The following is a 144,179-nucleotide window of genomic DNA, read 5'->3' as shown; positions in this document are numbered from 1 at the left end:
TGCTGTTCTGGGCCTGGAGTCAGAAAGACCTGAGTTCAAATCTGGATTCACATACTTATTAGCTGTGTGACCCTAGACAAGTTACTTAGCTTCTGTTTGCCTCAGTTTCCTCATCTGTAAAATGAAGATAATAATAACAGTACTTATCTCCCAGGATTGTTACAAGGATCAAATGAGATAATAATTGTTTTTTAAATTTAATTTAATATATTTCCTCCAATTACATGTTAAAACAATTTTAACAGTTTTTCAAAATAAAGTTTTGAGTTCCAAATTCTATCCCTCCTCTCTCCCTGAGATAGGAAACCATCAGATATAGGTTATATATATGAGATCATGTAAAACATTTCCATGTTAGCTATTTTGTACAAGAAGAGTCAAATGAAAGAAGAAAAAGTGAAAAAAAGCATGCTTCAGTCTGTGTTCAGTCAATATCAGTTCTTTCTCTGGAGGTGGATAGTATGCTTCATCATTAGGCCTTTGGGATTGTCTTGGATCATTGTATTGCTGAGAATAGCTGTCATTCACAGTTCTTCATCAAACAATATTGCTGTTACTGAGTACAATATTCTCCTGGTTCTGCTGACTTCACTATACATCGATTCATGGAAGTCTTTCCATTTTTTTTTCTGAAATTGTCCTGCTTTTCATTTCTTACAGCACAATAATATTTCATTACAATCATATACCTTAGCTTGTTTAGCCTTCAATGGGCATCCTTTCGATTTCCAATTCTTAGCCACCGCAAAAAGAGCTGCTATAAATATTTTTGTACAATTAGGTCCTTTTCCCTTTTTTTCTTTTAGATGTCAGTGGTATTGCTGAATTAAAGATGAGATACAGTGAGATAATACTTAGCACAGTGCCTGGCACATAGTGCAATATAAATATTCACTATTATCATTGTTATTTAAAAAGGAGTTCTCAGCAGGCAAAATTTATCTGAGACATCCCTGCCCCTCCATATATTGTACTTCTTTAATGCAGTGATATATAATGTGTATTAAAGTTGTCTATGTTTGTGTCTTCTTGCCCAGTAGACTGTAAGCTTCTATGAAGGCAGAGATTGTGTTTCATCTAAACTTTGTATCTTTCTGGTGTGCCTAGTTCATGCTCTCCACCCATCCTGTGTGTCATAAGTATTAAATGAATGAATGAATGAATGCACTTCCCTCCTCTCCAAAGTCTATCCTGTGTTCAAGTTCTGCTTTTTGTTGTCAGTCAATTAAGCCCTGCTACAGTATTGTGCTGAGATTGATTATTTTGGGGGCCCAGGGAATAATACTGTAACGAGAACCTCACTACATGGGGCAGGGGTGAAAGAAAAAGAGAAAAGTTCACATCATTGTTCTTTTCCTCTTTTTGGTCCTTGCCAGGAACCTGAGGTAATGGGAAGTCATCTTTCGCCCTCCCTATTCCCCTCTATCCTTCCCCCTGTCTTATGATGTTCTGGACCAGGCCTCCACCAAAGGGTTTAGCCAAACTGAGTTACAGACAATTGACATCTGAAAGCAGGGGGGAGGGGTGGGGGGGGTGGGGAGGGGGGGGGAAGAATGACCTGAGGCCATTCTCCATCCCCAAGATGTGACTAAGTGAAGACTTGGCACACTAGCTCTGAAAAGCTGCCAATTCCTGATCTAGACCACAGAGTACCAGACATTTGGCTTATGGAGGCATTGGGAGGGGGTTCTCCCACAATGGTTCAGTCAGATGTTAACCCAGCTTGACAATTCTTCCCAAAGAATATGGTCTCTTGAGAGTCAAAGGTCTGAGATTAAAGAACCCAAGTGACAGTAACTCCTGATGCTTTGAAAGTAATACAAAATCAGTGACAGGAAACATGAGGAAACTGAGTTCTAATGCTGGCTTTGCCTCCACTTAGTTTGGGAAATTTTTTTCACCTGTAAGATAAAGGGGTTGGATTATATCAGAGGCTGTCAACCTAGGGGCAGTGAACTTGTTTTATAAGCATTTATTTTTTGGCTGGGCAATGAGGGTTAAGTGACTTGCCCAGGGTCACACAGCTAGTAAGTGGCAAGTGTCTGAGGGCAAATTTGAACTCAGGTCCTCCTGAATCCTGGGCCAGTGCTTTATCCACTGTACCACCTAGCTGCCCCCTCAATTAACTTGTTTTAAAATATATATATTTTGATAACTGATTTTCAACAAAATTGGTTTCTAACCAAATGTAGTAGTTATTTATTCCTCTAATTAGGTTTCTTTAATTTTTTTTGGAAACAATCAGAGTCAAGTGACTTTGCCCAGGGTCACACAGCTAGTAAGTGTCTTGAAGCTGGATCTGAACTCAGGTCAGATGGCTCTATCCACTTAGCATCCTCTACTTAGGTTTCCAAGTTAAATACACACACACACACACACACACACACACACACACAAAACTCTAGAACTAGAACAAAGCACCTTACAATAAAGCAAAAACAATCTTGATTCTTCCCAGACTTCCATTTGGGCCTCAGGAAAATAGCGAACCAAAGTAAGTAAGTGATGAATAGCTTATTAATATATAACTAAAAAGCCTATTACAATGTAGACCAGGGGTTGTCAAGTGATGATTTAAAATAGTGATCTCAAACTCAGATAAAAATGGGGGCCACGAAAATGTTTATAGGGATTCTCACAGGCCACATATTGACCTAGTTTTCAAATGTAACATTATCTAGGTGTTATCGTTTTTTTATTGATTTTGTTGGATATTTCTCAAGTACCTTTTAATCTGGTTCGGGCCACACTCAGGAGTATTGTGAGCCTCGTGAGGCTTGCAGATTGTGTGTCTGACATCTCTGATTTAGAATCTGAGGTATCCAACCTCAGATCTAAATCACAGGCAAGTCTCTGCCAGCATATCTCGACCTTGACCTGCCCTTTCCTTGACTGTTCCAACTCAGAGCCCTCCCACGATGACATCAATGCCTTTTTCAGGCACGGACATATGGGTTGGTAGGAAACTAAAACCCAATACCAAACTCCTTGAGTGAGAGACTCCCATAGAGCAGAACTACTGGGGCGGTCCAGTACCACCCACCTGAGTCAAATATTCCTGCCATATTCCCCTACCCCAGATCTAAACACATCTGAAAAATACAAAATGAGGGAAATTATTTGATATTTTTTGTTGGGAAAAGAAACTAAAATCAAGTTAACAATAGAATCATTCCAGGACCCACCTTAGGCAAATCTGTGAAGTAGAGGTGGCTTTATAATGCTCTGCATTTTATTTTATGCATTTAAAGACATTCTGAAAAGCAGACTGAAAATTTTGTTAGACTCCCAAAGGGGACCATGACTCAACAACAGACCAGATGATTCAGGGGGTTCTATAATTGAGGCACAATGTCTGAGGTCGCATACCTAAACTGTAGTATTTGAACCACTTCATATTCTCTAACTTTTCTCATCCCTGAAACGAAATTTATTTGGGAACCAGATGAAGTCTAATATAAAGAGGTTGGGGCAGCTAGGTGGTGCCCTGAAGTTGGGAAGACCTGAGTTCAAATCTCACCTCAGATACTTACTAGCCATGAGACCCTGGACAAGTCACTTAGCCCCAATTGCCTTCAACATATGGGGACATCTCCAGTGGTTCTGATCTATATCTTGCCATTGGACCCAGATGTCTCTGGAGAAGAGAGTGAAGTTGGTTAAACCCTCTCTCACTTAAAAATCCTATTCACTGCAAGTCATGACATCACTTCCCTGATGTCATGGTCCTCTTCAAGAACAAAGGACAAACAACAATATAAAGAGGTAATAGGCATGGTGTCTGTCTTGTAGGGTATAAAACTGTTGTGAAAATAGGAAGAGAATAAAGAGAAAGTTTTTCCAGGCTCAAAAACATTTCGAAGAAATTTCTCTGCCTTTTTTTTAGCTCATGAAAAACACATTTCAATTAAATTCCTCGTTTGTTTTCATTTAGGTCAAAGTTAACCCATGGCATCATCACAATTGTCATCCTCATTATAGCTAGCATTTATATAGTGCTATAAGGTATGCAAAACATGTTAGAATTTTATTTCAATTTATCCTCAAAACAACCTTAGGAGGGAAATGCTTTTATCTGCGGGACAGAGGTTAAGTAACTTGCCTAGGGATAAACAACTAGTTTGAAGCCAGGTTTAAACTCAGTTCTTTCTGATTCTGGGTCCAAAGTTTTATCCTCTCTGCCATATTTTTCTGGGTTTAGGCCAATGATTCCACTGTCAAAAAGGCAATTACTGGTATGGGAAACTTTCCACCAATGAAGATCTAGCAACTCACTGGTCACCTAGAATCTTGGAGAGTTGCCTATGAGCACTGAAATGTTAAATAACTTGCCCTGATTCTCAGACTTGAACTCAGGTCTCCTTAACTTTAGGGCCAAATCTCTACCTACTCTGCACACTGTTTCTCTCTTTCAGTGGAGTTGTCAAATATACCCCCTATTGATCACTACATTAGATAGATTTTCCCTTCATGAATAGAGGCCTGTGTGTAAAATTAATTTCCCCCAATATCTAGTTTCATGCTATTGTCCGTCTTTCAGAGAGATGATGTTAGGTTTCATTCATGGCAATGTATAATCTTTTAATGATTTTTGGTAGCATTAAATATTTTGTACACCCCATATGACATAACTACTATACTCTTACCCCATTACAGACTCAAAATATTAGAGCAGGGTCCTTAATTAGACCTTATTATTACACATTAGAGCCCCATCTTTCTTTCTTTTTTATTATTATTTTAATTTTTTTAGTGGGACAATGAGGGTTAAGTGACTTGCCCAGGGTCACACAGCTAGTAAGTGGCAAGTATCTGAGGCCGGATTTGAACTCAGGTCCTCCTGAATGCGGGGCCAGTGCTTTATCCACTGCGCCACCTAGCTGCCCCCAGAGCCCCATCTTTCCAAGGAGTGAGATGGTATGCAGGGCCTCCATTCCTTCTTTTTGGCAAGAATGTGGCTGCCACCTCTGGCGACAAATAGGGCACAACAATGCTCAGAAACCCAGGAAGATACTCACACTTAGAAGGTGCACTTAGTCATCTGCATACTAAATAATAATACTAAGTGATGCCTCTTTTTTCTCAGGCTGCTCTGGCTACTTATAATCTTAAAAAACAATACAATTGTTTTCAGCAGGCCTAGTGTCTCTAGTTTAATGCTCTTCAGCTCAACAGTAACAGTCATATTCTGGTGTGTTTGAGGGTAAACAAACATTTTCTAAGCATCTGGGGAAACTCCTGTGTTAGAAATCAGAGGACTACTTCCTCATTATTGTAGTTGCTAAGTATGTGAAAACAAAAGAGGCTGCTCCCCTAATTCACAAATTCTATATTATTTATTCTGCTTTGACAACCCTTAATGGGAGGCCCGGCTAAGAGTACAAAGGCTTTGCTGTGTTTAATGTTTAGTAGAGGCTGAATATTGGATATTTCTCAACTTCAGAAGGAGATTGACAGCTTTATAAAATGAAATGCTCGCCTCCTGTTTGGGTCAGCTTTGGTATGAGGCCTAATCTCAGTCCTGACCTTACCCTGGCTGTCCTACCAATGACCTCAAACTGACCCTGGTTAAACCATGCTCCTTCTGAGTAAGAAATGTTTGTTAGGGAGGTAAGGGGTGGGGGGAAGTGGGGGCTCAGACAGTTGGGGAGCTTGTTAAGAATCAACCCAAGGTTTGTTTTACCACATCGGAGACATTGTGGTCTTATTTGAATCACATTCAGCTTTACATGCATTTTGGTTTTCTGATAAATGTACCACTATTTGCCTGGGGATGAAATGAGTCTGCCCAGATCAGCCACAAAGAGGGTTCTGGTTGGAGATAAGTTTCCTGAGAAAAAAGTTTTGGTTCTCCCTTTCTCCCCTTCACCTAGACTTCTCTCATTGCTCTAAGGTTGGGTTACCTAACTTCTTAGTCAAATTAAGCTAAGTCCAGGTTCAAATTGGACACTTTCTAGAAGTATTGTTGCTGGGGAAGCAGTCACCTTCAAAATGGGAATTCATATAAATTATTTTATAGGAAATTCATCTGCACCCTTTGTATCTTGGTCTACCTTCTAAGATGTAGAAGACGGTTCTGTCTTAGGCCTATTAATTTGTGTGCTCAGTCTTCAATCTTCTCACCCTTTTCTTGGGATTCAGAATTGGACTTGGGGAATGACATGTGAGTTACATATTTATATCATATTTATTGTTGTTTTCTTTTGATTTTTCTTCACATGCAGTTATGGGTTTCTCCATGATGCTGTTATTAGACAAGATGGCCAACTTCTTGTGTCCTTCTTAGCTCATATGCTATAGACATCATTATCATCATAACTAGCATTTATCTATTATAGATAACTAAATTTATCTATTTACCTACTATGTTCCAAGCACCCCATGCTATGTACTTTACCAATATTATCTCATTGGGTCCTCATAATAATCTGGCAAAGCAGGTGCTGTTACAATCCCCATCTTGCAGTTGAGGAAACTGAAGCAAACAGAAATTAAGTCACTTACCCAAGGTCAGATAAGTAGTAAGTCTCTGACCTCAGATTTGAACTTAAGACTCCCTGATTCTAGGTCCAGCTCTTTATCCACTGTGTCACCAATGATAGTAGTGAGATTATTTAGCAATCATTAACCTTTGCCTCTATTTCTTATAAATAACTGTGATGGTCTCCAGGCTACTTGAAAAATATCTAGAAATTTGTAGGGAATGCTCAATAAGCACTAATCAGTTTTTTAAAAAGAAGAAGAAGAATAAGAAGGAGGAGGAGGAGGAGGAGGAGAAGGAGAAGGAGAAGGAGAAGGAGAAGAAGGAGAAGAAGAAGGAGGAGGAGGAGAAGGAGGAGAAGAAGGAGGAGGAGGAGGAGGAGGAGGAAGAGGAATCTCACAAGTCAGTGTTAAGTTCTTTAAAATAAAACTCTTACAAAGTTGGTATTAAAGGAATACCCAAAATGCTTTCTTGGGTAGAAATAGTTAGAATGGAAATAAACTCATCAGGGAAACTTAAAAGGAAATCCTTAGATGAGTTTTCACAAGTCAAGAATTTGGAAAGGAAAATGCAGTCTGGGTTTCTCATGGGTGATCTCACAAACGTGGAAGGGCAAAAACACATCCTGGAAGTCAATCAATTCTCTTTCTCGTGGCTCCCTGCTCATGGTAGCATCTGCTATAAGGGCTCTGGTTAGAGGGGCCCAGCTGGCAGATGACGGTTTTTGATGAAAGGAGAATTGGTTTAGTAAATAACCAGTGCTCTCTGTGAGTAGTGGTTGTGGTCAACAGTGCAAAAACCCTTTATTGCCTATTTGGTAAGAACTTGATTTTACAGTAAAGCCCCAGGGGAAGTGGTGCATGATAAGCTTCTCTGTGAACAGTAGCTCCCCAGTTCACATAAGTGAAACCTCATTTATTTAGATTATATTAAAACAGAATCTGATCATTCAGACATCTCACGTATACAAATAATTCTTTGGCAGGGTCCACACATGGTTCATCTGTGTGGGGAACTCCTGGGTGCAAACTCCCTCCACTGGTGTATATCAGCACTTATCTGAAATTTATAGACAATTGGCCTTGACCCTGAGAGGTTAATCTATTTACTAATGGTCACACAGCTAATTTGTGTCGGGACTTGAACAGGAGTCTTTCTACTCCAAAGACAAGCTTCTATTCTCTATGCCTCACTACATTTTAGCAGAAATTTTGTTAAGGTCAAAATAATGTATTGACCTTATTGAATGATGAGGTCCTTGCTACTTTTCACTAATTCTTCCATTCAATTCTGTTTATTGATTGCATTTCTCATAGGAGCTACTTAAAACTTTCCCACTGTCCTCAGGCAAAGATGACCACTCCTACATAGGTTTAAACTCACTCTGTATCACTATTCTCCATCGACAAATTGTTTTCATTTTTACACATTCTTTCCTCCTTTTCTTTTATCTTGCAGAAAGCGTTGCCTTTCCTCCTTTCCAAGGCATTTATGCCATTTCCTATGTACCTATGTCTTGGCGTCAACTCCTCCTGAGTCTTTAGGGATTTGATTTTTATCAATTATTCCCTCTTGTTTGTTTTCTCTCTACTGTTAGTTCTTTCCTATTGCATTACAAAGGTAGGTCTCCCCTATAATAACAACATTTTTAAAAAAATTCTCTCGACCTTGTTATCTACTCCAACTATTGTCTTACTTAGCTCTCTGCTTTAATCTCCTAACTTCTCAATAGAATAGTTTGTATGTGCTCTTCTTCCTCTACCTTACCCACTCCTTAATAAACTCTTGCTCTCACCTCTGTTCTTTTCTTCCTCCATTTTCTCCCTGGGTGTTCTTATCCACTCTCAATCCCATCTATGTGGATGACTGTAAAGTCTGTATCTTCTGATTCCATTCTCTCCATAGAATTTCAGTCCTACCCTTCCAGTTGTCAGCTGGAAAACTGCATCTGAAGGTCTCAGTAGTACTTTGAATGCAATATGTCTCCAATAAAATTTATCATCTCCCTCCCCCAAAATGGTTCCTCCTCATCAGCTTCCATAATGATCAATGGTGCCACCCGGGCCTGGTGATTTTGCACTGTATGCTAACAGACCTCTAGACCTTTCCATCCAACGTATAGCTGGACCTTCCTATGTATGTCATCATCTCCAAATAGAATGGGAGCTCCATGGGAGTCGAGGCTATCTTCCTTCTGTATTTGTATGTTCAGTGTTTAGCAACTGAAAGATTTTTTTTATTCCTTCACTCATCCATATTCATTCATTCCTTCTGTCAGTCACCCATGTTTGACACTTTTGGAGGTAATTTATTATTTCTTCCTCTCCATTGTCTGACATATCTAGCCACTAAACTGTATATAATTTTCCTTTGTGGTCAATCCATCTCCTCCTTTCTATTCTTACTCCTGCCAAGTCCAAGCATTTGGAATCCAGTCAACAAGCACTTATTAAGGGCCTACTATGTGCTAGGCACAAGCTTCCATATATTACAAGAGCCTCCTAACTTGTTTTCTGCCATTCAGTCCCTCCCCCCCCCCATTTCCTACAGCAATCTGTGGGGCAGCTAGATGGTGCAATGGAGTCAAGAGGACCTGAGTTCAAATCTCACTTTAGACATTTACTAATTGTGTGACTGGGCAAGTCTCTTAACCCCAGTTGCCTTAAACATTCAGGGCCATCTCCAGGCCTGATCTGTATCTTGCCACTGGGCCTAAATGGCTCTGGAGGAGAGAGCAAGGTTGGTGACCTTGTACAGCCCTCTGTCCCTTAAAAAATCCATATGATAAAAACTCACTATTTGACAAAAACTTTTGGGGAAAACTGGAAGATAGTATGGCAGAAACTAGGCATAGATCAACATCTTACACTGCATACTGAAATAAGGTCAAAATGGGTACATGATTTAGATATAAAGAAAGGGTGATGCCATAGGTAAATTAGGAGAGGAAGGAGTAGTTTACCTCTCAAATCTATGGAGAAGAGAAGAATTTATGACCAAACAAGAGATAGAGAATATTATGAAATGCAAAATGGATGATTTTGATTACATTAAATTAAAAAGGTTTTGTACAAACAGAAGCAATTCAGCCAAAATTAGAAGGGAGTCAGAAAGCTGGGAAACAATTTTTACAGCCAGTATTTCTGATAAAGGCCTCTTTTCTAAAATATATAGGGAACTAAATAAAATTTATAAGAATGCAAGTCATTCCCCAATTGAGAAATGGTCAAAGGTATGAACAGGCAATTTTCAGATGAAGAAATCAAAGCTATCTATTGCCATATGAAAAAATGCTCTAAATCACTATTGATTAGAGAAATGCAAATTAAAACAACCCTGAGGTACCACCTCACACCTATCAGATTGGCTAATATGACAAAAAAAAAAGGAAAATAATAAATATTGGAGAAGCTGTGGAAAAATTGAAACACTAATGCATTGTTGGTGGAGCTGTGAACTTCTCCAACCATTTTGGAGAGTAATTTGGAACTATGCCCAAAGGGCTATAAAACTGTGCATACTCTTTGGCCCAGCAATACCACTACTAGATATGTATCCCAAAGAGATCATAAAAAAGGGAAAAGGACCCACATGTACCAAAATATTTACAGCTGCTCTTTTTGTGGTGGCAAAGAATTGGAAATTGAGGGGATGCCCATCAGTTGGGGAATGGCTGAACAAGTTGTGGTATATGAATGTAATGGAATACTATTATGCTCTAAGAAACAATGAGCAGGCAGATTTCAGAAAAACCTGGAAAGACTTACATGAACTAATGCTGAGTGAAATAAGCAGAACCAGGAGAACATTGTACACAGTATCAACAATATTGTGTGATGATCAACTGTGATAGACTTAACTCTTCTCAGCAATACAATGATCCAAGGTAATTCCAGAGGATTCATGATGGAAAATGCTCTCTACATCCAGAAAAAAGAACTGTGGAATCTGGATGCAGATTCAACCATGATGTTTCTATTTAAAAAAAAATTTTTCTTATTTCTTCTTTGAGGTTTTTCCCTTTTTCCCTGATTCTGCTATCACAACATGAGTAATGCAGAACTATGTTTGATGTGATTGTACATATATAACCAATATTGGATTGTTTTCTGTCTTGGGGAGGGTGGAGGGAAGGGAGTGAGGGAGGGGGAAAAATTTGAAATAGAAATCTTATAAAAACAAATGTTGAAAATAATCTCTACATGTAACTAGAAAATAATAAAATACTTTTATGATTTAAAAAAAGGAATAGGAGAAAAAAATTAAAAACCAATTCAGTACAAATCAAGACATCACCCCGATGTCATAGCCCTCTTCTAGAATGAAGGACAAACAACACTGCATTTATTCAAGTCCATTAGTTACAACTTGTGGATTCAATAGAACAAATATTCTCTTAAAAGCAGGGATGTGCTGGAGCTGGTGGGCAGATGTTGAATTTTCAGGATGAGCATTTACATTGGCAAAGGCCAGCAAATGTAACAATTCAGGGCTTGATTTAGTGTTTTGTTGTTTGTCTAGATTTAATAAAGTGATGGAGAAAATGTTGAACTTAAAAGTGGGCCTGGCATAATTTTTTTCTGTTTCTCTTTTTATTTTTTTTTTTGAGAGTCCCATGGCATAGTTGAAAAAATAGAATAGCATATCAATACACCTGGGTTTTAAGGTAGGCCCTGTCACTAACTAGCTATGTGACCTTGAACAGATGGCTCAAATTCTTTGGACTCCAGTTTCCTTATCTACATATAACAACACACAGAACCATCACCTGGGACCCAGTGGGGTAGAGGTGGTAGCGGTGGGGTTGGTTTGCCTTCTCTCTCTTCACTAAACGGCCCCTCTCAGTTCTGGACCCATGTATCCAGATTGAATTCATTCCTGCTGGGTGGGACTAGCCTCCAAAGAAAGGGATTGAGCTCTTCTCCACCTTAGAAGCTTTGTGCCCCCGACTCAGAGCACACAAAATTTATATTTGATTCATGGCTAAGGCCTCCCCTAAAAGAAGAAGTAGATAAGTATTTAATGTACAGTGGGAATGAGGTATAAGACAACTATTCATTTTCTTCACACAAAAGAAACACAAGCAGGGTAGCTATGTGGCGCAGTGGATAGAGCACCGGCCCTGGAGTCAGGAGGACCTGAGTTCAAATCTGGCCTCAGACACTTAACACTTACTAGCTGTGTGACCCTGGGCAAGTCATTTAACCCCAATTGCCTCACAAAAAAGAAAAGAAAAGAAACACAAGCATAGAATTGACAACCCTTAATGAGCAGTAGTCACTTATAACTACTATTATACTCTCTCATGTTGTTGATACTTAATAAAACACGAAATGTTCTGCAGGACTGCTAAAAAGACATTTCTCCTTTATCTGGGCTTTGCACTGTCCAGATTATTCCTTCCAGGCCCATACCTTATGGCAAGCCAAGCTAGGAGTTGAGCTCATCCTCATGTTGGTGGTCATCTTCTTTAATGTGGAAACTCCTATTTCTAGTCTGCTCCAAACAAGGAACCCAAGAACTCCATCCTCTAAAATTCGCAGAGTTGCCTCCTAGGTTAGAAATATCCATTTTAGGCTCATTGTTCAGTCGGTCACCTATGGTCAGGAAAGAAACAAAGCAGAAAAGGCAGCGAAGGACCTAAGATCCATGCTCAGATCATTTAGCTTCTGCAGTTGTGTGCTCATGGACACCATACTGCCAGAGAAGGGAAGGCCTCCTATTCCTTTTTTTAATCATGAAAATATTTTATTATTTTCTAGTTACATGTAGACATAATTTTCAACATACAGCCCTCCAAGATGGTTCTTGAAGAGTTCTGACACGCTCAGTATTGTTGTTGTTGTTTGTCCTTCATTTTCTAAGAGGACCAATGACATCTTCATAATGGGGACTAGGTAAAGTACGTTAACATTGTAAAATAGTAGAGGATAGGTGATGTCTTGTTGCTCATGAATTAGATTTAATTGAAGCAGAGTTGTGCAAAGTTATCAGCCTCACTCTCTTAAGAGAAAGAGAAACAAGAGGACAGAGTTCTTCTCCTCTAAGGCCCATTGAGTAGATCATTTCTTCTGGCTTAGTAGACAGTCCTTGGTGCTAAAGTGGCCAAATCCTTCAGTGATGAGCCACACATGTTTGGCCAGAAGGAGTCAAAGGAGCTCATTGCATATTCCCATAGACTGCCCCTGGCAGGTTTTTCTCTGCATGTTTCATAGGCAACCTCCACTACATATAAAAATTTTTTTGGTTCTGCTAATTTTACTTTGCATCAGTTCATCAGTTTGTGTTAGATTTTCCAGGTTTTTTTCTGAAAGCATCCTGTTCGTCATTTCTTATAGCACAATAATATTCCATCATAATCATATACCACAGTTTGTTTAGTCATTCCTCAATCGATGGGCATCTTTTTGATTTCTAATTCTCACCTATCACAAAAAGAGCTGCTATAAATATTTTTGTACAAATATGCCCTTCCCCTCTCCCCCTGCTTTTTGATGTCTTTGGGAAACAGACCTAGCAGTGGTACTGCTGGATCAAAGGTTATGCACAGTCTTATAGCCCTTTGGGCATAGTTCCAAATTCATATTAACTTCTGAAAAAAAATTCCACTCATATGTTTCATCTTCACACAATCTGCCATTTCACAAGCCACTTATAAAATTTAAAAAGGCTCATATAACTGCCAAAAATCACAATGGAATTCTATAGCAGAGAGTCATACTACCCAGAATTTTTAGCCCTTCCCTTTTTAGCTATGGAGTCAATTTAAGACAATGCTCTGTTTTTAGTTAAACTCCAATAAAATATGCTAATGTTTCTGTGATCTCATTGTAGATATATAGTGGAAAGAACACTGGGTTCGGAGAAAGAAGACCTGGGTTCACATATCACCTCTGTTACTACCTTGACGTTGGACAAATCACTTAACTCCCACGAGCCTGAGTACCTTCATCTGTAAAGTGAGGGGACTGAACTAGATCAGAGGTATGAACACAGGCCTCTAGGCTGCAACAATCTCAGTGAACCAGATTAAAATGTATCTGGAAAATATTTAACAAAATAAGTAAAAGTACAATAGAATACTGATAATGTTAATACATGGTTTTCTAAGTCAATGTGCAGCCTTCAGGGATCCTTATGAAAGGTTTAGTTGCCCTGGTTTCTATTTGAGTTTGATACCATTGAACTCAGAACTCCCTTCCAGCATCAGATCTATAATCCCATGATCTCTTCATGTCTGGTGATCCTATATGACTCTTATCTACCCAATGTGCTGAGGGTTTGATGTTCTCTTCCTGTTTTAAAAGTAATAATAAACATTTTTATTGAAAGTTTTGAGTTCCAAATTTTATCCTTCCTTCCTTTCCTTCTCTCCTCCCTCCCTGAGGCAGTAAGCAATCAGATATAGGTTATACATGTGCAATTATGTAAAACATTACCATATTAGTCATTTTTTATAAGAAAACTTGAATAAAAGAAAAAATGAAAGAAAGTTAAAAATAGCATGTGTTCAATCAGTATTAGTTTTTTCTTTGGAGGTGGTTAGTATACTTCATCATTAATCTTTTGGGATTGTCTTGGATGTGATATTCTCTTGACATTGCTAGGATACCAATGGAGCACGTAGCCTATCCATTGGTTATCCCCCACAGTTGCTAAGTGACTGGCTCATCATTTGTGGTCATACTTTCTTTTTGGTCACAAGTTTTCAGACTACTTCTCAATGGTTCCTTGTTAATAATATTTCAGTTTAAGTTTACTGTATAACTCTCTATCAAATTTCTTATGGAAAAAATAATCATTTTCTCAAGAAAATATAGTAAGTAATATAAATTCAGACTTTGTTTTTAATATTCATTGTTATATAATGTAAGATCATTGTGAAATAGAATCTTTTGCTTGATGCCTTTTACTTATTCTATACATGTCATATTTCATAATTTATATATTGTTGTACAGTCATGTTACTTATGTCCAACTCTTTGTGACCCCATTTGGGGTTTTCTTGGCAAAGATACTGGAGTGCTTTGCCATTTTATTCTCCAGCTCATTTTACAGATGAAGAAATTGAAGCAAACAGAATTAAGTGACTTGACTAAGGTCATAGAAGTAGTAAGTGCCTGAGGCCAGATTTGAACTCAAGGAGATGAATCTTCCTGACTCCAGAACTGATGCTCTATCTACTGCAGTACCTAGCTGCCCCATTAAAATACATACATACATACATACATACATATATATATATACACACACACACATATGTATGTATATGTGTGTATATATGTATATATATATATATATGATTTTAAACTTAGTTTTTATCTTATCTAGACATATTTAATTTCCCTTCCCTGGTCACTTTGGTTAAATATGTCTGTCCCAGCAATGCTTCAAACGTCATGCATTTAACTTTTGGCATCAATTTATGGCTCTATTAGCAGAACATCTGAGTTAAGTGCATATGTCCAGGTCTCTGGGTGACTGATCACCACGTCAGCACTTAGGGCTGGGTATCATTTCTCAGGTAAGACTGTCTCTGGTCCTGGCTGTTCCAAAAGAGATGGCCATCAGCAACAACCTGGTGATTATATTTTCTCAGGTGCCATTACAGTGAAGGAAAAGTTGAATTCATGCCACTAGTTAAGCATCTTTGAGTCAAAGAGTAAAGATGTATCACTATTAACATCCCCTTTCTCTACACATTCACTCGGGCATTTTTAGCACTCAAGGGAGGCTTGCTGATTTGCTTGAGTTTAACTCCAGGAATCCAAAGATAAATTAGAGATGAAGGCATAGCCTTCTGGTCTTCTGGCTCTATGTTCCACATATCTGCTTATAAGTAATTTTCCAAAGTGTAGAGGGTGAGTTAATATGTATCCCAGACCTTGCCCTTTCTCCAGGAAAAGACAAATACAAGATTACAGAAATAGAGATTGCTGAAGGCCAGAACATCTGGAATACATTGTGAGAAATACAGATACGTATCTACATTCATAAACATATATACATACATACACATATATATACATAATATAGAGATATCATATAATAATATATACATATTATTAAAATAGAGTGGTATAATTGTAGGTATATAAAAGGAGGAGGTTTTAGAATCATTCTCAAAGCTAAGTGTTTTGAACTATGTGCCTCTGTGTGTGTGTTAGGAAGTATGCATTAGTGTACTCTGAGAATATTAGCATATTTGGGCTATTTCTTTTCTCCATACATAAAGCCTCTTTTTTGTCACAAATGTTTGAAATTTTAGTTCCGAATGCATACATTTAAATCTAGGTTTGTCCAAAATATTTAGCCAAGGATCTATTTAAAATTTGAAATATATTGATCAAATCCATAAATGCTAGTCAGTGATTGGGATAAGGATATGGAATACTGTTGGGATAAATGAATGTTGGGGAAATAATAGAGCCAAATTACCTGAAATTAAGCTGATTTTCATACCAAAATATTGCTACATGTAATAAATATTTCATATGTATATGAATATATATGTAATTTAAGATTTGAAAGGGAGACAATATTGCAAATAACTATTCCCCTAATGTGGTATTATGAATACAGTTTGAGAAGTAAAGACAGGGCCTCTTAAACTTTTTCCAATTGTGACCCCTTTTTGCCTGAGAAATTTTTATGCAACCCCAGGCACATAGGTATATAAAATAGGTATACATAACCTTTTACCGTTGCCATATTTTTTGCAACCCTCACATTTAGTTATGCAGAAACTTTGGTTTAAGGAATAACCATAAAAATTTAAGAAATAATTTCTTTGGCAGGGAAGATGAATACTGTTTCGCATTTAGATTATGTAACAGACAATAAAGTAAGGTCAGCCTCTGACCGTTGGTTTAAGACACATATACCATGTTCTATTCAAGTCTTTGGTGAAATAAAAAAATAATAATACTTTTTTTTTTCCTGAAGCTTTTGCCTCTCAGGCACAGACTTGTTGGCTGCTTCAATTGGGGGTGGGGGGGAGGTCTTGTTGATCCATGCCCAATTCTCAGGAAGTAACTTGTAAGATAGGAGTAAAAAAAAAAGGTTATTCATTTTTGAGTTATAAATTTAGCATGGAAATCTTGCCTCGGGATTGCAAAAGAATCAAATTCTGTTTTCTCTAAGGAAGGTCAGAAGTTGGAGTTTACTTTCCAACTCTCAGCAAATTGACACAATTATCTGATCCTAATTTTCTTTGAATCAAAAACTCTCATTGTAGCCCCCTAAACCTCTTCTCTCCCCACTCTCCCCCCCCCCCCCCCCCGCCCCCTTCACCAACCGTCAGGTGATTCTGCTTATTCTAAACTAGACCCATATTACATTGCTCATGATCAGAAAACAACCCTGGAAATCATGTGAATCTACTTTGTCTGGGAGATGTTTCTTTGATTATCAGCGTCTCTTTGGCCTGGGATAAGTCTATATGTCTCCATTCTGTCTGGGGTTGAAGAAAGTGGAATTACATTGGTGGGATGGAATGCAGAAGATTAGTTTCCTTTGCTTGTTTCTAGTCTAAAGCCCAAAATGACACTTGGAATGGAATTCATTTATAGCCTCTTGCCGCCCCCTAGTGGAAGAACCATGGAACATATCAATTATAACATGAATAACACTTTTACTTTCTATACTAAGCCAGTCTAGATTGAGAGTGCAGAGTGGCATAAAAATAAATTGATATAATTGAGTGGGTAGCCCCTGAGCACTTGTGTATTTTAAAATTTTGTTTTAGGTTTTACAAATATTTTAAACCTATGCTGTTAGCGTTAATAATCACTATCCTTTTTAGCTCTGTTTCATAGCCTTCTTTTTTTTTTTAATTTTTTAAAATTTTTAGTGAGGCAATTGGGGTTAAGTGACTTGCCCAGGGTCACACAGCTAGTAAGTGTTAAGTGTCTGAGGCCGGATTTGAACTCAGGTACTCCTGACTCCAGGGCCAGTGCTCTATCCACCACACCATCTAGCTGCCCCCATAGCCTTCTATGACAGCAAAGTAGACAACAGAACTAGAAATATCCAAAAGTAGAAGATAAATGACTCCCCTGTCAATAAAAACCAAGATCCTGCCAGGGGTGGAACCATCCTTTAGGGTCCCTCAGTTGCTGCAGCCCTCCACTGCTACTCCTGATTTCTCCCTTTCTTTCCCACTGCTTTCCCCTCTACCATCCATGAGGTCCTGGTACAGGGGGAGTATTAGATATGTTTAGTGACTCTGTGGCCCCACAGTCTGAGGTTTTTCTGTGAACCTCTAGACACTCTGTAGCACTGCCTCACTTGCTCTGGTGATTCATTTGCTGGGCAGAGCCCATTTCCTGCTTGAATTAGGCATTGTGCAGGTCTTCCTCCTCCCTGACCCCAGAAGGCCTGTCTCAGGTCAGGGGACGTCATCTGATTACAGTCAAGTTGGGGGAAAAGCAACCAGCTTTTTTTTTTTTTTTTTGCCCTTTGACAACTTTGCTTATATTCTTTGTTTTCCATAGTTCAGTCTATATATCATAATACATGGCCCTGAAGGCTCTTCTTGATTTGGGCAAGGAAGGCAAGAAATTAACATTTTAAATTTTAAAAGGATGTGCCTCTGGTCAGCAGTTTTTTTTGTTGTTTGTTTTTTTTTATTTTTAAGTGAGGCAATTGGGGTTAAGTGACTTGCCTAGGGTCACACAGCTAGTAAGTGTCAAGTATCTGAGGTCACATTTGAACTTAGATCCCTCTGGCTCCAGGGCTGGTGCTCTATCCACTGCACCACCTAGCTGCCCCTGGTCAGCAGTTTTTAAACTCTACTGCTGGTTCTTCATGGAAATATATCCATTTGGAATGATGTTTCTTTAGCCAAGAAGATTGGACTGACAAAGTTGCTCTGTATTTTAGGGGAAGAGAAAAGGTTTGTTTAAAAGGACTGCTTTGGAAAATTTGTGTGTTTTAAGTAGACTTTTAAAAAAATTAAGTCTAGTTAAGTTTTAGTTTCTTTAGTTTGTTTGATAAGTCAAAAATTACATCTTTTATGGTTGAGTATACAATATATGTTTGCCTTTTTAAAATGAAGCAAAATTTCCCATCTGTGTATCCTAATGAAATGTGCCACAAATATATTTAATCATATATCTAGAAACTCAGGAGCCATTTAGTCTATTCCCCTCATTTGAAAGATGAGAAAACTGAGTCATAAGGAGGGTACTTTCTTGGTACTCTGTGAGGCAGGTACGTGGTTCAGTAGATAGAGCACTGCACCTGATTCAGTAATACCTGAGTTCAAAACCAGCCTCAGACCACTTACTAGCAGTGTGATCTGGGTAAGTCTCAACTTTTGCCGGGCTCACTTTATTCATCTGTAAAATAGTGATAAATATAGTGCCTACTTCTCAGGGTTGTTGGGATCAAATGAGATAATATTCATAAAATGCTTTGCAAACCTTAATGTTCCATGTAAATGTGAACTATTAGTAGATAGTAAAAATGTATTTGATAGTTTATATCAGAGGAAACATGAGTGGGAGAAGACAGTTCATAGAGTTAATACTGAATCTATTAAAGACAGTTTGAAGAAATAATGAAATTGGAGCTGAAAGAAAACTCAGAAATTACATAGATATAATAAAACCCTTTATAAAACATAACAAATTTCAGAAAGGCCTGGAAAGACTTGTATGAACTGATGTATAGTGAAGTGAACAGAACCAAGAGAATGTTGTGTACAGAGACAGAAATATTGTTTGATGAAGAACTGTGAGACTCGACTATTCTTAATTCAATGATCCAAGATAATCCCAAAGGACTATTGATGAAAGATGCTATCTACCTCCAAAGAAAGAACTGATATTTGATGGAACAGACTGAAACATGCTATTTTCACTTTCTTTCATTTTTTCTTTTATTCAAGTTTTCTTATATGAAATAACTAACATGGTAATGTTTTACATGATCATACATGTATAACCTATATCTGATTGCTTATTGCCTCAAGGAGGGAACAGGGGAGGGAAGGAGAGAGAAAAATTAGAACCCAAAATTATAAATAAAAATGTTTATTACTTAAAATAAAATAAATTAAAAAAAAACAACAAAACCTTTTTTTTAAAGATGAAGAAATTAAGGTAGAGAGAGGAAGTCTCTTGCTGAAGTTCACAAAGGTACTCAATTGTAGAACTGAGATTTTAAACCAAGTTCTCTTACTCCCAAACTAGTGCCTTTTCTCATTAACTTCCCTCTTCAATTTTTTTCTTCAAGAAATGGAAAATATGGGGGGGGGGGGCAGCTAGGTGGCTCAGTGGATAGAGCACCAGCCCTGGAGTCAGGAGTACCTGAATTCAAATCTGGCCTCAGACACTTAACATTTACTAGCTGTGTGACCCTGGGCAAGTCACTTAACCCCAATCATCTCACTAAAGAAAGAAAGAAAGAAAGAAAGAAAGAAAGAAAGAAGAAAGAAAGAAAGATAAGAAAGAAAGAAAGAAAGAAAGAAAGAAAGAAAGAAAGAAAGAAAGAAAGGAAGGAAGAAAGAAAGAAAGAAAGAAAGAAAGAAAGAAAGAAAGAAAGAAAGAAAGAAAGAAAGAAAGAGAGAGAGAGAGAGAGAGAGAAAGAAGTAGAAAATATAACCTTTCTTTGCTTTAAATACATAGTCACTGTCATTTCTATTCTGTTAGACATGCACCTTTGTACAAATGTTTTTCTATTCTTCTTGAGATGATTAGAAGACATTCTCTTCAAACATTTCTGAAAAGTTGACCTAGAGAATAATTCAGAAATGAATGCATTTTTTCTGTGTCTACAAGTTGAGAGAAACACATACACCTTTAAACACAGACTGATCAAAGTGAAAAACAATTCTTGTTCCAAGCTTTCACAACTTAACATTGTTTACTGGTAAAATGCTTTTGCTGAGTCCTTCAAAGCAGGTGAAATTATCTTAGTAATTTTCACAAGTTATCAAAAAGGTCAACTTTAGGATGCTAGGTTGATTCTATCAGGTTGGGTCCTCACTCCATGGAGTGAGGCCACAACTCAACTCCCCCAGTCCCATCTCATTTTATGCCATTCTTGTCTATGTCTTTCCATCAAGTCTCCACTAGAGGTGGTCAAAGTTTTGGTCATGGTCAACAATGAAATAAATAAAAACACAAAGTGAAACCAACTTTAAAAATATACATAATCACTAGGCAGAAGCATGCATTCTTAATTAAGACCTGATGCTAGGGTAATTTTTAGAAGCAAGAAGGATTTTAAAATGTCAAAGGAAGTTATGAGAAATTAACAAACTAGCTTTTTCCGTTGTTATAACCAGTGACAGTCTTTCCAAGCTTTTCTTTGGTGTTAACATTGAGAGATATAGTATTTATTGTTTTTAAAATATTAGAAAAGTCAGTATTAAAATAGACTTACACACTTAGGTTTTTATATTGAGTCAGAAAAGATTCATCTTTGCTATCTCTTCTAAAGCTCCTACAAAAAGAAGGGAAAATTCAAGGCTGTTCATCTATACTTGCTCATCTTCTCCATCCTTTCCTAACACTCCCATTTTCACAATAAGGCATTTCCTTGAAAATAAAATTATACTTTTTAAGCTTATCATGATTATACAATGTTATCACCCTGGGGGTGGCTAGGTGGCGCAGTAGATAAAGCACCGGCCCTGGATTCAGGAGGACACTGAGTTCAAATCCAGCCTCAGACACTTGACACTTACTAGCTGTGTGACCCTGGGCAAGTCACTTAACCCCCATTGCCCTGCAAAAAACAAAAAACAAAACAATGTTATCACCCAGAACATCCCTGGTCCCCCCAGAACATCCCTGGTTCCATTGCCAGGACCAGAATGCTGGGTTGGACATATAGACCACTAGTCTGGCCTCATATAATATTTTTATTTTTACTATAGACTCTTCTCCCTGTGAGAACATGCAAGATATCATGAAATATTTCCAGAGTGCTAAGTACTTTAAGTGATTTCAGTTGAGTATTTCAAGAATCTCTGATTTAATTCATTCTTTTTTCCATAAAAGTATTTTATTATTTTTGTTACAGGTAAAGATAATTTTCAACATTTGTTTTCATAGGATTTTTAGCTTCAAATTTTTCTCTCCCCCTCCCCCAAGATGGAAAGCGATCTGATATAGGTTATATATATATACACATACAATCAGATTAAACATATTACTGCATTAGTCATATTGTGAAAGAAGAAGCAGAACACAAGGGGGGAAACCTCAAAAAAGAGAAAAAAAAACAGTCCAAAAGTAGAAACAGTATGGTTCAATCTGTATTCAGAATCCACAGTTCTTTTTTCTGGATGTGGAGAACACTTTCTATCATGAGTTCTTTGAGATTGTTTTGGATCATTGCACTTTTGAGAAGAGCCAAGTCTATCAGAGTTGATAATCACACAATGTTGCTGTTACTATGTACAATGTTCTCCTGGTTCTGCTCATCTTGTTCAGAATCAGTTCATGTAAGTCCTTCCAGGTTTCTCTGAAATCCTCCTGCTCATTATTTCTTACAGCATAATAGTATTCCATTACATTCATATACCACAACTTGTTTAGCCATTCCCCAATTGATAGGCATTCCCTTGATTTCCAATTCTTTGCCACCACAAAGAGAGCTGCTATAAATATTTTTGTATATGTGGGTCCTTTTCCCTCTTCTATGATTTCTCTGGGATACAGACCTATTACCTGGGTCAAAGGGTATGTACAGTCCCATAGCCCTTTGGGCATAGTTCCAAATTGCTCTCCAGAATGGCTGGAGTAGCATCAACAATGCATCAGTTTTCCAATTTTTCCACAACTTCTCCAACATTCATTATTTTCCTTTCTTGTCATATTAGCCAATCTGATAGTGTGAGGTGGTACCTCAGAGTTGTTTTAATTTGCATTTCTCTAATCAATAGTGATTTAGAGAATTTTTTCATATGGCAATAGTTTTGATTTCTTCATCTGAAAACTTCCTGTTCATATCCTTTGACTATTTCTCAATTGGGGCATGACTTGCATTCTTATAAATTTGATTTAGTTCCCTATATATTTTAGAAATGAGGTCTTTATCAGAAATATTGGCTGTAAAAATTGTTTCCCAGCTTTCTGCCTCCCTTCTAATTTTGGCTGCATTGCTTCTATTTGTACAAACCCTTTTTAATTTAATGTAATCAAAATCATCCATCTTGCATTTCATAATAATCCATATTTCTTGTTTGGACATAAATTATTTTCCTCTCTATAGATTTGAGAGGTAAAATACTCCTTCCTCTCCTAATTTACCCATGATACCATCCTTTATGTCTAAATCATGTACCCATTTTGACCTTATTTTGGTATATGGTGTAAGATGTTGGTCTATGCCTAGTTTCTGCCATACTATCTTTCAACTTTCCCAGCAGTGTTTGTCAAATACTGAGTTCCTATGGCAGAAGCTTGGGTTTATCAAAAAGTAGATCACTATAGTCATTCATCATTCATTCTAATAACACAGATTGGAGCCTTCCTATGCCCAAGATGAAGGTCTTTATGAGTTGCCATGACCAAAAATATTCATCACATGGTAGCCAGCCTTCTGGTAACAAGTCTCTCTAAACTTCATGAGATTGGTCCTTGGATCTGATACTTGATGCTTTTCAAAACTGATAGATCCAGTCAAAGCTTACACTCCACTGGCATAACCTTCAAGAACCTAGGGGAACCTCTGAGTCATCATGAGGTATCAAAATAGGACTTAAGCTGAAATATTCTAATCATGGAATAAATTAGATTTCATGTTGTAGTGTGCCCCCCCCCCCCAACCTGGGCAAAAGATTGGTGGACTTAGATTCAGGAAGACTTAGTTTCAAATCTGATACTTGATACCTATGTGACTGTAGGCAAGTCACATAACTCTGAGCCTCAGTTTCCTTGTCTGTAAGAAGGGCATAATATGTATATCATTTACCACAAAAGGTTGTTGTAGGCATCAAAAAAGTTATTTTAAAATCTTAAAGTGATATACAAATGCCAGTTATCATTATCACTGCTGCTCTATTAGAGAATATTTAAACTCTCAATATAGATATAAATAATAATTTGTATATCAATTCAACAAACATTTATTAAACAACTACTATATATAACTCACTTTGAAACCACTAGATTATAGGAAAATTTGGGGGAGAGGGCCGGTCTAGAATTGTGATTTCATTGATAAGGGGAACTCTTGGTGTAGAAATTCCCTGCAGTCTTTGGATGCTTTCCATAATGTGTAGTCTTAGAGAGCTGTTTGTAGCACTGAGAGCTGAAGTGACTTATCCATTGTCACATATATAGTATGTATCAGAGGAACCCTTGAACCCAGGTCTTCCTGATTCCAAGGCTGGTCCTCTATCTACTATATCACAAGGAAGATGAAATAATATACATAGGCCCTGCTCTTGTAAAATTTTATCAAGACTAAAACCAACTGGAACTGAAAAAAAAACAACAACAAATTTTTATGGGTAATACGATTCATTCCAAGGGTGAACTGTAATAAATTCTTGTTGTGGAAAGAGCCCTCACTGGATCAGGAGTCTGATTTGGATTTTTGTCCCTGCCGTTTCTTACTAGCCATATTGGGAAACTCATTTGTCTATGCTCTGTTAGCTTCCATTTCCTGTAAGGTGGAGGGGGTGGGGCCAAGTAAGAGTTAAGGTTCTTTCTAGATCTAGCATGATATGATTCTTAACAGCAGTTCCGTTGGGCATAAACATCTCCAGAAGGTCATTTTATCAGTTCTTCTCATAAGAGGGAAGAAATCTTTTAGTGAAATAATGTATTCTCAGACTGTACCTACAGGATGCTATAAACAGTCAACAACAAATTAATCATCTAGTTTGTCATCTTGTATGTACTGTACTTAAGTACCATGAGCCTTAAACCTCCTCTAATGCTGGGACTTCCTTCATTTAAAAAGAGAACCTGTCATTTTCGAGAGATTATTAGAGCTACCCATCAGTGCCATAATTTATGCAAAATGATGCTGCTGGAAGCATTTCTAAGTCAGAGATCTACTATTTCTACTAAGTCAGAGATCCAATTTCACTCAGTTAATTGAGGGTAAAAGTCCTGAATTTTATTTAAACTTTGGTATATCTATAGTTGAGTAGTTAGGTATTGCAGTGGATAGAGTGCTGGCCCTGGAGTCAGAAAGAGACTCATCTTCCAGAGTTCAAATCTGGCCTCAGACACTGATTAGCTGTGTGTGACCCTGGGCAAATCACTTAACCCTGTTTGCCTCAGTTTCCTCATCTGTAAAATGAGCTGGAGAAGGAAGTGGTAAACCACTCCAGTACCTTTGCCAAGAAAACCCCATATGGGGTCACAAAGTCTGAAAGGACTGAACAACAACAAATATCTATGGTTGCCAAGTCTTACTGTTTCTACTTCCATAAAACTTCTTGTATCCATCTCATCCCTTCCATTCATCTCTCTACTTATATGGTCAGCATTTTAGTTCAGGTTTTCACTACCTCTAGCCTGGACTACTGTCATAGTCTTAGGAATTGGTCCTCAATTTTAGCCTCATTCACAAAGCTGCCAAAATCTCCATATAACACAAGTCTAATTCCTTTGGCTCTCTTGTTCAAGTCTTCAGTAGTTTCTATTGGTTTTAGGATAGAATACAAATTTCTCAGCTTCATATATCAGCCGGTCCACAATCTAGTTCCATGCTATCTTTCCAGCCTTAACTCGTATTACTTTCTTTTATTTAACCATATATTCTAGTCAAACTTTACTACAAGCCATTCCCCATACTTGATACTTTCTCCTTCCCTTGCTTCCTTGCATTTCTGTAACTCACCCCTTGGACCTGGAATGCACTAACTCCTCATTTCTGCCTCTTAGAAGTCCCAAATTTCCAATTGCCCACTTCATCTACCTGCCAACACCTGGAATCTCAACATGGCCAAAACTAAATTCATCTTTTCTTGCCTGCCCCAATCCCCCAGCTCAGGGTCCCTTCCTTCTCACTTTCTTATTTTTGCTGATGATTCCCTCTTCCTCTCACACAGTTTCAAAACCACTTTCATTGACTCACTCCCCTTTTCTTATCTATTCATCTGTCAAATCCTGTTGACTCAGTTGCCACAATGTATCTTGGATCTTTCTTTTTTCTAATTCCTATGCTATCATCCTACTTGAAACCTGTAGGTCTTCACCTCCTGTCCTGACTATCTTGACACAATATAACACAATACATTTACTAAGTACCCAGTCCTTTGATAAACATTGAAGGAGATACAAAGTTGAATTGAGATATGGTCTCTGCTCTTAGCTTGCCTCTAGCAAGTGGATACTAATTCTTGCAGAAGAGGGTATGTCTCAAAAATCTTAAGAGAAGGACTTTATGTGGGTGATTAAGAGGGAGTGTATTCCAAGTATGGGGGAAGGCCAATACAAAGACAGAGAGGCTGGAGAGAATAATGCCTAGCATTTATATTGTGCTTTAAGGTGTATAAAACTTATTACTTAGGCAAGCTCAAGGGATCCTCAACAACTCTGGAAGGCAAGAGCTATTGTTGCTTAGTCATATCCTACTCTTTGTGACCCCAATTGGGGTTTCTTGGTAGAGATATTGGAATGGTTTTCCATTTCCTTCTCCAGTTCATTTGACACATGAAGAAACTGAGGCAAATAGGGTTAAATGGCTTACTTGCCCTGGGTCACTCAGTTAGGAAGTGTCCAAGGTTGGATTTGAACTCAGGTCTTCCTGACAGGCCCAGCACTCTATCCTGCACCATCTAACTGCCCCATTAAGAACTATTATTATTCCCATTTTACAGAAGAGGAAATTAAGGTAGAGAGAGGTTGTAAATGACTGGCTGCCTGGGGTCACACAGCTATTGAGTGGCTCCCTTTTCCTTGTCTATTCATCTGACAATTCCAGTTGATTCAGTTGCTACAATATATCTTAGATCTTTCCGTTCCTCACCCTACTTGGGACTCTAACACAATTAATTGTCTTAACACTGTGTGTGTGTGTGTGTGTGTGTGTGTGTGTGTGTGTGTGTGTGTGTGTGTGTGTGTGTTCAGAAAGTGGGAAGGGTAGAAATGTCTAATGGGGCTAAGACTGGATGGGACCAGGTTGCATTCCGCTTTGAAAGCTAAATACAGGAGTTTATGGAGATAGCTGAACTCAGGAGCCACATGCTCAGATCGGAGCTTAAGAAAAATTAATGCTTCATTTGCTCTTCCTTCCTCCTCTCTTCCAACGTTGCCTCCCCCATTCCCGGAGTTAGTCTCTCCCTGGCCCCTCCCCCGCGCGGCGCCTCGGCTTGATTTGGTCCTGTCCTAGCTCCGCCCCCATCCCCTCCTCCCTTCTCTTTTCCGAGATGGCTTCGGTGGCGCCTTGTCTGGAGCGGGAGCCCTGGAATCGGCTGCGGATCCCGAGCCCGGGAAGTTTGAGCACAGTGGCCATAGTAGACAAAGACGGAGTGATTGGTGAGTAAGGGGCGTTGGACGAGGAGGAGACGCATGACTTTCCCTCAGGCAGCTGGGGACGCTTGGGGCCTGAGGACTGGGATGAGGGAGGACACGTGTTCCGCGGAATAACACTACTTTTTTCACTTCCGGGACTCCTCCCCTGGAGGCGGAGCCCCGTCCCTGGAAGGACCAACCCTCTCCCAGGAGTTGAGAGGCGAGGCGTGGCCACACTTGGCGTGGCGTCGCTTCCCCTTCTGCGCATGCGGATGACTCGATCTTCACCCTTGACCCCTAGAGAACCAAGACACTAATGATACCATATAGTAGAGTGCGCCCTTTGGAGTAAGAGTACGCGGGTTTACATCCTTCCTCGGAGTCTTCCACCTTTGTAAACTTGGTTGAGTCTATTAAACCATCCTGGGACGTAGTTTTCTCATTCGTTTAAAAAAAGAGGAGAGAGAGAGATCTTGGGCTAGGTGATTTGTGAAGATCCTTTCCGGACCCAAATCGACTCCTCAGCTGGTGCGACATGGAATGATAATAGTAACAATGGAATTAATGGGGAAAAAATGGAAAAAATAATAGCTTTTATGTAGTTCATTAAGTTTTGCAAAAGTTTGTAAATATTATTTCATTTGACCGTCACAACGATCCTGGCAGGTAGGTGAAGTTATTATTACCCCCAGTTTACAGATAGGAAACTGGGGAAGACAAGTCAGGTTAAGTGACTTGCCCAGGGTCACACAGCTGTTAAGTCTGTGGGTAGATTTCAACTCAGGTCTTACTGACTCCAAGTCTGGCACTATCCATTGAGCCACATAGCTGCCTCTTTCCAAGTTTCAGGTGATCCAAAGAGCCATAGAAACAAGGTATTGCAACATATATGATCTATGTAATGTTATTTATACGTGTAATATGTAATGTGTCTGGGCAGTTAGGTGGCACAGTGGACAGAATGCCAAGCCTGGAGTCAGGAAAACTCATCTTCCTGAGTTCAAATCCAGCCTCAGACACTTATTAGCTGTATGACCCTGGGCAAGTCACTTAACCCTGTTTACCTCAGGTTCCTCATTTGTCAAATGAGCTAGAGAGGGAAATGGCAAACCATTCTGCTATCTTTGCCAGTCAGACACCAACTGAAAACAACTGAGCAACATTTGTTATAGTTCATATGCTATGTATTTTATATATATATGAGTTGCAACACATTGCTAATGATAACTTGTATATAATAAGTATCTTAAGACATATCAAAGACAAAGAGGAGATTGATCAGTCATGTATCAGGAGAATAGGATAACAGCCTATTGTGCATTGGTGTCCATGAACTATTAAAATTTAAAAGGGAGAAATTCAGTGCATCGAACAGTCCCTCTATGAAAGATTTTGGGTGGTCATGGACAAAAATCACACAAGATAAGAAGGCATGGATTTGTTATGATCTATACCAGTAGAGGTAGTATCCTTACTAATAAGATCATAGGTGTATCAAAGTGAAATTATTAATTTTACATTTATACAGTGCTTTAAGGTTTACAAAGTACTTTCTTCATAATAACTATGAATAAGGCAGTACAACCAGTATCTGAGCCTTTTTTTGACAAGTGAGGAAACTGAAGTAAAGTCATTTGTTCAGTGTCACAGCTAATAGATGTTAGAGCTAGATCAATTAGCCCCTGATGTCATGACCTCTAGTGCTGCCTAACACACTATTAGGTAATGTGGTCTCAGCCTCCTTTGCTGATTCAGCATTCTTATCCCACCTACTAACTGTCATTGTAAGGTAAGGTTTTGACCTGGATCTTTTTTTATTCCATCTCTATCATCTGTGTTACCTAATCACTTCCCATGGGTTCAATTCTCATCTCATTGCAGATAACTTCCAGGTCTATATGTAAAGCCCCATGTTAGTGGGACCTAGTGGACAGTTTGAATCAGATGTTCCATAGGAATCTCAAACTTGCTATGTCCCAAATAGAACTCATTATTCCCATCCCCCAACCCACCTATCTTCCAGACTTCCCCATTTTTTATTGAGGATATCACTGTTTTACTGGTTATCCAGCTTCACAACCTTAATATCATCCTGAACTTCTCTCATTCTCACTCATTCTGCATTTCTAGTCAGTTGCCAGTACTTGTTGATTCTGTCTCCATGGTATCTCTCACATCTGTTTTCTTTTGTCTATTTATAGGACTATCATCTTAGCTTAATCACATCTCCTTTAGACTCTTGCAATAGTCTACTTACTAGCTGCCTTCGATTTTCTTCCCTCTCTAATCCATCCTCCAACACATTTGTCAAAGTGACATTCTTTTTTTCTTTTCTACAATTTAAATGAAGCTTTTTTTTTAGGGTATACATGATGTTGCAGTCATGCAAAATACATTTCCATATTAGTCATGTTGTGAAAGAAAACAGACTAAAAAAACCTCAAGAAAAATAAAGTTAAAAAAGTATGCTTCAATCTGTTTTCAGACCCGTTCAGTTCTTTCTCTGGGGATAGATAACATTTTTCATCATAAGTCCTTCAGAGTTCTCTTGGATCATTGAATTCCTGAGAATAGCCAACTTACTCACAGCTGATCATCTCACAATCTTGCTGTTTCTTTGTACACAGTACATTTCACTTTGCACCAGCTCATGTAAGCCAAAGTGAGATTCTTAAAACATAGGTCTGGCAATCTTTACTCCCCTGCTCAATATTCTTCATTGGTTCCCTCTTGTCTCTAAACACAAATACAAATAAAATACAAACTCCTCTATTTTGCCCATCACAGCTTGATTTTAACCTGTATCTCCAGCCTTATTACACATTACTTCCTTTCCATACTACATGGTTCTGTCAAACAGGCTTCTTGTTCCTTATGAATGACATTCCATCCCCATGTCTTTGCATAAACTGTTACCCGTGCCTGGAATACACACCCTCTTCACTTTTGCCTCTTAGAAACCTTAGCTTCCTCCAAAGCCCACCTCAACATCTCTTACATGAAGCCTTTTCTGCCTGTTGCTAGCGGCAGCACAAGGAAATGACTTTGTATTTACTTGATATTTCTATTGGATATACTTATATTGGCATGTGTCTTTTCTTCTATTTTCTTAATCTCAAAACCCCTTGATGTCTCTCATTCTCTCCCCCTTTCCCCAGTCCCTGACAATGAAGCAGCCCTCTCTTTGCCTCTAATTCTTTTATTGATTTATTTTTTTTTTAGTGAGGCAATTGGGGTTAAGTGACTTGCACGGGGTCACACAGCTAGTAAGTGTTAAGTGTCTGAGGCCGGATTTGAACTCAGGTACTCCTGCCTCCAGGGCCAATGCTCTATCCACTACACCACCTAGCTGCCCCTCTAATTCTTTTTTGTATGCATTTAGTCCCCTGTCTTCTCTAGCAGATTGCTGCCTCCTTCATCCAGCCTCTCTTTTAAAACTTCAGTCTCTCTCTAGCAATTGATTCCTTCCCTATTGCCTTCAGACACTCAAGTCTCCATCATCCTTAAAAAACCTTCAATAGACCTTGCCATCAGGGGACAGCTAGGTGGCACAGTGGATAAAGCACTGACCCTGGATTCAGGAGAACCTGAGTTCAAATCCGGCCTCAGATACTTGACACTTACTAGCTGTGTGACCTTGGGCAAGTCACTTAACCCTCATTGCCACCCCCCCCCCCAATAGACCTTGCCATCTCTTTAAGCTATCATCCTATATAGCTTTCTCCCTTTCTCAACCAAAGTCCTTCATCTTGTCTACCTTTGTTGCCTCTACTTCCTTGCTTCTTGCTCCTTCCTCACCCCTTTGCAATCTGGCTTTCAGCCTAATGACCCAGCTGAAACTACTCTCCTCAAAGTACTAATGATCTCTTAATTAACAAATAGGAAAGACCTTTCTCACACCTAATCCTTCCTGACCTTTCCACTTTGATGATGTTGACTAGTTTGTACTCTTATGGAATATCCTTTCCCTCTGGTTTTTTTTTTTTGACATTAGTTCTCCTGGTGAGTTTCCCTTGTTGACTCATCCACATCCCATTCTCTCCTAGACCCTCTTTACTCTCTTTTGGTAACCATATCAAATCCACTGGGTTTAACTCATGCAGATGACTCCCACATCTATGTATTTAACCCTCAGTCTCTTTCCTGAGCTTCAGTCCCATATCACCAGTAGCTTATTAGATCTTTCAAACTGGATATCCTGGAGACATCTTAAACTCTATATGCCTAACACTGAACTCAGGATCTTTCCTGCCACCCCCAAATCCTATCTTTTGCCAAACTTCTCCATTTCTAACATCTTGGGTTCTTACTCTTGGCATTATCTTTGAATCCTAACTCTTCCTAATCCCACATATTTAATCAGTTGCCAAATCTGTTTTCTACCTTAACAGTTCTTGCATCTGACTCCTCTCCAATCACACATTGATCTAATCTTAGTTCAGGTCCTCATCACCTCTCATATAGATTATTGCACCAGCTTTTTTCCTAATTGTCCTTCCTGCCTCAAGTCTCTCTCTCTTTTTTTTTTTTTGGTGAGGCAATTAGGGTTAAGTGACTTGCCCAGGGTCACACAGCTAGTAAGTGATAAGTGTCTGAGGCCGGATTTGAACTCAGGTCCTCCTGACTCCAGGCTGGTGCTCTATCCACTGCGCCACCTAGCTGCCCCCTGCCTCAAGTCTCTTACCACTATAGTCCCTATTACACACTGCTGCCAAAATCATTTTCCATAGGCCTAGGTCATTGGCTTCTGTTGCCTTGAAGATAAAATATAAACTTTTAAAGCCTAATCCAACCTGTCTTGCCAGCCTCATTGGATATGACTTCTCCTTCTGATCTCTGGAACTCAAGCCAGACTGACCATCTCTTTGTTCCTGACACACATTTCTCATCTCTGTACCTTTGCATTGACTGTCCCCCTTGCCTGCAATGCACTCTCTCCTTGTCTCCTCAAAGAATGCCTCTCTTTGTATGTATATATTTTCATGTGTGTCCATATTTACACATTTTATATATACACATGTATACATGTACATATACATGCACACAACTATATTGCAGTTAGGTGGCACAATGGATAGAGTGCTGGGCTTAGAGTCAGGAAGACTCATCTTCCTTAGTTAAATTCTGGCCTCAGACACTTACTAGCTGTGTGACCCCTGTGCAAGTCAGTTAACCCTGTTTGCTTCAGTTTTCTTATCTGCAAAATGATCTGGAGAAGGAAATGGCAAACCAAGAAAACCCCAAATGGGGTCACAAAGAGTCGGGCATGACTGAATAGCAACATAAAATATATGTATTAACTTTGTTAATGTTGTATATGTTTACATATGTACTTGTCTCTGTTATTAGAATGGAAGCTTATTGGGATTGGGGATCAAATGATCATCCCAGTTACATTCATCTTCCATATATGACACTCAGTAGATGTTGATTAATTGATTTTCTGTGTTGGACATACATTCCTTGGGGGCATTTAATGTTTCATTTTTGTCTTTGCATTCCCAGTGCCTGGCACTTAATAAATGATTGTTGATTGATATGAAAATACCTTCAGGGAGCTTATAATCTGTTTATAAAGCAAATACTCTGGTATTGTAGAGGTAATTCTGCCTTTGACTTAAAAGCCCACACTTGTTAGAAATACACAGTATGTATTTAGTCAGTCATCCAATCTAGTTTTTAATAAAGTTTTATTCAAGTAACTTCTTATTATAGTATTTACTTTGCAAATAGATTCACAGGGGCAGCTAGGTCGTGCAGTGGATAGAGCACTGGTCCTGGAGTCAGGAGTACCTGAGTTCAAATCCTGCCTCAGATGCTTAACACTTATTAGCGTTATGACCCTGGACAAGTCACTTAACCCCAATTGCCTCACTAAAAACAAAACAAAACAAAAACAAAAACAAAAACAAACAAAAAAAACAAATAGATTCACAAATAAGCTCCCTGAAGGTACTTTCATGTCAATCAACAATATGTGATATATGAATGAAAGGGAGGTCTTTCAACATATATGAAAGCAGACAGTGGCTATAGACCTGCTTGTACAATAAGACTTGATTTCTCTCTTTTCAGGTTCATACATTAAAGGTGTGATTAAGGAGTGCCACTATGTCAGAATGTCATTGATGAGAAAAAGTTTGGATACAGAAACGGGCATCTTGCATGCGATCCTTTACAGTAATCACAACAAACTGTGTCACCACAAGCCATATTTGGCTCTCAAACAGGTCAGAAGGGACCATTGTCTTTTTAAATACTGACAACTTTACTTGTCAGAGATGTCAAGCATCCTTCTGTTTGCTCTCTTTCATTATAAGTTATCTCTTAGTTATATCTTTAGCAACTATTAACCTGTAGTCCTATTTTCTCATCTATATAAAGTCTTTATAAGAATTGCTAATATAGACATCTAAGGTATCATTGATAGAAACATGAAATGAGGAAGGATAGACTTCCGGAAGATTATTTTCTACAACAGATCATAGCTTTATGGTTGCTCAGAAGACTGAAAAGTAGAGAAAATTGATGATTTCCCCCTACTGTTTATTGATTTAAAAAAAAAAAAGGTTTTGATGTAATCGCCTCAAAGGCCATTTCTTTTAACATTTAATTTTATGTTTTTTTCTCAATTATAGGTAAATGAAAATTTTACATTTGTTTTTTAAAATTTTGAGTTCCAAATTCTCCCTCCCTTTACTCCCTCTCTGAGAAGGCAAGCAATTTGATATAGATTATACATGTGCAGTCGTTTAAAATATTTATATTTTTCCCGTGTTGCAAAGGAAAATACACACCAGAAAAACAAGAATAATAAAGAAAATTTAAAAAATAAAAAGTATGCTTTGATCTTTCTCTGAAGGTAAACAGCATTTTTTTTCATTATGAGTCCTTTGAGATTGCCTTAGATTGTTGCTTTGCTAAGAATAGCTAAGTCATTCACAGTTCTTCATCATACAGTATTGCTGATACTGTGTACAGTGTTCTGGTTCTGCTTATTTCACTTTGCATCAATTCAGGTAAATCTTACCAGATTATTCTGAAAGCATCTGTTCATCATTTCTTAATAGCACGGTAGTATTCCATCACAGCCATATACTATACTTGTTTAGCCATTCTCCAACTGTTAGGCATGCCCTTAATTTCTAATTTTTGGCCACCACAAAAAGAGCTACTATAAATGTTCCTCTACATATAGGTCCTTTTACTTTAAAAAAAAAAAATCCCTGGGGTTCAGACCTAGTAATGGAATGGTATTGTTGGATCAAAGGGTATGTATGGTTCTTTAACCCTTTGAATATAGTTCCAAATCACTCTTCAGAATTGTTGGATCAGTTCACAACTCTAGCAGTAGTGCATTTGTGTCCCTATTTTTCCATATCCCCTTCAACATTTGTCATTTTATTTTTCTGTCACATTAACCAATCTGATAGATGTACCTTCATGTACCTTAGGGTTGTTTTAATGTGTGTTTCTCTAATCAATAGCGATTTAGAGCCTTTTTTCATATGCTTATAGCTTTGATTTCTTCTTCTGAAAACTACTTGTCAATTGGGGAATGACTTGTATTGTTGTAAAGCTCAGTTCTCTATATATTTGAGAAATAAGCCTCAAAAACCATTTTAAAAGGTGTCTTTTGCATAATTTAAAATTATGAGACTTCAGTATATACTGAATCCCAGTGTTGTGAAATATTTTGGAAAGCGCTTTGCAAACCTGAAAGCACTATAGATACTCTCTATTATATGCTTCTTTGAAATTAACTGTGCCTTCTGAATATTGATGTTAGGTAAGATATGAAACAGAGAAATGATTAGCACCTAGGTGGGGAAGCAAGGTTGGGAGGAAATATGAGGATTTGGGGTTTGGATGTTTTCACTGAGAATGTCTGGTAATTAGCTGGACGTAAGTAGTTTTAGATTTAGTGAGTGATTAAAATAAAGATTAAATATATAAGTGTCATCAGCAGAGGGGTGATAATTAAAGCTATGAGAATGTATGAATAAGGAAGGAGGGAAACATTTTTAAGCACCTACTATATGCTAGACACTGTGCTAAGCACTGTAAAAGAAAAAAAAAACACACAAATATTCTCATTTGATCTTTATAGCAGCCCTGTGAGATAGGTGATATTATTATCTCCATTTTATAGTTGAGGAAACTGAGGCAGACAGCAGTTATATGACTTACCTAGGTGGATACAGTTAGTAAGTATCTGAGGTCAAATTTGAACTCAGGTCTTTGTGACTCCAGTCCCAGAGCTCTCTCCACCATGGTACCAGCTACCTCCTTGTCTGAGGGAGATAGTATGAGAAAGAACAGCTGAGGATCAAAGATTGAGCTTAGGCACCTTTCTAAAGTTATAAGATAAGGCAGAAAGAAAATATGAATTGATCTGATTTGTCTTTTGGGATTGCTTCTATTGCTTAAGTAAGAAAAACTTGTATTTTTTACATAATTGCTAGGTCTAAACCTTCTGTTCTTACCTGTTCTTTGAGGCCTAACTCATGCCCTATCTCCTCTGTGGCAGTGTCTCTGGCTATTCCTATATGTTTTCTGCTACTCATGTGGCATTGCCTTGGTGTCCCTTTTATGACATGTGTTATAGGTCTACTTAACGTTTCACAAATTTAGAGTGCTTTATTGTGAAAAATTATACTTCCCAGGATTGAAAACAATTTTTAAAAAGTATTAATAGTTGAATGAACTGATCTCTCCTTTGACCCTCTGTCATACTTAATTGTATCATACTCTCCAATATGGCACTCGAATATATGTTGCCCTGTTCTTGAATTTATTTTATTTGTATAAGAGCCAGAATGCAAACTCAGGGACAGTCTCATGTAACTTCTATGTCTTCCATAGCACCTGTTTATATAATGTCATTCTTACAGAAAGTGCTCAGGAAATTGATAAAAATGTTTGGCTGGGGAAATTGACAGATTGTCCCTTCAAATACTTTGGTTTTGGTAACGTGTGTTTTATTCTTTGTCTTTGATTTCTATAACTCAACAAAATGCCTTACGTTCTCCCTCCACAGTTTGCTGCGTGTTTTTATGCTTGGGAACACTTAGCTGCATTCATCTGTCTGATTTGGCTTGTTTGAGATCAGCAATCTTACTTGCCTATTGCAAATGCTAATCTTCGTTGTTTCAGGTACAACAGTGTCTCAAGCGAATGGACTGTGTGAATTTGGAGGGATCCATTCAAGATCTGTTTGAGCTGTGTCCTAAGTAAGTGTACCAGGCTGGTTATTTCAAGACTTTATAGACTAGAGGTTTAAAGCTTTTTGCTTCAGTATCAACTTTATGATTTTGCTTTATTAAGAATGGAAAAAAAAAAAGGAACATCCATGTCTAGTAGTAAAGTTGCTTAACCTTAATGAATCCTAAAGACTCAATGAATGCTTAGACTTAATGAATTCATTGTAGCAGAGCACTAAATTGGGATTAGAAGAAATGGGTTCTAAACCTGGCCTTGCCACTAAGTAGCTGTATGGCCTTGGACAAATCACTTAACTGTTCAGAGATTTTGTTTCTTTATCCATGACACAAGGTAACTGGACCACAGGATTCCTTCCAGATCTTCTATTACTCTTGTATACATTGTCATGTGTCGTTGGTTATTTTAGCAAAACTTTTCACTGTCTTAGTCTTTATAAAGACAAAATGTGGGGCAGCTAGGTGGCGCAGTGGATAGAGCACTGGCCCTGGACTCATGAGGACCTGAGTTCAAACGTGGCCTCAGACACTTAACACTTACTAGCTGTGTGACCCTGGGCAAGTCACTTAACCCCAATTGCCTCACCAAAAAAAAAAACCAAAAACCAAATGCAATGAAGTCTGTAATAACAAAGCATGCTTCTGATGCTCGGATGGTTGGTTAAAATCAAGACTGCACTGCATTACAGTGAAATTTATAACCATATTGAGAATCTGCTGTGATGATTAAAAAGGATCTTAAAACATCTCTGCTTGAAAAGTGTTCATAGACAATACTTTCTTGTAAGTGCCTGGTACTCAAGTATGTGGCAAATAAGTACATGACCTAATAACTTAATCTTTCTCTTTCTGACAACTAGAGAAGATATACTTGAAAATACAAAAAAGTACATCATTCCCAGTCAGCCAGTGGTGGAGTTTGTGTTAATGAAGATTTTGGGAACCTGCAAATTAATACTACGTTTATTAGACTGTTGCTGCAAGACATTTCTGTATCCTTCAATTAATTTTAATATTTCCTTTTTAGTAGGAAATTGTTTTAGTATGTGTAATAGTGTTTTTCTATAAAATGGAGTGTTCTAGGGAGACTACAATGCTTTTTGCCTCCTTTTTCTAGGAATTGTTTGATGTTTGATGTCAAGGAAATTTTTATTCTTTAGTTATAGTCTGCTAGTATTTATGCGATACAGGTATTATAATGGCATTAGCATGAGTGGTAAATGCATTATTAAGTTTTGAGCACTTTTAAATGAAATTAATTTAAATGTTAATAAATATGACAAGAATTTCCTTTGCCAGCAATATTTTACTCTAACATATATAAAGCAGTGGTGTCAAACTCCAATAGAAATAGATCCCCTTGGACCATGTATTGACTTAGAAAACCACAAATTAACATTATCCATTATATTTTACTTTTATTTATTTCATTAAACATTTCCCAACTACATTTTCATCTGGTTCCAGTGGACTGGGTAGTTTTGAGGGCCAGGGCTAGGAGTTTGACACCTCTGGTGCAGATTACAAACAGTCATTTTTGTCTGTGTTTTTTTTTTTTTTAAACCTTAATTCAATTCAACCTCTAGCTTGTCAGTGAAGCATCTTTGTTTGGAAGAATTCATCATTTTAAACACTGTTATTACAGGATTGGTGAGCAGGGTGTGGTATGTACATACTTTTGAAATAGCTGAGTATTTGATTTCAGTGTTTGTATTTCCTTTCCCATTCCCCTGGGCAAGTTACTATTAGTTTTTATTATTGAGAGATAGGATAGCCCAGTGAGATTTTGTTTTTCCCCATCAGAAAATGACAATACAATGCAAGGCTGATCTTATGTTCCCTTTTTTACTTGATTTATTCTTTTGGACACAGTTGAATATTAATGAGATGATTATTAATAATATAGTTCAAAAGAAAATCTTTGAATCTGAGGCACAGAGGTCAAATTTGGAAGAGTTACCTGTATAGTTTAAACAACATGGCTTCTAATGGGGTCTTGGATTAGGGAGGAGTATTATGGAAGTTATCACAGTCCCTATTTTAAATTACACTATTTCTTATATATTTACAATTTCCCCCCCATAGCTTCCATATTTTTGAATAGGTTTAGCAAATTCTTTTAAATTCTACAAGCTTGAGAGTGTTTCTGTCTACCCCAAATCTCTTTTGAAGCAGTTTTCTTTTCCTAATTGGTATAAAGCTATAGAGTATATTAGAAAAGAAAAGAAATCTTTTTATACGTCTTACTAGAAATGGCAATAATAATTTGGCAGATAGTGTTTTGTAGACTTAAGATTGTATAGGAATTGGGAGTGAAAATATATGTATGTATATGTAATATACACATATAGTAGCTTAATGCATTATTTTAACAAGTTTATAATATTCTAACTAACTTATAAATTTCTATTTTTTCCCCCAGGGTTCTGTATAAGGATCTTTTAAAAAAACTTGTTTCTTTATATAAGCCTTTGTTTAGATTGCTGCAAGAAGTATCCAGGATTCAACCAATGCCTTACTTCAACAATTTTACCTTTCCTGTTGACCTTAAAGATTTTTTGGGAGAGGCCTATCTTGATATCATTAAGAAAAAGATGGTAGCTAAAGGAGTAACCAAATTGCTTAACAAACTATTTCTATCAAAAGAGGAATCAAACAAGTCTATTCAAGAAATAGCCTTAGAAGTTCCCCCAAAAGCTAAACAAATGAAGATAAAGACAACAAATAATGTGGATATTGGGAAGGCAGTGCAGAAGAGGAAAACCCACAAAGGTAACTCATTTTTGTTTGATTTTCATCCTGTCTTTGTCTAAACTGGGCATTTGCCCTAGCTATACATTTGTATTAACTAGGACAGATTTTAGTGTCTATGTTCATCTTAATTATAAAGTTGTTACTGAGTACAAGACAGGTATCCCTAATAAGAGATAGTTATCCTTTTTCATGTTTAGGGTAATGGATAAATTTTTGAACTTGGGCATTTAGATTTTAAGGTTATTGTCCATTTGAAAAAGAGTTCGTGCTATACTAAATTGACTAAATTGAGTGATTTTTCTATTTCCACAGAAATGTCATCAGGATTTGACCTGAAGGCCTTTTGCAAACGACCAAAGCACAAAACTACCATGGTTTGTGTGTTTTTAAATTTATTACATATTAACAATAGTGTTTAGAAAACAGAAGAAAGCAGAAGAATTACACTTCAGTTTACATTCAGAGTTCATCAGTTCTCTCTGGAGGTAGATAGCATTTTTTCGTCCTGAGTCTTTTGCAGTTATCTTGGATCATTGTACTGATCAGAGTAGCCAAGTCCTTCCTAGTTGATCATCATTGTAACTGATTCTTCTCACTTTACTTTAGTTCTTACAGGTCTTGCCATGTTTTTCTGAAACCACCGCCCTCATCTTTTTTATAGCACAATAGTACTCCATCATGATCCCATGCCAGAAGTTGTTCAACCATTCCCCAGTTGATGAGCATCCCTTCAATTTCCAGTTCTTTGCCACCAAAAAAAAAAGAACTGCCATAAATATTTTTGTACTTATAGGCACTTTTCCTTTTTCTTTGACTTCTTTGGGGTACAGACCTAATTGTGATATTTCAGTATCAAAGAGTATGCACAGATTTATAACCTTTTGGGTATAGTTTAAAATTATTCTCCAGAATGGTTGGACCAATTCACAACTCTACCAACAGTTGATTAACATGTCTATTTTTTCTTATCCTCTCCATTGCTTGCCATTCATGATAAGTGTGAGGTGGTATGTTAGTTGTTTTAATTTGCCTTTCTCCAATCAATAGTGATTTTAGAGCATTTTTTTCATATGAAAATAGATATCTTTGATTTCTTCTTCTGAAAACTGTTGGTTCCTATCCATTGACCATTTATAAGTTGGGGAATGGCTCTTATTATATAATTTGACTCAGTTCCCAACATAATTGAAAAATGAGGGCTTTAACAGAGAAACTTGTAGAAATTTTTTGAGATTACTTCATTGTCGATGGTACCCTTTAGCAAAATGTAGTTCTTAATTAGGTCTGGTTTTGCTTTTGCTATGTCTTAGATTATGATTGCTACCTCTGCTTTTTCTGTTTGAATTGAAAAATGATGAATTCTGCTCCAGTTCTTTATTTTAACTCTGTGTATGTCTTTTCTTTTTCAAGTATGTTTCTTGTAAACAACATGTTGTTGGATTCTGGTTTCTAATCCATTCTGCTATCCATTTCCTTTTTATGGGTGAACTCATTCCATTTACATTCACAGTTATGATTACTATGTATTTCACTCCATCCTGTTTTCTTGTGTTCATCTGACGTTTTATCCTGTCCTTCCTCAAAAGTTTGTTTTGTTTCTGACCCCTGCCTCTCTTAGTCTTTTCTTTTATCATACTCCCCAAACCACATTTCTTGTCCCCTTCCCCTCTTATTTCCCTATTAAGTAAGATAGATTTCTATACTCAATTGAGTATTTTTAAGTATTCTTCTCTCTTTGAACCAATTCTAATAAAAGTCAAATTCAGGCATTGCCTGCCACCTGCTTATTTTCTCTTTCACTATAGAAGTTCTTCCTTGCATCCCTCTTTTATGTGAGAAACTTTTCCCCATTTGTGTCTTTCCCTTCCCCCTTCTCCAAGTACATTTCTTCTTCTCACCCCTACTTTTTTTTTTGAGCTGATCCAAACATAATCATCTCAGACCTATGCCCTATGTCTATATAGTCTCCTTTTAACTCTCCTAATAATATTAAAGTTCTTTTCAGCTCTGTTCTTTCCATCAGGAATACTGGGAAGTTTTGTTCATTAAATGTCAGTTTTTTTCCTCTGAAGGATTATACTCAGTTTTGCTGGGTAGGTTATTTTTCTTTGTAATCATTGCTCCTTTACCTTCCGGGATATCATATTTTAAACCCTTTGCTCTTTTAACATAGACACTGTTAAATCTTGTATGATCCTGACTGTAGCTCCATGATATTTGAATTGTTTCCTTCTGGCTGCTTGTAATATTTTCTCTTCGACCTGGGAGCTCTGGAATTTGGCTATAATATTTTGAGTTTTCATTTTGGGATCTCTTTCAGGAGGTGATTTTTGGATTTTTTCAATTTCCGTTTTGCCCTCTAGATCTAGGATATTGGGACAGTTTATGTCTAGACTCTTTTTTAGATTTTGGCTTTCAAGGTAGCCTAATAATTCTTAAATTATCTTTCCTTGATCTGTTTTCGAGGTCAGTTTTTCCTATGAGATATTTCAAATTTTTTTCTATTTTTTTCATTCCTTTGACTTTGTTTTACTATTTTTTGAAGTCTTATGGAATCATTAGCTTCAATTTGCCAAATTCTGATTTTCAAGGAATTATTTTCTTCAGTGAGCTTTTGTACCTTTCCCCCCCATTTGGCCAATTCTGCTTTTAATTTAATTAATTAATTAATTAATTTTTTGGTAAGGCAATTGGGGTTAAGTGACTTTCCCAGGGTCACACAACTAGTAAGTGTCAAGTGTCTGAGGCCAGATTTGAACTCAGGTCCTTCTGAATCCAGTGCTGGTGCTCTATCTATTGCGCCACCTAGCTGCCCCGGCCAGTTCTGCTTTTTGAGGAGTTCTTTTCTTCATTGAATTTTTTGCCTCTTTTCCATTAGGCCAATTCTGTTTTTTAAGATGTAATTTTTTTGCGTGTGCCTCTTTTACAAAGTTGTTAATTATCTTTTCATAATTGTCTTGCATCACTCTTATTTCTTTTCTCATTTTTCCTCTATCATTCTTATCTCTTTAACTCTTCCAGGAATTCTTGCTGGCCTTTGGCAGCAGTTTTCTTTGAGGCTTTGCTTGTGGCTGTTTTCACATTGTTGTCTTCCTCTAAGTTTATGCCTTTCTTGGTATTCCCTGCCACTCTAGTTGATTTTTTTTTTTTACTTTTTTTTTTTTTTTTTTTTAGTGAGGCAATTGGGGTTAAGTGACTTGCCCAGGGTCACACAGCTAGTAAGTGTTAAGTGTCTGAGGCCGGATTTGAACTCAGGTACTCCTGAATCCAGGGCCGGTGCTCTATCCACTGCGCCACCTAGCTGCCCCTCTAGTTGATTTTTATGGTCAGGTTTTTTTTTGTTGTTGTTATTGTTGTTTGCCCATTTTTGCAGCCTATTTCTTCCCTTTGAACTTTATGTTAAAGTTGGGCTCCACTCACCTTGGGGTTAGGATGCACTGTGCCAAACTTTGGGCTTTTTCATGCTGCTGTTTTCAGAGCTAGTTCTGGGAGTCTCCAAATTTTCAGTGCTTCCAAAGTGGTGTGATCTTGGGAGAGGTGTGGTAACTGTTTTCCTGATTTGTGCTCTGGTGTTTACTGCTTTCCTGTAGCCACAAGGGCTAGTGTTCCTCTTGGCTCTGGAACTCTGACCTGAATCCCTGTTCTCCTATTGCTGCAACTACTAGTATTCCTCTTGGCCTTGTGATTGTGACCAGGTTCACTCTTCCTTTGTAATGGACCACAAGTGCTCCTCTTCATCCTCTACTATGACTCAGAATGTCCTATGGATCTCCTAAGTTGTGTTAGGCTAGAAAAATATCTCTCTCTGGACTTTTGTTGGCTCTGCTATTCTAAAATGTTATTCAAAGCATTATTATAAAGTTGTTTGGAGGTGAATTTTGCGAGAGTTCTGCTGGGATCTGGCATGTATAATAACTACAGTATTAAAGCTTTCAGGGGCTGCTTTCATGTGGTGAGCTGATCCAGAACATAGGGGTGATTTTTCCTAGTAATCCTTCTAGTAAGAACTAGGTGACTAGTCTGGTTAATTTATGCAATTTTTCACTTGTTGATATCTGAGCTCCTGGGAATAGCACAAAGAACAAAGATCAAATTATATACACCAAATAGAGGTTAAAACTTGCAAACTTAGGGGCAGCTAGGTGGCACAGTGGATAGAGCACCAGCCCTGGATTCAGGAGGACCTGAGTTCAAATCTGGCCTCAGACACTTAACACTTACTAGCTGTGTGACCCTGGGCAAGTCACTTAACGCCAATTGCCTCACCAAAAAAAAAAATAAAGTTTCTTTAATTGAATTGAATTAAAAGTAACTAGATGTATTTTACTTGGTTTGAATACAGGTTACACTTTCCCTCCAAATCTGGTAACCCTAGTGTGGCCTACAACCCTTTTCTTAGTGAGAACTTATTCTTTATTGAATGCCTTTGAAGGTTGCTTGCCTCCTGGGGAACCAGTTCTTGCCATTTCTGTTGTTCCTCACAGTCTTAGAAGTAGAAAATATTGTGGAAATTGGAGATGCCCAAGCTTTACTGGACAGTAGAGATAAGAGGAGAAGGAAGTAGGGCTAGAGTTAGTTGGTAGATGATTGATATAGTCAACAAGCATGTTAGGGACTGAATACTGAAGAAGAGTGCTAGATATGCATATACTGCTGAAAAATGGTTTGTGGTAGGTCAGTTGTGGAAAGCATGTGACTTGGATCAGAAGTTAGTTATGGGGCAGCTAGATGGCGCAGTGGTTAAAGCACTGGCCCTGGATTCAGGAGTACCTGAGTTCAAATCCAGCCTCAGACACTTGACACTTACTAGCTGTGTGACCCTGGGCAAGTTACTTAACCCCCATTGCCTTAAAAAAAAAAAAGAAGAAGTTAGTTGTGTAGAGTACTTACTATCTCTGGGAGTTTATTCTGGGTTGCATGTTCTATTCTGTTATGTATGTCAAAGCTCATTAAAAAAAAAAACTGGCCTTTCCAAAAATTGACCAAAATGCAGTAGAAAGTTTAATTAAGAGCTTTAAAATAATTTAAGTTATGGGTTTCCTTAAATCTATATATTGAAGTTAAGAAAGTAAAAAAAAAATTATTTTGAGTTACATTTATTTCATGAGGGCAAGGGGTGTGTGTGTGTGTGTGTGTGTGTGTGTGTCTGTCTGTCTGTCTGTCTGTCTAACCTGTACTTTTTATTAGTGGTAGAAACTTCAGTTAGCAAATGTCGCTCAGCAGCTTACTCAGTAACTTAGCCTTGGAGACTTCCCTGAGGGCACTAGAGGGGGAAGGAGGAGAAGGGAGGGGGAGGGAGGAAGGAAGCGGAGTGTGGAAGGGGACATGGAAAGAAGGGGAAGTGACTTAGGGTCACAGAGCTAGTCTGTGTCAGAGGGAAGACACATTTCATCTTCAAGTCCAGCTTGCTAACTATTGGACCAATGCTGTCTTTGAGTTAAAATTTCGTGAAATAAAAGTACTTTGTATTTTTAAAAATATGTGTTTGTCAATACATTTTATATTGTTGTAATGTCTTTAAGTCAAGCTTTCCCTTGCCTTAGGGCTTGTCACCCACCAGTTTCTGCTAATGCAGGTTGTTAGTTCCCAGGTCAGGATAACATCTGCCTTTCTTTTTCTCACCTGTCCCCACTCCAGGATGCTGGCTTCAAGTCTGTATGTTCTGAGAGGAGAGTACGAAAAGCCATTGGCTCTTCCCAGCCCCTGGGAGGATCCTCTGGTGCCAGAAACCTTGCCCTGAAGATCCGAGAGGCACAATCTTTTACACAACTTTCAGAAGAAATCCAAATGGCCATTTTCTGGTGTAGAAGGAAAAAACTGAAGCATAAAGTCACCTTTCTGGGTAACAAGCTTCTAAAAAGTAACCGGCTTAAACATGTGGAAGCTCAAGGGTACAGGTAAGTCAGAGTTAATAGACTACAGCTTTGGGGGACAAACAGTGAAGGCTTTTTGCCTTTTTTGTGCCTTTCGCTAATTCTCACATTTACTAATGCTTAACAAAGAAACATACTCACTTTTCACTCTCTTATCTTAAATGGATTTTTATTGAAAACTTTTCTTTTTCCATTGTTTAGAGTTCCACAGAATCCCCTCTGCTCTGATACAGTAGATAGAAGTGCTGGAGAACTCAGGAGAACCTGAGTTCAAATCCATTCTCAGACACTTAATAGCTGTTGGACAATGGGCAAGTCACTTTAACTTCCGTTTGCCTCAGTTTCCTCATCTGTAAAATGGGGATAATGATAGCACCCACCTCTCAGGGTGGTTGTGAGGATCACATGAGATAATTTTGTAAAGTGCTTAGCACAGTGCCTGGCACATACTGAGCCCTATATAAATATTAGTTGTTGTTGTCGTAGTTTTACCACTGAAGTGAATCACCAGTCGTCATAATCCACTTTGGCAAGTTTGGGAAGTTCTCTGTTGTGTCATGGATACATCATTCCTCAGGAAGACAGCAGCACTCTCTGGTATCACATCAGTTTGACAGATAGCTTCCTCAGTATATTCAGGGAGGTGGGGATCATCACCGACTGCTACTGAATTCTTCCTCTGACCGTACCTGACTGATAACTCATCTGAGAGCATCTGTGGCTCTGGTTTTGGAGGACAAGAAACAGCTTCCTCCTCACAGCATCCAGCTCCTTCCTTTTCAGGAGAAGCCTTGTGTCTGCTGCTTTTAAATTGTGCAATTCTGTTTTGTCTTTGTTAGGCCTCCCTTTCTCCACTTCATATCCATTTTTTTCCCTATTGAATCCTTACTATGTTTTCTTTAGGAAATGCACAAGCTGTATTGTGGAGAAGCATTCTATCTATTTTTATTTAAATTTCCCCCTTTTTAAAATTGTTAACTTTGTTTATGAAAAAAAAATAAGAAAGAACTCTACCTTTTTTGTCTAGCTCTGAGCTAAGAGCTGATGTATTTAAATACATTATATTTCAAAATGTAAAATCTATTCTTAGCTCATCATAGTTTGTTGACCCTTGTTAGAGACTCTTGGCATTTTAAGAAGCCTGTATGTATTAAACTCAGCAAGGTAATAACAAATTTACTTGTGTCCCCTTACATCTTTCTGTTGGTGGATTTGTGCAATAGTTCAATCATGTTGGAAAACAATTTGGAACTATACATACCCTAAACATCCCTAATTGTACATACCTTTTGACTTGGCAGTGCTATTACTAAGCATATAGCTGAAGGAGATCAAAAACAGAGGTAAAAGACCCACATGCTTAACAATATTTATAGCATAACAATATTGTGGCATATGAATGTAATGGAATGATATTGTATCCTCAAAAATAATGATGATGATATGGAAGTAATAGTCTGAAAACAGAAATTTGGAGATCAAATTTGAACTCTCAGGTCAGCAAACATTTATTAAAAGTGTCTACATTGGGGCAGTTAGGTAGTACAGTGGATAGAGAACCAGCCCTGGATTCTGGAGGACCTGAGTTCAAATTCAGCCTCAAGACACTTGACACTTACTAGCTGTGTGACCCTGGGCAAGTCACTTAACCTTCATTGCCCCCCCCCCCCCCAAAAGTATCTACATTGGGGCAGCTAGGTAGTACAGGGGATAGAGCATCAGCCCTGGAGTCAGGAGGACCTCTAAGTTCAAATCCTGCCTCCAGTACTTACTAGCTATATGATCCTGGGAAAGTCACCCTGCTTGCCTCCGAAAAACCCCAGCCAAACAAAAAAGTGCCCATATTTTCCTAAGTGCTAAGTATATTAAAATAAAAAATTATATAGTCCCTGTGCTCAAGAAGCTTATGTTCTTCGGAACTACATGTTCCTTTTTGTTTTTATATCATATTCATTTCCCTTCTCCCTCACCTACCCAGAGCCATCCCTTATAATGAAGAAGAAAGGGAGGGAAAAAAACAAAATAGCAAAACAAGACAACACTTCAAGCGGGGACTCTTATTTTTGTCTTCATCTCCCTTTCATCTTGTACTGTGCTTTGCACAGACTAGGCACTCAGTATTTGTAAAATTGAATTGTGTATTTTTATATTTTGTTCACAGAGATGGAAAGAACAGAAAAAACAGAAAATGAGGGATTCTGATATATTTTTCTCTAATAGGTTTAAAATTTTTTTCCTTTCTCTTTTAAAAGCTTGCCCAAGAAATTGAAATGCATAAAAACATCCATCTGTAACTTCTTTCTCCATGGCTTGGGTAACATGTCTTCAAAGTGCCACCTGAGACGAATCAGTTCACAGAATAAATTTCTAAAGCAGCAGAGGAAACCACAGAGAAAGTCTCAGCCTACTGTTCTAAAGGAAATTCAGCAGTTTCTTCAGCAGACTGAGAAGATTGTTACAGAGGGAGACACTAAAAGAACGTTCTCAGACCTTAGAATTCATAGACCTGAACTGACATTGAAAAAGAGCCAACTGCTGGACAACAGAAATGCAAATCTCCTTGAAAATTGTAATGGTACAATGAAGTCACCAACATTGGCTCAAGTAAAAGAAAAGAACACTACCTCAGAAACTGTCAGAGACATGGATGACATTGATGATATTTTTTCTTCATTGGGAGTTTAGATGTACATATATGTGAGACTGCTTTATTAAGAAAAGAAGCCGCTCATAATCATGGCCGCTAGATGGGTCTCCATATTGTGCCTCTGAGTGGTGGGAGTTCTGCATTGTACCCAGAAACAATAGAGGTATCTGCATCCATGCAGAATTACTCCCCAAGTCCTGCAACTGACTTTGAGAGGTCTCAGAGTCCCCAAGAGCTTGCATTGGTTTGATTTGTTTACCAAAGATTGTGGGTGGATTGGCATTGAGGAAAGTTGTGTATTTTGGAACAAACTAGGTGCCTAAAAAACTCTGCCTTGGTCAGGTCCCATACTCTTAGGCTGCCTTCAATGGTTTTAGCATGTATGCTGTGAAACTGGAGGACCGAGGTACCCAAAAGGTCCCTGTTTGATTTACTGGCTTAATTATAATATAATGACATTGCCACTTGTGATTTTTGTCCATGGGGCATCAAGATTTCTAATTTTAGGTGATTGTGTTGTTCAGTTTTTATATGATATAAATAGAATTGATCAAGAAAAGTTATTGTTATCACTGGTCTTATTACTAGGGCCAAATTAAATCTGTTTCCATTTTCCTGTTTAAGAGCTAAGTGCTCTGAAATGTGCTTCATCTCTCCAATATATGGAGTTTAAAATGCTTTGCTTCTATTTTTACTTCTATTTCTATTTTATTTGAAAGCTTGTTTTGGGTGTGGTGAGGGGGAATGGAGCATATTATCCTTCTAATGATTACAAAAAATGTCAAGCCTCTATTTCTTATATGAATTTTTTGGCTTTTTGGATTTGGGCAAAAGGGTGTCCAGTTCTTTTAGTAGGCTGCATTCCACAGTTCAGCTATGGCTTTTGTCACCAGACTATGGTGACTCTGGAAGAGAGAGTGAGGCTGACTTCTGTGTAGCTCTGTCTCAAGGCCAATTCACACAAAAGTCAGGATATCAACTATGATGTCATCGGTCCTGGTGGAAAACGAAGGACAAACAAGAAGAACCAGAGTGCAGATATCCCATTTTGTAACTGAGGCAGTAAGGGGTTCCAATGTACTTGGAGTCAGAGGCCTGAGTTTGAATCCTGCCTCAAGTCTCTAACTAGCCTTGTGAACTTGAGCAAGTCAGCCTGTGTGCTTGGTTTCCTTCCTCATCTTTAGAATGGGGATAATAATAGTACCCACTTCCCAGGGTTGCTAAAGATCAAATGAAACAAGATATGCAAAGCAGCTCCCAAACAATGTTTATTTCTGCCTTTTTACCTGCGTTTGCTAGTTCTCACTGTCCCGGGGTTCTGAACCTTTTTTGTGTCACAGCTCCGTTAAACAATGTAGTAAAGTCTATGGATCCCTTCCTTCTCAGAAGATGGTTTTTAAATGCACAAAATAAAATACGCAGGATTACAAAGGAAGCCAGCTATGTTGAAATACAGTTACTAACATAAGTTCACAGATCCCAGGTTAAGAACTGCTGCTCTCCCTTTCACCTCCCTTTGTCTCCTTTTCCATTTGCCTGGACCCTGTCTTCAGTTCTTGTTAAAACATCCAACCTTGGGGCAGCTAGGTGGCGCAGTGGATAGAGCACCGGCCCTGGAGTCAGGAGTACCTGAGTTCAAATCCGGCCTCAGACACTTAACATTTACTAGCTGTGTGACCCTGGGCAAGTCACTTAACCCCAATTGCCTCACTTAAAAAAAAAACAAAAAAAAATCCAACCTTTATCCATCAGTTCTATCAAAAAAAGTGTAATACCTTATTTGTCTAGTATTAGTTCACTGTGGGCCAAGCCTCTATTAGGTGAGTCCAGTTGTGTATATCTGATCTTTAAAATAAACAGTTAAGGACTATGAAATCCAACTAAAACCAGCTTTACCGGTTTTATCATTAAAGGGGCCTATTTTAAAGTTAAAATGTTAGAAAATGTTACTTCTGTGTTACCAAGTTGGAAACTCAGGAAGCTAAACCTACAGCAGTTGGAATTCAGGGATGACTTCTGTTTTCATTACCCTCCCCTCTCATTCTCCCCCTCCTCCCCAATCTCCCAGACTTCACTACCCCCACCTTGCAGGCTAACAGCCCCCCTTGCCACTCTAAAGAACCAACCAGTGCTTAACATGGGATCCCCTGCCTGGTTGTGTCGAGCAGATCAGGAGGGGGAGGGGGGCAGACTCCCTGCAGCTGCAGACACAGAGGTGGTGCCCACATTCTCGACAGGGTGACCAATCTTTTACCACATCAAGGAATAAACTGTTTTGCATAAGGGACTTTTCTAGATAAGTGAAGCGTTGGCCTTTTTCCATTTTCACTCTTTAATGGGTCTTTGTAAAATACACACACTCTTCCCTTCCTTAGTAACAGCATCCGAAACATGACCTAACTTTCTCTTAATGATTCTATCCTTTTTAAATCAGTTACTGTAGAATATTTGCTAAGGTAGCTGGTATGTAGATGGGTACTGATACCATGAGTTGCATTGGAAACTTTCTTTTTTAAGAAGCCAGCCAACGTGCTTTTGCTTCTTTTGTCTCTCTCATGATAAAGGCTGTTCAGCTATGACCTATATAGCAGTATACGGTTGCCTTTCTGAAAAATGACTGGCTTAAGGACTAGAAGCAGTCCACTTGCAAGCAGTTTTCTTGTCCTTTAGAAAAGAAGTGTTCATGGCCTTTGTCAGTAACTTTCAAGTCATTTCATCACTAAACTTTATCCCAGGTGCTGTACCCTCATCTTCCTGAATTGGATTGATGGGGTTTTTTGAAGTATGCCCCTATGTCCTTTGAAGAATTTGTGTTCACTTATTTAGGGGAAGGTCCACCACCTCAAGTCCAACAAATCTTCATTACTATCAGATGACAGATGGAGTTACTTTACCATTAAGTTTCTTCATCTGTAGAGATTAAGCTAGATGACCGCCAAGGTTCTTTCCAGCTTTAAGCCTATAATGCTATATCAATGGAAGGAAGGATCATTTCAACTAAAGCTCTCTTCCTGCACATGAGGAAACTGAGACCCAGACAATGGGAGACGGCTAGGTGGCACAGTGCTGGGTCTGGAATCAGGAAGAACAGAGTTCAAATCCATCCTCATACCCTTCCTAGCTTCATAATCTTGGGCAAGTTACTTAAACCTCTGCCTCAGTTTACTCAACCTCAAAATGGGGATAACTGCACCTATCTTCCAGGGTTGTTGTGAGGATCAAATGACATATTTGTGAAATGCTTAGCACAGTGCCCGTCACATAATAGGTGCTTTAAAATAAACATTTATTTCCTTCCTTCAAAACAGGTTAAATGATTTGAAACCAGTGACACTGAATTTATTGGTTTACAGAGCTAGGACTAGTCTTGACTCCACAACATGTCCTATATAATACATGGCTTTCTCCTCACAAAGTCCCTTTTCATTAATTTGTGGTGAATAAGGCCCTGGCTCGTGAATTTAATTAGCAGCAATACTGGCAGACAGGAATATGGCCACTATATCAAGAGACACCAGCCCAGGCTTTTCTGAATATACACGATTAGCAATAGAAGAGCTTTTATCTTGAGGTAAATCTATTTTTTCTTTGAGAATGTACAGAAAACTTGAACCACTGAGGTAAAAAATAATCGATGTGCTAATTAGCTTCAAAAGAACCAGGTAAAAGAGTGACATTTGGAAGCTGTAGCTCCAGTCACCAAAAGTTTTATTTTGGGGTGGTGAGAGAAAAGACCCTATCTGGACTCTTATCAGAGCCCTAGGGACAGAGAGTGAGTTTAGTTTCAAGCCCCACCACTTGGATGCCCATGCTTCCCAGCAGGGGGCCTCCCAGCACACCAGGCTCTGAGAAGCCAAGGCCCCTGGGACTTAGGCCCGAGCAGGGCTTGGAGCTGGGCCTGTGTTTTATGGGAACAGAGCTAAGCTGGGAGTTCACCTTGAGGCACCCAAGGTGATTCCCATGTGACCCCGGTGTTCAAACCCGACTTCAGTTTTGTTTCTTGACAAGTTACATGTATGTTTATATATGTTAATCTCTACAGATGAAGAAACTTAATGGTAAATAACTGATAGTAATAAAGATTTGGACTTGAGGTGGTGGACCTTCCCCTAAGGGAAGTTATGTTCGTTATGTAGGTTTCCTAACGTTTATGTATGTATGTTATGTATGTATGTATGTTCTAGTGAGGAGTGGACATTCTTGCCCAGAATAAGGTTAAGGCCTAGTGTCACAATCTGATTGGTTGTTAGTTACCATATATGGGAGGTTGGTAAAATACGCTGTCATTGGTTGTTTCTGTAATGCTGTATGGATTGTAATACTGTTATGTGATTGGTTGAGGGGGACCCTTGGTGGGTATAAATCAAGGTACAGGACCTCACTTCAGTGCACTCTCTGGCACATTCAGAAGAGTACCCATCTTCGAAGATGAATAAAGATGCCTTCACCTACACTCTGCTGCCTGCTTGGATTCTTTGAGCTGTGAGCTGCTAGCAACACTTGAGATTCGCAATACTATTTGAGCTGTTAGCTGTGTTTCTAACAGGTGGCCTACACCATTAACACACACACACACACACACACACACACACACACACACACACACACACAGCCCTACCTCCCCCTACACTAATTCTTTTATTATTCAATTCTTTTCCAATCAACAAAAATCATCCCCTTACTCAAAACAAAAACCTTATAACCATGTATAGTCAAGCAAAACAAATCTCTCTGTTGGCCATATGCCCAGAAATGTCTCCTTCTGCATCTTGAATCCACTCACCCCCTCTATTAGGAGGAAGGCAGCAGGCTTCATTGGCAATCTTCTGAAATCATGGTTGGTCATTGTCTGGACTGGAGTTCTTAGGAGAATAGTTTTCAAAGTTGTCAAGCTGTTTTTGCTGTTTAAAACAGGTAGTATTTGACTCACCAGCACCTCTAAAGGTGTGATTAATCAAGATTCACAAAAATGGGCCTGTATTATCAATGTTAATTTGTTTAACACTGACATACTCTGCCTGTTGACTATTAAAGAAATGAGAAATGGATCTGAGAAAGTTCTGTAACTTTATAGTTTGATTTTCATCAGCTATATTTAGTCTTTTCAGCAGTTTCTTACTTTGAAATGCTAAATATGATTCAGATAACTGTATTTGATTATTTAAGAACAACAACTTGTCTTTCCGTTAGTGTTAACCTTTTCAACGAGAACTAATTAAGTAAAACAGGCTAGGTGTTTTTCATTGTGTAACTGTTTGAGTTGCTTGGGCTGTGCATTAGATTGATTCTCCTTCCCAAGCTTTCATGCCACAGAACACAGAGCTAAACTAAAATTGTTCTGATTCAAAAATACTGCTTTTTTTTTTCAAGTATATCAGATATATCTTTTCTTTCTTTTTTTTAAAGTTAATGAAACTTTCTTTTTGCCTTTCACTAGAGGGTATGGAAACCATAACATAAGATAGCTTCTCTCTTAGGTTTAATTATGATCTCTAATGGCTAAGCTTGCTAGATTGTACTCCAGTAAATAGTTCCCAACAGTTTATTGGAAGGACCCAAATTTTATTGAAAGTCTTAAATCTTTTATTGAAAATCTTAAAATACAGTTAGCATAGACATGATAAAGTTTAAGCATATCAGTATATATCCTTTCAGGTGTGCTTTTGAACAACTCTGCTTTGTTGTATTTCTAAGTCTAGTGTATAATGGAAATGTGTTTTAAGCAAATAAGACCAATGAATCCATTGTGTTTTCAAAGGATGTGTCACAAAACTATGCACCTTGAGACTTCCACATTCTCTAGCTTCTACCCACACCCACAGTTGCAGGCTGGTTGCCTGTTCTTCCAGGTTTGGTGTTGGGAATGTCATAACACCTTCAACCATGAAGATACAAATGATGGGGAGGGCATGATGAGAGGGGTGAAGGAATCCCAAATGCCTAGAGGGAGGCCCTATTGTCTGGGAGCCCTTTGTTGTCAGCTTGCTCAATATGCTATGGTTTCTCTTGACAAAGAATACTGAGCTGTGAGCAAAACAAGTTGCAGTTTCAGCTTGTTGAAAAGATAACTTTTCAAAGTAATTGTTCTGAATTGATCCACTGTAGCTGCTTCTCGGGCATTAAAACTGGGGCAGAGATTACTTTGGGAAGATGCAAATGGTCCTCTTGCCATGTTAAAGATTGACAGCATCTAAAACAACGCTGATGTTCTGGATGACAAAGCCAGCCTTACAAGTCTTTAGCCAAGCTGTGAGCTATTGATGCGAAGGTTTCCTGTTATATAGGCTATAAAACACCTCAACAGATGGATTCCTGAGTACGTCACAGAACTGTGAAAAGAAGAAAAAGAAAAACTAGATTTTTTTTCTCTGAGTAATATCAATATGATTTTATTTAAACTTTTGAATTACTTTTTTGGCCTGTATCACCTCTTGGGCATTCCACTTAAGAAATAGTGACTATTTTTCATAAATCTCTCTATGGATGCCCCTTAGTTTTACAATGCTGTGATTTACTGAACAATCAACCAGTAAGTATTTTTATATTGTATTTTTATTTATTTTATTAAATTTTCCCCAGGTACTTGTTAATTAGGTTCTGGATGGACATAAGAGTTGAGTTTTGTGGGTTGATGAGTCAGACACCTTTCTTTAGAGGTCAGTTTGGGTAGTTAGCTGCCTATTCTTAGATCAAGCCCTTCCTGGGTCATTGATATTCTTGCAACCCACAGAAGCCTTAACTTTTTTTCTTACTAGTGTCAGGTATGCATGACACAATCCTATGCCTATCATATAAAATTATATTTAAGATAATAAGAGTGAAACAATTTTTCTAAGTACACAGAAGATGCATAATGAAGCTCAGAAGGGGGACATGAGGAAATAAAGCAATGTTGGTTCTACCACATCAAAGTCTATATGTCCAGTAAGTATTTATTAAGCACCTACTATGTGCCTAGAACTGTGTGAGTCATTGGGGATACAAGTAATAAAACCCTGCTTGCAAGCATATTACATTCTAATGGTGGAGACTAGTGTGGCAAATAAACGTATATGGGGTCACCCTATAATTGTCCCAAGTTTAGGGCACGTAGGTGGGGTTTATCATATATTTGTTACTTAGAAATTAGAAGCTTTAGAACCAGTTTTGGGTATTAAGCATTTATTAAAGCAAACCAAATATTAGTAAAGAGAGAACATGTGGCTCAGAAAGAGAGAGAGCTCGAGCACACATGAGAGTGCAAGGTGCCACCACCTCCTCTGCATCTCAGGCCCAAAAGAAAGTGTCTGTGCCTGTGTGAGCGGAAGCTTCCTGCAGGTCCGGAGGAGAGGCAGTCCTTACACACTGCTCAAAGCTAATTGACTAGCATCATTCAAATTTATTGGTTTACTGGACTTGAGGGTGATCCATGAGCAGAACTGCTGAGGTCAGAGTTCTGAGAACACACTCTTTCAGGTAGGTGTGGTTTTAATTAAGTTAACTTTAAGTGAGTTAATCAGCAAAGTCAATCAATCTTAATATTAACACCTCCCCCCCCCCTCCCAGTGGGGGCCTCTGGGTGTCCCAAAACCCATTATTTTCTCATACTCGTATCTATAAAAATGCAAACAGCATAAAACTAAAGTGAATAAATACAAACACAAGGTAGTTTGGGAGGGAGGGCACTAGAAGTTGGGGGGTGAGGGATGGGACTCTGAGAAGACTTTGTACAGAATACGGGACTTGATGGGCTTCCTTATTTGTAGCCTCTAAAAGGATTTGGAGACACTTCATGTGAGATCTTTGCCTCTATTTTGTAAAGGCAGATTTTCCACTCTGAACATCTAGGTCTATCTTTGCTGATCCTGATTATATTCCTTCCCAACCTTGTTTCTTCTAGGTCATATTTCTTTATTTTGTACTCTTATAGTAACAGCACTTCAAACTTTCAGTCATTTTAGTTGTCCAATCTAAATAGCACGGGGTATTTTCACACCATGGATTTTCACAGAAATATAATGTGTAGTATCTTAAATCACAACATATTTGGGGTAATCACAATGATTCCCAGGTCACAACTAAGCTTGGGTCCCATCGTCCTGTAATTATAGCTTGGGTTTTTTGTTCCTTTCTTCAGTAGCATACTTTGAATTTACCCATATTACTCTGCTGCTAACTCACAACTTCCTGAGATCTTCCTGTCAACCTTTATCATTATCTTAACTACTTTATCATTACGGTAACTACGAAATTCTAGAAGGATGCTTAGATATAAAAATGTAAATTTTACTTAAACTGACATCACCTAAGATGACATGAATCATATATTGAAAAGGTCTTTTCTTTTTAGGACTTAAAGGCTATTAATGCCATTCTTCTAAAAACATCTAAGTGACTAATGTAGTGTTGAGGGTAGGATGAAGAAGTATCAGAAAGGGGAAAACATACCCAATTGAAAAGCAAGGGAGTGATCTAGCTTGGATCCCTCAAACCCTCCTCAGCCCTCAGCTGCCCCTCCCCACTGAATGCTGGGCTGTAGGGCAGAGCAATGAACACCTTCCAAAGCCTCCCTTTATAGAGGGCTCATAATAAGTTCTTTATTTTCTTTCAGCTGCTTTGTTTGGTTTCAGATGGACAGAATGCCCCTGAACTGAGTATCCTCTGGTGGCCTCCCCCAATCCCCTTTTCAGCTTCTTTTTGTATAGCATCTTCCCCCATTAGGTTGTAAGTTTCTTGAAGGCAAAGGACTGTCTTTTTCTTATTCGTATTCCCAGGGCTCAGCAATACTTTGTGTATAGGTGACCTATTAGGGAACATGTTCCACTATTCCCACACACAGGGAATGTAAGCTCTCTGAGGGCAGGAAGTGTTTTGACTTTGTTTTTTTTTATCCCTGGTACCTAGATTACTGCCTGGCAAATAGTAGGTGCTTAATAAATGTTCTATAAATAGAAATGATCAACTTCAGAAATAATAACCCTTTCTACCATATGCCTCACTGGAATAACCAGTTGTTAAATCAGTCTTAGAAATAAATAATACAGGGGCAGCTAGGTGGCGCAGTAGATAAAGCATCGGCCTTGGATTCAGGAGTACCTGAGTTCAAATCCAGCCTCAGATGCTTGACACTTACTAGCTGTGTGACTCTGGGCAAGTCACTTAACCCCAATTGCCCCCCTCCCCAAAACAAACAAACAAATAAATAATACTTTTTTATTGACAACAAGGCTTTTTAAAATATGCTATTACTGCACCAAAAAGTTGAACAGCATTTCCCTGCTGTTCAAAAAGGTATATGTTAATCTTCTATCCATTTCAGAAAATGTGGGGTCCAAACTTAAACTCTGACCTTTTGTCAGAAGTGGCTAGAAAGGTGAGTTGGAAGAAGCAGGGTCAGAATAAAGTGACAGTGAAGGACTGTTAGGTAACAAGCAGATAAAGAAGAAAGGGGAAGAAAAGCAAGAAACAGGTGAGAAGCTGGTGAAGGTGCAGACAATTACAAGGAAAGATGGTGGACTAAAAAATTGTGCTCACTCACCTGCACTGTCTATTGCCTACTCCAAGTCACACTGATCCTGCCCCATTTCAGCTAATGCTTCTTTAACATCAGAATCCTGTCATTTAATTATTTATTTGGGGGGCATTCAATTTAAAAAAAAATGATGAGTTCCAAATTTTCCTCTTCTCTCATACACTCCTCCCCAGCCATTGGGATGTCAAGCAATAGGATATCAATCATACATAAAATCAGGTTTTAAAAAAAGTCAATGGTGGGGGGGTGCAGCTAAGTGGTGTAGTGGATAAAGCACTGGCCCTGGATTCAGGAGGATCTGAGTTCGAATCTGCCCTCAAACACTTGACACTTACTAGCTGTGTGACCCTGGGCAAGTCACTCCCCACTGTCCTGCAAAAAAAAAAAAAAAGTCAATGACAGCAATTAAACTTACCTGACAGGAAACAGCTGAGGAAAGCATCCCTGGGTTTGAGTGTCAACAAATTCTTGGATCTGCAGAACTTGTTTTGCAATATGACTTTTGGAAACTTTGTCAATTTTTGTTAACACCATCTAAAGAAATTCATTTCAAAAAGGAGAGTTAATGGGGGCTGGAAAAAATGTAAGTAAATCATTATGTGATTGAAAACAATACAATCCAAACGTATGCTTACAAAGCACTTTTTTTATTATTACAAAAACCCTGAGGTAGGTAGTGCAAATATTATTAGTTCCATTTTACAAACAAGAAAATCACTGCAGAGAGATCAATTGCCTAAGATCCCACAGCTATTAAGTGTCAGATTGTGAATATCAGTATATCTACTTTTATTGGGAATTATTCCCATATCCTCTAGGCATTTTGGCCCACTACAGACTTTCTACTGCATCTCTCCGTGAGGGCTTATTCTTAAGAAAAAACCAAAAAGGTACACTGGAATTCAAAATGAGATACTATAATTCTTTTAATTCCATTCCCAAAGTAAAATGTTAGACTTTCAGTTGAAGTTGAGGAAGAACCATGATTTTATAAACATCTGTGCTTTTCACACTAATGATTTTAAATATTTTATATAAATCAAGTTCTTATCACATATGTCTATTTTAAAAAATTTAACTAAAGGATTATTCATTGATTTTTGCTGTGTGAGGCAGAAAATGTGTTTTACAGGGCTTTTACATTCAGTAAAGTTGCATGTTTCATTAAAAAAAATGAAGGGGCTGGGACCCATATAAACAGATATTTATAGCAGCTTTTTTGTGTGTGTGTGGTGGCCAAAAATTGGAAACTGAGGGGATGGATGCCCATTAATTGACAAGCTGTGGTATATGAATGTGATAGCATACTATTGTGTTGTAAATAATGAAGAAGAGGTTTCAGAAAAACCTGGGAAGATTTATATGAACTGATGCAAAGTGAAGTGGGCAGAAGTAGAATAGTAATAATAATAGTAACAGTAATAGCAATATTATAAAGAAAATCAACTGTGAAAGACTTAGTAACTGATCAATACATTGATCTACCACAACCCCAAAGGATTCATGAAGAAAAATGCTCTCCACTTCCAGATAGAGAACTGGTGGATTCAGAATGCAGATTGGAGCATATTTTTTCCCTTTTGTTTTTCTTACTTTTTTTTCTTCCTTCGAGAGTATAGCTAATGCAGAAATATATTTTGCATGACTTCATATGTATAATGAATATATAGGGAGGGAGAGAATTTGGAAATGAAAAACAAAATTTTTAAAAGGTAAGGGATGCTGTATTTCCCCTTATCATGTGCTATAATTTTCATGAAATTCTTAAGTAAACTTTTTTTGGGGCGGGGCAGTGAGGGTTAAGTGACTTGCCCAGGGTCACACAGCTAGTAAGTGTCAAGTGTCTGAGGCCAGATTTGAACTCAGGTCCTCTTGAATCCAGGGCTAGTGCTTTACCCACTGTGCCACCTAGTTGCCCCTCTTAAGTAAACTTTTAATGATTTTTCTCATACATCTCTAAATTTCTCTGAAATTAAATTGTAGTATGATGTGGGGGAAAGTTAGAACTTTAGGGGTGCTTTCAGTACTCTGTGGCTAGCAGTTAGATGCAGTCTTTAGATGGAAAGTAAAATTCAAAGCCCTTATCCAAAAGGTAGTATGTAAAATTTACAAAATTATCAACCCTTTTGTGATTTATATGTTGTGATAAGAGCAACTGAAGCATGAAGGTAGGTGAGACAGGGATTATTCCCATAGTCCTTTAGGCACTTTGGCCCACTAGGGACTATTCCCACTGCCTCTCTATCTGGGGGAGGTTATTCTCAAAAAAAAAAAAAAAGTCTGAAAGATAGACAGTCCTTTAGGGTTGGCAACATTCGAGAAGGATTTTATTTTATACAGGAATTCAATGTGTTTAGTCTGGAATTTGTTATACCATGTTTCAAGAATGTGACTTAGACAATCTGAATGCAGACTGTACAAAATATATAGTTGGAATCGCTGTGATAAGCATCAACCACGGGCTTCTATTTTGCATGAAAAGTAATCAATATTTTCTTTAGACACATGTTTATGGTGTGTGTGTGTGTATGTGTTTTAAGTGCCTATGAAAAATAGATGAATAAGGGCTTCCTGTTAGTTTGGGTACCATTTTAATATCAAAAGACTCAGGCAAGAAGGAGGGAAAAAGAGCAAGTATGGTAGGACATATTTTTTAAAGTGTCAACAGAAATTTTTAGCACATCATCTAAAATGGACAATCTGCACAGAGGCATAAACCTATCTGCCTTGAGACATTTCAACATTTGTGAATACAAGCAGGATGCAAAATCACTCGGTTATCACTTACCACATAGGGCAATGCAAATTCTTCACACATTTCTATAGCAATACTATCTGCTTTTTGAATTCCAACAACACCATCTACCAACAAAAACGTTCTTGTCAAACTGTAAGAATTAGAAATGAACAAAGATTACTGCAATAATAGATTTATCATAGATTTATCTTCCTTGTTCTCTTCACGACCTTCCACTTCTCAACTCAACAGGAACATTTTTTTTTCCTTCCGATATTCTTGTTAAGGGCTAAAATTCTAGCTAAACTGTCTAAAATATCTAATGAGTGGTCGCCCATAAATTATAAGCTTTAGCAAGAGTTAGACTTTTAAGCATTTATTAAGGAGAATAAGAGTTTGGTAAAGAGAGAAGAAAAGGCCTAGATTCCTATCTATTAAAGGGAGTGCACATTTCTAGCTCTCCTCCCCACCAGCGTCCTCAGGAAAGAGCGTGAGCCGGAGCGCCAGTCTCTTCCTTCCTCCTACCACTAGCCCGTGTCACTTCCTGATGCCAAAGAAAAGACTCCTGGTCTTGCCCTCAAAGACCTTCACTTCATGGGCAGAACTCTTCTACAGTAAGTCTCCAGCAGGTGGCGTCATTCCAATTGTTATATTCTTAAATCATTCTCAGGCCACTGTCATTTGAGAATTCTCAAAACCAAAAGTACCAATTCACTAGGAAATAAATCTATGGCCCCAAAGGTGCCATTGTTTAGCACATACATACTTTTGAGTAACTTTAACCTAATTAAATAGAAAGCTACTGCATTACAGCATTAAAGATTAAAAATTAACATCTACCAAACCCTTATAGAAATATTGTTATATAGCTTACCATTTCAAATGAACATAGGTGATAACAGGAGCTAGTAAATATATGAAATATGACCAATAACACTGAGCATATTTCTAAGGTGTATGTAGCCTTAGCTCTGAAACTTGGGTATTATACATAATAATAGCTAACCTCTTAAAGGCTTTAGCTTAAAAGGCCAAGGTCTCCCCCTGCATCTGGGGCCATCTCCAATCATTCTGATATATATCTTGCCACTGGACTTAGATGGCTCTAGAGGAGAGAGTGAGGTTGGTGACCTTGCACAGCACTCCCTCAATTAAATCCAATTCACTGCAAGTTATGACATCATTCCAATGTCATGTTCTCTTCAAGAATGAAGGACAAACAATAGCTAACATTTATATAGTACTTATCCAATGTAACATTTATATAGTATTTATAAAGCTTTGTAGAGAGTTCTCCACCTATTCTTTGTTCTTCATAGCCCTGTAAGGTAGATGCTATTATTATTTCCTCTTTATAGATGAAAAAACTGAGGCTAAAAGGTTAAATAATTTGCCAAGGGTCACCCAGTGATTGTGTGTCTGAGGCAGGATCTGAAATCAAGTCATCCTGACTCAGAGTCTAACACTTTATCCACTATGCTCCCTAGCTGCCTTACATATGAAGAGCATTGGATTTCCAGCTTACTCTTAAAAAGGCAAACATTTGGAAATGGTTCTGCACATCTCGTCAACACAATAGTGGTCTGTACATGAAATGTGCAGCCTTCGAAGCAACCAGCTATATTGTGAATGCATCTCAGAGACTCAAGAAAGAGCCCTCCCAGAAATGGTACTGAAGTCTCCTTCCATATGGCAAGAATAATATTAGACAATTTATCTCTTTCTTTTATCAGGTTTGGTAATGATAATATTTTTAAAAATCTAAATAAGAAAAGCAAACCAAGCTAAAGTATTTCTAGACTCAATTACAAGGATTAATTATCCTCACCTACAAACTGAAGCCAATTATGAAATACTCTGGTCTCCAATGGTATTTTAGAAAATTACAAGTAGGAAAAAAAAAAGATTTTACAAATGTCCATCAGTAACATAACTTTTTAGTCTCTGAGGGAAAGACATGACAACTTTAAAATGTTATTTTAATACTAAAGAACTGTGTATGTTGTTAGGAAGTTTTTCCTTACTTTGGCCGTCTTTTCAGATAAACTTCTACCATGTCAACAAAATCCTTAGGTGCTTTAAAACCATAACCTGGCATGTCCACCAATGTGAAATATTTTCCAACCTGGAAGAAGTTAATTTTCTTTGTGTGCCCCTATTAAAACAAATGGGGAAAAGATGGATTAAAAACATTCCTGAATCAAAATGACTACCTGATCTGAATATTAAAGGTCACACCATGTCAGGGAGAATAGAAACAGATCGAGAATCCGAAGCTCCAGACACCCATTTCAGCCTTGTCTGCATTACTTTAAGGTGATTCTCAGTAACCCTCTCTTTAATCCATCTCAGTGACCAGCACTGGGGCTGAGGGGGCTAAGTGACAGAGAAGAAAGGAACTGGGGTCCCACAGCAATTTCCATATGGCTCTGTAGATGATCAGATAGGTAGGAGAAAGGAATGTTGGTGGTAGGGTTCTTTGGGAGTAGCTGGATTGAGAAGAGACTTGGTGAGGGCAGGGTTATGGGTAAAGGTGTCTGCTTTGGTGTCGGGGAAACTTCCATTGGTATCAGAAAGGAAAGCTTGCATGTTAATTTCATTTGTTGTTGTTGAGTCGTTTCAGTCGGGTCTGACTCTTTGTGACTCCATTTGATGTTTTCTTGGCAAAGATACTGGAGTGGTTTGCTATTATCTTCTCCAGCTCATTTTACAGATGAGGAAACTGAGGCAGAAGTTAAATGACTTGCCCAGGGTCAGGTCTTCCTGAGTCCAAGCTCAGAACTCTATCTATCCACTGTACCACCTACCTTTCCTGTTAATGTCATAAAGATGGCCATTAACACTATATATATATATACATATACACACACACATATATAATGAGATTGGGGATTGTTTGTACTTATGTGTATATGTATAGAAAAGTTGACAAGGTACAACTGAGGTTAAGAAATGAAAGTGTGTGAAAGCAGAGGCCATGAAATAGATGTGGAACCATAAGTGGACTTTTTCTAGAAAAGAAAATAAAGGTTGCCCAGGAGAAAAAAAAGTGAAACAAAAGAAAAAACAGTTACCCTGTTTTGGAAAGGCATAAAACCATTGGTAAGCATGCTAAAAAATAATCCTGCCTTTCTTTCCAAAGTGCACAAGTAATTAAAAAATGCAAATTCCATGTTTTCCTTGCCTGACCTTAAGTGACTTGCCTGTAGTAAGTAAGCCCATGTCATAAATGAATGGCATCTAACCATCAAAGAACAGAGCCCTTGGAAACTTAAGAGAAAAAGGTTTTTTGCATCTTCCCACCCATCACCACCAGCTTTTACAAAACACAGATATGTTCCATTGGCTTTAAACGTTTTCAACATACCGGCTTTTTTGAAACTCTGACTTCAACTTCAGGGGCCAGGGAAAATAAAGCCCTTATTAGGGATGATTTTCCAACGTTGCTTCTTCCTATAAAGCAGACCTTACAGAAAAGAGAATAAAATAACAAGATGAGATCTGAGGATTTTTTTTTTTCTATAAAGACTAGTCTTCTTCCCCCAGAGGGCAGCTAAGTGGTGCAGTGGATAAAGCACTGGCCCTGGATTCTGGAGGACCTGAGTTCAAATCCGGCCTCAGACACTACTAGGTGTGTGACCTTGGGCAAGTCACTTAACCCTCACTGCCCCCCTCCAAAGTCTCCCCCAGTCTCAGACTTGGGATGAGAAACTTAAATTTAGCTGAAGCTACTGGAAAAAAATTCCTAATACTCAATAACATATGAGCTCTCTTCTACAAGTTAAAAAAAAGTGTTTGGAAGTTGTAGCTTTATAGCATTTCTGATGCACTTCAAGCATGTCCCTAATATATAAAATAGAGTACTCCAATTCAAAATACTTATTGAGCATTCCTTAGGTGCAAGGTGTGCTACACATTTCAAGAAAATTGTCTTTAAATAAAGCAAACAACTTCCCTTGGGCTCTCTTTTCTCCCTTACTTCTTTGGTTGCCTTAGTGTTTAATAACCACTGCATGTAAGTGAGAATCTGAAACTATTAAAAAAACCATTTCCTGCAGGGCAGGAACACAGATCTAAAGCCAGGATAGCTATTCAACCCCCTCATTTTACAGACAGGGATGCTCAGGCTCTTAGAGATTCAGGGACTTGCTCAAGGTGTTGTTTCTCAAAGACTGTGTGGCCGTGATGTCCTCCCCAGTGACATTAAACCAGCAAGGCTTTGTCAGTTGAATCAGTTCAGACAGTGCCAAATTCATCAGGAAATATAGCCTGCATTGGCTTTCTAGGCTTAGCAATGGTGTGCTCCTGGTCTACCAAGAAAACACCAATCAAAAGGTGAAGCATTCTTTTTATTGACTTATAGCAAAATGCTTCATTCTTGGCTTTTGGTTAAACAGGGGCCGGCAAATAGTTTTTACTGAAGTTCTTTCAGCATTCAAAATTGAAGATAGGCTTCGTTGTTTTAAAAAAATGTGTAACCAGTACACCAGGAGCAAGGCACGTTTTCTCCTACTCTGACCAGTTACTGCCAAAGGGGGCCCTTTGTAGAAGGATGCTGATCCCCTCCCCTCCCACCTCCTGCTGGAGGTGATGCAGAGCTCTGGCCTGGGCCCACACCCTCTTCCCAACAATCGCTGGTCAATGACATGCCCTGCTCTAGCTCCGTCAAGCCCACCAGGGTTTATGATCTTCCATCTACCACCACCCCCAGGACTCCTTGGCCTTCTCATCGGCTCACCCTTCCACCTGCCCTGCAGCTGAATCCCCTTGGGTCTATGTGTTGTCTCCCCTAATTAGGATGAGTTACTTGAGAGCGAGGACTGTCTCTCCTATTTGTATACCGGTGCTTAGCTCAGTGATGAGCACAGCATAAGCATTTAGCAAAAGCTTTGCCATCCCCTTCCCTGTAAGAACCGATTCCTGATTATCATCACTAATGGAGAAGTAGTCAGTCAATCAACTAGAGGAGAGTTATAAACAAACCCTAATGTCAGAACATACAAATATTAAAAAAAAAATAGTAGAATGACTTTATAACACAGATGATAAATTCAGATAAATTGTTGAGTCAGAGCATGTCTCCCAAAATGTGATTTTATCGAGGTGCTAGGCCTGGAATCAAGAAGACCAGTGTTAAAATCCAGCTTCAGACATGTACTACCTCTGTTGCTTTGGCCAAATCACTTCATCTCTCTCAGCCTCAGTTTCCTTATCTGTAAAATGGGGATAATAATAGCACCTACCTCCCGGGGTTGTCATGAGATCAAATGAGATATTTGTACAGCATCAAGCACAGTGCCTGGCACACAATGGGTGCTCTATAAATGCTAGCTATCATTAGTAGTAGTTACTGCTTAAACATGGTTAAACAGTACCAGCTTTCAATACTAGTAGGCATTCTGAATGAAGAACACTGACTTCAATGACGAGAACTGGATCCAAAAACAGGCAGACGGTCATATTGAAATGGGTGCTGGGTGTGGAGTCTGCAGGCCTTCCTATTATTAGTTCAGCTACCTGTTCTCCTATTTACTACTTTTTTTTTTGCAGGGAAATTGGGGTTAAGTGACTTGCCCGGTGTCACACAATTAGTAAGTGTTAAGTGTCTGAGGCCGAATTTGAACTCAGGTCCTCCTGAATCCAGGGCCGGTGCTTTATCCCCTGTGCCACCTAGCTGCTCCCTCTCGTATTTACTATTGATGTGACCCTGGGCAAGTTACTTCTCTAGGCTTCAGTTTCCTAAATGGTTACTAAGGTACCCTCCAGGCTTCAATCTATGATCTTATGATCCTTTGAAGAAAACTGAGAACTGATACATAATCATATTAAAGAAAATAATGAGACAACAGATGCAAATTTGTGAGATACTTATAAAATAGTCCTCAGAAGAGAATTCCTATTGCTGAACACTTAAATTAATAAGACAGAAGGAACTGTGTATGGAGCAAAAAAAAATCAAAAAGGAAATCACCAAGTTTAAAAATCCCAAACACAAAAGCAGAATTCTGAGAATCAAAGAAGAAATCAATAGAAAACAGACTTTTGAGCTGATAAATAAAATAAAGAACTATTTTCTTAAAAGACCAATAAAAAAACTGATAGCAACAATTTGATCAAAAAAGATGAGGGGGAAGGACCTATTTAGGGTTTTCTTGGCAAGGATACTAGACTGGTTTGCCATTTCCTTTTCCAGCTTATTTAACAGATGAAGAAACTGAGGCCAACAGGGTTAAGTGACTTGTCCAGGGTCACACACCTAGTAAATGTCTGATGCTGGATTTGAACTCAGGACTTCTGAACTTCAGGTCCAGTGCTCTATCCACTGAGCCGTAGCTGCCTCCCTGGGATATAAGGACAGGCATTGTTTTGAAATGACAGAATTGGACTGAGGGTGAGGGAGGAGAGATATGCCACCTGTGAACCAAAAAGAACACTGGACTTGAAGTGAGAAGACCTGGATTCAGACGTCATCTCCCCTTACAGGTATGACCTCCAGCAATCACATTATTACCTCTGAACTCTACATTGTGGGGGATGGAGTACTTTGTAAAGAAGTGTAAGTTAGTACTGCAGGGTTACTCCTACTCTAAGGAGCCCTTGTGAAGAAGGGTCTCAGCTAGTTATTTAGTAACTGAGAGGCATCGTGGGAAAGTGGGCAGACTGCTAGACTTGGGTTTCTTAACACCTTGGTTAAGTCATGCTTTGGGGCATTTACTAGGTGTGTGATCACAGAAGTCCCTTAACTCAAGCCCCCTGCTTTTCTTCATCTGTAAAGGGGAATATTTGATTTGAAGACCACTGATCACTTCATCCCCTTGTCAAACACAGGGGGTGGGAGGAGGGTCCCTCCTCCCAATACACTTGACAAAATTACATGATCTAAGGGTTAGGCAGAATGAGCTGTAAAGTCTTCCAGGCTTGGAGTGATTCAGTTTACAGGACATAAAAGGCAGGTAAGGAGAATGAAGGAGGCGGGGAACTGATCTGACTGCCCTCCCCCCATCATTAATAAAAGCTAGCATTTATAATGCATTTTACAAATGTTGCCTCATTTGAGCCTCACAACCACCCTGAGAGGTAGGTCTTATTATTTATTATCCCCATTTTACAGATGAAGAAACTGAAGCCAAGAGAGAGACTAAGTGATTGGCCCCAGTCACACAAGCTAGTGTCTTGAGGGTGGACTTGAACTCAGGTCTTCCCGACCCCAAGTCCAGACCCATTACCAACTGCTTCAGATCCAACTCCCTGCTTCATGTAAAATGGGGGCAGTCCCACCTACATCACCCACCTCCAGGGGGTTTTGTAAGGAAGGGGCCTTAAAGTGCTTTGAAGGAGTCCAGGACTTGGAGTCATTAAGCCTTGGGTTTGAATGTGACTAAAGACACTTAATAGCTAGGTTAACACGGGGAAATCAGTTCACCTTTGCCTCAGTTTCCTCATCTGTAAAATGGGGGTGGGGGAGTAATAATAACTCCTACTTCCCAAAGACGTCGTGTTACCTGAGTTATAACCTTAGAGTACTGCGTAAATGTGAGTAATTGTTGAATGTTTACTATTTGCCCCGTCTCCTGGCTCTTAAATCTGGCTGGGCAGCGGGTACTGCGTGTGGCTGCGCGCGGCTGCGCGCGGCGGCGGGACGCTCCTCCCCTCCTTTCTTCCTCCCCCCCCCCTCACCTCAGGGCGGGAGGAGACGGGGGCGTGGTCCAAGCGCTCGGCGCTGCTAATGTAGTCGATCCGGTGGCCCGGCGCGGGGCAGAAGGCGGCCTCGGCTCTCGCGATGTCCTCCAGGCTCGGGTCAAACGTCCTCACGTGGAGCTTGGCGCTCACCCCAGGGACCATGCAGCGCTCCAGCTCCTGCAGCGGGAACACCAGCCCCTTCTGCTGCTTCTCGGGAAAGCGCAGCACTTGGGCGACGGCCGCCGGCCGGACTTGCGCTCGCGCCCCGAGTGCCCGCCGTGGGACGAACGGTCCCAGTGCAGCGGACAACCACGGCGGCCTCATCTTCAACTCTGGCAGCCGAGTCCCGGAGCGCATGCGCAGCGTTCTCGCACTGGCCCCTGGGAGTCGTAGTCTTTCAACTTTGCCCTCCTCTCGCCCCTGCCCTGCAGTTCCACCTACCACCGCTTGTATGCTCCCATAATTTGTTAAGCCTGAGAGTTGAAGGCCCGGAGTGAGTGCAAGGACTGTTCTTATTGCAATAAATGACCCAGACACGAAGTTATGAGGCCTTGCACCAACGTGGTGTTAAGGTCAATGTCCAAGGAGAGAAGGGGCATAAACCAGAGATGTCAGAAAGGTAGAGTCCGCTGGATGAGGAAACTGAGGCAAACAGGGTTACGGGACTTGCCCATGGTCACACAGCTAGTAGGTGTCTGAGGCCTGATTTGAACCTAAGGAAGAGGAGTCTTCCTGACTCGGTCTGGTCTGGCATTCCAGTCTTTTCACACCTTAATCCCCTACCTAAATTCCTCCTTTTAGTAACACTGGCCTCCTTTGCTGTGGCTGGTAGAAGACGCACTCCATCATCTGACTCCAGTCTTCTTCACTGGGTATTCCCCATGCCTACAATTCTTTCCCTCTTCATCTCCAATTACTGGCTGCCTGGCTTCTTTCAAATCTCAGCTCAACCCCTCACCTTCCACAAGCAGCTTTTCCCCCAATCCCTCTTAATTTTAGTGCTTTCCCTTCCAGATAATCTTCAGTATATCCTATGAATTGTTTGTGCAGTATATGGTTGTTTGCACCCTATCTCCCCCATTTGACCCTGTGTACTCCCTGAGGACTGGGACTGTTTTTTGCCTTTCCTTGCATCTCCAATGCTTTGCAAAATTCCTGCCTCATAGCACATTCTTAAAAGCCTCTTCACTTGAATCACAGCAGAGAGTGTAGTGGAAAAAGAAGGCGGGATTTGGTATCTAAGGCTCAGTTTTCACATCTCCAGTTTCCCTGGGCAAAGCTTTTAAGGGGCCTGGCCCTCATTTGTAAAATGAAGGACTTCACTCAATGACCTCTGAAATTTTGCCCAGTTCTAAATTTATGCTGATATGAACTGTGACAGGTGGCTGTGTCCCTGGCTGTGGGTGTGAGGGGTACCAAGCATGTTCTGTGGCCTTTGGGAAGCTCTGCTGAGGTGTGGAGGTATTCAGTCTCTTTCTTTCTTTCTTTCTTTGTTTTTTTTTTTTTTTTGAGGCAGTTGGGGTTAAGTGACTTGCCCAGGGTCACACAGCTAGTAAGTTTCAGGTGACTGAGGTCGGATTTGAACTCAGGTCCTCCTAACTCCAGGGCTGGTGCTCTATCTACTGTGCCACCTAGCTGCCCCCAAGGTATTCATTCTCACAGGAAGATTCGCTCAAGAAATTCAGCTGTTACTACTTCAAGGCCTGCCTTCTGTTTCCCATAGATATGCTGATGGTTAACATCCCAGCTATAAATATACACTGGATGGAGGGAACAAGAAAACCTTAACTAAAGGAAAAGGGCCTGGTGAGAAATGGCTGTTTATTTTTGTCAAGTCTCCTCCCTGGCCTTCTATCAAGTCTTTAGAGATGTCACAAGATGATCCATCAGCTTGGGGCTTGTTAAGGGCTAAAATTCTAGCTAAACTGTCTAAAATATCTAATGAGTGGTTGCCAATAAATTATAAGCTTTAGCAAGAGTTAGGCTTTTAAGAATTTATTAAGGAGAATAAGAATTTGGTAAAGAGAGAGAGAAAGGCCTATATTCATCTATCTATTAAAGGGAGAGTGCATTTCTAGCTCCCTTCTCCGCCTGAGTCCTCAGGAAAAAGCCCGAGACAGAGCGCTAGTCTCTTCCCTCTTCCTCCCACTAGCCAATGTCACTTCCTCACACCAAAGAAAAGACTCCTGGTCTTGCCCTCAAAGACCTTCGCTTCATGGGTGGAACTCTTCCGCAGTAAGTCTCCAGCAGGTGGCATCATTCCAATCGTTACAGGCTGTACTCAGGATCAATGCAAAGGACTGATTTGCACAGATAATTCAGAGTTGTTTCACGACACCATATGAGAACATTTTACTTCAAAAGGCAATATTCCCACTGGTTGACTGGTTGGTGCTCTAATTAGTCTGTAGTACCATATGGAAATGGGTATCTTTGAAACTTTCTTGTATTTAGGAAAGTCTGGTGGGCCAAACAGCAAACTTTGCATACTTTTATGGGACATGAACCAGCTGCTAGGTGGTGCAGTGAATAGAACACCAGGACTGGAATCAAGAAAACTCGAGTTCAAATATGGCTTCAGACACTTATTAGCTGTGTGACTGGATAAGTTGCACTGATAATGCTGGGAGCTGTGAATAGGTCCAACCATTCTGGAAAACAGTTTGAAGTTAAGAAAGAAAAGTCACTACTGTTTATACCCTTTGACTCAGTGATCTGACTACCTGGCATGTACAGTTATCTTTTCCACATCACGGGGGCCGTGGCGCTGTACCCCCTTGATCTGGAAAATCCACATAAAAAGTTTTGTCCCTTTCTTTGTACCAGAGAAGTAGTCTGATTTTTTTCTTTTTCTTTTATGGGATGTTTACAGCACCTTATTTGGTCGTAGGCTATGTGTTATCTGTTGGTCTTGGCATGTATTCTGAAACTTCTGCAAAACTCCCCAAAATTCCCATTTAATTTTTTATGCTAACCTGTGCTATATCGAAACTGTGATGGGGAATGTCCTGATATGGAAGGGATAATTATAATCCTGAGTCAAAGACAGGGTAGGTAGGTTTGGTGCTGGCCAGAATATATTTTAAAAATCAGGAGCTTATTGTTGACAGGTGTACATTGCTGTGATGATTAAAAATATGAGAGATAATTTCTGAGTAATTGAATCATTTTTTTTATCAGGTCAGCAGGTTATTAATGAAAGGGTGGTTAGTGGCCATCTCAGACCAAAGATCCCTAATGGTAGTGGGGTCCCAGTTTATATATCCTTCTAAGTGTAGGAGGTCCATCACATAGCAATCAAATCCAATTGGTTTACATGATTTGGAGGTGTTATATTAAAATGAAGTCTTAGGGTATGTGACTTAGGTTACTCAAATCTTGGTAAGAATGAAATTCAGAGAAAGAATGTAGACCTCCCCCCCCCTAAACTGATTGGAGCACAATAGTTTCCACCTAGGTGTGGTTTGTGTAGGTCAAATCTCATCATTAAAGCCTTTTAGCCATCTAGATAAATGGATCTGTCTTCACCCAAGGCTTGGCTTTGACCCAGATGAATTCTATTTTTAAGGAGAACAAGACTTTGAAGTGGAGGGAGAAAGAACTAAGAAAGAAGGGGAGATCGCGGGGTCTCCCAAGATATGGATTATTACTAATTATTTCTCATGTAATAAAGGTAGAAATGTGGGCCTGGATGAAAAATGAATGCTTTACCTTTTTCATTCTCCTTTTGGTTTTGCCCAACTTCACTTGCATGCCAAAAAATATCTCAGCAGTGAGATAGGTTTGATTGTCCTGGCCTGTATCTGGTTCTTCTGTTTTTGTTGTTGATAGGTTTTTTTTTGTTTGTTTTTCTTCTTGGGGAGGAAAGCGAGGATTCTTTGAAATCTGTCTCTCCAAATGATTCTGAGACATAAATACCAAATGGGGATGTGACAGGAGTTAAAAGGAATTTCTTAATCCCAAATAAGATATTTTTCTGGGACCCTGGACAAGACACAGGTCTGTGTAAAGAAAAGACCTAGTCTTACCCTGAGGGCATTTCCTGTGCTTGCTAGCTCTTCTTACCTAGGCTCATCACAACTCATAGGTGGTATAGAATAGATCATAGCTCAGTGATCACACCAGATAACCAGTGGAGAATGCAACTAGTAAGCAGAAAAGACTAGAGAGGGGTGATACCTAGCAGAAAGTAGCATGATAACATCTCTGTAGGATATTGGCACCTCTGAAGTTGTGAGTTCTCCTAGCCACCAGTGCATCCCAATCATTTATCTGTTTTCTGTGTGTGTGACTTGTACATGATATACTCTGGCCACTATCATCTGCCGTGTTCTTCATGCATGTTACTTATATGTATACCTTCTATGATATTCTGTGGATTTCCCCCATTGGTGGTGTGGTTGTATACCCCATGTGTACATAAGGGGATATTTTCTTATCACTTTATTTGCTATGATGTTTGATAATATCTTTAGTTTTGAACAAACAGATTCTTTGGTTCACTGGTAAAAGTAAATACATTTTTGGTGGTTTATGAGCTATGGTTTTGGGTGGTGACAGACCCAACCTAGAGATTGGAATAGCTCTCTCAGGGGCCTGTGAGTGAGTGGTTGCCCCATGTGTTACCACAGTCATTCAATAGTCAACAAGTATTTATTTAGTTCATGCTATGTGCCAGGAACAATACTAAGTGCTGGGGATACAAAGAAAGATAAAAGACAAAAAGAAAAGCCCAATAAGTTACAAAATATTTGAAGCTACACTTTTTGTAGTAGCAAAATCAAACCACAACCCCCCCCAAAACAAAAAACACACCCAGAACAAAAACATGGAAACATGTAGATGCCCATCAATAGAAGAATGCCCATTAATAGAGGCCCACCTATAGAAGACGTAGATACCCATTGATAGAAGAATGAGTGAGCATATGAATTGTGGCATGTAAATGTAATGGAATATTAGGATGACAGGATTACAGCTTTTCTATAGCTGAAAAGGCATTAGAGATCATTCAGTTCAATCCCCTTATTTTAGAGATGAGGAAACCAAGGCCCAGAAAGATTAAGCAACTTTCTCAAGGTTATAAAATAATACATAGTTGAGCTGGGATTGGAATTCGAGTCCTAGAGACTCTTAAGTTCAGTGACCTTTCCACTATGCCACTCTGTAGCTCAGAAGAAATGATGAATATGAAGAATCTAGAAAAGCACAGTAAGACTTCTGTGATCCAGAAAAGCGAGGTAAGACTTGAAAGCATGGGAAGACTTCTATGAATAAACACAGAATCACATAAGCAGAACCAAGAGAACAAGCAACATAGTGACTACAATAATGTAACACTAAAAGGCAACCAACCTGTGATTAATTGTAATGATCAATCTTTATATCTGTTAACTGGTGATGCAACACAACTTTCTCCTCACAGGAGAGGTGGGGGTTTATCAAATGTGAAATCTGGTATAAGCAGTAAGATACAATAACTGTATTTATTAGTTTTGCTTAGTTTACAAGGGTGAGGAGCATTCGTGTGTGTGTGTGGGGACTTCAGGGGGAGATGGTGGTTTATAGGGTGGTCTGTGTAGTAAAAACAAAAGGCAAGGATGAGTTGCCTGCAATATGAAATCTTAATTTACTCAGCCTTGTATTCGAGATAGTCTACTGGTGTGGTGTTCAAGGTAAAAATAGTGGATTTGGTATGAGAAGGACCTGGGTTTGAATCCTGGCTCTGCCATTTATGCCACTTGTGTGACTTTGGGCAAATCACTTAATCTTTCTGGACCTCAGTTTCCTCAACTGAAAAATGAGGGCATTGGACTAGACCTTTCAGTTCTAGGTCCAGTGAACTAGGAGGACCTTTTTCCCTCTCTTCCCTCTTATCACCCTCCAATATGTGTACTACACTTCAGGAAAGCCAGTAAGCTTGCTGTTCCCTGGATGTACCTTATTAACTCCTGTCCGTGAACCTTTGCTCTTGCTATTTTCCCCATCTGGAATGCTCTCCTTTCCTTGACACCAAGCTTCATCTGTTCTTTCATTGTTATCAGAATGAAAACTCACTGCCTGCAGAAGATGTTTCCTGATTAACCCATCCATTATGATCTCATCTGTGCTCTAAATTCCCCTTAAAATGTATGTGACTATATTTTCTTGTGCTCATTCATATGTTGCCTTGTAGTCATTCTTCAGTTATTTTCTGTCTTCCAGTAGATGATAAGCTCCTTGAGGACAGGGCTTCTTTTTTATATTAAAATGTGTCTATAACATAGGTACTGCTAAGATCTTAGAAAAAGACCTAGTATAGTGGTGAGGACTATGTGTGTATGTATGTGTGTGTGTGTGTGTATGTGTATATAAATACATATATGTGTATATGTATATATATAAATGTATATGTATATGCACACACATACACACATTATTGAATAAATGGATGAAAAGGTAGATACATAATTTAAAAAATACTTTTCATAGAAAAAAAGGGAGCTTCCCTCAGTTATTAAAAAAAATGCAGCTCGTGCTAGGTGGGAGTAAGTTTAAAAAAATATATCTAAGTACATTGTCAGTTTGAGACTTTCAGCTGAGTAGGAGTTTCCAGGAATAAACAACTTCTGACTAACCACAAACCTGAAGCTATTTCTAAAGTAGCTCTCTTTTGACTACTCAATAAATTGTCCCCTTGAGGCATCTTAGCAGGATTCTCCTGTCATTATTAACATAAAGTCACAGAATCAAGACAGAAAACAGCAGGCAGATTGCTTCCCCTCAATAATGACAATCTTGAGGCCTTGTGGACAGTTTATGTCAGTTTTTGTTTTCTGGGTATTTGGATTAGGTGAAAATTGGGACTTATGCTCTAAGCCCTGGGTATTTTGAACATTAAAAAAAAAAAGAGGTTAATGCAGCTGCATAAGAGAAAAACTTTTTGTTCATTCATTATAATTATCAGGCAGTCAAATGTTTATTGAGTGTCTTTTATACCATATTATACATTCTGCTATTCATAATGATAACTGATGCATTTTGATGGCTTTGAGGGGATTGACTAAGCCAAGAAGAGTGGAAGAGATAAGGAATGCAGAATCATAGACGTTGTAATTAAAAATAAGTGGTACAAATCTAGCTTCCCATTATTAATAGATTAGGACAATATGAACTACTTGCTGAAGGTGCTATTCAGAGACAAGGTTAAGTTTTCATATGGGGAGAAGGCTGAGCACATTTATTTTTGTTTCAATTCTGGGTGCTTCTTCAAAATCAGGTTCCCACTAGTGAATCTTCTGAACTCTCTGTACTCTGACTTGTAAAAAAAAAAAAGTCAAGGAGGAGGAGTAATTTCAAGTGAGACAAAAAGCTGTGAGGATGGAGATGGGTTTTAAATTTATTTTATCTTTTTGGTTCCATTTTAAAATTAATCTCCCCACTCCTGTTTTAAAACATTGTAGTGACTTCCTTATATGCTTCTTTCTCCACACTGAATCCTCCCGTGGGTGGTGTGTGGGTTCTGATTTTGCCCATATAGGCTATGTGTATCCACTTTGGTCTGTCTAGATGCAGCTCTCAGGAAGGCAAGAATAGATATCTCTAGCATTTTGTTCCCCAGCTACCTTCTGCAAGGAAGATTTTAATTCCATTTTTTTCCTGTTTAGTTTTTTAAATATTAATTTAATTTATTGTTTTGGTTACATTTTGAGTTCTGAGTTGTCTCCCTCCCTCCCAGCCACACATTTGAGAAGGTCAACGATCTCTCTCTCTCTCCCCTTCTGTGTGTGTGCATACACACACACATGCATGTATACATACATGTATAGGTATACACATGTGTGTTTGTATATATACATACATACATGCATACATGCCCCCACACATATATGGAATCATACAATACATAGTTCTTTTTCTGGAGCTGCTTGACATTTTTTCATATGTATTTCATAGTTAACTTGAATATTCATATTACTCAGAATAGCTTAGTCATTCAGTTACTCTTCAAACAATGTTGCTGTCACTGTATACAATGTTCTCTTAGTTCTGCTCATTTTACTCTGTGTTATTTTATGCAAGTCTTTTTATGTTTTTCTAAAATCAACCTATACATCATTTCCTATAGCACAGTAGTATTCTATCACAATCATATACTACAACTTATTCAACCATTCCTCGATTGATGGGCATCTCCTCAATTTCCAGTTCTTTGCTACTACAAAGAGAACTGCTATAAATATTTAGAACATATAGTTTCTTTTCTTTTTACCCTGATCACCTTGGGAAACAGAACAAATAATGGTATTGCTGGATCAAAGGGTATACATAGTTTTATAAATCTTTGGTCATAATTCCTGATTGCTCTCCAAGATGGTTGGATCAGTTCACAATTTCACCAACAGTATATTAGTATACTAATTTTTCCATACCCCCTTTAACATTTGTCATTTTTCCTTTCTATTATTTTAGTCAATCTGTAGGTATGACATAGTAATTTTCATTCCTCTAATCAATAATAATTTAGAGTATTTTTTGCATTTGGATATATATAGCTTTGATTTTTTCTTTCAAAAATTTCCTGTTCATATCCCTTGACCAGCTACCAATTGGGAAATGACTTCTATTCTAATAAATTTGACCCATTTCTCTACATATTTGAGATATGAGGCCATTATCTGAGAAACTATAAAAACGTATCCTCCAAGACTTTAATTCTTGCCAGACATAGAAGCAAGAAATTGGGGTCAGAGCTTGGCCAACCTGACATATGTATGTATGTATGTATATATGTGTGTAATATATGACTAATAATATTTAAGGGAGCATATATATTTAAGGGAACAGATATACATACACACACATATATATATACACACACACACACATATGTATATGTATATCTGCTCCCTTAAATATTATTAGCCTAGGGGATATGATTTTCAGGTTCAAGCTATATTCTTCATTTCTGTCCCTTACTGGAAATGGAGTTCCCCCAAGCACTATATCCCAGGCTTGACCCCCTTTCTACTAAAGGCTAATTTCACAATGAACACTTATATCAAATAGCAAAGAAACACATTTTCCCAAGTCAATAGCAAAACAGAAATCAGAAAAAGGATACATAGGAGCTCCAAAAGAGAGAGTCCCTGAAGTCTCTAATGTAGCAAGTTTGGAATAGGGACACCATAGAGCCTATCTACTCCTCATGTTTGCTTCTTCTCAGAATCTTTCTCTCCCTTCAGTGATCTGAAGAGAGGCTGGAAATGCACATCTCTTCCCTTGAAGCTGGAAGATAGAAGAACACAGTTTTGCTTCTTTACACAGGGGTGGGGTATTGAGTAATCAATCTCTACCAGTGAGGAGAGAGTTCCATACAATTGGTCCTTTGAGAGTAGGGATACACTTATAATAAAGAAAAACTAAAAAAAAAAAAGTATAACTAGAAAAACAAATAAGTGTGACAATATATGCTACATTCTTCCGACAGCTTCATTTTCCCCTTTATTAAAGGTAGGATGTATATTTCATCTTTTGTTCTATGGAACCAAGATTATTGTTTGGAATTAATCTGAATTTAGGCTACTCATAGTGATTTTACATTTATATTATTAGAGTTATTGCACATATTGTTCTTCTGGTTCTACTTTCTTTATATCACTTTTCTACTTTATATCACTTCATGAAGATCTTCCCATGATTCTATAGATTCCTCATACTGGTCATTTCTTACTACTCAGAAATATTCTATTATATTTAACACCATTTGTTTAGTCATTGCCCAATTTATGGACACTCATTTCATTTGTAGTTTTTGTTTTTGCTTTTTGCCACCACAAGGAGTACTGCTATGAATATTGTTTTGTATGAGACCATTCTTTCTGTCATTCATATTTTTGGGAGTATATTGTCAACTAGTGGTGTGGCTGGGTTACAGGATATGAAAAAGCTTAGTCACTTTTTTCATATAATACCAGAAATATAATTTCCAGAAAACTAGATCAGTTAGTTATATCAATAGTATATTTGTGTATCTGCTTTTCCACAACCCCTCCAATAATAACTATTTCCATTGAACATATTAATCATCTTTGTCAGTTTGCATGGACTGAGATGAAACCAGAGTTGTTTTAATTTTCATTATTCAAATTATTAGTGATTTGGGTGATTTTTTGTGATTTGGTTGCTGATTATTACATTTTTTCACCTGAAAACCATTCATATTCTTTAACTCCTATTTATCTATAGAGGAATAACTCTTAGTCTTATGTATACCAATTCTTTGCATATATTGGACATCAAACTTTTATTAGAGGAATTTGATACTAACATTTTTTCTAGTTGACAATTTCTCCTTTCCTTGCTGTATTAAATTTGTTTGTGCAAAAACTTTTATAATCTTGTTATCAAAATTATCTATTTTATCTTTTCTTGTATCTGCTATACTTTGCTTGTTTAAGAATTGTTTCCCTAACCATGGATTCGAAAGTTACTTCCTTCTGTTTTTATTTTATTTTTTGTGGGGCAGTGAGGGTTAAGTGACTTGCCCAGGGTCACACAGCTAGTGTCAAGTGTCTGAGGCTAGATTTGAAATCAGGTCCTCTTGAATCCAGGGCTGGTGCTTTATCCACTGTGCCACCTAGTTGCCCTTTTTGTTTTTGTTTTTATTTTGTTTGGTTTTTTTGCAGAAAGTTACTTCCTTCTATTCTCTTTCATTTATTTAATCTTAATGCTGAGTACCTAGGTAGGTACATATACATACATACATACATACATACATACATACATACATGCATGCATGCATACATACATACATATACACACACACACACACACACACACATACACATTTTTTAATTGACCCACACTTTTTGTCTTAACAACCGTCATTTCAACTCTCTCCAGGTAAAAGCTACCCTTGTAACAAAGAAAAATAATTAAGCAAAACCATCTATATTTACTAAAAAAAAATCTGACAGTATAACAATATTCTGTTCTAGTAGTTCTTTGACTTTCTGCTATGAGGAGGACAGGTTATGTCTGGTCTTGAAGATACTAAGGGTATATTTTATATTAAGATTATGAGTAGGTTTTCAAAAATTGGCATTTCTAATTTACTCAGTGTTATCTTCCATATAGTTTGCTTACACCTAATTTAGATGATTTGTTTCTTTTTTAAAAATAAATCATGGTGGGAAGCTAGATGGCGCAGTGGATAGAACACCAGCCCTGGAGTCAGGAGAACCTGAGTTCAAATCCGACTTCAGACACTTAACACTTACTGGCTGTGACCCTGGACAAGTCACTTAACCCCAATTGCCTCACAAAAAAAAAAAAAAAAGAAGAAGAAGAAGAAAGAAAAAAAAAAGAAACCATGAATTACACGGCTTGCATAAGGCCAAGCTTTTGGGCAAACTGAGACGTAGAGAGCTCTCTTTGGGGAGAGATCCTAAGGGAAGAGAAAGTCTTGAAAATGATAATTGATTTAGGATTTTGCATAACAGATGGTGATATATTGATTATGGTCACTCCAGCAAATTCTAGTGAAAGTTACTTAAAACTCAAAGAGTTTTAAAATAAAAAGATGATCATTTCCTCCTACCCATTTCACTTCCCACATCTTGGGAGCAAAGGCCTCTCTATGAGCGATCACATGGTAATTCGGTATCTGTACTAGGGATGGAAAAAAGAGGAAATGTATGTAAAAGATATGCTTTTAAGGGAGATTCATTAAAGCTGGCTAGCAAGAGGAAAGCAATGGTGTCATCTTCCAAGTCTTTGTCCATATTGGCATGGTTTTATGGCAGCTTTTCCCAATTGTATAGGAAAAGTACCATCTCCAGTGTGTGTTAGGGATGCTCCCTCACTTTGGGAAAGGGGATGAAATAAGGGGGCTCATAAAGCAGCAGTCATCAAAACTATCTGGTACTGACTAAAAAATAGAGTGGTAGATCAATGGAATAGGCTAGGCTCAGGAAATGCAGTAGTAAATGACACTAGTAATGTAGTGTTTGATAAACCCAAAAACTCCAGCTTCTGGGATAGGAACTCAGTATTTGACAAAAACTGCTGGGAAAACTGGAAGATAGTATGGCAGAAATTAGGCATAGACCAACATCTTACACCTTATACTAAAATAAGGTCAAAATGGATACATGATTTAGACATAAGAGGTGATACCATAGGTAAATTAGGAGAGAAAGGAATAGTGTACCTATCAGATCTTTGGAAAGGAAAACAGTTTTTGACCAAACAAGAGATAGAGTATATTATAAAATGCAAAATGGATGATTTTGATTATATTAAATTAAAAAAATTTTGTACAAACAGAAGCAATGCATCCAAAATTAGAAGGGAGGCAGAAAGCTGGGAAACAATTTTTGAGGCCAGTGCTTCTGATAAAGGCCTCATCTCTAAAATATATAGGGAATTAAATCAAATTTATAAGAATCCAAGTCATTCCCCAATTGAGAAATGGTCAAAGGATATGAACAGGCAGTTTTCTGATGAAGAAACCAAAGCTATCTATTCCCATATGAAAAAATGCTCTAAATCTCTAATGATTAGAGAGATGCAAATTAAAACAACTCTGAGGTACCACCTGACACCTATCAGATTGGCTAAAATGACAAAAAAGGAAGATAATAAATGTTGGAGAGGCTGTAGGAAAATTGGAACACTAATGCATTGTTGGTGGAGCTGTGAGCTGATCCAACCATTCTGGAGAGCAATTTGGAATTATGCCCAAAGGGCGATAAAGCTGTGCATACCCTTTGACCCAGCAATCCCACTTTTAGGTCTTTTGCCCAAAGAAATCATGGAAGGGGGAAAGGGACCCACATGTACAAAAATATTTATAGCTGCTCTTTACGTGGTAGCAAGGAATTGGAAGTTGAGGGGGTGCCCATCCATTGGGGAATGGCTGGACAAGTTGTGGTATATGAATACAATGGAATACTATTGTGCTGTAAGAAATGATGAGCAGGAAGAGTTCAGAGAAACCTGGAGGGTCTTGTGTGAGCTGATGATGAGTGAGATGAGCAGAACCAGAAGAACATTGTACACAGTATCATCAACATTGAGTGTTGACCTACTGTGATGGACTATATTCTTCTCACCAATGCAATGGTACAGAAGAGTTCCAGGGAACTCATGATAGAAGAGGATCTCCAAATCCAAGAAAAAAAGAGAAAGAAAGAACTGTGGAGTATAGATGCTGATTGAACCATATTATTTCTTTTGTTTTGGGTGCTGTTGGTTTTTTTTTTTTTCTATTTTGAGGTTTTGCATCACTGCTCTGATTCTTTCTCTTGTAACAGGATTAATGCAGAAATAGGATTAATGTTATTATGTGTATATATATGTGTGTGTATATATATATCTATATGTATATGTATAGAGATATATAGATATAACCTATATCAGATTACCTGCTGTCTAGGGGAGGGGGGAGGGAGGGGAGGGAGGGAGAAAAATCTGAAATTGTAAAGCTTGTATAAACAAAAGTTGAGAACTATCTTTACATGTAACAGAAAAAATAAAATACCTCATACATTAAAAAAAAAAGTAAAGGAAAGAAAAAAAAAGAAATAAGGGGGCTCCAAAGGGGTCTATGACATTAACAACAAGTTAAAAATGTCCTATAAGTACAGTGAATAGGCCAACATTTACTGAGGACCTTTTGTTCAGTACTTCATATATTCAGGTGTTTTAAATCTATAAGATGGGGCTAGAAGAGGCCCTAATAAACATCTACTCCTATTTAGGGTTTTTTTGCTTTGATGTAATTTTCTTTCTTTGTCTCTTGGTGTTAACACTTTTATTTTCCTACCCTTCGGGATTTATACATGAAAAAAAGGATTGGATAGAATGCAACTTAAGCATACAAAAGAAAGACAGTTTTATAACCATTTAAAGATACCTCAAAACAGTATATTTTTTCTTTGTTTTTTTTTAGGGGCAATGAGGGTTAAGTGACTTGCCCAGGGTCACGCAGCTAGTAAGTGTCAAATGTCTGAGGCTGGATTTGAACTCAGGTACTCCTGAATACAGGGCTGGTGCTTTATCCACTGTGCCACCTAGCCGCCCTCAAAACAGTATATTTTAGAAACCAAGGAGTAATACAATTCTATTATTTAACTTTCTGATAGTTACATAATGTTATCAGACCACAAGAGTTTTAGCTAATAGTAGATTACAATGCTTGGACATATATTAAGGATATTATTTCTTCCTCCCTAAAATAAAACCAAAGTGGACTAAAATGATTACTAGTTCTTGCTTAAATGTCTAAGGTATCACAGTATTGATTATACTCAGAAGGGAAAAGAAACCTCAACTTCTCTTTAAACAGCATGTTCATGGCATACATATTTTTTAAGTGATTTAACAAAAATAAAGAGAACATATCTGAAAATATATATCAGAGGGATTGAAGACATCAAGTTTTTTCTTAGCACCTTATACAAAATAACTTATTCAGACTAGTCTAGGAAACATGCTATAATTCCATATATTGAAATACTTTAGTCCACTTGTTCCTCATGTGTTATGTCATCATCTCCTTCAAGAGGTGGCATTTCTTCAGTTATAGCAGCATTGGTTTCTTCGGTAGTTGAATCATCTTCATGAATTCCAAGACCATGTTTGATTATCTTGTAGATCCGACTGGCATGTATTTGGGGATCTTCCAAACTGAACCCAGAAGACAGCAATGCTGTCTCATCCAATAAGATGACTATTTTCTACTCAAGCTGCCTGACTCTAATATACTTTTCTAGCCTTCATACTTCTCTCCTCCACATGCTCTGTGTTACACTCAGACTGCAACATTATTGTCCTGCCTTTACTCTTGGTGTCTCCTATGCTTGGGATACACTTCCCCATCTCTTTCTTTTGAACCATAATTCTATGATTCTGTCCTTCCCTTCTTTCAAAGCTCAGTTCAAATAGTATATGTTCATGAAGGTTATCTTCTATCCTGACCTGTCAGCTGAAAGCTATCTTCCTCATTAAAATTTTCATAGCCTGGAGCTTTCTTTTGCATAGACACCACTTTTCCTTGTATATAGTCAGCAGGGTTCATAGATTGTGGCTAAGGTGTGTTGGCATGCTGATATATTCTAGGGGAGTTTGTCTTTTGAATTTTCCCAAGGTTCATTGGCAGAACATGGACATACTGATGTCCATCTATGACATGACAATTTATGTATATATTATTTCCCTATTTAAATACCAAACACATTCTAATTATCAATTTTGTTCTAATTTTTTTTTATTTTGTTCTAATAATTCTTGTCTCATTGAATCACTGACTTCTTTTTGCTCTCTTCTGTTTTTCAGGGTGTCTATCACTAGGGTAAGTTTTTCCATTCTATGTCTTAGAATATTTCTTTTTCCCCCATTTTTTCTCCCTTAAGAGTTATACATTAAATTCTAGTTCTATTTTTTAAAATCTCTTGCTTCATTTCTTTCAGCCATTCTTGGAATCCTTGTGGCTGAGTCATCTTTCCTCAGAGTCTGTACTTGTGCTTGTTGTAGTTACCCTCTTTTCCTGAGATTGTCTTTTGGTAATCTCTTAACTCATAGTGTTTCTTCCATTGTTTTTTCTTCACTTCTGATTGTTTATAACTCACCCTTAGGTTCATGTGAGGGTGAGTCTCTGGCCCTTCCTACCTTCTTGTTTAGGGTGAGCAAGCCCTGTTTGGTCCTGATCCCTTCGCAATCTGGATGTTGCTGCTGTGATTCTGGATGGGGTGGCTTGAACCACGTCCTACCCTCTGCTACAATCCCTGACTTCTGATGCCTTTCCTTGTGGTCCAATCAGGGTGCTGACCATCTCTGCCTCCTTCACATTGGCCTATCCCCAACCAAGAGTTGGTTCCATCCTCTCCTATGGCTCTGAAAAGCCCCAATTGGATATTAGCAATCATGCTGAGCAGCTAGGTGGCACAGTAGATAGAGTACTGGGTTGGGAATCAGGAAGTCTCATCCTCCTGAGTTCAAATCTGGTCTCAAGCATTTACTAACTGTGTGAGCCTGGGCAAGTCACTTAACCCCATTTGCCTCAATTTCCTCATTTGTCAAATGATCTGAAGAAGTAAATGGCAAACCACTGCAGTGTCTGCCAAGAAAGCCCCAAATGGGGTCACAAGGAGTCCAACACGACTAAACATCAACAAAAACAATGAAAAGCAATCATGCTGAATTCAAACTTCCTACAAGAACCCCTGGTATGTGTGCCCAATCATTGAGCTGTTCTCTCTTGCTGTAGCTCTGATGCTGCTCTGCCCCACCCTGTCATATTTCTCTCCCCTCCCCCCACATTCCCCACTGCTCTTTCTGTCTAAGGTCTTGATCCCACTAATTTCAGGGCCCAGTTTTTACAGCTCACTCTAACTTCTTTATCTTTGGGCATGCCCCTGCTCAGAGCTCCCACAGGTTTCAGGCCCTGTGAGACCAGGTCAAGTTCAGGCCCCCTCAGCATTTCTCTACACACAGTACTCAGAGGTTCCAGGCTTTCTACTGTAGCTCATGCTAGCTTCCAACCATCTCTGATACAACCATTTTCCCAGAGTCCCCATGTTTCTGACTTTTTTTTTTTTTTGCAGGACTGCACAGTATGCTTTCTGCTTTTTCTCTTAGGTCTTCCTGATAATTGCTTCATTTTCTGACACTCAGATCTTTGCTGGTGTCTGTGTGAGAGAGCTATGTTTCTTTATCACTTTCTACATTGTCATCTTAACCCACAGAGTAGAATGTTAAATTTCTTCAGAGCAGGGTGTGTGCTATATATTTTTGTATATTTTTGGTGCCTAGTACACTGTCTTAATAAGAAGTTGATTAATAAATGTTGAATTGAATTGAGTTCAGAAGGCAATATCTATTTGATGTAGCCACCTGTAGATATGCTAAATTTACTCATGTGGGTTTAAAACATTCTAGTTACACAATGATCAAATGTCAAAGAGTATGCCTACCACATCACTGTTTAATGAGAGATGCTATATTCTTACATACAAATAGATACTCCTACATACAATCAAAACAGTACTGATATGAGGGGATTTTGGCATCAAAAACTGAGAGCTAGAAGTAACCTAAGGCCACCTAGTCCAACTCCATCCATTTATAGGTAAGGAAACTTAGAGTGGCTAAGGGATTTTTCTAAGCTCAAACATGTAGTAAGTGGAAGAGCCCAGATTAAATCTGAGGTTCCCTGACTCCAAATCTAGAATCTTTTCAACTGGAACATATTGCCTGACTGAAGTGATACCTGGACATATGCAGGACACAGGAGGAAGAGTAAGTGTGAGAAACTACGTGTGTGGGTAGGAAGGATGGCATTGAGATGCCCACAGGAGTCTAGAATTTTCTGAGCTCAATTTAAAATATGCAACTTCTGACTACTGTTTCACTGTGCAAAGAGAAAAACCATTAACCAAGAATGCTTGCTAGAGGTGTCTGCATTTAATCAAAGTTAAATAGATATTTCACTTTTATACATATATGGCTATGTGTGAATTACCTGAGATGAGCAGTAATCTTGATATGGGCTTATGTTGTGGCAGGCAGTTAGGTGTTGGAATGGATAGAGCGCCAGACATGGAGTCAGGGACTCCTCTTCCCGAGTTCAAATCTGGCCTCAGACACTAGTTGTGTGAGCGTGGACAAGTCACTTAACCCTGTTTGCCTCAGTTTCCTCATCTACAAAATGAGCTGGAGAAGGAAATGGTAAACTATTCCAGTATCTTTGCCAAGAAAATCCAAATGGGATCATGAAGAGTTGAACACTACTGAACAACAACATTTTGTGACAGCATGTGTGTATGTGTGTGTGTGTGTGTGTGTGTGCGCGCGTGCTTATACTAACACTAGGCTAATTTGAAACATCTGACCTTGATCAGAAGAAAAAGGATTAAAAATTCTTTCCTCACTCTAAAACGGTTGAGGATTGAATTTCATGCCACAAACTTATACTTCCTTGCTTATCTTGTATTGTTTTAAAAATTCTATGTTTTCTTAAAGAATGTATATTATTAAACATAAAAAAGTGTGGCCCCTAAAGAGTATATTTCAATGACTGTTGGTTTACAGAATTCAAACTTTTCAAGGACCATTCCAGTTCAAAGCAAAGGGACGATGAAAACGAAAAACAATGACAAGACTTGCCAAATTGTTGCTGCCTAATTAATCTGAAGATTAATCCTCAAACAAGGACCTTCAAATCTGACAGCTGGAAGAATTGTTATTGGTTTCCTTATAGTTTTTATAGTTACAGGTTTCCTTATAGTGGAGCATAGGCTTCTTGAAGTCAGAACAAGAAGACCAGTAACTATTGCTATGAAGAGTCGGGGGAGGGGCAGCTAGGTGGCGCAGTGGATAGAGCACCGGCCCTGGAGTCAGGAGTACCTGAGTTCAAATTGGCCTCAGACCCTTAACACTTACTAGCTATGTGACCCTGGGCAAGTCACTTAACCCCAATTGTCAAACTAAAAAAAAAAAAAAGAGTCGGGGGGAAGGGTTGTTATGGGCAAGATTTTTAAAAAAAGGAATATTTAAGATTAGAAAAATACAGTCTTTACTAATGAAACTCATGGGGGGGCAGGGCTATGAGGGTTAAGTGACTTGCCCAAGGTCACACACCTAGTAAGTGTCAAGTGTCTGAGGCCAGATTTGAACTCAGGTCCTCCTGAATCCAGTGCTGGTGCTTTATCCACTGTACTACCTACCTGCCCCCATGAAACTCATCTTTTAAAAGGCTATAGCAAAATTGTTGCCAGAAGAAGTTCAAGTGAGATATGGACATTTTCATCAGATTTTAAAATATCAATCCTAAAAAAGTTTTAGAATTTTTTTTTTTTTGCTTTCAGTGGGTCTAGAAGTCATATGACCATTAAGAGAATGATGAACTCAGATATATAGATATACCAAGAAGCAAAATTTTTATGCAATTACAGATATGCTCAAGGAAAGATGGAATATTGCAACACATCCTTGCACCAGACCATGTATCATCAAGGGTTAAGAAATGTACCCAGAGATGGAGATAAAAATGCTTCAGTGGTGTGAGAACTAGCCTCATTTAAACCCCATGGAAAGCCTATGACTATAAAGAAGGCTAACTAGCAAAATTTCCTCAAAGATGAGCTTAATTTCTAGTGTGGTGTGGTTTCATGATGAAGAATTAAAGAGTATGTGACAAAAGCTTGTGAACTCCATGCCGCATTATGTAAATTAAGTTATTGGAAAAAAAAGAGGAGAGATGACCTGTTTAAAGTTCTTTAAAGATGAAAAATTGCAAGGTTTATTTATGTCAGTAAATTTAATTAATTTACTTTGTCTCAGTTAATCTGTATACCACTGTATTATTTAGAACTATTTTTTAAATCACTTAATGGTACAAATAAGTCTTAAATTGCTGAATAATGAATAACCAGCTCTTATTTGGTATGAATGTTATGCCATTCTAGGGCAGATTGTAATGTATGCAAAATAATCTTAGCCAGATGAATGTTAAAAGGAAGTGAGTAATTTTCCAGAGAAGCATCATGTGTATCAATTCAATGACGATTATTTAGAGAACTGAAATCTTCCTCATTTTGTGAGTCTCTTGCAAGTGTAGAGCCATCATAGAGAAATTCTGGACGTTTACTTGAGAAAAAGCTGAGGAGAGGAGAGAAATTGACTCATAGTCAAAGTAACAAGGAAGTAGAGGCAAGGGGATGGAACCATTGCAGTGTCATCTTCCTGTGTCATATTCCCAACGAATATTACATCAAGTGTGGTTCAAATCTGATGACTTGTGTGTGTGTGTGTGTGTGAAGTAACTAGGCTCATGTAGTTCCACTGAGCAACTCCAGTTCCTCAATAATGGAAAGTGTTGACATGCTCCAGGGGAATGCAAGGACTTGGCAAGGGCTGGCCTATTACTAAAGGGAACTTTTGAGTTTCCTGCTGTTCTCCACATTAGTGGGTTCTTGCTATTCTGCTTCTGGGATAGAGTGCCTCCCAAGGCTTAGGTGAGAACAGGAAGCTTTTGGCTAGAAAGGACCAGAATGAGGCAGGAGAGGGAGTTAGCATATGACATGATTTGGATGGGATAGAAATCAAGGCTAAAGAGGTCAAGCACATCATGAAAAAACAAGCAGGTCCAGGTCTGTGAAGGGATGATTCATTTCAAAAAATGTTGATCAAATTGAGATTAGAAACTCTATGCAAGATATATTTTCTAATACATTGGAATATCGAGTCCAGGACAACCAAATGAATCAGGGAAGAGAAGGTATCTAGTCAGAGAAGGTTCAGACTCTGGAAGGTCAGATAGCTTGGATGGGGAACTCAGGTAAGAAGATTAAGGATCTGGGATTTTGTCTCACCATCTCTGTTCATGTCTCAGCATTTCTCCCTGGGAGCATTGCAGCAGCTTTCTAATTGGTCTCCTCTTCCCACTATAGTCTGTCCTATTTAGGGCTATCAAAATGATTTTCCAGATCAGACAATGTTGTTACTCCCCTACTTCATTGCCTCTAGCAAAAAATATACATTTCTCTGTTTGGCATTGAAAGTCCTTCACAATTTAGGATGATTTCAGAAAAACCTGGAAAGACATATGAACTGATGCAAAGTGAAGTAAGCAGAACCAGGAGAATGATGTACACAGTAACAGCAATATTGTATACAGTCACACCAATGTTATATGATGAACTATGAATGACTTAGCTATTCTCAGCAATACAATGATCCAAGAAAATCCCAAAGGACTCATGAAAAAGCATGCTATCTCCCTCCAGAGAAAGAACTGATACTGTCTGAATATAGACTGAAGCATGCTATTTTTCACTTTCTTTTTTAAAGTTTTATTTGAGTCTTCTTGTACAAAATGACTAATATGGAAATGTTTTACATAATTGCAAATATATAAACTGTATAGGATTGCTTACTGTCTCAGGCAGGAGGGAGAAAGGAATAGAATTTGGAACACAAATTTTTTTTAGTAATAAACATTTTTATTTATAGTTTTGGGTTCCGTGTTTTTATCCCTCCTTCCCCTCCCCCCTCCAAGGCAGTAAGCAATCAGATTTGGGTTATACATGTATGATTATCTAAAACATTACCATATTAGTCATTTTGTATAAGAAAACTTGAATAAAAGAAAAAATGAAAGAAAGTGAAAAATAACATGCTTCAGTCTGTGTTCCATCAATATCTTTGTTTGGTGGTGGATAGTATGTTTCATCAATAGTCCTTTGGGATTGTCTTGGATCATCATATTGTTGAGAATAGTTGTCATTCACAGTTTTTCATCAACAATATTGCTGTCTCTGTGCACAATGTTCTCTTCACTTCACTATACATCAGTTCATGCAAGTCTTTCCAGGCCTTTCTAAAATCATTTTGCTTGTCATTTCATATAGCACAACAACATTCCATCACCGTCATACACCACAGCTTGTTTAGCCATTCCCCAATTGATGGGCATTCTTGTGCTTTCCAATTCTTAGCCATCACAAAAAGAGCTGCTATAAATATTTTTGTACAAATAGGTCTTTTTTGGGGGATGTCTGGGATATAAATATAGCTGTGTTATTGTTGGATTAAAGGGTATGCATAGTTCTATAGCCCTTTGGGCATAGGCCCAAATTGCTCTCCAGAATGGTTGGATCTTTTCACAATTCCACCAGCAGTGGATTAGCATCCCAGCTTTCCCACATCCCTTCCAACATCAAATATTTTCAACACAAAACTTTTTTAAACTAAAAAAAAAAGTTTTAACATGTAATTGGGAAAAAATAAAATATTCTTTTACAAATTGACTGCAATCTACGTTTCTTAGTCTTCATTATATATTATTCATCTTTTTGTACTCTATGGTCCAGCCACAGTTCCCTTCCTTCACAAATTTCACTGTAGTTTACATACATTTCATCTCTCATATCCAAGACTTTGCACTGCCTGTCCTCCATGTCTGTAATGTATTGTCTTTATTCACACTTCTTAGAACCTCTTACTTCCTTCAAGATTCAGCTCCATCTCTAACCTTCTACATGAAGCCTTTGGGGATGCTCTCCGTTGCTAGTGGTCTCTTTCCCCAAACTACCTTGTATTTATTTTGTTTGAATATGCTTGTTCTAATTATGCTATTGTTTTCTTTGGTGTAAGACTGTTTCACCTCTCTCTTTATACCCCTATTGTCTATTGAATACCATTCCTGGAACTTCATAGACACTTAGTAAATGCTTGTTAATTACTGATTGGGCAAAAAGAGTTCAGAATCTAGGGAGAGGGTCTTGACAATAGATACCAAACCCCAGCACCAAGAATCAAGACTGAGTTATTGAATCAAAGGCTTTATGACCCAGAGGTAACTTCTCTACTTTCTCACTAATTTCAGAATGTGACTGGGCCTGAGTGGACAGGAATAAATGAATAGGTGTGCCTGCCGGGAGTAGAGGAGGAAAGAAGCATTATATGTCTGGATGATTATGATTGTATTCCAAGTGGCAGTCGTCTGGCAGAATGGGCACTAGGCAGGATCAAGATCTCCTCAAATTCAAATTATTATTGTAATTGATATCATGGATGTTCCCTGTCTCTTCTTCATTAGTATGGATAATCAAATAAATTTCTATAAATAAATTCCATTCTGAGCTTTAACTGGCAGTTTTGGTTACTGTGGTAAGCTTCACAAACCATTTGGTTACTGAGGTAAGCAGAATAAAACACAGCCTCATATTAAGTTTTCAGACAAATCCAGTTGAAATCAGAGAGACCCTGGGATATTGTGCCTGGTGGAGAAAGAGAAAGACTTTCAAATGGGTGAGGAAAGTAGGGCTGATTTGGGAAGGAGCTCACCTGGTGAGCAGCTGCCTGGGAGAAGTCAGTCAGTCAACAAGGATTTATTATGTGCTATGTGCAGATATATACATAGTGGATGGAAGATAATCTCAGAGGGAAGGGCTCCAGCAGCTGACAGGGACCAGGAAGTGCCTCCCTCAGAAGGTGGGACTTGAGCTGAGTCTTAAAGGGAGCCAAGGAAAATGAGAGTCTGAAATGAGGCAGAAAGCTGGGAAACAATTTTTGTGGCCAGGACTTCTGATAAAAGCCTCATCTCTAAAATATGTAGGGAACTAAATCAAATTTATAAGAATCCAAGTCATTCCCCAATTGAGAAATGGTCAAAGGATATGAACAGGCAGTTTTCTGATGAAGAAACCAAAGCTATCTATTCCCATATGAAAAAATGCTCTAAATCTCTAATGATTAGAGAGATGCAAATTAAAACAACTCTGAGGTACCACCTGACACCTATCAGATTGGCTAAAATGACAAAAAAGGAAAATAATAAATGTTGGAGAAGCTGTGGGAAAATTAGAACACTAATGCATTGTTGGTGGAGCTGTGAACTGATCCAACCATTCTGGAGAGCAATTTGGAATTATGCCCAAAGGGCTATAAAGCTGTGCATGCCCTTTGACCCAGCAATACCACTTTTGGGTCTTTTCCCTAAGAGATCATGAAAAGGGGAAAGGGACCCACATGTACAAAAATATTTATAGCTGCTCTTTACGTGGTGTCAAGGAATTGGAAATTGAGGGGGTGCCCATCAATTGGAGAATGGCCGGACAAGTTGTGGTATATGAATAAAATGGAATACTATTGTGCTGTAAGAAATGATGAGCAGGAGGAGTTCAGAGAAACCTGGAGGGTCTTGCGTGAGCTGATGATGAGTGAGATGAGCAGAACCAGAAAAACATTGTACACAGTATCATGAACATTGAGTGTTGATCTACTGTGATGGACTATATTCTTCTCACCAATGCAATGGCACAGAAGAGTTCCAGGGAACTTGTGATGGAAGAGGATCTCCAAATCCAAGGAAAACAAAACAAAAAAAAGAACTGCGGAGTATAGATGCTGAATGAACCATACTATTTCTTTTGTTTTTGGTGCTGTTGTTTTTTTCTATTTTGAGGTTTTTCATCATTGCTCTGATTTTTTCTCTTATAACATGACTAACGCAGAAATATGTTAAATGTTATTATGTGTATATATATATATATATATATATATATATATATATATATATATATATATATATAAAACCTATATCAGATTACCTGCTGTCTAGGGGAGGGGGGAGGGAGGGGAGGGAGGGAGAAAAATCTGAAATTGTAAAGCTTGTATAAACAAAAGTTGAGAACTATCTTTACATGTAACGGAAAAAAAATAAAATACTTTATTAATTAAAAAAATAACCATTTACTTAGCAACAAGGTAAAAAACAGTAATAATTTGTACATCATAGATATTTCATATAAAGCAAATGCAAGAATAAGGAATATCTCAAGCAAAATCTACAGAAGAATGTGCTGAGATCATTTTCCAACCAAAGATGGCTTGGAGGGTCAGAAGGAGAGAGCTACTGTGCTGAGACAGGAGTGGAGCCCAACCCCACAGTAATGCTGACACAGATTCAGTCCCAGGAAGACCTCACCAGAGAAAGAGACCCCCCAGAGCCTCTGAATCAGCTGCAGTGCCAGTGCCATCTGGAACTAAGGTCATAGTCTCGTGAGAGGACTTAGCCCTTGGCAGGGGGGAGATTACAGGGGTCTCTGCTGGTGCTGAGGTAGAACTTGGGTTTTTCACCCCTGCTGGGAACCAGGCTTGAATAGCAGTGGCCCAGGTGGGGGAGGGGCACAGGCTCATCAAAGCTGACAACCACAATATACAAAGCTGGTTGATTAGCAAGTTTTTCTGGGGTCATCTACAGACCAGGAAACAGACCAGGCAAGTGAAGAACCTATTCCTCCTTAAATCATACCACCTGGGACCTCCTGAAGCTTGAGATAGTGCAGCCCAGAAACAGTACCCCACTTCAAGGAGCTAAAAGTCAAGTAAAAGAAAGGCAAGATGAGCAGACAGAGAAAGGTGAGGATCATAGAAAGTTTCTTCAGTAACAAGGAAGACCAAGGGGCACCTTCAGAGGAAGATGTCAACATCAGAGCCCTTATATCTAAAGCTTCATCATTAATCATAGATATACAGGGTGTCCCCAAAATCTTAGTGTTATTAAAGTGAGTTTTAAGTTACTAAAGCTTAACACTACACTAAGACTTTTGGAACAACCTTTATAAGTGAAAACAAAATGAAACACCCATGAGAAAAGAAGTTTACAATTTTTGCATATGTTCCTTGACAGAAAAGAAGCTTCACACCATCCAGCAAAGCTAAATTTTAAATATTTTCATTTTAAATATTTGTTGGATAAATGAATGGATGGGTAAAACAGTTTAAAGTAGTATAACAGTTTTATTACCTCTCAAAGTAAAGAGGATGAGTCAATAAGATGAATTTTCATTTTTTTTGGAAACATTATTTACCTTTCATGTATAAATTAGTATACACTCTATTACTATATTTGAATGATTGTTATGCTCAGTTTCTGCAAAAAAAGGTGGAAAACGTCTTATTTCATGTTTCTGAAATAAAATGACTTTAACATATGATTAAATTAATTTAACTCTTTGACTTCCTCTTGCATAACAAGCAAATCAACCAAGAATGATAGTTTCAAAAAGTAGATCAAATCCTCATTAAATAACAATTATTAATAAATAAGGTGACATCTGTTGAAAGAGAAAAGTGGTTATTTATCTTAAATATCTGGTTATATACTTTGTTATGTTAAAATCTCTTTCAAATTATTCTATTCTCCCTTTGAAATACTCTAGCTACAATTGCCATTTATGCATGACAGTTTCCATTTCTCCAATTTTCTTTAATAGTTCCACATAGTTATTTTTGGCTGAAAAAATGGGTAGCTTAAACATAATGAAATATTTATTGGTAATATGAAAAAAAATGTCAACATCAGGTTCCCTATATCTAAAGCTTCCAAGAAAATTATGAATTGGTCTCAGGCCATAGAAGTGCTCAAAAAAGGACTTTGAAGATAAATTAAGAGAGGTAGAGAAAAAATGGAAAGAGAAATGAGGGCGATGCAGGAAAGACATGAGAAAAAAAAGTCAACAACTTGAAAAGCCAAATGGAAAAGCTCTCTGACAAAAATAATTGCCTAAGAATTAGGATTGAACAAATGGAAGCTGGTGATTTTATGAGAAACCAAGACACAATAAAACAAATCCAAATGAATAAAAAAAATAGAGGGCAATGTGAAATATCTTCTGGGAAAAACTGCTGACCTGGAAAATAGGAAATTATTGGTCTACCTGAAAACCATGATCAAGGAAAAAGCTTAGACATCATCTTCCAAGAAATTGTTGGGGGAAATTGCCCTGATATTCTAGAAGTAGAAGGTAAAATAGAATTTGAAAGGATCCACCTATCACCTCCTGAAAGAGATCCCAAAAGAAAAACTCCCAGGAATATTATAGCCAAATTCCAGAGCTTCTAGGTCAAGGAGAAAATATTGCAAGCTGCCAAAAAGAAAGAATTCAAGTACTGTGGAGCCCTAGTCAGGCTAGCACAAGATCTAGTAGCTTCTATATTAAAGGATCAGAGGGCATGGAATATGATATTACAGAGGGCAAAGGAATTGGGATTACAACCAAGAATCATGTATCCAGCAAAACTCAGTGTAATCTTTCAGAGGAAAAAATGGAACTTCAATGAAAAAGAGGACTTTCAGGTATTTGTGATGAAAAGACCTGAACTGAATGGAAAATTTGACTTTCAAATACAAGACCCTAGAGAACCATAAAAAATTGGAGTTGGGGGACATACCTGGGGTCATGCAGTGGGTGAATGTCTTGTGTCTGAGGCTGGGTTTTGGCTGGGCTCCCCCTAGGTCCAGGATGGATGCTTTGTCCACTGTGTCACCTAGCTGCTCCATGATGACATCTTATGGGTAAAATTGAGGGGTGAGAGGAATGCACTGGGGGAGGGGGAAGGGCAGAGGTAGCATGGGGTAAAATCCCACATGAAAGAAAAAGGGAAGGGCTTATGAAGTGGGGGAAGAGATGGGGGAGGAGCAGGGCAGTAAATGAACTTTACACTCATCAGAATAGGCTCAAAGACTTTATTCTCATCAGAGTTGGCTCAAGGAAGGATTAACACACACACACATTGAATTGGGTGGAGTAATCTATCTAGCCCTGCAGGAAAATAGGAGGGGAAGGGGATAAAGAGAGAGGGGCAAAAGAAGGAAGGGCAGATTGGGGGAGGGGACAGACAGAAGCAAATCCCTTTTGAAGAGGGATAGGGTGAAAGAAGATAGATAATAGAATAAATATCATGGGGAAGAGAATAGTATGGAGGGAAACAGTTAACAATAGTAATTCTGAAAAAAGAGAAAAGGGGGAAAATTGTACAAAATTATTTATAGCAACTCTTTGTGGTGGCTAAGAATTGGGAATCAAGGGAATGTCCATCAATTGAGGAATGACTGAAGAAGTTGTGGTATATGATTGTCATGGAATGGTATTGTACTATAGGAAATGACAAACAGGATGATCCCAGAAAAACCTCGAAAGACTTATATGAACTGTTGTATGTATAGTGAAGTGAGCAGAACTGGGAGGACATTGTGCATAGTGACAGCAGTATTGTTTGATGAGCAATTGTGAATGACTTAACTACTCTCAGCAATACAATGATCCAAGACAATCCCAAGAGACTAATGATGAAGCATACTATCCACTCCCATAGAAAGAACTGATAAAAAGAGCACTTGTGGATTGTACATATATAACTTCTATCAGATTGGTTGCTGTCATGTGGAGAGGGGAGGAAAGGGAGGGAGGGAGAAAAATTTGGAACTCTAAATCTCATGAAAATGAATGTTGAAAACTACCCTTACATGTAACTGGAAAAAATAAAATAAATGTTTGTTGCAAAAAAAAAAAAAAGAAAGAAAGAAAGAAAGAATAAAAGAAAAAGGAAAAGGAAAAGAAAAAAAAAACTCACGGTCCACACATAAACCTGAGCCATACTCTCCTACTTATAAACTCATTATCTGTGGAAGATTGGACAAACTCTTAAAGACACATGGGATGGAGTTACATGAGTGAAGGAAACCTGTATACTTGGGGTAACTCATAACTCTAAATTTTAGTCCTTTTTGTCATTGTTCTATTTAAGAACATCTGCAACACAAAAAGTCAGTTCTTTTAGTTGTCTATTTTTTTGCTTTATCTGAGATCATGATTGCCATGTCTGCCTTTTCTACTTCAGCTGAAGCATAATAGATTCTTCTTCAACCTTTTTTTTTTAACTTTATATGTGTCTTTCTGTTTCAAGGGTGTCTCTTGTAAACAACATCTTATTGGATTATAGTTTCTAATTTATTTTGCTACCTGTGTCCATTTTATCAGTGAGCTCATCCCATTCACATTCACAGTTGTGATTACTGTGTATTTCCCAATGTTCTATTTTCTTCTCTTTATCTTTCTTTCTCTCTTTTTATCCTGTCTCTTCTCTGTTTAGCTTCTGACTCCTGCCTCCCTTAATCTTCCCTCCCTTTTGTCATCCCTCTCTCCTATCTCATTTCCTCTTTCTCTCCTCTTTCCCTATTGGGTAAGATAGCTTCCATATAAATCACATTAATTGAAAGAAAACTGTTATCTTTGTACCACTAGCTGATCTTGTATGATTAGAAGAAACTTGTTATCATTGAAGGGTATACGTGGATGCCAGGGAGTATGTCTGTTATCTCTGCAACAATTACTGTCCTTTAAGAAGACCTGGTCTTTTATTGCTGTGGCACTAAACAGTCATGCAGGTGGACATTACCAATGAGATTTCCAAAGCAACAAGATGGAAGGAGGGTTTGTTGCTAGCCCTCCATTCCAGATTCCCATTCAATCATACTGTTTTCCATTGTCTATGATCCTTTAGACTTTGTAACTAATCATATTGTTTTCCATATGTTATGATTCCTATTTTTTGTTCTCTTGTACTTCCCAAAACTATGTAAAAATTAATAAGCCCTACACTGTGGTCTTTTAGCTTACTGAGGAGCTGAAAGAACCATTTTATTGGTAATTGCTAGCCTTATCAACAAATTGAACATGCTTGGAACTTTGTGACCCAGTTTTCCTTAATTTCAATCATGGCAATACTCAGTTTTGTTGATTTTGTTATTCTTGGTTGTAATTCTTACTCCTTTGCCTTCTGGAATATCAAATTCCAAATTCTCTGCTCCTTTAATGTAGAAGCAGCTAAATCTTGTGTGACCCTGGTGGTAGCTCCACAATACTTGAATTGTTTGTTTGTTTTCTGGCTTCTTGCCATATTTTCTCCTTGACCTGGGAGCTCTGGAATTTGGCTTTACTTTGTAGATCTACTTTGTAGATCCTGGAACTTTACTTTTTAGATCTGTTTCAGAATGTGACTGGTTTCAGTTTCTATTTTACCTTTTGGATCTAGGATATTGGGATAGTTTTCCTTAATTATTTCTTGAAATATGATGCCTAGGCTCTTTTTTTGATTATGGTTTTGAAGGAGTCCAATATTTCTTAAATTATCCCTCCTCAATCTATTATCCAGTTCAGCTGTTTTTTTCTATGATATTTCACATTTTCTTCAATTTCTTCATTCTTTTGACTTTATTTTAGTGTTTCTTCATGTGTCATGGAGTCATTAGTTTCCACTTGCCCAATTCTAATTTTTTCCCCCAATTCTAATTTTTAAGGAGTTCTTTTCTTCACTATATTTTTGTACCTCCTTTTCCATTTGACCTATTCTGCTCATTGTTTTTTTCTTCAGTGAATTTTTATGCCTCTTTTACCATTAGGCCATTTAAAAAAATATATTTTTGGTGGGGCAATGAGGGTTAAGTGACTTGCCCTGGGTCACACAGCTAGTAAGTGTCAAGTGTCTGAGGCTGGATTTGAATTCAGGTCCTCCTGAATACAGGGCCAGTACTTTATCCACTACACTACCCAGCTGCCCCTAATTTTTTTTTTTAAGGTGTTACTTTCTTCAGTATTTTTTGTGCCTCTTTTTACCAGGTTGTTAATTCTCTTTTCAAAATTTTTTTGTATAACTCTCATTTCTTTCCCCAATTTTTCCTCTACTACTCTAATCTCTTTCTTTAACACTTCCAGGAATTCCTATTGGGTATGGGTTCATTTCGCATGTTTCTTTGAAGCTTCACTTGTAGTTGTTTTAAATTGTTTTCTTTTGAATTCATATTATGGTCTTCCCTGTCACCATAGTAGCTTTTTATGGTCAAGTTCTTTTGTTGTTGTTTGCCCATTTCTCTAGTTTATTTCTTGTCTTTGAACTTTATGCTCAAAGGTGGGCTGTGCTCACCTTAGGGTGGGGAGGCATTGTCCCAACCTTTAGCCTTTTTCATATTGCTGTTTTAAGAATGAGTTCGGGGGTGGGGAGGGTCTTCAAGTTTTTGTTGCTTCCAATGTGGTATGATCTGGGAAGAAGTTTGGACACTGTTCTCTTGGTCTGTCACCTGGTCTTTATCCAGGAAGGGCCCCTGCTTCCCTGCAGCCACAAGTGCTAACATTCCTCTTAACCCTAGAACTGTGACCAGGTCCCCTGCTATCTTGCAGTTGCAAGCCTAGTGATCCTTTGCCTTGGAACTATGACCAGGACCCCTGCTCTGTTGTGACAACCAAAAGGGTTCCTCTCTACTCTGGAACTGCAACCAAGAACTATGTATGAGCTGCCCATCAGTGCCAGTAGTACCCAGTGCCAGGAAAGGGTCTCCTGTAAACTTATTCTGACCAGTTATCTGACTGTCTTAGCATTTCTGGATGAGAGCTCCTGAAGCAGCTGCCTAGCCATGGCCACCTCCAGGGTTCACTGCTGGTGCTGCTGCCATGTGTGCTCCAAGATGGTGCCCACTCTGATATCACAAAGCTCTCCTGCCAACCTCCTGAGTTGTTTTAGCCTTTTTTTTGGCTCTGCCACTCCAGCATTTGATTTAATTTGATTTAAAAGTTGTTTGGAAGGGAATGTTGAGAGAGTTCAGCTTGGTTGCTGCTTCTAATTTGCCGTCTAAGCTCTGCCTCCACCCCTTTCTATCATCAAACTGATGAATATTGACAAACCCTTCAAACTTCCAATCACCCTGGGAAAGGGATCAAGAAAGTGTTCAGGTTGTTAGCAGTTCTCTTTAAACTAGAGAATGGCAATGCTCATCCACTTGGCTCTTTCTGGGCAATATAGACAAGCCTTTCACTTACCAGGAATCTATGATGTCCAGTCAGGTGTCAGTTATCCGATCTAACAGCAAATCAGTTACAGAGCTTGTATTTTCCTGTTTTGCTTTTCCCTTTCATCCCAGAGAGAGTGGCAGATAGCAACTGAAAGGCTTTATCTCTTTCATATTCTGGATGGTACTTAACAGCAATTCAGATGTTTTTTTTAATGACAAGCAGCTTTTCTTGGTCATTCAGGAACAATCACCTGACATTTTATAGTCAGACAATTCCCTTCCTACTACCAGGCTCTTCACACAACTCCTTTAAAGCTGGCTATTCTCACCCCTTGCTCTCTCCTGACTTCTTGACCACTCCCCCCAGATCCTTCACCACTTTCAGTGACTAAAATCAGTCCCTCTTTGTACTCAATGACTTACCTTTTCCTTATAAAATTTTAAAAAACCCTCATGAGCCCCCATTTTCTGTTACTTATAAAACCAACAGACCTTTTAAAAATCATCCCACAGTCTCCAAATGATTGTATCAAAGTCTATTTCCTCTTCCTTTTGTCAAGAAAACTGTTCATATTGTATCTGAAAACTGTACATGTAGATTTTTAGTAGATTTAAACACAACTTTTTTCTGCCCATTTCAGCTACTAAATTGTTCCCCTATGAAAAGGACATTATTTTATCACTTTTCCAAGTTAATTTATTTCTTCTTCTTAATGCAAACGTACTTCCCACCTCGTAGCATCTTTTAGCAGCTGACTTGCTCAAATCTTAAAGGGGAAGTACCTTACAGTAGGAAGAGGCCATCTGAAGAGATTTACGTGTCAAACAGAAGACTTTCTTTATATTTGATCCTCTGGGTAATAGGGAACCACCAGAGTTTGCTGAGTTGGGGGAAGGGAGAGGATGGCAAAACAAGCAGACCTACACTTTTGGAAAGTCACTTTGGTGTAATAAAAGATGTAGTAGACTAGGGAAAAACCTGAGGCAGGGAGACCAGTTAGAAGGCTATTGTAGTAATCTAGGCCAGAGGTAAGGAAGGCCTGAATTAGGGTGATGGCTGTATGAATGGAGAGGAGAATGAAGGAAGTGAGGCTCAGAGAGGATGTGACTTGCTCAAGATCAAGCATCAGTGACATACGAGCAGAAAAAAGAGAGGCTGATTATTCTTATACCTTACTCCCTACCACAGTCTCTTCAGTCCAGTGACATGGGCCTCCTTTCCATTCCATGAACAAGACATTGACACCATCTCTCAACTGTGGGCATTTTCTCTGACTGCCCCCCCCCCCATGCCTAGAATGTTCTCCTTCCTCATTTCCTTCTGCTGCCTCCCTTTAGGTCCTGACTAAAATCTGATCTTCTACATGAAGATTCCACCCCCCCCTTCTTAATTCTTGTGACTTCCCCTGTTCATTATTTCTTATTTATCCTTTATATAGTTTGTTTCCATGTTGTCTCCTGCATTAGATTATGAGCTCCTTGAGGGGAGGGACTATCTTTTGACTCTTTTTTTGTGTACCCAGCACTTAGCATAGCACCTGGTGCTCAAGAAATGTTTGTTGACTGACTGGCAAGATTGAAGGATGACCAAAAGACAACCCTTGGTATCTGTGTGAGGTCAAGAGATCCAGGGAAAGGCCTCCAGCATGTATGGAAGGACATACACTAGGATAGTACAAAGAGGAGTATGGATGGCTCATACTCACATCCTTAAGATCACAGATGCATTGAGTTCTCTAAGTATCCTTACTATTAGTGCCTTCTAAATCCAAGTGTCATGGGCAGACAAAGCCCTGGTCCCCATACTCTAGTTATGGACCTGTGGATATAGATGAATGCATATCTCCTACAATAGAAACCAGCATGTTCGATTTTTCTGTTAATATATCCTATCTAATAATACTTGCATATCAGATATTTGGTATTATATACATTCTGGAGAAGGGTCAGGTTCTTCTTCTTCTTTTTTTTTTTTTAGTAAGGCAATTGGGGTTAAGTGACTTGCCCAGGGTCACACAGCTAGTAAGTATTAAGTCAGGTTCTTCTTTTTTTCTTGGCCTTGTACAAAATTGTTTAACTGTAAAATGTCTTGTTAGATATTAATATAGACCTGTATCAGTTCTTGCCCTCAAAGAGTTCACTTTCTCACTTACTGTACATGAATGTGCAGAGGGTAAGTATGATAAGGAGATGAGGAGAAATATTGAAAAACAGTTTAGAAAATAGAACAGGACTGTAATCTCCAAAGCAAAAATGCAAGGTGTTCTTGTTGTTGTTGTTGTCATCGTTGTCTTTCCTGGGAATAATTTTTTCTTTGCCATACTGGAGAGTTCTATATAGGGGTCAAAGATTTCCAGCATTTAGAGGTTCATTATTTACCTTCCTATCCATGGTCTGCCCTTTCAATGGGCAGAGTTTAAATGGACTGCCTCTACTGAGTTTATCAGAAGGATGGTACTGTGACAAGTTTGAGATGTTCATGAAGAACTAACATGAGATTTCTCCTTGTCATTTTCACTTTTTCATTTAAAGCTAATGAAAGGCAAAGATAGAGGAGAATGGCAAAGATGTCCTTAGTCACATGTGAAAAATCCCCATTCAAGAATTTATTCACTTTGTGTAGGAAAAAGACCAGGTAAGAAAACCATTGTTTAAACTTTGTCATTAAGACCATGGGGCTTCTCAAACTTTAAAAAGTTTCTGATAGTTACCCTACTGGGGATAATTCAATGACATCTATCAGGTATAAATAAATATCCTGCCTTACTGTCTAACCTAAGTCAGAGAAATCCGGTTTGACTTCATTTGAGTACCCTACTGAAAAGTTAATCTGTTCACAACAGAACCTAGTGGAGAACCAATGAGCATGCAGATAACCTTGTCAATCAGCTTCCTTGGTTTTTTGTCTCAGCATTTCTTACAGGAAATCTGTTGCTGTGTCAAGTCATAGAGAACTCTTGACCCAAGTTACTAATCAGTCAGAAACACATATTGCTGAAGGAAGAGGCTGGTTGGGGAAAGGGTGCAGGAGGACTAATGGGCTGGGAGCTACAAGTAAGGAGAAGAGGGGTTCACGTTAGAGGACTCACCATGTCTACAGTTCTGTTGCTAGCTGACTGGAGAGAAAGTACACAGTGAAGGGCCAAAAAATATGGAAATGAACTCCATTCGGAAGTCTTTTGATTTGATGCTGCTGACCCTTCTGATTAGCTTCCTAGTAGCTGGTAAGTCTGAATTCTTAAAAGGATAATTAGAGAATGTCAGCAAGCCTTGATTTTAAGGACTGCTGAACTTTGCATTTGTTTGAGTACTGTGCCAGTTTTTTAATGTTATTACACATAAATGTATACAAACATATGCATATGCATGTATATGAGGGGTGTCTTTCATGTTTTCTTTAAGCTTTTTCATTTTTTTCTAAAATAATCCTAACACCTTTTGGCTCATCATTTAATAGGAGTTGGAAACAAATTACCGTTTTCTGTTACATGCGCAGGCTACGTGGTTGTTTCATATAACTGAACAGCTTTGGCATCTTATCTGTGGTGGAGGTGTGTATTCATCATTGAGAACTGTGGGTTGGAAGAGATACTCTTTACCCTGTGGGTTTCTGTGGGAGTTCTGAGGGGCAAGAAATTGCTCTTTGGGAGTCCTGGTTTCACTGGCAAGGATTGGTAGGAGTTACTGTAGGAGGTGATTTTGAGGTTTCACTTTGAGTAGAAACAAGTGGGTACAAGGGAACTATATGTGTTTGTATCATTTAATAATCAAATGGGATTAAAATATATTTACCCAAGTGTCTAACCTGAAATATTGTCCAGTCTCTAGAGACATGCTTTTGTGTTGTTTTTACCAATGGGATAATCTAGAAGCCTAAAAGTAGAAACCCCACATATTAGATGTCCATAAAATGCCTGAATATACCTGTAACTTAGTAAGCATTTTGCACAGGGGGATTTCCTCTACTTTATACTTTGACTTTTATGTTTTTTTCCCCTTAAACAAAGGATAGCACTATTCATAGTAGCACTGTAACAATCCTTAAGGTTGAGATAATGTGGCAGTTTAAACTTATATTGACACCAGGTTGCATACTTTTCAAGTTATTCCTCTGTGACTTGATGCCTCTGCTAGAGAATATTTTTTAGTTTTATTAACATTTGCTCAAAGAAAAATGCAGTTTTTTGGGGGAATAGTGATGTTTTAGTGGGTACTGATAGGGATGCAAAAAACTGGAAAAGCATCAATAAAAATACGTAGAAAAACCCAAAAAGTTATAAAGGAGATGTAAACCGTAATTTCATTACTATTCTTTAAATATAATATACACTTTAAAAATCCAAACCGTATGCAATAGAAGTTCATGGTTTCATGTGCAATCCTCTTTTTTTAATCAAAATATTTTTGATGATAATATTCATAATAAAATTATTTTTAAAAAGAAAATAATATTTAAAAATGTTTCTGTAGCTCTTTTAGGTTTACAAAATGCCTTTATCATAGTATTCCTGTAAAGGACTGCAAGTATTATTATCCCTATTTTATAGATGAGGAAACTGAGGCTCAGAGAGATTAAATGATTTGCTCAATGTCCCCGATCCAACAAATTTCTGTAGCAACACTGAGTAGGGAAAGGAAACACATTACAAGTAAGAGATTGTCTCATCAGTTTTCCCCACATAAATTTTGGATCAAGGGGAAAAAATACCAACATGGTATCTGTAATATGAACAACAAAATATTTTCTGGATTCTAAATAATAGAGATAGTAAATAATAAAAGAAATACTAAAGGACAAATGTCAATAAAATATACATTTTGTCTTCTTACACTTTCCTTTCTACCGTACACTCTGGGATTCAGTGACAGTGGTCTTCTTACCTTTGCTGGCACAAGGCACTTTATTTTCCTGTTCTATAAATTTTTGGCACTGGTTGTCCCCCACATCTGTAATGTTCTCCCTCCTCATCTTTGTCTACTGACTTTCTGAGCTTTCTTCAAGTCCCAGCTAAACTCCCACCTATAACAAGCCTATAAGATCATCCTTAATTCCAGTATCTTCCCTCTGTTCATTATTTCCAGTTTATTTTGTCTGTAGTTTGTTTGTATATAGTTGTTTGTATGTTGTCTCTCCTATTAGATTGTGAGCTCCTTGAGGACAGGGACTGTCTTTTGTCTTTTTTTTTTGTTACCACTGTACTTTGCCCAGTGCCTGACACACAGGAGGTACTTAAACTTTTGTCTTGCTGACTTGCCTCTTATTACTTTAGAACTGTTAAAAACTAGTAAGAACTCTGCAAAACCTTATAGCATGATATAAATGCCATATAGTATGATGATGATGATGGTGGTGGTGGTGATGATTGATGATGATGACAGAAAGGAGCTAGATCTGTGATTCCTTTGATATAGGGAACTCCCAAGTCAGAAAACTCCCTCTACCAATGTACCTTCTCTGCAACTTAATAGTTTTAGAGAGTTGCCTAGAGCAGGACTTCTTAAACTTTTTCCATTTGTGACCCCTTTTCATTGGAAAATTTTTACATGACTCCAGGTATATAGGTATATAAAATAGGTATACAAATCAAATATTTACTGCCAAATTTTTTGTGACACCCCACATTCAGTTATAAGACTCCATGTGGGGTTGTGACCCATAGCTTAAGAAGCTTTGATGTAGAGTACTGAGAGGAAAAGTGACCTTTTTCAGGGTCAGTATGTGTCCAAGATAGGGTTCTTTTGAAGTCAGATTTCTATTGCCTATGCTTTGTTTCTTTAATTATTATTATTATCGATATATAAAGATATATACAGTTACTTAATATTATAGATTCTGGGATATGCCATAAGGTAATATATAGTTCAGAAACTTGACATAATTTTTAGAAAAAGTATAGATTGTAGGATAGTTTGGGTTGCTGTTTAGTGCTTGGAGTAACTCTGGGGCTGTCCTGCTAATGTACAAAGTGTATATTATAGTATATCATTATATACTATATACTATACTATATTATACTACACTACATTATGTTACATTATGATACATTATGTTATGTTATAATAATGCTCTTATTGGAATAAGTATTTTTTTGTTTTTGTTTTTTGTTTGTTTGGCTTTTTTTTTTTTTGCAGGGCAATGAGGGTTAAGTGACTTGCCCAGGGTCACACAGCTAGTAAGTGTCAAGTGTCTGAGCCTGGATTTGAACTCGGGTCCTCCTGAATCCAAGGCTGGTGTTTTATCCACTGCATCACCTAGCTGCCCCCTAGTATGTTTTTTTAATTAATTTTTTTTTAAATGGAAAGATTGGATTATATATTTTTTTTTTTTGGGGGGGTGGTGGTGGTGGTGGTGGCAATGAGGTTAAGTGACTTGCCCAAGGTAACACAGCTAATAGATATCAAGTGTCTGAGACAGAATTTGAAATCAGGTCCTCCTGAATCCAGGGCCAGTGCTTTATCCACTGCGCCACCTAGCTGCCATAAGTATGGTTTTTTAAAGTCCCTGAGGCCAAAATCCTTGATAATAAAGAACACATGATATTATAGTAGAATATCATAAGAATGAGTGAATGAAATGTGAAATAAATAAATTATTGTGGAATTAGATTGTTTTAAGAATCCCTTCCTAGTACTGAGCTATCATTGCCTATGAGCCAATGACTTTGATATAGATCATGTTAGTTGCTTATAACCAGGGTTAGTGGGAGAAATTTTGTTACCTCAAACAATATGGCAGGCAATAGAATTGGTTTTTCAACAGTGTCTTGAAAGAAAATAGACCTAAGCAGTTTATTATATCTCTCATATAACATTTTAATTTATCTAGTTTTAAACATCTGAGTTTGTGGACATTACCATGAAGGAGTTATTCATAAATTATTTTACATGATTTCTCCATTGTATTGAGGCTAAACTTTTATGTTTCAATTAAATTCATTATTGCAATTTATGAGTCAATAACTTTAAGGAGGGCTTAGCTAGGGTGTGAGTAATCCTGGGAGATCCTTTTACTATTTTTCCTCTTTTCTTTTTATCTTTGGATAATTTTCATGTTCCACTAGAGGTCAGGCAAGTAGCAAGAAAAAGGGGGCACTGGACCCACTCAAGTCCTCTAATGCCTCTCAGGCTGTGATAGAGAGGTGACCCTGGCTTTTTGAAGGCTATACTAAACACAGGGCAAGCTTGGCATATAGGAAGCTGGTGGGCTTGGGAGGATGAATCTGACAGTGGTTTATCCTTTGTCTAAGGGCCAGATTGAACAACAGTATGTATAGGTATGTCCTTTGATTGGCTGTAGGCTAATGAACATTTTGGTTATAGTAACTTTTGAAGACTATTTACTAAGCTTTAGAGTAGAAGCTCTTAACCTGGGATCCCCAAGGTCTGTGAATTTGGATAGGACAAAAACAACATTATATACTTATTTCCATATAGTTGATTTCCTTTGTAATACTATGAATTTTAGTATTTGCATTTAAAATCATTATTCTGAGAAAGACTCCATAGGCTTCACTGGATTAAGAGTCAATGACACAAGAGGTGAAGAATGCCTGTTTTAGAATGATTGAATGAATGGAAGTCCGGGTGCGATTAAGCGGGGATGAAGAATCAGTGTCTGAGCAAAGAACAGACAAAATACTGGAGTAAAAAAGCAGCTATCTGAAAGATTGGTATTCAAAAAATGTTGAAACTGATTTTTGAAAATGAGGTGTTACTGTCATTTCCATCTCTGTTTTTATGGATACGTTTTTTCTGCTCCTCTTGTCATTTTTTTATTATCGCTATGTTAGATTAATGGTTCCCATCATTTACAAAGTTATTGTCAGTCAATAAATATTTGTTAAGCACCTACTATATGCCACACACTATGCAAACTACTGAGGATTCAAAGAAAGAAAAAAGACAGTTCCTGACCTCAATGAGCTTACAGTCTAATGAGGAAACCAATATGCAAACATAGTTATGTACAAATAAGCTATATACAGGCTATATACAAGATACATGGGAGATAATCAACAGAGTGAAGATACTAGAATTAAAGGGAATTAGAAAAGGATCAAGTAAGGTAATTATTGTAAAATGTACAAAACCCTCAAAGCCATATCTAAATGCAAATTAATGTCATTATTATCATGATGATACTTTTTAAAAAATCAGGAAATTTCCATATGATACTAATTGCAGTACTTTCTGCTTCCTGATTGAGAAAACATATTACAGCAAAAAAGCCTTTAAATTAATTGTTCAGTCATTTTCGGTTGTTTCCTACTCTGTCACCTCTTTTTGGGGGGTTTTCTTGGCAAAGATACTGGAACGGTTTGCCATTTCTTTTTCCAGCTCATTTTACAGGGGAGGAAATTGAGGCCAACAGGATTAAGTGACTTGCCCAGGGTCACACAGCTAGTAAATGTCAGAGGCTGGATGAACTCAGATCTCTCTGACTCCAGGCCTGGCATTCTCTCCTCTGTGCCACCTAGGTGCTGAATTTATTAATTTTTTTGGCAGGGTACTGAGGGTTAAGTGACTTGCCCAGGGTCACACAGCTAGTAAGTATCAAGTGTCTGAGGCCAGATTTGAACTCAGGTCCTCCTGAATCCAGGGCCGGTGCTATATTCATCTTAAGAGCATTACATGCCTTTGAAAAACAGCAATATATATATGAATTGACTTATTCAGGCTAGGAAAGGACACTATGCTTGGTGTACATATATATCTGCAGAATTCTTTTAATTATGCTGAGAGACCCCCAGGCATCTATGGTAAGTAGGTTGAGGATCAGTTAGTAAATTATGTCATAGTTTAATTATTCTCATATTGTTTGGTAGTGTTTTTCTAAACTTTCAAACTAATACATACTTTCTTGGGGACATATGTTTCAAGATTAATGAACTGAGCCTAGTATAACTGAGACTGGTATCTCATCCCCTTCATGTGATTTAAAATTTTTTCAAATATAAAAGTCATCCACAATTTTTTTGGTTGTTGTTCAGTCACGTCTGACTCTCTGTGACCCCATGTTGGTTGTTTTTTGTTTGTCTTTTGCAAAGATACTGGAGTAGTTTCCCATTTTTTTCTCCAGATCATTTTACAGATGAGGAAACTGAGGCAAACAGGGTTAAATGACTTGGTTGCATAATAAGTGTCTGAGGCTGGATTTGAACTTATGAAGTTGAATCTTCCTGATTCCAAGCCTCGTGCTCTATCTACTATGCCACCTAGGCTCCCCACAATTACCCACAATTAGTAGGATATATACTATGAATTGTTATTCAAATAATCTCTATGCTAATATAAAGGGTAGTAAAGGCCTTTCTATGATATTCCCCTGACAGGATTTTACCTTCTTGTTAATAAAATTGATCAGGGTCAGATCTTTGCTCTGACATTCATCATAGGATCAAAGAGCTAGAGCTGGAAGGAATCTGAAAGGTCATCTTTGTCTAATCCCCTCATATATGTAGAAAGAGATCCAGGATTCAAACTCAAACCATGGGACACCAAATGCTGTGTTGTTTCCATTCATCCCACTGATAGCTCCTTATCAAAGTGAGCCTTGAGTATCCATTGGTCAACTGATGCCACATTAAGAATGATTGAGGCCAAGACTACTCACACACCTAAGCTATGCTTTTGGATTTAGCTTTTAAAAGGAGAGCTAGAAAAAAAAAAAAGAAGTTTGGATCTGTATCTCACACTATAAACCACCATTAACTTTGATAGAGCCAGCATGCTAAGTATTATTTTAATAATAGTAGCATAAATTGAAAGAGAAATAAAATATGTTCCTCAACTATGCAGAGAAGGGACATTTTTATTAATAAGTGGAAAAAATAATTGGAGGCAAAACTGATAGGTTTGATTATATAAAGATACAAAGGATTTTGAGAGGCAATGTGGTGTAGTGGATAACAGGCTTCAGTTAAGATGGGTTTGAGACATTTTGGTTGTGTGACCTGGAACAAGTTTCTTAACCTCTATACTCTCTAGTCTCTCTAGGAGGACATGAGTTTAAATCTGGCCTCAAACACTTGACACTTATTAGCTGTGTGATCCTGGGCAAGTCATATGACCACAACAGCCTTACCAAAATAAACTAACAAACAAATAAATAAATAAAAAGGGAGGAAAAGACCAATGTGTACAAAATATTCATAGCTGCTTTAGTTGTAGTAGCAAAAAAATTAGAAACAACTTATGTAGTTAACCTATATGGAAAATGGACAAACAAGTTATGCTATATTAATAGAATATTATGGCTCCATAAAAACAATGTATAATAATGATAAATATATAATAACAACATATAATGTATTATGACATATAATTGATGGTAATAATATAAAATAATGATGACATGATATGTAATATATAATATCATTATATAATAATGATAAATATATAAGAAACTATGTAGTGATCTATATGAAGTGCTGCATAGCGAAACCAGCAGAATTAGAACTATGTACACATTAACTATGACTATATAGTAAAAAGAAAAGAAGGAAAACAAGGTCAAAGTTAAATCAATCTCAAATACACTTGGAAAGGGACATGGAACAAAAAAACCCCCTTATTTGTTAATTCTTTTGGTTTTATCTTGTTTAAGACTAGAGAGTTGGGGTAAGAGTTTTGTCACTTGTTTTATACATTTATTTGATTTTTTTGTTGTTACTAAATTTATAATAATAAATGACTTGTTTATGTATATATTAAAAGCTGAAATAAAGTGATGGAGAGAACAAGGAACAAGTCAGGCAGAGAAATGCAGGTCAGTCCTACTTAGACCTTGGTTCTGTAGTCCAACCACTGGGCCACACAGGGTAGAGGCTGCAGCCAGGGAGACCAATTAAGTATAAGAATCTGGACTTGCTATGGGGAATTGCGAATGAGAAGAGAGATGAAATCTTGGGAGGATTAAAATATCAGTTTAAAGACTGGCTCCAGATGAAAGAGCAAGAAGGTCAAACATGATTCCAAAGTCCTGGGACACTAGAACAAATGATAGCACTAAGAAAAACCAAGTAGTTGGAAAAGAGAACTTATATGGTGGGCAAAATGAAGAGTTTCATTAGGAAATATTATAGATATAATGGTAAGAAATCCAAGGGGAATTGCCCTATCAATAATAGTGAATACAAGCCTGCAACACAAGTAAGAACATGGGTTAGGGATGGAGTTATGTATTTGTGAATAATCCACAAAGAGGCAAGTAATCATTGGAATTATGAGACTTGTTGGAACAAGTATGTATGGGGGAAGAAAAGATGTGACTGACACAGGGTAATACTCAGAATCAATGGTCAAAAAGTCAGGAAGAAAAACAGGCAGTACAACAGCATTGATATATAGGGGTAGCTAGGTGGCAAAGTGGATAGAGGGCTAGACCTGGAGTTGAAAATACCCATCTTCCTGAGTTCAAATTTGGCCTCAGACACTTACTAGCTTTGTGACCCTGGGCAAGTCACTTAACCCTGTTTGCTTCAGTTTCTTCATCTATAAAATGATCTGGAGAAGGAAATGGCAAGCTACTCCAGTATCTCTGCCAAGAGAACTCCAAATGGGGTCATAAAGAGCTAGACATGACTAAAAATGATTCAACAGCAACAACAACATGGAAGCCTTTGGAGAAATTTCAAGAAACAGGGATATTCAACTTCACCAGAATTCTTAGGGAGGGTTGAGGAGAAAGAGAAAAGACCATTTTACTCATTAAGGTGGTTGCTGGAGAACAATAAGCAGGTTGGTTTTTTTTGTTTGTTTTGTTTTTTGGTGAGGCAATTGGGGTTAAGTGACTTGCCCAGGGTCACACAGCTAGTAAGTGTCAAGTGTCTGAGGCTGGATTTGAACTCAGGTACTCCTGAATCCAGGGCCGGTGCTTTTATCCACTGTGCCATCTAGCTGCCCCAATAAGTAGTTTTAATGGAGTAGTCTGGGGAGGATCAATGTTATAAAAGATTAACACAATATCTGACACATAGTAATTACTTACTAAATGCTATTTCATTCATTTAGAGGGTAACGGGTGCTTGAGAAGTGAGGAAGTAGGCGAAGACCACATTGTTTAATACTTTGGCAATGAAAGGAAGAAGAAATATGAGATCGAAAATATAGTAGGATCAAAGAGAGGTGTTTAGATGAGCTTGTTTGAAAAAAGAAGGAAAGGACCTAAGAAGAGAGAGATTTCAGAGGAGGATGAGAAAATTGTGAGGGCATAGAAGAAGTGGAAAGGATTGAGACAGGGAATAAATGGTTTTGGTGTTTTGTTTTTGTTTTTTTTTTTACTTTAGAGAAAAAGAGAAATTTCCCCACCCCACCCTCCATATTTGGGGGAAAGATAAAAGGGTAGATCGTGGGGCAATGACATGTAGGCAGTGAAATGCTAAAAAGCAGCGTGGCTTAGGTTTGGGGTCAGGAGGCCTGGGTGTGAATCTCAGCTCTGCCATGTATAGGCTAGTTGACCTTGGGCTGGTTGACCACTTAACTTTCATGAGGTTTAGTTTCCACATCTGTAAAATAAAAATAATCGTATTTACACTTAACTTACAGGGAAACAATTGGTAAACCTTAAAGGGCTATGTAAATATGAGTTGTTAAGGTAAAAATGGGGAAATTTGAAAGAACTCACAATGAATTTTGTTGATTTGGGGAGAAAATTTATTTCCCAGTATGCCTTAAGGAGTATCTGCTTCAATTAATTTTGGCAACTAAACTAAATATGTCATCTTTCCATATTCTGATATTATGTAAAAATCAACCTGAGTGGTGATGAGTTACACTAAGTCTAATCATTCTCCCCTGTGACCAATGAACACACATTTGTGACCTCTCTGGCCCTACTTAGGGATACAGTTGATACTCAGGAAACTTAGAATTTTGTCTATGGGGTGCCGCTAGCTATGCATAAAGGGATTCAGGTTCATAACTAACTGTGGCTTTATTAGCTCCATGCAACAATTAATGGAACTACTCAATTTTTTATTACTAAAGTATCTTGGATACCAAGGTACAATTTATATTAGTTTCCACGAACATCCTGAATTTTGCAACCCCCCCTCCCCAAGAAAGCAATGTTGTTGTTTTTTCAATATCAATTAAGAAAAAGAAACTGTGGTGAGTAAAATTATATGTGTGGTCACCTTATTTCTGTCCCAAGTTTGGGAAAAATTAGCTGGGGTTCCTAATATAATTGTTACTTATAAATTAGAAGCTTTAGCACCAGTTTGGGGGCATTAGGCATTTATTAAAGTATTTTAAATATTAGTAAAGAGAGCACACATGTCTCTGAAAGTTAAGAAAAGGCCTATCTAGCCTAGAGGAAAAATAGAGCTCAGCCTGGCCTGCTTCTTCCTCCAAGTCCTCTGCCAACAAGAGCACCTCCGAGAGAGTCTAACTGAGAGTAACTGCGTTTGGAAGCTTTTTATGGGTCTGGAGGAGAGATGATCCTTACACACTGCTTCAAGCTAATTGGCTAGCATCAACCAAATCCATTGGTTCACTGGACTTGAGGGTGGTCCTGTGTTGAGGTCAGAGTTCACACGCTCTGAGAACACACCCTCCTGAGGGCCAGGCCTTCAGGTAGGTGTGATTGCAATCAAGTTAACTCCAAGTGAGTCAATTAGCAAAGTCAATCAATCTTAATCCAATCAATTGGGGGGGTGACTTTGGGTATTCCCAAAACCCTATTATTTTCTCACAATACACACAAATTACATATTGTGCTATTTCTTTAAGCCTCACTTTTAAAAAATGGCTTTCTTTCTTTCTTTCTTTTTTCGGTGAGGCAATCAGGGATAAGTGACTTGCCCAGGGTCACACAGCTAGTGTCAAGTATCTGAGGCTGGATTTGTACTCAGGTCCTCCTGACTCTGGAGCCAGTATTCTATCCACTGCTCCACCTAGCTGCCCCAATGACTCACTTTCAAAAGCCTAGTCACCAGAGTCCTCATTTGCTGATGTCACTAATGCTGTAGTTTCACACATTGCCCAAGCATGAATCTTTTGAGACATTCCTAACATTTTGCCAAGATTTTACTCTATTCAAATGCAGATCCTAGTTTTCTTTTCTTTTCTTTTTTTTAAAGGATCTGTCATTTATTTGGGAGGGAAATATCCCTCCATTCATACTGTAATCATTCCACACCTCTGGTGTAGTCCATATCCATCTCTGTGTTTTATTTTCTGTTCTTTCATGATTATTTTTTGAAGTTATATTTCCTTAATGGTTAATCCATCCATCACAATATACAAAGAGAGCAGCTTGAAACATTAAGGACTTCAGGGGGAAAAAGAAATCAAGTTTTAAATTGATAGGTTTCACCAAGTTAAATTAAGTTATGTCTATCTTCTACAAAAACACAATATTTGGATAATTAGTGACAAATTTCTGAGTTTGTGACCCAAACATCCTTGTGGCCCTTCAAAAAGAAACAAATTTAGGTATGATTGTGTCTGAGAACAGTCTAGTACTAAAGGCTTATTTAATTTTCCTCTACTGGGGCTGTCATCTGACCAACTAATGCTTTAATAAACCCAAATTAATAGGATGGACAAAAAGAATAAAGATAAAAATAAATCACCACATTGTCATACTCAACAGCCCTTATTTTAGATGAACTATTCTTATACATCTTTTGAATTATTTTGTAACTCCTTAGCTTTATCTTTTTTTTGGCTTTGAATAGAATTTTATTTTCCAAAATATATGTAAAAACAAATTTTAACATCAATTTTTTTAAACTTTGTGTTCCAACTTTTCTTCCCTTCCTCCATTCCCACCCCCCTCCCCACAAGAAATCAAGCAATTCAAAATACATGAGTAGTCATGGAAAAAATTCCCATATTAGCTAGTTGTGAGAGAAAGTAGTCAAAAGAACCCAAAACTTCAGATTAAGGAATTGTCAAAGAGGAAAAGAAAAAAAAAATTAAAAATGTGTTTCCATCTGTTTTCAGCTTTATCTTAAACTTTCTCTTTTCCTAGGCATAATTCTTTCTGCCACTTCTGGATAAACACTATTTAGAAATAACTGCTAACTGTGACTTAAAGTAGGAAACCGTACACTTTGTAGTTAAACTTCCTTCCTTTTTGGAAGTAAGCACTTAGAACTAAAACATTTAGTAAATGAAGGTTTGGCCACAAGATGTGCTGATGAGAAGGGTTAGTTTGAATGTTTCCTTCATTTGAAAGACTTTTTTGTATCCTGTTTCTAAAAGTACAAGCTTTTATTTATTTTATTTTTCTTGTACAGTAACTTAAAAGTTCAGTGCAACACAAAACATATCTCTTACTGACCAAAATAAATAAGTAAAATTTAAAATCCTTAGGAGAGAGAAGCTTAATAGTAGAGGCAGCCATTGAATGAGTGACACAGCCTAGGCATGTTGAACTGAGTAGAATTTAAATGAGAATATTCAGTACATCAGTGTGGTCTGAATGATCTTTTATCCTCATCTGATCATATACTTTTTTAAAATCAAGGGTTTAAAGAAGTGTAATGTGTTCAACTTTTGACCTGGGAATCCCTTCTAAAACAGGATTCCCTTCTATAATGTTCATCTACAATGTTTGTCTATACTCTGCTTGTACACTTTAGAGGGTGAGAAGTCAAAATCTTTTTTACGTATATATTAAGAGGTTCACTAAATTTTTAGATTGGAAGGACCTCAAGGGTCATCTAGTGCAGCCTACTTGTTTTACTGATGAGGAAACAGGCCTTAAGTAGTTAAGTGATTCGTTCAAGGTTATTTGAAAACAAGTTCAAGAAAACCTTGAATGTAAGGGTTTAGTAACAAAACTGGGACTAGAATTTAGGTCTTCTGATTTTTCATCCATTGCTCTTTCTGCCACAGCACATTGCCTTTCTGCATAAATTAATTATAGACTGCAAGCATTGGAGAGAAACTTGCAGTAATTATTGAACTTCTATAATCTGTGGATTGCTTCAGCAAGGAAAAAGGCCACCATGGACCAATCACCTACCCCCAAATGTTTCTGTTTGTCACAAGTACCTCAGCAGAATTAATAAGAATATGTTTACTTTTAATGATACATCAATAAAGAGATCTCTAATAATAAATTTTGAATCTATTCAAAAGACAAAAGAATAGCTATTGATTACCCTTTGATATAAGGGAGGTAGTGATTGGAACAGTGTTGGGGAAATTGACCTGGGTTCCTTGAGAGCCCAGGGAGAATATCACCCATTCCAAGACCAACATAACTGGAGGTTGAATAAAGTAACTAAATTGAAAGGAAAATAAATTTATTAGCATGCTAAGGAAGACTACTTGCTGGGGGCATCCTCAGTTCCCTAGGGCATAGATTTGGCTTATATAGTTATTTTTGGGTCTGCTTAGAGTACATAACCAGTTAGTAGCATTCTGAGGCATTTGATTAGCTCAATAGAATACTGTTTGTCTCTATAGGAAAGCTGGTCTGTACTGCAGGGTTTTGTCTATTCAGTTTCTGCAGGATAGTTATGGTTGAGTCAGGTTTTGTTATAGCAGAAGTGGACGAAAGGGAAGGCAATTCATTCATGTACTGCTGCCTAATCAGCAAGAGTGGGGTGAGGAGGTTGTAGTTTGGCCAAGAGCACATTCAGGATGATGAAATTGTTTTTAATTCTGTCATTTTAGCTATAGTAATGAGAATCAATGAAGAGGGATTGATTAAATACTTACTATGTGCAGGCACTGTGCTAATCACTGGTGATACAAATACAAGCGAGCTAATCAGGCTCCTTTGGGTGGGGCTATTCTAACAGAAGACAACTCATATGTGAGTGGAAGTCAGGATGGAATGCTTTTTGGATAGGGAAGTCAAAAGGAGTGGTGATTGGAGTCATAGGGAATAATGGACATGTCCGTTCCAGGAATGCTAATGTTGATTTGATTACTACACTCAAATGGATAGACATAGATTAGAGAGATAGACAAATGGAGTAATTATTAAGTACTTACTTACTGCATGCCAGGAATTGTTCTAAGAGCTGGAGTTGGAAAAGGAGATGGGGGGAAGGAGGGAAGAGATGGAGAACCAAGGTCACTACATTGATTCTGCCCTTCCAAGGTTGCTAAGTAAAGCTCCAGAATAATCTTGTACAGTGCCGGTGCTAGTTGCTTGAAGCAAGAGGGGGAGTTGAAAGGAGTTTATTCAATACAACCCAAATATTACTGGGCCTGGAAATAAAATCAGTCAAAAAGACAGATTTGACCTAAGGGACTGTAGCTGTGTTACCTCAGTGTGGATGTAAGTGTGATTTAGAAAAAAAAAATAGACTTGAGACTACAGGCTAATATACAAAATTGCTATAAACTGCTGTGAGGAAGAGATTATCTACCAGCTAGTTAGTGAAGAAGCAACAGCTGTCAGCTAAGAAGATAAAGTAGCCTAACACATGACAGTAGAAGCTCTTACAAATAGAAAATAGCATCAGTAGTAGAGAAGTATTCCAGCTGAGTTGCCACCCTGGGAACGCGAATTGTCCAGGCCATGGGTCCCCTCTTCCACAATCAGCATGGTGACAATCTGTGGAGAAACGCCCCATTGTGTGTGTGTGTGTTTCCTTGTTATTTCCTTGGATGTTTTGTTTAAGTATTGTTGCCAATTAACATGCCCCCTGTTTGCTCTCATAATGAGCTGTGCTTTTTAAAAAAATGGATATAGACTACAAAATGTATCTTAAACCTAGGCATGCATCCCATTGAAGAGGCTGTGGGCTGTATAATAAGTACTAATACAATACTGATAGTTCATGGATAATCTGGGGATCCTTTATTAAACACGAATGGTCTCCAGATAAGACTTTCATACTGTTTTATAGATATCTAGTTTACCCCTCTCCACTTAGATAAAAGCATGTAAGCCAAGCATTTCATTATTTTAATGAGCTATAAGAAAAGAGTCCCTGCAATTGCTCTGTGTAGCTTGTCTTAGAGTCTAAAATTAGTACCAGGAAGTTTCCCTCTATGTTCCCTATATCCTCAAGTTTAGACATTTAGGGAATGTAAATGTTACGTGGGAATTTAAAACACTCAGTGAAAGGTTTCTTTAATTTCTTTAATTTGGTTATTTATGGAATTAATTTTTTTGTTGCCTTTTGTTTTTATGCCAGTCATTCCTAGATATGGAAATGCCCGCCCCCCCCAATCAATACCCAAAATTGAACCTTTCCTTATAACAACGAAAAGTAGTTAAGCAAAACCAGTGACCATATTTGACAGTGTAAACATTTTGCCTTCATAATTCCATTCTGGGCACTCTTCTCTTCTCCCTCTATCCTATTTCACTTGGTAATCTCATTAGCTCTCATGGATTCAATGATTATTTCTTTGCTTATGATTCTCAAATCTACTTATCCAGTCCTCTCTGCAGATCTCTAGTCTTGTATCTCCAACTACCTATTGGACATCTCCAACTGGATGTCCTGTAGACATCTTTTTTTTTTTTTATTTTTTTTTTTTAAGTGAGGCAATTGGGGTTAAGTGACTTGCCTAGGGTCACACAGCTAGTAAGTGTTAAGTGTCTGAGGCCGGATTTGAACTCAGGTCCTTCTGAATCCAGGACCGGTGCTCTATCCACTGTGCCACCTAGCTGCCCCTGTCCTGTAGACATCTTAAACTCAACATGTTCAAATTGAACTCATTATCTTTTCCTCCAAACCTTCTGCCCTTTCAAACTTCTCCATTATTGCCCAGGGCAACACCATCCTCCCAGTCACTAGGCCTAAAGCCTTGGTGTCATCCTTGACTCTTCACTCTTTCTCATCCCCTACCTCCACATCCAATCTGTTACCTGTTGAAGTTATCTTTGTAACATCTCTAACATGCACCCCCTTCTCTCCTCTAACACTAACTGCCTCCACTCTGGTACAGGACCACGGCACCTTACCCTGGACTATTGCAATCATAGGCCAATCTCCACTCATCTCACTCCAGTCCATAATCCATTCAGCTGTCAAAGTGATCTTCCTAAAGCACAAGTCCCTCTCCTCAGTAAACTCTATTGTCTCCCCATCATCTCCAGGATCAAATGGAAAATCCTCTATTTGGCAATCAAAGCCCTTTATAGCTTCCAACTTTCCAGTCTTATAACACCTTACACCTCCCTGCACTCCCATGCAATTCACTAAGATCGGCTTCCTTGCTGTTTCTTGAACAAGATACATCTCCTAACTCCTGGTATTTTCAATGACTGTCCCACATGTGTGGACTACTTTCCCTCCTCCTCTCTTCCTCCTGGCTTCTTCAGCTTCCTTCAAGTCCCAGCTAAAATTCTACCTTCTATGGGAAGTCTTTCCCAATCCTACCTTATTCTAGTTCCTTCCCTCTGTTGATTATTTTTAATATATCTCATATATACATGTTGTCCATATGTAGTTATTTTCCGGTTATCTCCCCATTAGACTGTGAACTCCTTGCAGGCAGGGACTGTATTTTGTCTTTCTTTGTAACCCCTGTTCTTAGCAGTGTGTTGCACATAGTAGGCATAGTAATTTAATTAATAAATATCTATTGACTAACACTGATAATTCTGTGCCTCTGTTAACAGGAAGGAGGTGTGTGTGTGTGTGTATGTGTGTGTGTGTGTGTGTGTGTGTGTGTGTGTTATTATCTTTTCTCCAGGATCATTGTTGTTATTTTCAATTACTCAGAGTTCAGCTTCCTTTAGTTATCTTTTCATTTACTTTGTTGTCATTGTGTATGCTCTTCTTAGGATTCCATTTAGTTTATACTGAATCAGTTCATGCAAATCCTACCAAGTTTCTTTGAATTTATCACATTCATCATTTCCTTTTGTGCAATATTTCATTACATTCACTTTTCTATTATATATAAGTATAATAATAGTTGTTTGATTCACATACCATAGATTACTTTAGGTATTCTCCAATTGATAGACACTCATTTGGCATCTTTTTCTTTTCTTTTTCTTGCTAACACAGGGTATGCTGCTATGAGTATGCTGGTATATGTTGAAACTTTGTTTCTGACTTTGCTCTCCATGGGCTGCACACAAAGATATCTGAGCCTAAGACGCTGGGTTTCTTTTCTGGAGAATTTCAAATTATTATCCAGATCAGTTGGACCAATTCACAGTTCTACCAAGAGTATATTAGTTTGTCTTTCTTCTCATAACACTTCCAACATTAATGGTTTCCATTTTTTGAGTCATTTTTTGCAGCTTTGCTGGGAGTGAGGTATAACCTCAGCATTGGTTAAATTTGCATTTCTTTTTATTAGTGATTTAGAGCATGTTTATCATATGGTTGTGGATAGCTTATATTCTTTTGGACGATGGTTTGTTCACATTTTTCATTAGGCCTTTGAGGCAATTTGAAGGTTGATATTTCAAACACTAAAATGCCAGGAAATTTCGAGAACAGCTTCCCTAGCCACTGCACTTGAGTCAGAGTATGTTTGTACTGGGAAATTGTGAGAATATCCAGAAAATATGTCACTGGTACATTGTCACAAAAGAAAGTTTGCTTTAGCAGAGAGCTTGAATTTCCTGGATTTTGTTACATCGATTAAGATCTCAACCAAAATGTACTAGTAATTTGAGATAAGATCTCAGAGCTTAGAGATTTTTTAAAAAGTGTGCTGTATGAATGTATGGCATTATTAATCTTTGTGTAATGCTTTGAAAGGTCTTATATGATCAAATTCATAACAATCCCTCATTGCATAATGCAGGTTGGTAAGAATTATTTTTCATTTTAAAAATTAGGACATTATAGTATATAGATTAATTGAATTGTATAAATTCAATTTCGTGTATGAGCAGAACTAAGAAAAGAGAATGTCTCTTTTCTTTTCCTTTACAACATCCATAATGCTTTATTAGTACATTCCACATACCCCTAATTATTCATTGAAAATTGTTAAATGTGGGATTTATGTTTAAAAGAAGCAGATGGTGTTTACCTGTGATTTATTTGGGAAAAAATAAGGAGTAATTCAACTAGGTACTGGGCCTGAAATCAGGAAGACTTCTCTTTATGAGTTCAAATCTGGTTTCAGACACTTACTAGCTGTGTGACCCTGGGCAAGTCACCGAGAACCCTGTTTGCCTCAGTTTCCTCATTTGTTCAAATGATCTAGAGAAAGAAATGGTAAACTCCTTCAGTATCTTTGCTAAGAAAACCCCATTTGGGGTCACTAAGAATTGGACATGACTAAAATGATCAAATAACAACAAAAGGAAGAGTGATAACTGGGAAAATCAATGAGGAGAAAAAGCAGCAATCAGTAGTCTGCGACCCTGGCTCACTAATTTTAAAATGTCTTGATGAAAATTGAAAAATATATTCACTCATTCATATTTGTTTTTCATGAAGGCAGAAATAAATCAATCAATAAGCATTTATTAAGCACCTACTATGTGCCAAACACACATTTCCTGACTTTCAGGAGTTCACAACCTGGAAGTTGGCATAATTTATTGGAATCTTTTAGAATTCACTTGATGTTTTTAGTTCCTGTTTTTCTGGGTCAAAAAAGCAGTTAAATATTTAAATTATAGAGGAGGGATTATGCCTAATTCAATTTTCTATGGCAGCTAGATAAAAGTAATGCTTAGATATTTCTGTAGATACTTGACCTCATCAATGTGGATGCCCATGTTCTACTGTTATGGGTAGGTGAATACTGCCTTTAATTTTTCAGTGTTAATGTGGCAAATTCCCAGAAAGAAGGTGAAATATCTTGATGTGGTATGTAAATATATAGATTGTAGTTCCTTAAATGACTTCAAAAAGAAAAGAGCATTCAAAGGAAGCTAACCTCTGAGTAAATAAACTATTAATGGTGCTAGAGAACAGAAATCAATATATGTTACACTCATAGATGTAACTACTTCCCATAGTTACATCCCACAGATGTAACTGCTTCCTATAGTTACATCCCATATATGTAACTACTTCCCATGAAAAGAGAAGTTACTCCAGGGTGAATGGTGAGGGCACTGCTGGGGATCAAAAGGAGACACAAGGGCTCAGAATTTAAGCTTATGCTATTGTATAAATCTAATGTATTATCTTTACCACCAGACAATAGACTTCATAATATCAAATAATTAAAAGTGCTACATTATGTAACATTTACTTACTGGTCAAATTCTGTTATAGAATTATATAGCTCTTGATACTAAAAGAGACCTCTAAAAATCACCAGGTTTAGTCCTGTGCCTTCAAACAGATAAAGTATTGTTATCTCTATTTTATGATTGAGGCAATTGAGACCAAGAGAGGTTAAGCAGTTTGCCCAAAGCCACGTAGTTGGTAAGCACCCATTATTTTGTGTCATACTCGGCATCAAATTACAGGGGAATTAGGGGGCAGCTAGGTGGCGCAGTGGATAAAGCACCAGCCCAGGATTCAGGAGTACCTGAGTTCAAATCCGGCCTCAGACACTTGACACTTACTAGCTGTGTGACCATGGGCAAGTCACTTAACCCCCATTGCCTAAAAAAAAAAAAAAAAAAAAAAAATTACAGGGGAATTTTTACAACAATGTCTTGCATATTAGCCAATCCTTAAGAATTCAAATTAAATGCTGATCATGATTATTATTTTTCTTGGCCAGGAATATTAGAAGAATGAAAAACAGCACAATTATTACCAAGTGCTTTACAGAGAATGAAAAGATAGTAGATGTAATGAAACCTACTTCAATATTTAAAGGCATTTTAAATTGATCTTTTAAATTGTAAGCATAAAAGAATAAAAGGCCTGGCTCCAAGTTTTCTTAACTCCCAAGTGAAGAAATTTTAAATGGGAGAATAGAAACATTTCAGATACATAATGCTATTATGTTATTCTGGTTTTTAAAATCCAGTTCAGAGGCAGCTAGGTGGCACAGTGGATAGAGCGCCAGGCTTGGAGTCAGAAGCCCCTGAGTTCAAATCCAGCCTCAGACACAAGCTATGTGACCCTGAGCAAGTTACTTAACCCTGATTACCCCCACAAAATATATTTTTTTAAGAAATCCAGTTCAATTGGAAACTAAGTATCCATTAGTTAGGAGATATTTGGAAAAACTGTGATCTAGGAATATAATAGAGTATTATTGAGCTGTAAGAAGTGACAAATATGAGAAATTCAGAGATGGGAGAATGTATATGTGTTATTGTAGAGTAAATTAAGTAGACCCTGAAGTTCCTAAGATGATTACAATAATGTAAAGAGAAAGAGTCCTCAAAGGAAACTACCTCTGACTAAATTTTTAAAAAATCACTAATGGTTCCAGAGAATAGAAAATAAAGGCTATTTTCTCTCTTTCATCAGCGAGGAAGGAAACTACCAGAGCTGAATATTGTATACATCCTCAGATGTAGTCACTGTGTTGAGCATTTTGTTTTGTTTTGTTTTTTCTTAGTTCTTTTTCTTTGTTATAGTAGAGAATTCAATCTGGGGTAGGGCAGGAGTGTTTTCCCCCTTCCCCTATTGTCTGTGATATATCAATAAAAACGTTTTTTTAAAAGGTAATTCATAACTTTTTTTTTTTTTAAGTGAGGCAATTGGGGTTAAGTGACTTGCCCAGGGTCACACAGCTAGTAAGTGTTAAGTGTCTGAGGCTGGATTTGAACTCAGGTAGTCCTGACTCCAAGGCTGGTGCTCTATCCACTGCGCCACCTAGTTGCCCCAGTAATTCATAACTTCTAAAAAGGGAAATCAATAGGTTCATAGGTTTAGAGACAGAAGAAACCTTAGAGGTTATTTAGTTCAATCATCTTATTTTATATACGAGGAAACTGAAAGCCAGAAGGGCTGTGATTTATTGATGGTTACATAGGTAGATAGTAAACAGCATATCTAAAACTTGAACCCAGGTTCTAAAGTCAATGGTTTTTCTGCTGAATCACAGATTCTGGGGTATGAGACCACTGAGCAGAGGAGCAATACAAATAGGTGTTTAAGCTTAGGCCTTACTAGAAATGTAGCTTGTACTAAAATATACTAAAGGTTATTTCAGGGTAATTGTTATTCAAGATGAATAATAATTTATTCAGAATGATAATTGTTATTCAGAATGAATAGTTATTCATTCAGAAAATTTTGAATCAGATAATTTAACATCTATAATTAAGCTACAGAAGAGATCTGAAATGGGGGATGGAGACTAGCTGTAAAAATGGACTTGAGGAGCTCACAAGCAGGAGAAAATAGGAAGCCAATATGAGAGAAAAACTGATATTAGTGACACGGCATTCAAAGTTGTGTGGTGCAGTAGATAGAGAGCTGGGCCTGGAATCAGGGAGACCTAAGTTTAAATCTGGCCTCAGACACTTAGTAGCTGTGTGACCTTGGGCAAGTCACTCAACGCTGTTTACCTTAGTTTCCTCATCTGTCAAATAAATGAGTTGGAAAAGTAAATGGCAAATCACTCCATGAACACCCCAAATGGGGTCATAAAGAGTTGGACACAATTGAAATGACTGAATAATCACTACACAAAATGGGTACTTATGAAGCTTATGCTTCCTTAAAAATGTGTATATTTCATGGATTATAAGTAGAAAGTGATGTTAATTTGTATTATTTTATAAAAATGGATGAATCCATACTAGAAGCAAGTCTAATTGCTGTGCCCTGCAACAATTTAATGAGGTATCATGCATCACTGGTACCAGTCACCAGTGGACAAGGCAGAGAATTTGGAATGATTTTCAAAAGTCTTTCTAGGACTCAGCCTGAGGTCTTGACTTCCTTTAAGTGATGTAAATGTCAGGAAAGCAATAATAGTAAACATCATGATAGCTGAACCAAAGAAGGAGGTATCTTGGGATTATACTAGAATAATGTAACTTTATTGTTGATAATTAACAAATAATTAGAAATAAGGAACATTATCAGAATACTACAATGAAGGGGGCAGCTAGGTGGCAAAGTGGATAAAGTACCAGTCCTGGATTCAGGAGGACCTGAGTTCAAATCTGACCTCAGACACTTGACATTTACTAGCTGTGTGACCCTGGGCAAGTCACTTAACCCTCATTGCCGCCCCCCCCCCCCCAAAAAAAAAGAATACCACAGTGAGGAGTAGAGCAGCCCAGCTTGATTGAAATGGATGTGGCACTTTGACTAATAAAAGTGGGGTTGAGGTAGTGATGGTGATACCAGTGAAAAAAAGAAGGGAAAGAACGTTATCAAAACATTTTAAAAATGCACAGAAGAGAGCAGAAGGAAGGGTCTCAGACAAGTGGAACAGAATTGGAAGTCTGTCCTATGTAATGATTGGAATGACGCCACCTACTGGAGACTTACTGCAGGACGCTCCACCATGAGGAGAAGGCATCTGAGGACAAGACATGCGGCTCTTTGGCGTCAGGAAGTGACGTTGCTTGTGAGAGGAAGAGGGGGCGAGGCTGGTGCTCTCGCTCTCTTTCCTCAGGACTCTGGTGGAGAAGGGAGCTAGAAATGCACTACCCCTTTAATAGATAGAAGAATCTAGGCCTTTCTCTTTCTCTTTACCAAATTCTTATTCTCCTTAATAAATGCTTAACAGTCTAACTCTCGCTAAAGCTTCTAATTTATTGGCGACCACTCAGATTTTTTAGACAGACTAGCTAGAATTTTAGCCCCTTACACCTAAGTTTACATTTTAAAATTTTGAGTTATACATAGTAGAGATTAATCATCACATGTGATTTTCTCAGTCTGTTCTTTATACATGGAAGTCTTCATATTTATTGATGATTGCCAAATTCATCATCATCAATTTTTTTTTTTTTAGTGAGGCAATTGGGGTTAAGTGACTTGCCCAGGGTCACACAGCTAGTAAGTATTAAGTGTCTGAGGCCAGATTTGAACTCAGGTACTCCTGACTCCAGGGCCAGTTCTCTATCCACTGTGCCACCTAGCCGCCCCCATCATCATCAATTTTTAAAAGGCAACCATGCCCAGGTATACTTGGACAAAGTTAAACCTAAGGAAGTTTAGTGACACATGGGTACCTGACAGGGCCTGTGCCAGAGGAGAGTTTTAAAAGGAAGAATTTTGATTTCTCATGTACTAGGCTACTTTCTTCAGGAAGGAGCCCGAACCATTGTTATCATTATTAAAATTAAAAGAAGAAAACAAAGCCTGTTAGGACCTCGGATTTTGAGAATTTCCTATCATAAGTTAAGGAATCATAGATTTGAAAGAGGATTTAGAGAATATTTGTATAGCATCTGGGGTACTTCCTGTTTATACGATAGGCCCCCTAGAAAAGATGTTCAGTTGTTTCAGTGGTAGCCAACTTTTAGGGACCCCATTTGGAGTTTTCTTGGCAAGGATACTAGAGTGGTTTGTCATTTCCTCTTTCAGTTCATTTGATAGATGAGGAATTGTTAAGTGACTTGCCCAGGGTCACAGAGCTAGTAAATATTTGAGGCCAGATTTGAACTCAGGAAGATGAATCTTCCTGACTTCAGGCCCAGCACTCTATTTACTGTGCTACCTAGCTTCTTCCCTCTTCGACTCCAAAATAGATAATTAAGGTTTAAGGTACTACATGGATCTCCATCCCCTCAAAACTATGGATCATAAGCCTCCACTGATGGGGTTTACTTTTTCCTATTGTCAGCTAGAGGTAGTTCCAAGTGGTAATTTAGTGGAATAATATAATAAGAAAAGTCACAAAAGAATGTTCTCCATAAATCTGACATCAACTCTTCCATAAATACAGAAAAATTGTCTCCTCCGGGGCCACCTGTCCTGCTAGGTATAGTTCCTAGAATCTCTTCCTAAAACACAGGCCAACAGCTCCTTAATCAGCCACCCCATCCAGCTAATAAAAGCCAAGCAGACTAAGCCTCCAGACTAAGTTTACATTTTTTTCTTTTCTTGTCCAAAATTTGGGGACAAAATGAAGGATTCTGGATAGTTAGAATTCTCATCTTAGTTTATAATAGCCTAGATGGTTTCCCTCTTAGTGCTTCTCTATAAAGCTCTCTCCCTAAACAGCTCTGAGAGGATTGAAAAGCAGTAAGCATGATTATCATAGGTAGAAACCTTGTGAAGCAGCTTGGTCTGACTCCCACCTACTCTTCCCAGCAAGTAGAAACAACAACAAAAACCCTAAGTAATAAAACGCAAGTCGCATAATGATAACCCAGAATGATCCATGCTTTAATTTCAATTAGCACCAGTTACAGGATCCGGGATTGGCATTGAGAAAATATTGAAAGTGGGTTTTTCTGTAGCTTCCTGGTTGGTAATATTCAATAATACAGCTTTTCTTGTATTTAGAAGGATTAACTGGTGACTCATAAGGAAGCGACATACTATTTCTGATAACCATTTTTTTCCATGCTGTGAAGCACCCCAATTATGGAAGTCTCTGCAGTGTCAGGGTTTTGCAGAGTCATGCCTGTTCAAGGCCTAGAATGTGGGTGGCATACTCTCATCTAGCATATGATAATGAAAATTTTGGAAAGGAAAATTTTAGTGCTCAATGTGAGTAAGAGGTTTCGATAGTACTAAAACAAGAAAGTGATCATGCTTATTATGACTTTGGCCTAGATAAAGAAACTATATATTTTTTTGAAAAGTTATAGTTTTTGGTGTTGTGGTTTTGTTTTTTAACATCATAAATTGTAAGGGACTATTATTCCTGATATAGACTTTTAACTACAGGAGTTTTTATGTAATTTTCAAAGCAACAATTAGAAGAAAATTCCAGAGAATTAATGACATTATTATACATTAATGACATATTGATATATAATGTTATAGCATATAGCACAATATAATACAAACCATAATATATTATAATATAATATGTAATACTGATATATGATATATTAATCCTAAATTGGTAGACAAAATGGATCATACATTTAGAATGTGAAAGGACTAGAGGCCCATCTTCTTCAACCCCCTCATTTTACAGTAAAGGAATTAAAGTCCAGAGAATTTAAGTGATTTGCCCAAAGTCCTACATTAAGTAATAGAACTAGAATCAAACTTAGTTTTCTGTCTCCAAAATCAGTGCTTTTTTCCATTGCACCATAAAAGCCTTTATGATTACATATGTGGCTAAAGGAATGGTTAAAAATAAGCTAAAAGATGACTACACATATATAACACTGAATTGCTTGCAATTTTAAGGCGGGGAGGGAGGAAGAGAATTTGGGATACAAAGTTCTAAAAACTGACGTTAAAATTGTTTTTATATCTAATTTGAGAAAAAATAATATTCTAAATAAAATAAATTAAGAATAAAAAAATAAGCTAAAAGGAATGTATAAGTTAGAGCAGAAAGAAAACAAGACCAGGAACCATGAAATTTATTTTCTTATTCCAATTCTGAAATTAAAGTTATTTGATTTGGGGCATCTCATTTTATCTATTTGAGACTCTTTCTGTATCTGCAAATCAGGGACTTTATTAACTCAAATGTTTTTTTTCAGCTCTAACATGCTATGATTCTAAGTAAAGCAAAAAAGAAAAAGTGTCATTCAATATTTAAAGGAACAAAGAAAGATGGTGACAATAGGGGTAAAGAATTTCATTACACTTATCTGAGTTTGTTTGTTTGGTTTTGGTGAGGCAATTGGGGTTAATTGCCCAGGGTCACACTGGATTTGAACTCAGGTCCTCCTGAATCCAGGGCCAGTGCTCTATCCACTGTGCCACCTAGCTGCCCCTACAGTTATCTAAGTTAATAACTGTAACACTCCCTGTAGCATTAGGAGTGTGGACCCACAGGGTTAACCCCAGAACCAATGGTAACAGCTACCCCTTGAGGCACTCCTCCAACACAAATTTAGAGTCTAGTAATAGTGAAGTACATATGTAAGGGACAATTGACAAATACAATTCCTCACTCCAGAAAGTCCTTTTCTTTTTCTTTTCTTATTCAGCCCTTTCTGTGGCTGAATTCTTTTTTTTTTAAAGTATTTTATTATTTTCCAGTTACATATAAAGATAGTTTTCAACATTTTTTTCACAGCATTTTTTAGTTCCAAATTTTTTTCTCCCACCTTCCCTTCCCTCCCTCCATCTCAAGATGGAAAGCAGTCTGATATGGGTTGTATATGTACAATCACATTAAGCATATTTCTACATTAGTCCTCTTGTGAAAGAAGAATCAGAGCACAAGGGAAGAACTTCAAAAAATAAGGGGAAAAAACAGCCCCAAAGTAGAAACAGTATGGTTCAATCTGCATTCATAATTCACAGTTCTTTGGTTTAACTCTTGATCACAAGGACCAGACCTCCCTTGAATCCATAGCTGGCTTTCTTCACTGCCTCCTTAGAAGCAATAGCCTCCCTGGAGAGATGGCCTCTCTGTACCTATTTAAAGGGCTTGTCTCTGTACCTTTCTAGATGAAGTCTCTCCTTCTTTCTGCCATCCCCTCAACCAAGAACAACTCTGTCTCCTGCTCCAAGTTTGGAACTCCCTCCAATTTTTTTAGGGCTTAGGCTATTTAAAGTTAATCCTCCAGGATCATGGCTAATTTGTTTTCACAACCAATTGTGTTGTTCGCTTTTCTCAGAGAGATGTTCACAATACATGAAGTTTCACTGGGTGTTGCTGCATTTTTACAATGAGTTTAATATCTCATTAATACCTTATGATTACCTTTTGAGCTTGGAGAGGGAGTTATATATCATTATTGGTATTATTCTTTAGGATAACTTGGTTCAATGGTTTTCTGATTACACATAATCATACTGTTGGTAGCACTGCAAATTGATTCAATCTCTTTTGGAAAGCAATATGGCATTATAAAAAAAGAGCTAACTACAAAACTGTTCATGAATTTATTCTAGTGATCCTACTCCTCGGACTGTACCCTTATATCTTGTCTTGTTGACAGGAAATAAAAGAAGACTTGTTTTTACAATTTTTTTTCAGCAGTGTTCATAATAGCAAAAAAAGAAAGAAAGAAAGATACAATCCACATGTCTAATGATAAGGGAATATCTGAACAAATTGTGGCATATATATATATGACTTATTGTGTTATGAAAAATTATAAATATGGAGAATCAAAATAATATGAGGTTTATATTAAATGGTGCAGATTGAATGCTATTAACTGACATTTGTTATCTGGTTTCTTTATTTGTACAAGGATGTTATTGGCTTAGATGGCCTAGGAGGTTCCTTCCATCTCTAGAGGTAGGATTCTAAAGACTTCACATCCTTATTATTCTTTCCTTATAGGTCACTTGCTGTTATACTTGTTCTTTATTTGCAAATAATAAAAATGTAGACTTTTTAAATAATTTTATATGCTTTAAATTTAAAGAATTGCTGTTGAACATATTGAAAATATTCATTAAAATTAAACTGTTCTTATATCAGGATGATAGGACAGCTAGGTGGTTCAGTGTTCTGGAGTCAGGAAATCCTAAGTTTAAATCTAGCCTTAGATATTTTCTGGCTGAGTGATGCTGGAGAAGTCACCCAATCCTGTTTGCCCCAGTTCCTCATCTGTAAAATGAACTGGAGAAGGAAATGCCAAACCACTGTAGTATCTTTGCCAAGACCACCCCAAATGGGGTCATGAAGAGTCAGACATAGCTGAAATGACTGAACAACAAATATCAGACCTTTATACTGATTCCTATAGGTAAAAGTAGAATTTATCCAATCAATATTTATTTTATATGTGTAATAAAACAATCATTATGAATTTAATATTCATCTACTCTATGTAAGGTACTGTTCTAGACATTGAGGATAGAAAGATAAACTGAGAAGTTGTCTCTGTCCTGAAGGAGTTTAATTATGCTAAAATAATACAAAGGTTTATGTAAGGGAAACCTAAATAAGTCAACGAACAAAAAATTAAATAAAATCAATGGATTTAATTAGTTGACTTCTGAGGGTTCTTCCAGGTCTAACATTATAATCTGGCATTCTATGATTTTTATGAAATTGATGTTGGCTGTGCTTTGGCAGAGGTCTTCTATACTCAGAGAAATTACTATGAGGCATTGATACTTGTCAGTCAGAGTCACTTATCTCAGTTCTCCTAGACTTGTTTCAAGATTTTTGTAATGATTTGATTATCTACAATTGTCCCTAAAAGAGAGAAATATCAGGTTATACCATTATCAATTGGGGCCAGCTAGGTGACACAACGGACAGAGTGACAGAGCTGAAGTCAGGAAGACTCATCTTCCCGAGTTTGACACTTACTAGCTGTGTGACCCAGGGAAAGTCACTGAATCCTATTTGCCTTAGTTTCCTCATCAGCAAAATGTACTGGAGAAAGAAATGGCAAATCTGTTGTATGTGCTATAGAAATGCTAGCTATTATTATTATGAAGATTTTCAGTTAGTGTGGGGAGTGATAGCCAAATACCCTCCTTCTGTGGTATAGAAAAAAAAGATGGACAACAACACAAAGGATCAGAAATATTATTAACATTGTTCTATTTGTTGTGATTTTATAGATACCAAAAAAAAAAAAGACTTCTAAGCCACCCCTATTTCAAATAGTTCCCCCACCTGTCAAGTGATTACTAAAAATGTCTTCAATAGAGAACAAAGCCTCTGTTCCATAATTTGAAATGTCTTGAAATACATTGACTGCTAGGTGAAATAAGCATGTTGATTTTAATTTACTTGGAGGCATATACTACTGAAAGTGAGCACCATCCTATTGTCAGGTGTATATTAGTAGAAGGGGTAGGGGAAGCCCTGGGTAATTGAAAGGGAATTAATACTATACTGTGGTGGGGAAAAAGATACTCCACAGTATGACTTCAGTCTACCTTTCATTTTATTTCACATTTTTCTTCTTTACACATTCTTCATTTCAGCCAAATTGATTATTAGCTGTTCTCTAAATTTGTGTGTGTGTGTGTGTGGCATTTGGGATTATGTGATTTGCCCAGGGTCACACAGCTAGTAAGTGTCAAGTGTCTGAGGTTGGATTTGAACTAGGTCCTCCTGAATCCAGGGCCGGTGGTCTATCCACCGTGCCACCTAAGTGCCCCATGTTCTCTGAACTTTTGATTTCATCTCCCACCCTGGTGCCTTTGTCCAAGCCCAATGTCAGAAATGGACTTCTTCCTCGTCTGTGTCTCTCAGAATTCTTGTCTTGACAAGAGTCAGTTGATTCTAAAAACATTTCTCTGATGTCTCTAAATATGTGTAATATACTTGTATTTGCTTTTTGGTGGATGCTTTATAGAGTTTGTGGAATTTTTTTGGTCACTGTATGTTTTTTTTTTAATACATTTGTTGAAATGAATTGAATTTAAAAGCAAAAGGGGCAATCGAGGGCACATTTAGTGGACTTTGAGGTGTTTCTGAGGGCTGTATTTCTCCTTTCCACGGCCTCATTGGTAGCTATGTTCCAAAAATAGTCTGAAGATTAGGAAAATAAAAGTGTTATTTTGAAATGAAGAAGACGTATCAGTGTGTGTTTTCCTCCCTGCAGAATATAAAAGCACACGAGCAGCAAATCAAATTCCACCAAACAACACGTCAGCTGGACAGATGTCACAAGAATGCACCAATGGTAATGTTCTTCACTCAGTAGTTATGGCAGTGAGGGGCACACATAGGGGATTCAGGCCTCCAGCACTGCAGGGCCCCATGTCCCTTCTCTTCTCTAGGAGTCCATTTGCTGCTGCTGTCCTGGGCACAGTGTCTCTGCTAGAGGATGGGGCACTCAGTTTGTCTTCCTGAATCTATTCCTCTTCACAACTCAACTCTCAACTGCCCAGCCTACTTTTCCTTGAAGGTGCTTCCTGTCCCTCTCTTTTCCATGCTGTGTCTGCTGGATATGGTGTATGGGCAATTAGCTCTGATGCAAGAATCCATGACTTGGAAGGTTGGGTTGAGAGGGGCATTTTCTCTCTTTTTCAATAATTCCTTCCTCTTTCTTCCCCCCTTCCTCCTCTCTCTCTCCCCTGGCATGGCTAATCTTCATCTAGCTAATGGCCAGCTGCCCTTCTTACTTTAGCAGGGAGCATTCCTTTAAAGGAGTGTTAATAGTACCTAGGCATGTCTTTGCATTTCCTTTAATGCTTTAACACCTCATTACCTGATTTATCAACTGTGCTGGGGAGAAAAATCACTTGGTAGGGTCCCAACTCCTCTTTCTCCCATCACTCACTTAGGGATTTTCTTAAGTGTTCATTCCATGAATGTTCACAGAGCTGTGAGTTAGGTTAGGAGCAGGTACAGCCTCAAAGGGATGCTCTGGGAGGAGCTGCTCCAGAAAAGTCTTTATGGTTCTCTTGTTTTTATGTCCAGTTACCAGATCCATGTCTGTACTGGTGAATACCAAGGCTGTCTTCTCCTGTTGTTCTCACCCAATAAAGAATTATTTAATGTTTACATGGAAAATATGCCTCAGAGACAACACTCCCTGTATCATAGCCTACAGAAGCGACAGGAATGAAACCAAGGAAACAAACTGCTCTGGTGAAGGAATAACCTGGGAAATCAGACCTGAATGGAACAACACACTTTGGATAGACTCAGTGACCACTGATAATGATGGATATTACAAATGTGTTGCTGTAGCACCTGATGGGAATTTCCAATCTATCTATCACCTCAGTGTGCTAGGTAAGTAACAGCTTCTGTCAGGCTGTTATGGGTAACCAGATCCAGAACTGGAAAACAGGTAACATTATCTAAATTTCTATCTTCATCTTCTGTAGTGCCCCCTACAGTAACCCTGTCTGAGATGGGGAATGGGACTGTTGTGTGCAAGGCTGCTGTTGGGAAGCCAGCTGCCCAGATCTCTTGGGTCCCAGAGGGAGATTGCTTCACTGTGAATGAAACTTACAACAACGGGACAGTGACTGTGAAAAGCATGTGTATAAGGAATCACTTCAATGAATCTAATGTTACCTGTTTCATTTCCCATTTGACTGGGAACAAGAATCTGTCCACAGAATATGGAGCCCAAGGTAAGAAGCATTTCTTCTTGAGAGAGTCATGTTCTAAGAGGCCCCCTAATTTAACATCTAAAGCTGTCTCATAAACAAATGAGAGAGAACTAAACACAGAATAAAGATATTCTTATACATATTTTGGAATGAATCTTTTCTTCTTCTTTCATTCCTCTGCTATTGATGGTTGGTTTTATCCCCTATTCATTATCCTTTGACAGGTAAAAAGGAACTCATTTAATCTGGGTGAGGGAAAAATAGATTTACTTGATTTGACTAAGGGAATATTATCATTTGTTGTTTGTCCTTCATTCTTTTTTTTGTTGTTGTTTTGTTGTTGTTTTGTTGTTTTGTTTTGTTTTGCTGGGCAATGGGGGTTAAGTGATTTGCTCAGGGTCACACAGCTAGTAAGTGTCAAGTGTCTGAGGCCGGATTTGAACTCAGGTACTCCTCAATCCAGGGCTGGTGCTTTAACCACTGCGCCATCTATCTGCCCCTGTCCTTCATTCTTGAAGAGGACCATGACATCCGGAGGTGATGTCATGACTTGTACTGAATTGGATTTAAGTGAGGGAGGGGTGTTCAAGGTCACCAGCCTCACTCTCTCCTCCATTGCCATCTGGGTCCAGTAGCAAGATATACATCTGGATGACTGGAGATGGCCCTGGAAATAGTGGGAGACCTAGGCTTTTTTAAACTAATGTCTTTCCCAGGTTTCGGTTTGTCTCAAGAGAATATTAAACTGAAAATTGAAGGAGACATGTAGAACTGCCCACTTAAAACTACTAGACCAGATACCATAGAGAACATCAGGCATAATATAAGGAGAATAGCAAAGGGGATACGGAATAACATACAGGAGACAATAACCAGGAAAATGGGCAGAAACTGTATTCATGTCTTTATGCCAATGTTTTGGATAGTGTAATCGATAGAGACCTCAACTAAAGCAGGTAAATATGACCTCATGATTTCACTGAGTTGTTATGGGTTGTGACTCATAAATGAATTAGATCAGTGGAAGGAAATATATTTTTAAAGCAATAATCAAGTAATCATGTATTAAGTGCCAGACACTATGCTAGGAACTTGAGATATGAATACTAAAGTCCCTCTAATGAGAGAGCTTAATAGGAAAGTCAACGTGTATATATATATATATATATATATATATGTCAGCATGTACAAAACTTTACATATAGAGCAAATATCAGATAGCCTTGGAGGGGAAGGGAACACCAAAAAGTACTTCTTAGAAAAGGTAGAAATTGAGTAGAGTCTTGAACAAAGCCATGGATTCCAAGAAACAGAGTGAAGGGGGAGAGCATTCCAGCTATGGGGGATAGTCAGTGCAAAGGCATGGAGAGGGGAGCTGAAGCCACATGGGTGAGGAGAAGCAGCAGGCAGAGAGGAGTAGTGGTTAAGAAGGCTGGATAGATAGAATGGGCCTAGGTTGGGAAAGCTTTAAAGGAGCTTACCTTTAATCCTAGAGGTTAATAGGGAATCACTAGATTTTATTGGAGGGGGTGATGTGGTCAGATCTTCTCTTTAGGAAAATAATTTTGGCAGTTATGTGGAAGATCTATTGGAGTGGGGAGAAAATGGACTATTTCCATAGTCCAGGTGAGATGTTATGATGGTCTGAACTAGGATGGTGACTATGTGAGTGGAGCAAGTACAAGTATACAAGAGATATTGCATATATAGAATCCAGATTTGGCAGTGGATTGGTTATGTGGAGTGAATGAGAGTGAGGAGTTGAGGATAGTAGATTAGATAGAATGCACAGAAGAATTGCATTCTCAAACAAGAAGATGTAAATGGAAATCTGCAGGAACAATTGGAAAAAGCATGGTTAGTAGCATTTGGTGAATTTCAATGAGGAATAAGCAAAAACATTATCATGGAAGGAATATACTATAGACCATCTGCCCAGTACAGGAAATGGATGATCAGTTCCTTTTATAGGTCACTGTCACAGACACAATATAATGTTGGAATGGGGGTCTTTAATTTATGTACACATATTATGGAATTTTTTTTCTTGCCAAAAGCAAAGCAGTCAGTATAAGCTTAAATTGTTCTGCTGACAATTTCATTTTTCAAAAGGTAGAGATATGTTAATTATCGAGAATAATTATCGAGTTCAACACATTGTAGAAGAAGTATTTGATATAATAGAAATGCCAGAAGCAATTAGAGAATATGCCATTTTATAATGTGATATATTACATTAGAATGTGTAAGAGATAAAGAGAGTGCTTAGCATAATTTGAGACTCAGTATGGTGTACTGGAAAGCATTCTGGCCTCAATGTCTAAAGACCTAGATTTGAATCTTATCTAAGACACTCATTAGCTGCAAATGATTTAATCTTTTGGAGCCTGAGTTTCCTCAAATTTGAATAATAATACTTCCTTGGTCTGTCTCACTGTGTTGTTTGGAGGGAAAGCATCTTGCAAATCATAAAAGTGTTCATAGAGGGCAACTAGGTGGTGCAGTGAACAAAGCACTGGGCCTGGATTCAGGAGGACCTGAGTTCAAATTCAGCCTCAAACACTTGACACTTACTAGCTGTGTGATCCTGGGCAAGTCACTTAACTCTCATTGACCTGCCCCCCTGCCCCAAGAGTGCTATATAAGATTGAGCTATTAATATTATTGGTACTTTATGAGAAAATATTTCAAAAAAATTTAGAGAAAAGATAGGTAGAGTTTCATAACCTCAGTGCAAGAAAGGGAAGTTAGCTAAAAAAATAAGGAAGGTCTCAGCAGGAAAATTTGGAAATTATTGTGATAAGAAAGAAAAGGTGCCCAAGGAAAACAATGTCTTTGTGTAGGTTGCTTATTGATAAATTTAGCTAAAAAACAACATTTGTACAAAAAATGGAAGCAAGCTCAGGTAAATGAAGATGGATATAAGAATAGTGTCTTGAGAATGACCTTATGAGTGACTTATAAAAAAATGACAATATGAATGGCTTTTTATAAAGCCAAGGAAGAGGCCTAAAGAGAAGGCAATAGGGCATGGGATGTTAACTCTTTTGCTTCTGTTTTATCTACTAAGGAAAATGATCTTCAGATTGTAAAGGAGAGATCAAAAACAGTTAAGAGGGGATTGGAACTCAAGATAATTCATGTGATCAGGAGAATCAGTGCACCTACCTAAACCTTAATGGGTTACATTACCTGTTCCAGATGAATGATATGCTAAGATAGGGAGAGAATTCAGAGATCACAATGGTTTCTTGGAGGAATAGTGGAAAACTCTGTTGATGATACAGGATTGGAAGTGGGTAATGTTTGTTTTTTGTTGTTTTGTTTTCAGAAAAGTAGAAGAAGGTGGCTTCTTCAAACTGTAGGCTGTTGAGCTAAACTTTGATTCCTGGAAAAAGTTTAGAATGCATCATTAAGGGATGTTTTTTGAGGAATTAGAAAGGGAAGTCGTTGTTACTATAACCCAGCATGGGCTCATTAAGAAGTTATACCAGGGTTAGCAGCTAGATGGCGCAATGGATAAAGCACAGGCCCTGGATTCAGTAGGACCTGAGTTCAAATTCGGACTCAGACACTTGACACTTACTAGCTAGCTGTATGACCCTGGGCAAGTCACTTAACCCTCATTGCCCTGCCCCCACACCCCCAAAGAAGTCAAACCAGACAAACTTCATTTTGTTAAGAAATTGTTTTTAACCCCTCCCCACCATAGACTTTTATTGAGTGATTTCCACCAGGAAGAATTATGAGAAATAATCCTCAGTCATACCTAAAGTGTGTGTGAGGGGGGTGGGGCGAAGGGAGTGGAATAGGGGGAGGAAGAGTCACTCACTGGGAGACACTGAAAAAGAACTAGGCTCCAGAAATAGTTATGGAAAATAAATGCTGGTGGATGACCTTTTGTCATTGTTCAGTCATCCAGTCATGTCAAAATCTTTGTGACCCTATGGACCAAAGCATGCCATACTGTCTTTGGAGTTTTCTTGGCAAATACACTGGAGAGGATTGCCATTTCCTTCTCCAGTGGATCACCTTTTGTCAGAACTCTCCACTATGTCCTGTCTGTCTTGGGTAACCCTGCATGGCACAGCTTATAATTTCATTACACAAGCCCCTCCACCGTGACAAGAAAATGATTCAGGATCAGAATCCAGGGTGTCCCTTAGGGCAAGATAAACAGTAACACTACTTCCCCTTATCCCCTCCCCCCTTCCCCCCTATTTCAGATGGGGACAAGTGCTAAGCTCTGACACTCATGAGGATGAGGGACAGTTCCTTTCCTCCTACAGGGTCTTCCCTACTCTCAATATCAGGAGTGTGATTAGAGCACACATATAGCCTTGAGTAAGCAGGTACCAAGAGCTAGTAATATGGCATCCTGTGTGGTATGTAGGCCTTTGTTGGGAGCAGCTCAGAGGAGAGGGCAAGCCTGCTGCTGCTTGTTTTTTCAGACCTGCAGGCCAGCTTGCGTGGCTCTCTCAAACACTTCTCAGACTCCCTCTTTGTTATTGGAAGAACACTCAAGGTAGCCAATGGCAGTGATCCTCTTGGCCATGTCCTAGCACTTCTCTAACTTCACAGGTTCCAGCTTCATCTTGAGCAACTCCCTCTGGGTATGCTCATCCTGTCTCAGGTCTTTTTTATTCCCTATGAGGATGATGGGAACATTGTGACATAAGGGCTGCACTCCTGTTGTCCACTTCTCAGGACAAGTCAGAGGACATAATATAAACAGATTTCAGAAAAAGCATTTGAATATGTCTTGGCATATCTTTTTGTACAAGGTGAGGAGACATGGGCTGAATGGTAGTGCAGTTAGAGTCAGAACTCATTGAATGAATTGGTTCAAAGTATGGTAATTAATAGAATGGAGACAAGGGGGGAGGTCTGCAGTGGGGTATTGCATAGTTCTGTCCTTGTTCTTATTCTGTTCAATATTAATGACTTGGATGGAGCCATATTTACCAGTTGCGCAAATGTCACAGAATTGGTAGGCATAATGAATACACTGGATGTTTGAACTGGGATCCAGAAAGGTTGGAACAATGGGCTATATTTAATAAGATGTAATTTAATAGGAATAAATGTAAATTATAACCCATGGGCTAAAACATACACATAAACATGCACATACACTCACACATACAGAAATAAAAACAAATTATGTAAGTACAGGGGAGAGGTGTATAGACAGTAGTTCTTGTGAAAATATCCCTGGGATTTTAGTTCATTATTAGTAAACACAGTGACAGAGCTTCAGAACTCATCATCTTCCTTCCTAATTGAGCTCCTTCTCCCAGGCACTGCTAAACATATTGTTAACTACATAAAGACCAAGGCCACAACTCTGAAGCAAGCCACTAGATGGACTCCTTGGGGCTGATAAGGGCAAACTCTCTTCTACATCTAGACCCTCCAGGTTGACAATAGTACATTAATCAGCAGAATCACAGAACCTCAGAGAGAGAAAGAATTTAAGCCATCTAATTGAGCCAGAACTCAGAGAAGAATCTCTCTCCAACATAACTTTCAAGTGATCACCCAGCCTTTGCTTGAAGACCAGGTAGTGGTGTTGGAGTGGGCCTTATACCAAGACCCTATAAATTCAGGTTGGATTTGGTGATGAAATGAGATTGTTGTAAATCATTGAATAGCTAATAAAAGGCAGTTTACTTTTCCCTAATATGGAAAGAATATGCCACAAGGATATAGAGGTATGTAGCTTCTACTGATGTGGTCCCTCCTTTGTCCCCATATGGAAACACATCTGGTGAGCAAAATTATAATATTGTTAGAACAGAGGACTGCTGTAGATATAATACACCTGGGTTTCAGAAAGGCATTTGAATACAGGCAGGGCAGGGTATGGCGACTTTCATGGTATTCATCAAGTTGGATGGGCCATCTCTGAATGAGTGGGACTTTTTATGCCCTTAGGTGACCAGAAGTTGTGAAGGAAGCCACAGAAGTCAGTAGGCTTTGAACCCTTTGAAACCTGCTTCATAATTCTAGGATACATTTTTGATTATTGCCAGCATCTCCTTCCTTGTGACACATAGAAAGCATTCAGCTTATGAGCTGCTACCTGCCTTAGGCTTTCTATTTTCCCATGCAGAGATCACCAAGGCTGTGATGTCAGCCCTTTACTGTCACAGTTCCCAAATACCAGCATTGCTCTATATAGGTGAGTATAGGAATACATGAGCCTCAATTTTACCAGCTAGATACAAGCTAGAAGTACCTTCTTCCTTGTGGTGCTTTAATTGCAATAATCTCAGGTTCCCTAATGGAAATGTACTCAAAGGGCTATCCCAAAACCTCTGGAAATCGGTACCTGAGGTCCCCCAATGCACTCACCAATTTTCCAAGGATACATACCTAAAAACACATCATGACTTTCACACACTGATTTACATTTCTTCAGGTCCTCTCTCTCATACTAATTCTCTCTCCTTACACACACTCAGATTAGATCTTAACTTTCTACCCTCAACATATTCAAACTGTATTCTATACTGCATCAGAAACACCCAGGGAGAAAATGTTCTATTCCATCAATTACTAGCACCAGAAAAGTACCCTGATACTCTCTTATAGATCAGGAGATTATTCACAACTATAGGCTGCCTCTTTACAGTCTGTCTCCTTAGGCCTTTTTCCTGTCATGGATTCTTTTGAAGTCTATGGACCCCTTCTCAGAATACTGTTTTTAAAAGCATAAAATGAGAGAGATTACAAAGGAAACAAATTATTTTGAGATATGTATCAAAATATTATTTAAAAAAAGTTGATGGACCTTAAGTTAAGAACCCCTAATTTGGGCTAGTATGACCTCTTAAGATCATATGATCATTTTGTCCTATGATTCCTATTGCTTCCACTATCCATAAAATGGGTATGATATTGGTATTTATACCATTACTTTACAGGGCTGTTGGAGGAAAGCACTCTGTAAACAGCAAAGTATTATAATGCTGAGATGATGATATTGACCAGCATTTGTAGAGTGCTTTTTGGTCTTTTGAACCATGATGAAGTCCGGCCCCGTGTGCAATACTGTCTTCTACAATATCCCTGAGGGATGGTCATTCAGACTCTCCTTGAACATTTCTAGGAATAAAGAATTATACACAAAATAAAGCAGTTCATTTTATTTTGTTCAGTTCTAATTGTTAGGAAGGTCTTCCCCCCCCTTTTCGAGCTTCATATTGTTTCTAATAGCAGCCTGATGGCTGCCTCATGAAAGGCTACTGAACTTGGAGTCAGAAAGTCCTGAGTTCCAATCCTACCTTTGACATTAGCTATATGACCCAAGGCAAGTTATTTACCTTCTTTGTGCTTCAAGGAACTCTGTGGGTCTTATGTAGTAAGTTGTGGAGGGAAGTTCTAAAATGAGAGTTCCCATGCTGGGAGATGATTACAGTTCTCAGGACTCTTTTTTCCCCCAATTACTTTACATACATCTTTTATTTATGAGTCTTAGTAAGTGGTACCTGGTTAATTTTGGGTAGGTTATTAGTGTTATTAGTTATCTAATAGTTATCAGTTAATATAGTTATTAGTGTTCCCAAAACTCTCTAGTTGTTTCATTCTCAATATCAGTAATTCACCATTCATTCAATCCATCTAGAAAGTACTGAGTGTCTCTGCATCAGTAAGGGTCTAAATGCTGCCATAAGAAAATGGTAAAGCTAGAATCAGTCAACCAACATGCATTCATTAAAGGCCTATTTTGTTTCAGGTACTGTTCTAGGTTCTGGGGATACTAGTACAAAGAACAAAGAAATCTTTACTCATTAGGAATTTATATTTTAATGGAGAAGACAAGATTTCTAAAATAAAGAGAATAGATACAAATAAGTATGAAGTCATTAATTAAAAAAGGTTGGAGAAGTGCTTAGCACAGTGCCAGGTACATAACCGGGGCTAAATAAATATTGATTGATTGATTGAAGAAATGTGTTAGCAGCTAAGGGGATCAGGAAAGGCTTCATGTAGAAGATGGAACTTAAGCTACATCTTGAAGGAAGAAAGGGGTTTTATGATGTAGAGATGAGGAGAGAATGCATTTTAGGCACAGGGAATGGCCAGTGCAAAGGTATGGAGATGGGAGATGAAACATCATATATAAGGAACAGAGTTGTAAAGCTAGTCTGGATGGAAGAATCCAATGAGGCTGGAAACACCAGGGCCATTATTGGTAAGTCAATTTCATAATGAGCTTCCATAGAATTTTTAGTCTGGAAAGACATCACACACAAAAAATTCTTGATATTCTTAAAACAATATCTATGTCTTTATTTAAAGGTTCCCAGGATACTAACACAGGAATATACAAATATGTGATCCCTTCTGTTGTTTTTCTCTTGGTCATTCTGGCCATCGCGACATTTGTCATTTGTAAGAAGTCCAATGGTTGCAGGTATTGATTAATGTTTTTCAATGCATCTTTTAAATTTTACTAGAAAAAGTCAGGAAAGTAGGGTTTGGGTAGAGTGAATTGCTTTAAGAAGGGCAATCTACCCCATTCCACTTAGTCAGGAAAGGTTTAATGAAAAAGGTATATTTTTGGGGGGTGAATGTCAAATGAAGGAAGGAATTTCATTAGCTTATGGAGAAATCAGAAGATCTTTGAGGGATAAAGAATGCAAAAGCATGGTGAATTCAGCCATTCAGGGCTTTGAGGTCTGGAAGAAAGAGTGTATCAATACTCTGTACTGAGAAATTAATTATAGCAATGCCTCACATGTACCAAGAAGAGATTCCTTTGTGTATAATTTCCATCTAGTTAAAATAGTTGTTGTTTAGCTTCCTTTCCTATTTTGAAATAAAGCCCATCTCCCACCTCACTCTCCCACACTCTTAGTGTGAGTGTTCTAACTTTCCTGTGTGTACTGAGCCCTCCCTGAGCTGAGATCAGTGTATCCCAGGAGTAGAATTCAGGGAGTATCAGTAGCTGAGGAGTTGATACTAATTTCTTATTCATTATGTTTTTTTGTTTTAGAAAATCTCTAAACTGCTCATTCCTATCAGAGCAATCAAAGGAAAATAGAACAACATGGTCAGAAATTTAGTGCTTATTTTTATCCTGAAGCCTAAGTAGGAATTTGCTGTAATCATTCCTGATTACTTTTGTATTTATTTATTTTTATTCATCCATTCATTAATTTATTTACAGGACTTGTAAATCCCCAAAGCCAGAAGCTACCCCGGGTATTAGAGAGGTAAGATAAAGAAGGAAATTTCTGTGAATCTTTTTTTAAAAAATTATTCTGTCTGACTGTCTTATGTCAAGGTTGGTATTTTGTATGGAAATAACACATTTTGTTTTTATCTCTTTGGCTTGGTCCAAGTTGTTTGTGGTAACCCTTTAGGTGGAACTTCACAATCCAAACCAAACTGAGATCTACCTTGTTCTATATTCAAGCTTATAAGACTTGAGATTTTTCCAAATTTTCTAAACCACTGGGGAAAGTGAGCTCATCCTCTCTTTTCTAATTTTCCACGAACTCATTTCCACTTCCAGTTTCCATTTCAGTTAATTGTGCAAATTTTCTTACAGTCACTAAAGCTGAAAACTTCAGACATTCCTTGGTCATAATCACCAAATTTTTGTTATTGTTTTTCTTTTAAAATCTCTCTTATCTACTGCTTCCCTTCATTCACACTTTATCTATTCAAATATAAGCCGTCATTGCCTGAACTGGTAATATTATGATAACCTAATTTAAACACAGTGTCAAGTGTCCATAATTTTATGTCTATGATAGATAGATGCTCAGTAATTTCATACTGATTTGTTGGTTAACTTATTTTCTTATCTTTAATCTCTTCTTGTTCTGATATGTTCTATGCCTTTTCTCACTTTAATCTGTCTAACCACTGATTTTATCCTGTCACTACACATCATTAATCTTTAATCTCCCAAAACTCCTCACCTGGTTTTCAAGATTCCCTACAATCTGGTCCCATCTATACCTATCTAGTTTTATCAGCCACTAACTCCAAATACATCTTTATTGTAGATAGGCTGTTTTCATTAGAACATCTCTCTCATAAGCCTTTGTTGAGGGTCAAATAAAAAAACACATAAGGAATACTGTGAATGCCTTTTCCCTTCTCCCTTGCCTATTCAACTCTCACTCATTATTCAAGACCAAATTCTAGTTTGAGGCCTTTTCTTTTTTTTCTTTTTTCTTTTTTTATTAGTGAGGCAATTGGGGTTAAGTGACTTGCCCAAGGTCAAACAGCTAGTAAGTGTTAAGTGTCTGAGGTTGGATTTGAACTCAGGCACTCCTGACTCCAGGGCCGGTGCTCTATCCACTGTGCCACCTAGCTGCCCTGAGGCCTTTTCTAATCATGCTAACCTATACAGATAGTGTCCTTTTTTAGAGTCCTGTAGCACACATATGCCATGCAGATTGTAGATACTCAAGAAATGTTTGTTGCATGTATGAAACATTACTTTGATTTATACTTACTATTTATTTACGTATGAGATTGGTGACTTGCATTGTGTATGGAAGTGAGGATAGTGAGTATCTGTAAGAAGTCTGGTCTTCATAGAACAGAGCAAGTTTCTGCAATGATATTTTGGTTTCTGTACTTGGGGTTTTAACTTTGGTTTCTGTATGAAATTAGGATGAAATGGAGCCCTATGCCAGCTACACAGAAAAGAGCAATCCACTCTATGATACTAGGGCTGAGGTGAAGATTCCTACAGCTTCACAAATTGAAGACTTTGGGTTGGAGTTCCAGGCAGGACTCACCAGTTAGGACAAATTAATCCAGGTACAATAGAAACCCACTGCTGCTTGTAATCTCATGGGATTTCTGGGGAATAGAAGACCCCCTTCTGAAACCTTGATATGTCAGAGACTCTGGAAACAAGAGACACTTCCTAATAGTCATCAGAAGTGAAATTTTAGGAAATTTAGCAGCTACCACCTGCTGCTATGAGCTGATGGATTACAGAGACATTCCAGCATTCATCATTTCCTAATCCCCCTTCACTTGACTAATTGAATTCTTATTCTTATCTAATATAATAAAATATTGAATCTACCATTATTTATTTAGCCATTAATTTGTTATTCCTTGATTGTTGCCTTTCTGAATACTTATGAAGTATATGTGTACATACATCTATAAATATATATGTATATATACACATATTTGAGAGTATGTGTATGTATCTGTGTGTATATACACACAATATTTGGGAAAACAAGACATGATCTTCATGACCATTGGAAACTTGATTTGACTAAATGACATGATAATTTGTATAGAAGACCAGTTTACCACCTTGAATCACATGGTAAAATATAATATACTAATTATGTGAAGGTCAATCAACAAACACTTATCAAATACCTCCAATATTCACAACGGTAATCTGGGTACTATGGGAGATAAAAAAGAAGAATATGATCCTTGCTTTGAAGGAATTTACAGTTTAACTGAGGAGAGAATGCTAACATCCATGAAATAATACTAAACAACACAGGATAATTTATAATTATCTATAATCAAGGGCCAAATTGTATGATATAGGCTATGGATGCTCTAGGGACTTAAAATTTTGAGTTGCACAGATAATCTAGTATGATCCTTTCCTTTTACAAATGAGTCTCATGAAGAAGTAACTTGCCCAAAGTCACTAGTAATTGACAATTGTAGTTGTAGTTTGGTCATGTCTTACTCTTCATGACTTTATTTGGGGTTTTCTTGGCAAAGATACTGGAACAGCTTTTCATTTCCTTTTCTAGCTCTTTTTATAGATGAGGAACTAAGGCAAACAGGGTTAAATGACTTGCCCAGGATTTGTACTCAGAAAGTATCATCCTGACTCCAAGACCAGTGCTCTATCCATTGT

At 38.0% G+C, this 144,179-nt stretch overlaps 3 protein-coding genes across 5 annotated transcripts; 2 read left to right on the top strand and 1 right to left on the bottom strand.

Moving 5' to 3' along the window:
- Positions 1-26,810: 26,810 nt before the first annotated feature.
- Positions 26,811-50,530, top strand: NEPRO (nucleolus and neural progenitor protein). 3 transcript variants are annotated; one of them, XM_043991116.1, is made up of 9 exons: positions 26,818-26,934; positions 32,986-33,140; positions 36,067-36,143; positions 36,992-37,123; positions 37,718-37,795; positions 38,554-38,903; positions 39,198-39,259; positions 44,523-44,782; positions 47,011-50,530. In XM_043991116.1, exons 1-9 carry the CDS (start codon positions 26,826-26,828, stop codon positions 47,441-47,443), a joined length of 1,656 nt encoding a protein of 551 aa, XP_043847051.1. In that variant the 5' UTR covers positions 26,818-26,825; the 3' UTR covers positions 47,444-50,530. The 3 variants fall into 3 exon arrangements, with proteins under 3 accessions (XP_043847054.1, XP_043847051.1, XP_043847052.1); XM_043991117.1 differs by lacking the exon at positions 26,818-26,934 and adding an exon at positions 27,251-27,576; XM_043991119.1 differs by lacking the exon at positions 32,986-33,140 and having other exon boundaries at positions 26,811-26,934.
- A 2,435-nt stretch (positions 50,531-52,965) lies between these two features.
- Positions 52,966-67,676, bottom strand: GTPBP8 (GTP binding protein 8 (putative)). The gene is made up of 6 exons (XM_043995047.1): positions 67,331-67,676; positions 63,021-63,119; positions 61,678-61,808; positions 59,705-59,804; positions 57,332-57,450; positions 52,966-53,734 (listed from the first exon to the last, which is right to left on the bottom strand). The coding sequence occupies exons 1-6, from the start codon at positions 67,655-67,657 to the stop codon at positions 53,644-53,646; spliced, it is 867 nt and encodes a 288-aa protein (XP_043850982.1). The 5' UTR covers positions 67,658-67,676; the 3' UTR covers positions 52,966-53,643.
- A 33,864-nt stretch (positions 67,677-101,540) lies between these two features.
- On the top strand, positions 101,541-143,261 carry LOC122751091 (cell surface glycoprotein CD200 receptor 1-like). The gene is given in 8 exon segments (XM_043998032.1): positions 101,541-101,594; positions 101,596-101,674; positions 130,837-130,917; positions 131,658-131,975; positions 132,071-132,322; positions 140,609-140,723; positions 141,480-141,525; positions 142,943-143,261. Coding segments are annotated over 8 exon segments (1,080 nt in total). The 3' UTR covers positions 143,078-143,261.
- The last annotated feature ends 918 nt before the right edge of the window (positions 143,262-144,179 follow it).

This window comes from Dromiciops gliroides, chromosome 3 (genome assembly GCF_019393635.1).
Source record: "Dromiciops gliroides isolate mDroGli1 chromosome 3, mDroGli1.pri, whole genome shotgun sequence".
Taxonomy (NCBI): domain Eukaryota; kingdom Metazoa; phylum Chordata; class Mammalia; order Microbiotheria; family Microbiotheriidae; genus Dromiciops; species Dromiciops gliroides.
The sequence above is the reverse complement of the archived record's forward strand: the minus strand, read 5'-3'. Positions and strand labels throughout refer to the sequence as shown.

Excerpts from the sequence above, each read along its gene's own strand:
- NEPRO (XM_043991116.1), top strand. The coding sequence starts at position 26,826 with ATGGCTTCGGTGGCGCCTTGTCTGGAGCGGGAGCCCTGGAATCGGCTG. Across the intron at positions 37,796-38,553 it reads GGATTGGTGAGCAGGGTGTG|GGTTCTGTATAAGGATCTTT; the intron begins GTATGTACATAC and ends TTTTTCCCCCAG. Across the intron at positions 44,783-47,010 it reads GTGGAAGCTCAAGGGTACAG|CTTGCCCAAGAAATTGAAAT; the intron begins GTAAGTCAGAGT and ends CTCTTTTAAAAG.
- GTPBP8 (XM_043995047.1), bottom strand. The coding sequence starts at position 67,657 with ATGAGGCCGCCGTGGTTGTCCGCTGCACTGGGACCGTTCGTCCCACGG. Across the intron at positions 61,809-63,020 it reads TCAGAGTTTCAAAAAAGCCG|GGGCACACAAAGAAAATTAA; the intron begins GTATGTTGAAAA and ends TTGTTTTAATAG. Across the intron at positions 53,735-57,331 it reads CCTCAGCTGTTTCCTGTCAG|TTCTGTGACGTACTCAGGAA; the intron begins GTAAGTTTAATT and ends TTCTTTTCACAG.